General features: G+C 47.2%; 5 protein-coding genes and 1 pseudogene across 9 annotated transcripts; 1 reads left to right on the top strand and 5 right to left on the bottom strand.

Moving 5' to 3' along the window:
- Nucleotides 1–4,500: 4,500 nt before the first annotated feature.
- Nucleotides 4,501–9,864, bottom strand: LOC102402212 (phospholipase A2, membrane associated-like). The gene is made up of 5 exons (XM_044938187.2): nt 9,792–9,864; nt 7,552–7,601; nt 7,221–7,365; nt 6,869–6,975; nt 4,501–4,732 (listed from the first exon to the last, which is right to left on the bottom strand). Exons 2-5 carry the CDS (start codon nt 7,589–7,591, stop codon nt 4,590–4,592), a joined length of 435 nt encoding a protein of 144 aa, XP_044794122.2. The 5' UTR covers nt 7,592–7,601; nt 9,792–9,864; the 3' UTR covers nt 4,501–4,589.
- Nucleotides 9,865–19,807: 9,943 nt separating this feature from the next.
- On the bottom strand, nt 19,808–23,041 carry LOC112582983 (annotated as a pseudogene).
- An 8,602-nt stretch (nt 23,042–31,643) lies between these two features.
- On the bottom strand, nt 31,644–37,703 carry LOC102402999 (phospholipase A2, membrane associated). Its single transcript, XM_025278822.3, has 5 exons — nt 37,607–37,703; nt 35,433–35,482; nt 35,102–35,246; nt 34,744–34,850; nt 31,644–32,118 (listed from the first exon to the last, which is right to left on the bottom strand). Exons 2-5 carry the CDS (start codon nt 35,470–35,472, stop codon nt 31,976–31,978), a joined length of 435 nt encoding a protein of 144 aa, XP_025134607.2. The 5' UTR covers nt 35,473–35,482; nt 37,607–37,703; the 3' UTR covers nt 31,644–31,975.
- A 5,185-nt stretch (nt 37,704–42,888) lies between these two features.
- On the bottom strand, nt 42,889–48,989 carry LOC102402530 (phospholipase A2, membrane associated). The gene is made up of 5 exons (XM_025278825.3): nt 48,880–48,989; nt 46,712–46,761; nt 46,381–46,525; nt 46,023–46,129; nt 42,889–43,363 (listed from the first exon to the last, which is right to left on the bottom strand). The coding sequence occupies exons 2-5, from the start codon at nt 46,749–46,751 to the stop codon at nt 43,221–43,223; spliced, it is 435 nt and encodes a 144-aa protein (XP_025134610.3). The 5' UTR covers nt 46,752–46,761; nt 48,880–48,989; the 3' UTR covers nt 42,889–43,220.
- A 17,577-nt stretch (nt 48,990–66,566) lies between these two features.
- On the top strand, nt 66,567–116,249 carry PLA2G5 (phospholipase A2 group V). 5 transcript variants are annotated; one of them, XM_044938186.2, is made up of 5 exons: nt 66,567–66,777; nt 109,995–110,044; nt 111,258–111,402; nt 114,057–114,163; nt 114,867–116,249. In XM_044938186.2, exons 2-5 carry the CDS (start codon nt 110,005–110,007, stop codon nt 114,989–114,991), a joined length of 417 nt encoding a protein of 138 aa, XP_044794121.1. In that variant the 5' UTR covers nt 66,567–66,777; nt 109,995–110,004; the 3' UTR covers nt 114,992–116,249. The 5 variants fall into 5 exon arrangements, with proteins under 5 accessions (XP_044794121.1, XP_044794120.1, XP_006054437.2 ...); XM_044938185.1 differs by lacking the exon at nt 66,567–66,777 and adding an exon at nt 80,267–80,378 and having other exon boundaries at nt 114,867–116,248; XM_006054375.4 differs by lacking the exon at nt 66,567–66,777 and adding an exon at nt 92,828–93,064 and having other exon boundaries at nt 114,867–116,248.
- On the bottom strand, nt 67,270–72,230 carry LOC102402444 (phospholipase A2, membrane associated-like). Its single transcript, XM_006054376.4, has 5 exons — nt 72,105–72,230; nt 69,890–69,939; nt 69,332–69,476; nt 68,982–69,088; nt 67,270–67,753 (listed from the first exon to the last, which is right to left on the bottom strand). The coding sequence occupies exons 2-5, from the start codon at nt 69,927–69,929 to the stop codon at nt 67,611–67,613; spliced, it is 435 nt and encodes a 144-aa protein (XP_006054438.4). The 5' UTR covers nt 69,930–69,939; nt 72,105–72,230; the 3' UTR covers nt 67,270–67,610.
- Nucleotides 116,250–141,670: the final 25,421 nt, after the last annotated feature.

The following is a 141,670-nucleotide window of genomic DNA, read 5'->3' as shown; positions in this document are numbered from 1 at the left end:
AGGGAATGGCAAACCACTTCAGTATTCTTGCCTTGAGAACCCCATGAACAGTTGAAAAGGCAAAAAGATAGGACACTGAAAGATGAACTCCCCAGGTCGGTAGGTGCCCAATATGTTACAGGAGATCAGTGGAGAAATAACTCCAGAAAGAATAAAGAGACAGAGCCAAAGCAAAATCAGCACCTAATTGTGGATGTGACTGGTGATGGAAGTAAAGTCTGATGCTGTAAAGAGCAATGTTTTGTAGGAACCTGAAATGTTAGGTCCATGAATCAAGGAAAATTGGAAGTGGTCAAACAGGAGATGGCAAGAGTGAACATCGACACTTTAGGAATCAACGAACTAAAATGAACTGGAATGGGTGATTAATTCAGATGACCATTATATCTACCACTGTGGGCAAAAATGCCTTAGAAGAAATGGAATGGCCATCATAGTCAACAAAAGTCTGAAATGCAGTACTTGGATGCAATCTCATAAATGACAGAATGATCTCTGTTCGTTTCCAAGGGAAACCATTCAATATCACAGAAATCCAAGCCTGTGCCCTGACCAGGAATGCTGAAGACGCTGAAGTTGAACGGTTCTGTGAAGACCTACAAGACCTTCTAGAACTAACACCGAAAAAAAAATGTCCTTTTCATTATAGGGGACTGGAATGCAAACGTAGGAAGTCAAGAGCTACATGGAGTAACAAGCAAATTTGGTCTTGGAGTACAGAATGAAGCAGGGCAAAGGCTAATAGGGTTTTGCCAAGAGAATGCACTGGTTATAGAAACACCCTCTTCCAACAACACAAGAGAAGACTCTACACATGGACATCACCAGATGGTCAATACTGAAATCAGATTGATTATATTCTTTGCAGCCAAAGATGGAGAAGCTCTATACAGTCAGCAAAAACAAGACTGGGAGCGGACTGTGGCTCAGATCATGAATTCCTTTTTGCCAAATTCAGACTGAAATTGAAGAAAGTGGGGGAAAACCACTAAACCATTCAGGTATGACCTTAATCAAGTCCCTTACAGTCATATAGTAGAAGTGAGAAATAGATTTAAAGGATTAGGTCTGATAGAGTGCCTGATGAACTATGGACAGAGGTTCATGACATTGTACAGGAGGCAGAGATTAAGACCATCCCCAAGAAAAAGAAATGCAAAAAGGCAAAATGGTTGTCTGAGGAGGCCTTACAAATGGCTGAGAAAAGAAGAGAAACTAAAGGCAAAGGATAAAAGGAATGATCCATTTGAATGCAGAGTTCCAAAGAATAGCAAGGAGAGATAAGAAAGCTTTCCTCAGTGATCAATGCAAAGAAATAGAGGAAAACAATAGAACAGGAAAGACTAGTGATCTCTTCAAGAAAATTAGGGATACCAAAGGAACATTTCATGCAAAGATGGGCTCAATAAAGGACAGAAATGGTATGGACCTAACAGAAGCAGAAGACATTAAGAAGAGGTGGCAAGAACACACAGAAGAACCATATAAAAAAGATCTTCACAACCCAGATAACCACGATGGTGTGATCACTCACCTAGAGCCAGACATCCTGAAATGTGATGTCAAGAGGGCCTTAGGAAGCATCACTATGAACAAAGCTAGTGGAGGTGATGGAATTCCAGTTGAGCTATTTCAAATCCTGAAAGGTGATGCTGTGAAAGTGCTTCCCTCAATATGCCAGCAAACTTGGAAAACTCAGCAGTGGCCACAGGACTGGAAAAGGTCAGTTTTCATTCCAATCCCAAAGAAAGGCAATGCCAAAGAATGCTCAAACTACTGTACAATTGCACTCATCTTGCATGCTAGCAAAGTAATGCTCAAAATTCTCCAAGCCAGGCTTCAACAGTACATGAACTGTGAAATTCCAGATGTTCAAGCTGGATTGAGAAAAAGCAGAGGAACCAGAGATCAAATTGCCAACATTCTGGATCATCAAAAAATTAAGAGAGTTCCAGAAAAACATCTACTTCTGCTTTATTGACTACGCCGAAGCCTTTGACTGTGTGGATCGCAAGAAACTGGAAAATTCTGAAAGAGATGGGAATACCAGACCACCTGACCTGCCTCCTGAGAAATCTGTATGCAGGTCAAGAAGCAACAGTTAAAACGACATGGAACAACAGACTGGTTCCAAATAGGGAAAGGAGTACATTAAGGCTGTATATTGTCACCATGCTTATTTAACTTCTATGCAGAGTACATCATGGGAAATGCCAGGCTGGATGAAGCAAGCACAAGCTGGAATCAAATTGCCAGGAGAAATATCAATAACCTCTGATATGCAGATGACACCACCGTTATGGTAGAAAGCAAGGAACTAAAGAGCCTCTTGATGAAAGTGAAAGAGGAGAGTGAAAATGTTGGCTTAAAACTCATCATTGAGAAAACTAAGATCATGGCATCTGGTCCCATCTTCATGGCAAATAGTTGGAGAAACAATGGAAACAGGGAGAGACTTTATTTTTCTGGGCTCCAAAATCACTGCATTTGGTGTCTGCAGCCATGAAATTAAAATACGCTTCCTCCTTAGAAGAAAAACTATGACCAACCTAGATAGCATATTAAAAAGCAGAGACATTACTTTGCCAGACTTCCCTGGTGGCTCAGACTGTAAAGCGTCCACCAACAATGTGGGAGACCCGGGTTCGATCCCTGGGTTAGGAAGATCCCCTGGAGAAGGAAATGACAACACACTCCGGTACCCTTGTCTGGAAATTCCCATGGATGGAGGAGCCTGGTGGGCTACAGTCCATGGAATTGCAAAGAGTTGGACACGACTGAGAGACTTCACTTTCACTTTACTTTGCTAACAAAGGTCCATCTAGTCAAAGCTATGGTTTTTCCAGTAGTCATGTGTGGATGTGAGAGTTGGACCATAAAGAAAGCTGAGCACCGAAGAACCGATGGTTTTGAACTGTTGTGTTGGAAAAGACTCTTGAACGTCCCTTGGACAATAAGGAGATCCAACCAGTCCATCCTAAAGGAGATCAGGCCTGAATATTAATTGGAAGGACAGATGCTGAAGCTGAAACTCCAATACTTTGGCCATCTGATGTGAAGAACTGACTCATTGGAAAAGACCCTAATGCTGGCAAAGATTGAAGGCAGGAGTAGAAGGGGATGACAGAGGATGAGATGGTTGGATGGCATCACTGACTTGATGGACATCAGTTTGAGGAAGCTCTGGGAGTTGGTGATGGACAGGGAGGCCTGGCGTGCTTCAGTCCATGGGGTCGCAAAGAGTCAGACACTACTGAGTGACTGAACTGAACTGAATAAATAAAAATGATGTCTCAGTGGAGACTTCATTTGCCAGTCTCTTATTATGAGTGAGAGTAAACAGCATCAGGGCTACAACTAGCAAGGGTAGCCTCTTTCTGCAGAATTACAAAAAGGGTCCCACTCTTAGAAGATGTATTACAGAAGGCAGTCTCTCTGGGTGAATGCAGAACTTGCTAAAGTTCAGCTCCTATCCATGCCCCATAAACCCGGTGCCTTTGTGGGACCCACAGCCAGCAACTCTGATGATGATTATTAAAGAATTAGATGTGTCTGGGTCCAGGTGGGAATATCTCAGAGGAGCCTTGGATGACAAGAGGGGATGTAGCATCCAGGTGAGGGCAGGACCAGCTACGTAATTTGTGGGTCCCCGTACAGAATAAAATGCTGGATTCCCGTCATTAACAATTTTGCAATGGCTGGGACAGAGCTGTAAAGTAGGCGCAATGCCCACTGGGACTCTGCCTGGGTCACAAGCCCAGGAAGCCAGCCCTGGGCGAGGGAGCAAGTGCCCTGAGAGTCGCACTGGTGGCCAGCGTTACACTGACCCACCTCTGGGCGGCAACATAGAAGAACGTACCTCACAGGAGGCTTGGACTATAGACCCCAGACACCAGGAACAACACTTCTGTTCTTTCCCAACAGGCCAGCAGGGCTGCTCTTATCCAAGGTGGGAGAGGTGGAAGGCTGGGTTTTACTTGTAATAATAAGGACAGATGGAGACAAGCTAGATCTGGTACTTTACACCCATTATCGCTTTTGTTTTTCCCTCAAGCCCATGAACTTGGGACCAAAGTGATCTCCATTTAGATGAGGGTGTTAAGGCTTAGGTGGTGGTGGTGGGGATTTGACTCAGCATGTCTGGTACAAAGTCTGTATTTCTAAGCCTGTATACTCCACTCTCTTGTACTAGTTTGTTCTTACACTAGAAGCACCTGTGATCACCCCCACCCCCACCCCCCCCACACACACACAGTTTGCCAAATGAATTGCTTTATTCAGAAGAGCCAACCAGGAATGCAGCTCCTGCGGTTAAACATGGCGTTGGACTTGATTCAAGAATAGGAGTTGGGAAAAAGTCTCTGGCTGCCCAAGGAGGCAGGGGGAAGGAGCCAGCATCATGCCAGAACTTTGAGCTTCTCATTCTGGATAGAAAGCTTCAGTCTGGGGAAGAGATGGGCTCCTGGCTGGTCTCTAGGGTGGGAGAGGGGTTTTCTGTCATTTGCTGGTGAACGTGGCTAGGGTAGGAAGTGGGGTGCTAGAGAAGGAAACTCGGCATTGGTTGGCAGGGCTTCCAGGATGAAGGCTTTTCAGCACTTGGGGGTACTCCCAAAGCACAGAAGGTTGTTGTAGTATTGGAGATTTTTATTGTAGGTCTTCAGGTTTCTATCTAAACAATCGGCAGCTCTTTTATCACATTGACACAGCCGACGCTTACAGTAGTCCTGATCGCCTGAAATCACAATAAAATAAGTGCAGGATGGGGGTTTGTTAAAATTCTATGGATTCTTGTGTGAATTCTAGGGGAGAAGACACAGCCCCTGTTTTCCCAGTTTCTAGTTTGAGACAAGCACCGATGTCCAGATATTTCTGACTGATGGGGAGACAGAACTCCTGCCCTCAGGAAGCCCACACCCCGTCTCGTGGGGACACCAGAAGTCATGCACTGGGATGCTGTGAAAAGCCTTGCTGTTAGACACTGTCTCTTTCTTCTCCCCAGCAGATGTGTTCAGGTGCATAGCCCCTGGCCCCTGGGGTCTGGGAATGGGTCTTGATGGGTGAAAGCCAGTCATAGTCATCTCTGTTTCCTCTGTAGTGATGAGTGTCCGGGGAGCATGTGCTCTTGCCCTGACCAATGAGCCACAAGGGAAAGTCTGCTGGACACTTCCAGGAAGGATGAATTTCCTCTCTCAAAAAGAAAGATGTACAAAAGGAAAGCCTCTTCTGTAGAGTGAAGCAATAACTCTTGGAGCCCTAGACTGTGCCTTGGAATCACACAGCCAATGTGGCAGAGCAGAAGGTTGGGAAAGGACTGGATCCCTGGCAACACAGCTGAGAAGCTGCCGTCGCCCTGGCACTGCCCTCTCCCAGACTCTGTTACAGGAGAGTCAGATTTCCTCACTCTCTGAGCCTCTGTTGGGTGGGCATCTTGTTGCTTGTCACCCAGAGCCTGCTAAAGCCACAGAGCCCTGTGGAAGGTCATGATGGGAAGACATGATTTCTGATCTTAGAGACCTCAGGCTGTTGAGGAATAGTCTGTGGTTTTTCAAAATCTCACTCATGGGTCAGTAGGTCTGGGGCACTAGGCAATTCCTTCTAGCCACCACCCATCTCTCTCCTCCCCTCCACAGCCAAACTTGCTCCAGAACTTTGTCCACACTCACGATCTCTCTTCACTTCCCACCCACCTTCCAACCCGCTCTAATCTGGCTTTGCCCTCACAGATCCATGGGAGCAACTCCCACTGAGGTCCTCAGTGGTCTTTCTGCCTCTAAACCCAAGGAGCCCAGTCAGCCCTCATCCTGGAGGACCCCTCTGTTAAACCGGCTGCTGTTAATCCTCTCCTCCTGGCCCACTCCTTGGCCTTCTTGTCTCCCCCCTTCCTTCTCTGACTGTTCCTCCTCTGTCTCCTTTCTGGGACTTTAAACACCAAATGAGTGGGTACTTCCAACTCTCCTCTCTCTGCGGCCACCTCCTGCATCTGTATCCAGACTCTCCCTTGAACTGCCAGTTCCTTCATCCAGCTGCCTTCTGCCCATCTCCCTGGATGTTCTGGAAGCTTCCAAACTCAACACACTCCAAATGGAATGCCTCCTGCCCTCTTCTACCAGGCCCTCCTTGGTAGAACCATCCACACCATAACCAGTCCACCACGAAGCTCTACCAATCCGATTTCAAATGCATCTCGATGGCACTCTCCCCCCCTTGCATCCTGACCCACCATTGCTAAAGCTAAGGGCTTCCTGTCTCTCCTCTGCATTATGACAATGCCTCCCCGCACCCCCCGCACCCCGCCAGTTTCATCTGTCAGCATCTACCCTCAAACAGAGCAAGTGTGAAATGCAAGTATGATTATACCACTCCTTTCGTTAAGAGCTCCCTAATTCTTTAGGACATAATCTAAATACAATATGGCCTGGAGACTTGACCTAGCCCCTTCCTGTCTCTCCAGCATCATCACTCACCACCCTGTCTCATCCTCACCTTTTCCTTCAGCAGCACAGAATTGTTGCAGTTCCCTCTGGCCCCTTGTCCCTGATGTATCCTCTTGTAGGGATGCTCCCAATGCTCCTTCCTCCGACCCCTCTCAGCCTTGAAGACTCAGCTTGGAGACCACCACTTTCAGGAAGCTTCCAGGCTTCCATGACTCTCAGGCTGTGTTCAGAGCCCTGACCTTTTTCTTACTTCCCATCTGAGACTATCATGTTAGATTTTGATTTTCTTTTCTTCTCAGTCCACTATGAACTCCTTGGGGTAGGGACATGGTCCCTTTTTTCTAGCTTGGGTGCCCGGCGCAGTGCCTGGCCCAGCGGACACTCAGTAAGATGAACAGGGGAGGCTGGGTGGTGTTGTAGGTCTCTTTTCTTACCACAAACGATTTGGTCCCGTTGGAAAATAAAGTTGTAGCTCTGGAAGCTCGTGCGGCATCCACGTTTCCGTAGGTTTTCATAGCAACAGTCATGTGCCCTGCAGCACCTGTGACAAGCCTGAGCTACTGGGGCTGCCTCCCAGAAGCTCCAGGGAGCCCCGTGCCCTGTGGTCCCAGCCCCTTGGCTCTGGGACATTGGAATAGTTTACAGCAGAGTTTCCAACAAGCTGGCTGCTTTTTAGGCGGGACTTCCTGGGTTCTCTGCTGATGGGACTAAAGCAGGAGGCTTTAGCTCCCACCCACCTTGGGGCCACAAGTGGGCAGAGGGCAGGGAGGGCTGGGGTGGCCTCACCAATCTGTCGCATCCTTGGGGGCTCCTCTGTGACCCGCACCACAGTGGCAACCGTAGAAGCCATAACTGATCACAGGTTCCTTTCCTGTCGTGAACTTAACCATTTTCCAGAAATCTGCCAAACCTCCATGGACCTGCAGCAGGCCTGGAAGGACAGCAGCTGGTGATGGGGCCTGGGACTCTATGAGCTCCTCCTTCTGCCTCTCCCTGCCACCCCTTGCCCCCACTTCTGAGAGAGGGCCAGATGCGGTGGGAAGGGAAGCTGGGGGAGGAGGGTGCCTCCCTCCCGGGGCTGTGCCCCTTATGGCCAGAGGTCAGGTTCAACTCTTACCGATGGCCATGATCACTGCCAGCAGCAGGAGGGTCTTCATGCTGAGGGTTCTGTGGGGGAGAAATGCAGACAGACCAACCTAGATCCTTTAACAGGCAGTCCAGCCTCTACCCTGGCCCCTGCTGTCCTGCTCACATTCAATGATCTTGATGAAGAGAGTCTTTAAAGGAGATCACAGACATGCTCTTCCATCCCAGGTGAGGTCCAGCGTGACTGCCTTCATCGGGCACGCAGGACACATGCAGGGGGTGCCTCCCAGCTTTGTTACACGACTCACTGGGCGAGACCACCTCTCTCCCCATGGTATGCTGCTGAGACCTCCATGCTCCTCACCCTCCTGAGAGTCCCTGGGAGGCTGTGACCAGGCCATCCCACCAAACTGGGAGATCCAGAGGTCGTAGGCTGTGTCCCTCAGTATACGTACCTTACTCACCCCCACACTGGAGTCAAGGCTTGGGAATTCCACCCATGGAGTTGGATCTGAAGTGTTTTTCTCCAGAACTAAAGCAGCACCATCTCTTTTACCCTTACACTTGTATATGCACAAACACACACTCACACACACTTCATGAATACACACACATATACTCTGTGCTCATCTACTAGTGTGGGCATTCTTTAAAGAATATATTCAAGTTCAAACACAACACACCTGTGCACACATACCCTCTTGTCATACCAAATCAGGCACGTGCAGGCCTGTGCTCATGGGTGCCTGCATGTGCATGCAACACCTGTACACACACACACACACACACACACACACACTCACACACTATAGCCACTCTTGAACTTAGCCAGTGATCAGGGACTGAGTATTCATTTCTGGCTATTTACTTCTCAGAGGATTCCAAGTTAAAATCGCCTTGTTTATTCTGAGCTCCAGTTAAATAGCTGATCCCTCTGGAAGCTTGGGGGTTGGTTGGGTGGGAAATAGGGTGGGTTACAGCCCATTATTGGTCTCAGAGTTTGGCATCTCCCTCCCCCTAGAGAACCCTCTGTTTTTCCTCTCAGTTGGCCTTATAGAGCTGAGGTTTTTCCATTCTTATGTGCCATTAGCTGATGCCAAAATTGTGGATTATTTTGTCATCTTTCCTGTGGGTGTCCCTCCTGAGTGAATAAATTCCCATAACCAGGTCCAGGTGTGACCCTCCTGAACCCACTTCCAGGAGAGGGCAACGGCCATCTGCTGCTGACCAAGGATTTTTCCTTTCTGCTGCTAAGCCAGCCGTCTGGGGATAAGAAACACGGTATGTACTGGTATTCATTCATTCCATAAGCCAGTCATTCACAGGAAGTACGTACTAAGGCTCTTCAAAGTGGGAGGAATCATGTAAGCCTCTCAGGAGGCGATGAGAACTTGTCCTGTGACCTGGGACCCTGGGGACCCCGGGGACCCCAGCAGGGAATGGACTGCAGGGGAGCAGGCGGTCCCTTCCTCCGACTGGGACCAGCGCCTCCACCCTCTCCTCTCGCTTCTCTATATTCTCCCCCTCCACCCCCCGACCCATCTGGAGAAAGCCAGAGGATTTCCCCTCCACACACAGCTGCCACCTTCTCTCCTGTCCGTACCTGTTTGGAGATGGAGCTGGTTGAGTCTCCTCGGATCTATTGCTTCTTCTTTTTCAGTCTTAGGCAGACAGTGACTCTAGTTTTCACTTCTGAAACTCTTTTCCAGCCCTTTCATAGTGCTTGAATTCAGCTCCCAAGGCCTTCAGTTAACACTTTCCAACACCCATCCCCTCAAAAGCCAGTGTGGCACGGCTATGTTGCCCATCATCGTTCTGCCTGCTCCCCGCACCCACACATTCCCCAGGTCCCCCTCCAGGTTGGGCCCAGGAGACTGGATCTGGCTGAGAAGATACGGGCATCAGTGCTGAGGGCCACTGCCAGGCTGCACTGAGGTAAATATGGGCACCATGCCCCAGTGTTTCTGTGCCCCCCAGGATGGGACCCGAAGCTGGGGGCAGCTTGGGTCCCTGGGTCACAGCATGGGGGACACCCATCAGAGAAAGGCCCGCAGACCCTCAGTGGTCTTTGTCTGCATGAGAAATACAAGTTTCTTGTGTTAAACCACTGGTCCTTAAGATCAGTGACCAGGAAAAACTGTTGCGTGGTGATCTCAACCCCTCAATAGCTAGGGCCGTGGCTGGACAAGACCGTAGGGTTGTTACTACTGCAAGATGCCCTTCAGCAATAATCATCAGAGAACTTTGAAAGAATAAAGGTTTATTACTTACAGGACCTGGAAGTTACACGGCGCACCTGGGACCCCACAGGGAGGTCAGAGTAGAGAGAAAGCTGGAGATCTTGGGTCTGGGGTTCTGTTTTTATTGGGATTAAAGGCGGGGCCTAGGGTTTTGTTTGCTCACCCTTTATTGGTGAATCTAAACCACGTGAGCATCAGTGTAAAGCATGGGAAGAGGAACAGCATGTGGCCCAAAATAGTCAAATAACCCAAAATCTCCAATACAAAGGCGCCTTAGTGAGGGGAGGTATATGGCTCTTTATGTAGTCATGTGGCTGGCAAGGTGTTTATTCTAGACAGTGGTCTTTGAAGTGGGTGGCTGGCAATCAGAGGGTATCAATCTCTAAGGTTATCAGGAATTTACTTTACCCAAAACTAAACAAACCCCCAAACAACTATCAGGATGTTATGGAACTGAGGTCCGGCTGCTCGGCACTTGAAAGACAATAAAGAGGAGATGTTGGTGGAAAGGAGTTTGTATTATGTTGGATGCCGGCAAATGGGTGGGACAGGGTTGCGGAGGACAGCTGCCTGTCCAAAGCCAGACTCCTGAGAACAGTCAGATATGGGCTTTTATAGAGAGGAAAAGCGTTACATGTGTAAACATGTATGTCAGCTCTCAGAACCATCTTGAAATTGATCATCAGTGGTTTAACCAGCATCATCTTGATTGTTTTAGGAACATTTTATCTTTACTGTTTTAGGAGCCCACAAAGCCTTCCCTCATGGCTCAGCTGGTAAAGAATCTGCCTGCAATACAGGAGACCTGGGTTTGATCCCTGGGTTGGGAAGATGCCCTGGAGAAGGGAAAGGCTACTCATTCCAGTATTCTGGCCTGGAGAGTTCTATGGACTGTCTAGTCTATGGGGTCGCTAAGAGTTGGACATGACTGAGCAGCTTTCTTTTTTATTTTCTATAGTCAAAGCTATGGGTTTTCCAGTAGTCATATACAGGTGTGAGAGCTGGACCATAAAGAAGGCTGAGAGCTGAAGAACTGATACTTCAAATTGTAGTGCTGAGAGTCCCTTGGACTGCAAGGAGATCAGAACAGTCAATCCTAAAGGAAATCAACCCTGAATACTGAAAACACTGATGCTGAAGCTGAAGCTCCAATACTTTGGGCAACTGGTGCGAAGAGCTGACTCATTGGAAAAGATACTGATGCTGGGAAAGATTGAGAGCAGGAGAAGGGCATGACAGAGGATGAGATGGTTCAGTAGCATCGCTGACTGAATTGACATGAATTTGAGCAAACTCCGGGGGACAGTGAAGGACAGGGAATCCTGGCATGCTGTAGTCCACAGTATCACAGAGTTGGACGTGACTTAGTGACTGAACAACAGCAAGGTGTTCATCTTCAGTTCTGTGGTTGGTTTGTTTCCCTTTCTGTGAAGCCAAATCTTGGAACTGTGGACGCTTATGTCATAGTACAGTCTGGTCACCGTGTGGTTAGCTTCTTCCACCTGGTGGGAGTTTCAGCATCTGTAAGACAGCCCTCAGGAGATGGCTCAGGATGTTTCCTACAGCCCTTGAGGAGGAACTAAAGATCCTTGACTTGCTTAATGACTACATTATTATTATTTGGTCTCCTTTGCCTGGAGAAGGCAATGGCACCCCACTCCAGTGCTATTGCCTGGAAAATCCCCTGGATGGAGGAGCCTGGCAGGCTGCAGTCCATGGAGCCGCAGAGTCAGACACGACTGAGCGACTTCACTTTCTTTCTTTCTTTGACTGTTCTCCTTTGTTTCTGCACATTCTCACTTCTCTGGTTAAACTTACTCCTTGGCTCAGATTTTTCCACAGACAAAAGCAGGTAGGGGACGTAGAGGGGGCCAGGACCGCAGGGCCCAAGGCTTTCCCCATCGTAGTCGATCCACACTGACTCACAGCCACCTCAGGTAGTGTTTGTCTTGAAGACACAGTTTCCCTGAAGAGCTAGGCCTGTGTTAAGCACTGACTTGTGTCCCCGCCAAATTCCTGTGTTGAAGGAATTTGTTTACTGTGTTTACTCTCCTCTGTCACCTTCATCAGGAAGCTCTTTAGTTCCTCTTCACTTTCTGCCATAAGGGTGGTGTCATCTGCATATCTGAGGTTACTGATATTTCTCCCGACAATCTTGATTCCTGCTTGTGCTTCATCCAGCCTGGAATTTCGCATAATGTACTCTGCATATAAGTTAAATAAGCAGGGTGATGATATACAGCTTTGACAGACTCCTTTCTCAATTTGGAACCAGTCCATTGGTCCATGTCTGATTCTAATTTTTGCTTCTTGACCTGCATACAGGTTTCTCAGGAGGCAGGTCTGGTATTCCCATCTCTTGAAGAATTTTCCACAGTTTGTTGTAATCCACACAGTCAAAACCATCTGGGCAGTGGTCAAAACTATCCCCAGGAAAAAGAAATGAAAAAGGCTAAATGGCTGTCTGAGGCGGTCTTACAAATAGTTGAGAAAAGAAGAGAAGCTTTACAATAGCCAGGACATGGAAGCAACCTAGATGTCCAGCAGCAGACGGATGGATAAGAAAGCTGTGGTACATATACACAATGGAGTATTACTCAGCTATTAAAAAGAATGCATTTGAATCAGTTCTAATTAGGTGGATGAACTGGAGCCTATTATACAGTGTGAAGTAAGTCAGAAAGAAAAACACCAGTACAGTATATTAACGCATATATATGGAATTTAGAAAGATGGTAATGAAAACCCTATATGCAAGACAGCAAAAGAGACACAGATGTAAAGAACAGATTTTGGACTCTGTGGGAGAAGGCGAGGGTGGGATGATCTGAGAGAATAGCATTGAAACATGGATATTACCATATGTGAACTAGATCGCCAGTCCAGGTTCGATGCATGAGACAGGGTGCTCCGGACTGGTGCACTGGGATGACCCTGAGGGATGGGGTGGGGAGGGAGGTGGGAAGGGGTTCAGGATGGGGGACACGTGTACACCCATGGCTGATTCATGTAAATGCATAGCAAAATCCATCACAATATTGTAAAGTAACTAGCTTCCAATTAATATAAATAAATTAATTTAAAAAAAAAGAAGAGAAGCGAAAGGCAAAGGAGAAAAGGATAAGCTTCCATGGTGGGCCCTTCACGGATCACTGCCTTGTTGTGGCAAGGGGCCCACGAAATTCAATGGAGCTATGAGCCGTGTCATGCAGGGCCATCCACAACGGACGGGTCATAGTGGGAGTTCTGACAAAACGTCGTCCACTGCAGGAGGGAACGGCAAACCTCCCCAGTGTTCTTCCTGTGGGAACCTCAGGAACGGACAGAAAGGTTTGACACCAAAGGATGAGTTCCCCAGGTTGGAAGGTGTCCAATGCGCTACTGGGCAAGAGTGGAGGATAACTACAAACGGTCCCAGAGAGAGTGCAGTGGCTGGGCCAAAGCAGAAATGATGCTCAGCTGTGGATGAGGCTGGTGATGAAGGTAAAACCCGATGCTGCAAGGAGCAGTATCTCATAGGAACCTGGAATGTTAGGAACATGAACCAAGGTAAACTGGACATAGTCAGCAGGAGAGGGTAAGAATAAACATTGACATCTTAGGAGTCAGTGAACTAAAATGGACGGGAATGGGTGAATTTAATTCAGATGACCATTATACATAATACTGTGGGCAAGAGTCCCATAGAAGAAATGGAGTAGCCCTTATAATCAAAAAAAGAGTCCAAAATGCAGTGCTTGGGTGCAACTTCAAAAGTGACAGAATGATCTTGGTTCGTTTTCAAGTCAAGCCATTCAACACCACAGTAATCCGAATCTATGCCCCTACTACCAATGCTGAAGAAGCTGAGGTTGATCTGTTCTATGAAGACCTAGAAGAACTCGAAGAACTAATACCAGAAAAGAGATATTTTATTCATCACTGGGGATTGGTATGCAAAAGCAGGAAATCAAGAGATGCCAGGAGTAACAGGCAAGTTTGGCCTTGGAGAACAAAATGAAGCAAAACAAAGGCTAACTGAATTCTGCCGAGATAATGCATTGTCAGAGAAAATACCCTTTTTCAAGAACACAAGAGATGACTTTACACATGGACATCACCAAATGGCCAATACCAAAATCAAATTGACTACATTCTTTGTAGCTGAAGATGAAGAAGCTGTATACAGTCAGCAAAAACAAGACTTGGAGCTGACTGTGGCTCAGATCATCAACTTCTCATAGCAAAATTCAGACTTAAAGAAAGGGAGGGAAACCAGTAGGCCAGCCAGGTATGACTTAAATCAGATCCCCTATGGATAAGCAGCAAAGGTAATGAATAGCTTCAAGGGATTAGGTCTGGTAGGCAGGGTGCCTGAAGGACTATGGATGGAGGTCTGTAATATCATACAGGAGCCAGCAAACAAAGCCATCCCAAAGAAAAAGGAAAGCAAGAAGGCAAACTGGTGATTGGAGGCTCCTCTGTCCGTGGGATTCTCCAGGCAAGAATGCTGGAGTGGATTGCCATTCCCTTCCCCAGAGGATTGTCCTGACCCACGGATTGAACCCAGGTCTCCTGCATTGCAGGCAGATTCTTAACCAACTGAGCTACAGGGAAGTCCTAGCTAAAGAAGGAAGAGACTTGAAATGCAAGGGAGAAAGGGAAGGACTAATTTATGTAACTAAAGGACTAGTTTATGCAACTAAACGCAGATTTCTGAAGAACAGTACGCAGAGAAAAGAAGGCCTTCAGTGAATGGTGTATAAAACTAGAAGAAAACACCAGAAGGGGAAAGACTAGAGATCTCTTGGGGAAAACTGGAGATATCAAGGGAATATTTTGCCCAAAGATGGGCACAATAAAGGACATAAATGGTAGGGGCCTAGTAGACAAGGAAGAGATCAAGAAGAGATGGAAAGAATACTTGGAAGAACTGTATAAGAAAGATCTGATGAACCGGACTGCTGCGATGGTGTGTTCAGCCACCCAGAGCCAGACATTCTGGAGAGCAAAGTCAAGTGGACCTTCAGAAATACTGCTGTTAATAAAGTTAGAGGATGCTACGGAATTCCAGAGAACTATTCAGAGCCCCAAAGGATGATACCCTTAAGTGTTGCGTTCATTATGTCAGCAAATCTGGAAGACCCAGCAGTGACCACAGAACTGGAAAAGGTCAGTCCTCATCCCAGTCCCCAAGAAGGGTAATACTGAAGAATGTGCTAACCGTTGGACAATTGCACTCATCTCCCATGCTAATAAGGTCATGCTTAAAATCTTGCATGCTAGGCTTCAGGCTTATGCAAACCAAGAACTTCCAGATGTCTAAGCTGGCTTTAGAAAAGGAAGAGGAACCAGATATCAAATTGCCAACATGCGCTGGATCACAGAGAAAACTAGGGAATTCTAGAGAGACATCCACCTGTTTCTTGACTACGCCCAAGCCTTTGACTGTGTGGATCATAATAAACTATGAAAAGCTCTTATAGACAGATGGCAATAGCAGACTATCTTACCTTCTCCAGAAAAACCTGTATGCAGGTCAAGATGCAACAGTCAACCATGCATGGAACAACTGATTGATTCAAGATTGAGAAAGGAGTATGACAAGGCTGTCTGCTGTCACCCTGTTTGTTTAACCTATACGCTGAGCACGTCGTGAGAAATGCCAGGCTGGATGAGTTACAAGTTGGAATCAAGATAGGTGAGAGAAACATCAACAACCTCAGATATGCAGATGATATCACCCTAATGGCAGAAAGTGATGAGCAACTAAAGAGCATCTTGATTAGGGTGAAGGAGGAGAGTGAAAGAGCTGGCTTAAAACTAAATATTAAAAAAACTAAGATCATGGCATTTGGTCCCATTACTTCATGGCAAATAGAGAGGGGAAAAATGTAGAAACAGTGTCAGATTTCCTTTTCTTGGCCTCTAAAATCACTACAGGTGGTGGCTGCAGCCATGAAGTCAGAAGATGTTTGCTTCTTGGCAGGAAAGCTATGACAAGCCTAGACAGTGAGTTGAAAAGCAGAGACATTTCTCTGCCAACAAAGGTCTGCACAGTCCTTTGTTGTGAGAGCTGGACCATAAGGAAGGTGGAGCACCGAAGAATTGATGCCTTCAAACTGTGGTGCTGGAGAAGACTCCTGAGAGTCCCACGGACTGCAAGGAGATCAGATCAGTCAACCTTAAGGGACATCAACCCCGAATACACATTGGAAAGACTGACGCTGAAACTCTAATACCCTGGTCATCTGATGCTGACAGCTGACTCATTGGAAAAGTTCCCAGTGCTGGGAAAGATTGAGGGCAGAAGGAGAAGAGGGCATCAGAGGATGAGATGGCTGGACAGTATCACTGACGCAATGGACGTGAACTTGGACAAACTTCGGGAGATGGTGAGAGACAGAGAGAGACAGTCCATGGAGTCACAAAGAGTCGGACACGACTGGGTGACTCAACAACAACAACAACGTGGGATGACTGGTGTCTCTAGAAAGAGGAGCCATTTGGACACACACACACACATCTTCACTGGGAGGATTCCAGGTGAAGGTGAAGGTAGAGATGGAGGTGGGGATGTTTTATAAACCAAGGAATCCTAAAGATAGACAGGACACCACCAGAGCCTGGGGAGAGGAAGGGACAGACCCTCCCCAGAGTCCTCAGAAGACACCAACCTCGCTGGCACCTTGATCTGAGACTCCTGGCCTCCAGAACTGAGAGAACAGGAATTTCTATTGTAGCTTTCTATTAAGGTAGTCAGGTTGTGGTACCTGGTACAAATTCCTACCAAATAAAAAACGCTCAGGTCATCTCCGGGTCTCTGCAATCTGGGATTTGGTTGCGGCCATTAAACCATCAGCCACCCCTGACAGTGCGCCCTGACGGGGTTCAGGATGGAGAAAAAAAGAGGATATGGGCTCTGCCAGGTAAGGGGCTGATCATAGGAGTGATTGCATTAGGCCCAGACTCTTGCATCTTCCCATGCATAGAAAAGTGACAAATTCATTCATTTGCGATATCTGGTTTTCCTTTAGTTGCACTAATCTTTTGACGTTTGACTCCCTGGGCATTTTTGTTTGTTTGCTTGTTTTGCAAAAGCACCTACATATCCTGGCTCCTCCCTTACCTTTGAGGACAGTCCTCAGACCTACCCGAGAGGCTGTATCCAGGCTGAAGTCCTCAGTAATGCCCCAAATAAAACATAATTCTCAACATTTAGGTTCTGCATTTTTTTTCCCATCAGCAGACTTTTGCTTCTCATACCCATTTGTTTTAGGCCTAAATGAAGTTTAGAGGTGGTGGCCTTTTTTTTTTTAGAGAACTTGGCCTTTTGATAAGCACCTCGGATCCAGAGTACTGTCGCTTCTACGGCAGGCAGACCGCCCCACCCCGCACATCCTGGGGGCCCCGATACCATGTCCAGGTCCCCGCACTCAAGGGCTCTGGTGACGTCACACTGCCTCTCCTTTTCCATCTTTGCATGATTTTCCCTAAGAATTAAAAGTCCCTGGTTTAGCTTCTTGTTGTGCTACCTTTATCCAAGGACTAATTTAGCACTTGGAGTACATTACTGTAAAAAGAAATACTCTCACAGGGCTTGCCTTTTAGTGGAGAGAGACAGACAAGAAAACAAAAGATACAATAGGCGAATGATATACAATTGGTCCTTGAAGGGCTCTGTGGTTAGGGGCACTGATCCTCTGCACAGTCAGAAATCTGAGTGGGCCCTCGGTATCCACGATTCCCCACATATATGGATTCAACCAACCTTGGGTTATGTATCACTGTAGTGCCTATGATTGAAAAAAATTCTATGTGTAAATGGACCTGTACAATTCAAATCCTTGTTACTCAAGAGTCAACTGTGCATCCGAGAACGAGCTTATGGTTGCTGGGGAAGGTTGGGGATAAGGAATAGTTAGGGAATTGGGGATGGACATGTACACTCTGCTATATTTAAAATGGATAACCAACGAGGGTTTACTGTATAGCCCATGGAGCTCAGCTAAATGTTATGTGGCAGGTTGGATGGGAGGGGAGTTTGGGGGAGAATGGATACATGTATATGCATGGCTGAGACCCTTGCTGTTCACCTGAAACTACCACAATATTGTTTGTTAGTCTTCAAACCCTTATAGAAAATAAAAAGTTAAAAAAATAAAAGAGTCAACTGTGGAATGTTTGGTGAAGCTGAGAGAAAGGGACATCTCTGCTGGGGCAGTGGGAGTGTCATGGGGGAAGAAGGCTGCTACTTCACATGGGATGGACAAGCCCCAGCGGGATAGTGAGCGCTCAGAAAAGTTTTCCTAAGTTTTAATAATTAGAAGAGTCAGCCTATTATCAGCGGTCACTTCCAATAGCAGTATTATGGATGAACTTTTTCTGTACTCTGTTTCCTAATCTTCCCTTTGTGAGGAAAAATTATTCATGACTCTTCTTTTTTAAAAAATCTTCTAATTTGAAAATACATTTACAAGAAAGTAAAGAAACTCTGGGCTTCCCTGGTGGCTCAGCTAGTAAAGAATCCACCTGCAATGTGGGAGACCTGGGTTCGATCCCTGGGTTGGGAAGATCCCCTGGAGAAGGGAAAGGCCACCCACTCCAGTATTCTGGCCTGGAGAATCCTATGGACTGTATAATCCATGGGGGTCACAAAGAGTCAGACTCGACTGAGCAACTTTCACTATGTAAAAAGAATAACCAGAAGCCTCATTGAAATACAGTCAGGGGACCAGAAGGGGGCGCTCTCACACCCTGTAAGGACAGAAGAGCCCAAAAAAGAAGGAAAGAAAGACTCCCTTCTCAGAAAAGACTCAGCAAATGAAAAGACAGGGACTCTGCTTCCTAGAGCCCTTCCCCACTGTACACAGCCAGTGACCCTGATGGCAATTATTAAAGAATACAGGTCCAGGTGGGAATATCTCAGAGGAACCCAGGATAACAAGAAGGGACGTAGCATCCCAGTGAGGGTAGGACCAGCTACCTACTTTGTGGGTCCCAGTGCGGAATTAAATGCAGGATTCCACGTCATGAACAACATCGTGATGCCTGGACAGAGCCATGAACCAGGTGCAGGGCCCACTGGGTCTGCCTGGGTCACAAGCCAGGAGGCCAGCCCTGGGTGAGGGGACAAATGCCCTGAGAGTCCCGGTGGTGGTCTGAATTCCCAATACACTGACCCACCTTCAGCAGGCTGGCAACGTGGGAGACCATGCCTTACAGAAGACCGGCCTTTGCCTCCCCCAGATCAGGAGCGGGCCTGCTGTTTGCCCCCAGCTGGCCAGCAGGAGCTGCTCTTGCCCAGGGAAGGAGGCTGGAAGGCTGGGCTTTACTCGCAGTGAGAAGCACAGATGTGGACACGCCAGGCCCAGCGCTTCACACCCGGTGTCCCTTTTCCATCTTTAACAAGCCTGTGCACTGGTACTGAAGTGCTATCTACTTAGATAAGGGCGCTAGGCGTATGGAAGCGGTGGTGGGATCTGACTCAGCCCTTCTCACTCTAAGGCTGGTGTTTTTAACCCTTTACACTTGATTCCCTTGTACTAGTTTGTTCTTGCACTAGAAGAGCACCCCCCCACACACACTCACACACACACACTCACACACGCGCACACACACACTCATACTCACACACACTCACTCACACTCACACACGTGTGCACTCACACACACTGTCTCACACACATGTGTGCGTGCACACACTCACACACACTCGCACACATACACTCACACACACTCACACACACACACACCCCACACACATGTGCACAATTTGCCAAATGAATTGCTTGAATCTGAAGAGTCAGCCAGGAGTGTAGCTGCCGCAGCAGAACATGACATTGGACTTGACAAGGAGTGGACTTGACGAGGAGTGGAGCGGTGGAAAAATTGCCTGCTCCCCAAGGAAGCGGGGGGAAGGGGCTGGACATCCACACCCAGACTTGAGCGTCTCCTTCTGGACAGAGGCTTCTGTTTGGGGCAAGAAGACCTCCTGACTTGTGTCTGGTGGGAGCGGGGGTTTCCTTCATTTGCCAGGGAACGTGGCTAGGCTAGGGAGTGGGGTGCTAAGTGGAAACTCGGCTTTAGGAGGCAAGGTGTCCAGGCTCAGGGGCTTCTCAAGCACTTGGGTGTACTCCCTTTGCGCTGACGGTTGCTGTAGTCTTGGAGCTTTTTATTAGAGGTCTTCTTGTTTCTTGCAGAACAAAGGATAGCTATTTGATCACACTCACACACTTGATGCTTACAGTAGTCCTGATCCTCTAAAATCACAAGAAAATAAGCACGGATGAGCATGTGTGCTAAATCACTTCAGTTGGGTCCAACTCTTTGTGACCCTCTGGCCTGTAGCCCACGAGGCTCCTCTGTCCAAGGGATTCTCTAGGAAGGATACTGTCCTCCAGGGGATCTTCCCGACCCAGAGATGGAAGCTGAGTCTCTTATGTCTCCTCTACTGACAGGAAGATTCTTTATGTCTCGTGCCACCCAGGAAGACCAAACACCAGATGGGGGTTTGTTATTATTCTAGGAATATTAACAATATTAACAATATTCTTGTGGGAAACCTGGGGGATAGACACATCCTGTGTTCTCCCAGGGTTTCTAGTCTGGAAAAGCACTGATGTCCAGATATTTCTGACTGATGAGGAGACAGAATTGCTGCCTGCAGGAAGCCCACACCCCGTCTGATCGGGACAGCAGCAGCTGAGCACTGGGATTCTGTGAAAAACCTCTCTGTCAGCCCTTGTCTTTTCATCGCCATAGCTGTGTTTTCAGATGCAAAGCCCCTGGCCCCTGGTGTCGGGGAATGGTTCTTGATAGGTGTAAACCAGTCATGGTCGTTCCGGTTTCCTTTGTAGTGATTAGTGTAAGGGAAGCACATGAACTTGCCCTGACCAGTGAACCACGAGGCAAGTCTGCTGGGGCTTCCAAGGACGTGTAAAGGGAAGGCCTCTTCCATAGGGTGAAGCCACAACCCTTGGAGCTCTGAGCATGCCTGAGTGTCACATTGCCAGCGTGGCAGAGAGGCTAGGGAAGACTGGACTCTTGTCAACACAGCTGGGAAAGCTGCCCAGTCCTGACACTGTGTCTTCCATTCTTCTGTTACAGGAAAGTCAGACTTCCTCATTGTCTGAGCCTCTGTTGGGAATTTTGATGCTTTCTAGCTAGATCCTTCTAAGGGCATGTAACTCTATGGAAAGGTCATGATGGGGAGATAAAATTTCTGATTTTGGGGAACTCAGGCTGTTGGGGAATAGTCCATGGTGTCTGAAAACTGCACTCACGGGTCAGCTGTCTGGGGCACTGGGAAATCCCTTGCAGCCACCATCCCATCCCCCTCTCCTTCCCTGGCAAACTTGCTCTAGATGGCGGTCTACATTTCTTAGCTCTGCTTCACTTCCCACCCACCTTCCAACCCGCTCTAATCTGGCTTTGCCCTCACAGTCTCATGGAAACAGCCCCCACTGAGTCCTCAGTGGTCTTCTTGCCTCTAAATCCAAGGAGTCTGCTCAGCCCTTATCCTGGATGACCCCTCTGTTAAACTGGCTGCTGTTAATCCTCTCTGCCTGGCCAACTCCTTGACCTTCTTGGCTTGTCTCCTCTCTCTCTGACTGTCTTCTCTCTCTTCTTTCTGGGCCTTTAAGCATCAAATGAAGCATCAAATGGTGGGGGGGTACATCCAGCTCTCTTGTCTCTACAGCCGCCTCCTGAATCTGTGTCCAGACTCTCCCTTGAGCTGCCAGTTGCTTCATCCAGCTGCCTGCTGCCCATCTCCCTGGGTGTTCTGGAAGCTTCCAAACTCAACCTGCTCCCTACAGAACTCCTCCTGCTCTCTCCTACCAGGCCCTCCTCAATTCTACAACTGACACAGTCGTATAGCCAACCAACAGTCCCAGTCCACCACCAAGCTCTGTTGCTTCTATCTCAAAGATATATCGATAGTACTTTCCACCTCTTGCATCCTGACCACCTTTGCTATAGGTCAAGCTCTTCCTATCTCTTTTCTGCATCATGACAATGCCACCCTCCGCTTCTGTTTCCATCCACCCTCAGCCAGAGCAAGTCCTCTGAAATGCAAGTCTGGTCATGTCACTCTTTTCCCCAAGAGCTCGCTAATTCTTGAGGACAAAATGTAAATAGAACATGAAGCCTTTCTTTCTCTCTGGCATCATCACTCACCGCTCTGTCTCACCCTCACGTTTTCCTCCCGCAGCACAGAACTGCTCCAGCACCCCGTGGCCTCCTGGACCCTGCTGTGTCGTCTTGGTGGGATGCCCCAACCCTCCTTCCCCTTGACTCCTCTCCGCCTTGAGGCTGCAGCTTGGAGGTCACCATCCTGAGGAGCCTTCCTTGACCCTCATTCTGAGGAGCCTTCCTTGACCCTCAGGCTGTGTTCAGAGCCCCGCCCTTTTCCTCACTGCACATCAGACTCCACCGAGTTGTATTTTCCTTTTCCTTACTTCCCACTCAACTGTGAGCCCCTTGAGGCAGAGACCTGTCCCTTTGTATTTAGCTCTGGTGCCTGGCACAGGGAACACAGGAAAAAGAGCAGAGGAGGCTGGGTGCAGTCGGTAGGACTTGCTCTTACCACACGTGATTTGGCCCCGGCGGATAGACACGTTGTAGTTCAGGAACTTGGTGCCACATCCATGATACTTCAGCTTTTTGTAACAGCAGTCATGTGCCCAACAGCACCTGTGACAAGACTGAGCTATGGGGGCGGCCTCCCCATGCTCCAGGGAGCCCAGTGCCTGTGGTTTCACCCAGCTTGACCCCGAGCAGAGACCCAGGGACACGGGACTAGTTTGGAGCACAGTTTCCACCAGGATGGCTGCTTTTTCAGCTGAGCCTCGCTGGTGTTCTTTGACGTGGGGCTTCGGCTCCCGCCCCAGCCGGGGCCACAAGTGGGCAGAGGCGGGAGGGCTGGGGTGGCCTCACCGATCCGTTGCATCCTTGGGGGATCCTCTGCCACCCACTCCACAGTAGCAGCCGTAGGCACCATAACTGAACAGGGCTCCCTTTCCTGTTGTGTGCGTGATCATTTTCCCAAAATCCACCATATCTCCATGGACCTACAGGAGGATTGGAAGCAGAATGCCTGGTGATGGGGCCTGGGACAGTGCGCACTCCTCTGCCTCTCTCTGCCAACCCCTTTCCCTCCCCACAGAGAGGGGGTTGGATGCAGTGGGAAGAGAGCCTTGGGACTGAAAGTGCCTCCCTCCCTGGGCTGTTCCTCTTCTGGCAGTAGGGTCAGCTCTTACCAAAGGCCATGATCACTGCCAGCAGCAGGAGGGTCTTCATGCTGAGGGTTCTGTGGGGGAGAAATACAGATGGAACGGCCTAGACGCCTCTTCCAGGGGAATTATAACTTCTGCCCAGAATACTACTGTCCTGCTCACATTCAACAGTTCAGATGAAGAGAGTATTTAAAGAACTTGCAGACTTGCTTCTCAGTCCAGGCAGGTCCAGCGTGACTGCCTTCACTGGACACAGAGTACGCGTGGAGGGGGTGCTTCCAGCTTCGGTAAACATTTCACTGCTCAAGACCACCCCTCGCCCCATGAAACACTGACACCTTCTTCTCATTTGAATAAGTGTTCCTGGGAGGTTGTGACCAGGTCATCAGAAGAAACTTGGAGATCTCTGAGGTCTAAGCTGTGTGTCCCCCATTAGATACATCTTACTCACCCTCCACACTGGAGTCAAGGCTTGAGAATTCCACTCATGGAGTCGGATCCGTAGTGTTTTTCTTCAGAAATAAAGCATCTCCCTCTCTTTGAACCCTTACACAGGTACATACACAAATACACACCTACTCATGCACACACACACACACACACACACAGAGTCTTGAGCTCATCTACTAGTGTAGACATTCTTTTACATAATTTATTCACGTACGCACACAACACACTTGTGCACACCACACCTTCTTGTTTCACCAAATCAAGCACGTGCAGTCTTGCACTCACGTGTACACACATGGACACCACAGCCACTCTGGAAGGCAGCCAGTGATCAGGGACTGGGTGTTCATTTCTGACTCTTTACTTATCAGAGGATCCTGAGTTGACGGCTCCAAGTGACTGCCCTGTTTATTCCTAACTCCAGTTAAATAGCTGATCCTTCCGGGAGCTTGGGATTAGTGGGGTAGGGGACGGGTGAGGGTACCACCAGTTCCTGGACTCAGACTCTGAAATGCCACTACCCCTAGACAATCCTCTTTCCCCCTCTCATCAGCAGTACAGAACTGAGGGTTTTTCCATCCTTATGTGACATTAGCTGATGCCAAAACTGAAGATTATTTTGTCAGCTTTCCTGTGGTTCTCTCTCTGAGTGAATAAATTCCCATAACCGGGTCTGGGTGTGACCCTCCTGAACTCACTTCCAGGGAAGGGCAAGGGCCATCTGCTGCTGGCCAAGGATTTTTCCTTTCTGCTGCTAAGTAAGCCAGTTGGGAATAAGAAGCAGGGCAGTTAGCGTTATTCATTCATTCCATAAACCAGTCATTCAAGAAGTATATACTAAGCCTCCACAAAGTGCCAGGACCCCTGTGAACCTCTCAGGAGGTGATGAGAACTTGTCCTGCCCCCAGGGGCCACAGCAGGGAAAGAACTGCGGTGGGGTAGGTGGTCCCTTTCCTACGACTTGGACCAGCACTTCCACCTTCTTGCTCCTCTTTCTTCTCCTCTCCTCCTCCTGCCCAAACTGGAAAAAGCCAGAGAGTGTTTTGGAATTTCCCCTTCAAGTACTGCCACCCCCTCGTCTCCAGTCCTTACCCATTTGGAGATGGAGTGGATAGACACTCCTGGGATCTATTGCTCTTTCTTCTTCAGCTTCAGACAGACAGTGACTCTATTTCCAGAACAGATGCCTTTTTCAAGCCCTTCACCACTGCTAAGAATTTAGCTGTGATGGCTTTCAGTTAACACTTCCCAACACCCATCCCTCAAAGGGCAGATGGCAGAGCCTGTGATGCCCATCCCCTTTCTGGCTGGTTCCCCACCTTCTCCAGCCCCTGCTCCAGGTTAGGCCCTGGAGACTGAACCTGGTCAGGAAAGTGTGGGCATCAGTGCTGAGGGCCATGCCAGGCTGCAGTGATGGAAATGCATGTGCGATGCCCCAGGCTCTCTCTGCCCCTCATGTTGGAACCAGAAGCTGGAGGCAGCTTGGATCCCTCTGTCACAGCATGGGGGACACCCGTCAGAGAAAGGCCCGCAGACCCTCAGTGATCTTTGTCTGGGTGAGAAATACAAGTTTCTTGTGTTAAACAGCTGATCTTTGAGATCAGTGATGAGGAAAAGTGTTGCATAGCAGTCTTAACCCCTTAATAAGCAACGTTGTGGCTGGACCAGACCATACGGTTATTACTACTGCAAGATACCCTTCAGCCATGATCATCAGAAAACTGAGAGAATAAAGTTTTATTACTTACAGGACCTGGAAGTTACACAGCCCACCTGGGACCCCACAGGGAGGTCAGGGGTAGAGGAAGCTGGAGATCTCGGGTCTGGGGTTCTGCTGTTATTGGGGTTGAGGGTGGGGGCCTAGGGTTTTGTGTGCTCACTCTTTGCTGGTGAATTTAAACCAAGTGAGCGGCACTGTAAACTGCTGGAAGAGGAAAAACAAGTGGCCCAAAAGAGTAACCGAAATCTCCAATACAAAGGAGCCTTAGAGGGGAAGCAATATGGCCCTTTATGTAGTCATGTGGCTGGCAAGGTGTTTATTCTAGATAGCCGTCTTTGAAGTGGGTGCCTGGCAATCAGAAGATATCAGGCACTAATCAAAGGCTGTCAGGCCCCAGGTAAAGGTCATCAGGCACTTAATTTATAAAAGACTAAACAAATCCTGAAACAACTGTCAGGATGTTACAGAACTGAGGTCCGGCTGCTTGCCACTTAAAAGGCCATGAAGAGGAGAGGTTGGTGGAGAGTTTGCTTTCTGTTGGATGCTGATGACTGGGTAGGGATAGGGTGCAGAGGGCGGATGCCTGTCCAACAGACAATCAGGTATACGCTTTTACAGGCAGAGGGAGAGGGCTACATGCAGAAACTGCACAGTCAGCTCTCAGAGTCATCTTGAAATTGGTCATTGGTGGTCTTACCAGCATTAACTGGATTGTTTTATGTACAGTTTATCTTTTGTAGTCAAAGAGATAGTTTTTCCAGTAATCATGTGTGGATGTGAGAGTTGTACCATGGAGAAAGCTTGAGTGCCAAAGAATTGATGCTTTTGAAATGTGGTGCTGGAGAAGACTCTTGAGAGTCCCTTAGACTGCAGGGAGATCAAACCAGTCAATCTTAAAGGAAATCAACACTGAAGATTCATTGAAAGGACTGATGCAGAGGTTGAAGCTTCGATACTTGGGTCATCTGGTGCCAAAAGCTGTTCAGTTCAGTTCAGTAGCTCAGTCATGTCCAACTCTTTGTGACCCCCTGGACTGCAGCATGCCAGGCTTCCCTGTCCATCACCAACTCTCATAGCTTACTCAAACTCAAGTCCATTGAGTTGGTGATGCCATCCAACCATCTCATCCTCTGTCATCCCCTTCTTTCCTGCCTTCAATCTTTCCCAGCATCAGGGTCTTTTCAAATGAGTCAGTTCTCCACATCAGATGGCCAAAGTATTGGAGTTTCAGCTTCAGCATCAGTCCTTCCAATGAATATTCAGGACTGATCTCCTTTAGGATGGACTGGTTGGATCTCCTTGCAGTCCAAGGGACTCTCAAGAGTCTTCTCCAACACCACGGTTCAAAAGCATCAGTTCTTCAGCGCTCAGCTCTCTTTATGGTCCAACTCTCACATCCATACATGACCACTGGAAAAACTATAGTTTTGACTAGATGCACCTTTTTTGGCAAAGTAATGTCTCTGCTTTTTAATATGCTATCTAGGTTGGTCATAATTTTTCTTCCAAGGAGCAAGCCTTTTTTAATTTCATGGCTGCAGTCACCATCTGCAGTGATTTTGGAGCCCCTCAAAATAAAGTCTGTCACTGTTTCCATTGTTTTCCCATCTATTTGCCACTAAGTTATGGGACCAGATGTCATGATCTTTGTTTTCTGAATTGTGACTTTTAAGCCAACATTTTCACTCTCCTCTTTCACTTTCATCAAGAGGCTCTTTAGTTCTTCTTCACCTTCTGCCATAGGGGTGGTGTCATCTGAATATCTGAGGTTATTGATATTTCTCCTGGAAACCTTGATTCCAGTTTGTGCTTCATCCAGCCCAGTGTTTCTCATGATGTACTCTGCATATAAGTTAAAGAAGCAGGATGACAATATACAGCCTTGATGTACTCCTTTCCCAATTTGGAACCAGCCTTTTGTTCTATGTCCATTTCTAACTGTTGCTTCTTGACCTGCATACAGATTTCTCAGGAGGCAGGTCAGATGGTCTGGTATTCCCATCTCTTGAAGAATTTTCCACAGTTTGTTGTGATCCACACAGTCAAAGGCTTTGGCATAGTCAATAAAGCAGAAATAGATGTTTTTATGGAACTCTCTTGCTTTTTCAATGATCCAGCAGACGTTGGCAATTTGATCTCTGGTTCCTCTGCCTTTTCTAAATCCAACTTGAATATCTGGATGTTCATGGTTCACATACTGTTTAAGCCTGGCTTGGAGAATTTTGAGTATTACTTTGCTAGCATGTGAGATGAGTGCAATTGTGCGGTAGTTTGAGCATTCTTTGGCATTGCCTTTCTTTAGGATTGGAATGAAAACTGACCTTTTCCAGTCCTGTGGTCACTGCTGAGTTTTCCAAATTTGATGGCATCTTGAGTGCAGCACTTTCACAGCATCATCTTTTAGGATTTGAAATAGCTCAAGAATTCCATCACCTCCACCAGGTTTGTTCATAGTTATGCTTCCTAAGGCCTACTTGACTTCACATTCCAGGATGTGTGGCTCTAGGTGAGTGATCACACCAGTGATTACCTGGGTCATGAAGATCTTTTTTGTATAGACTTTCTGTGTATTCTTGCCATCTTCAGTGTTGAATATTCATTGGAAGGACTGATGTTGAAGCTGAAGGTCCAATACTTTGGCCACCTGATGCAAAGAGCTGACTCATTGGAAAGACCTTGATGCTGGGAAAGATTGAAGGCAGGAGGAGAAGGGGACGACAGAGGATGAGATGGTTGGATGGCATCACTGACTCAATGGACATGAGTTTGAGTAAACTCTGGGAGTAGGTGATGGACAGGGAGGCCTGGCGTCCTGTAGTCCATGTGGTTGGAAAGAGTCAGACATGACTGAGCGACTGCACTGAACCTATCTATACTGACTCATAACCATTTCAGGCACATTCATCTTGAAGATACTAGACCTTGAAGAGCTAGACCAGTGTGAAGTATTGACCACCAAATTTGTCCCCACCAAATTCCTACATTGAATCCTGACCTTCGTTAAGACCTCAGGATGTCTTTGGGAACACAGTCTTTATGGAGGTGATGAGTTAAGATAAGGCTATTAGGGTGGGCCTAATGCAGGATGACTGGTGTCTTTAGAAGAAGCAGAAGTTTCGACAAAGACACACATCTTCATAGGGAGAATTCCACATGAAAGTGAAGGCCGAGATTGAGGTGGGGATGCTTCTATACACCAAGAAAGCCTAAAGATGGCCAGGATCCCCAGATATTGGGGAGAGTGAGGAACAGACCCTCCCCCACAGACCTCAGAAAGAAACCAACCTCACTGGCACCTTGATCTTAGAGTTCAGGTCTCCAAAATGAGAGCCCAGAAATTTCTATTGCTTAAGCTACTCAGGTACTTGTGGTACCTGTTACAAATTCCTAGGAAATAAAAAAACTTCCAGGGATCTCTGTGGGTCCTTGCCGTCTGGGGTTTGAAGACAAAGAATGCCCCCTTCAGTCTCAGTAAACAGAGGATGGCGTGGCCATCAAGCCAACAGCCGCCCCTGACAGTGCCCCCCAGGGGGTTTGGGTTGGAGGGAAACAGGATACCGGCCCCAGGTAGGTCAGGTGTCTATCACAGGAATGATCGCATCAAGCCCAGATTCTTGCCTCTTTTAATACACAGAAAAGTGACAAATTCGTTAACTTGAGATATCTGGTTTTCCTCTAGTTGGCAGATATCTTTTGATGTTAACTACCTGGGCTTTTTTGGGTTGTTGTATGTTTGCCTTTTTTGCAAAAATTCCTATATATCCTGGTTCCTCCCTGTCCCTGAGGACAGTCTTCAGACCTACCTGAGAGACTGTACCCAGGCTGAAGTCCTCAGTAAAGCCCCCAATAAAGCATAATTCTGAGTGTTTAGGTTCTGCATTTTTTTTCCCATCTATATTTTTGCTCTTACGGCCATTGGTTTTAGGCCTAAATGAAGTTCAGAGGTGATGGGCTAGACCTTCGCCTTTTACTAAGCACTTCAACTTGGGAATACTGTTGTTTCTATGGCAGGCAAACTGCCCCACCCCCGTGTATCCTGGGGGCCCCTGGTATCATGTCCAGGTCCCCGCCAGGTCCCCGCACTCGAGGACTCTGGTGATGTCACAGACTGCCTCTCCTTTTCCATCTTTCAGGATTTTCCCTATGAATTCAAAATTCATTGTCTGGTTTCTTGCTCAGCCTCCTTCATCCAAGGACTAATTTTAGCACTTGGAGTGCATTAGTGAAAAACAAAAACACTCTCACGGGGCTTACATTTTGGTGGAGAGAGACAGACAATGAAACAAAAGGCACAATAGGTGAGCGATACGCAGCTGACCCTTGAGGGACACAAGGGTTAGTGGCGCCGACCCTCTAACAGTCACAGATGTGCAGCCAGCTTGATAGTCTGCTCACGGTGTCATCCATTCCCCATATATGTCAGTTCAACTAACCTTGGATTATGTGTTACTGGAGTGCCTATTTATTGAAAAAAAATCCTAGTATAAATGGAATCCAAATCCTTGTTGTTCAAGAGTCAACTGTGATTTTGAGAATGAGCTTATGGTTGCCAGGGGATGGATGAGGGGCAGGGATAGTTAGGGAGTTTGGGGTGGACAGGTACACACTGCTATATTTAAAGTGGGTAATCAACAGGGACCTCCTCTGTAGCACATGAAACTCAGCTCACTGTTGTGTGGCATGCTGGATGCAGGGGTAGTTTTGGGGGAGAATGGATACATGTATATGTAGGGCTGCTCACCTGAAACTCTCACAACAGTATTTATTGATCACCAAGAGAAAATAAAAAGTTAAAAAAAGAGTCAACTGTGGAATATTAGGTGGTGATGAAGCAAGAGGGAATGAGGCAGCAGTGATGGGTGGGGGTGGCGGGAGTGTCACGGGGAAGAAGGCTGCTGCTTTGCACGGGATGGACTTGCTCACGCGGGACAGTCAGTGCTCAGAAAAGTTTTCTGAAGCTGTTGATAATTAGACGTGTCAGCCTATTGTCAGCGGTTGCTTCCAATATCAGGATCATGGTTGAACTTTTTCTATACTCTCTGTTTTCTAATTTTTTCTTTACTCTGCTTTTTAAAGAAACTAATTTGAAAATACATTTACAAAAGGAAGTGTCAGTCACTCAATCATGTCCAACTCTTTGCAACCCATGAACTCCAGCCCGTCAGGCTCCTCTATCCATGGAATTCTCTAGGTAAGAATACTGGAGTGGGTAGCCTTTCCCTTCTCCAGGGTATCTTCCCAATCCAGGGATCAAACCCAGGTCTCTTGCACTGAAGGTAGATTCTTTACTATCTGAGGGACCAGGGAAGCCCCAAAGTGAAAGTATTAGTCGCTCAGTTGTGTGTGACTTTTTGCGACCCCATGGACTGTATCCCATCAGGCTCCTCTGTCCATGGGATTCTCCAGGCAAGAATACTGGAGTGGGTAGTCATTTCCTTCTCCAGGGGATCTTCCCAACCCAGGGATTGAACTCGGTTCTTCTGCATTTCAGAAAGATTCTTTACAGTCTGAAGCACCAGGGAAGCCTACGAAAAGAAAGTTATGTAATAAATGAATAAACAGAAACCTCAATCAAATACTATCAGGGGACCAAAACGGGGCATTATCACATCCTGTAAGGATAGAAGACCCCCAGTGGGAAGAAGGGAAGGCTCCTCATCCTTCCTGGTAAGGACTCAGCCCATGAAAAGCCATGGACTCTTTGTTTCCTAGAGCGCTTCCCCACTGTACAGAGCCAGCAGCTCTGATGATGATTATTAAAGACTTCTGGTCCAGGTGGGAATATCCGAGAGGTACCCTAGATTAGAAAAGTGGAAGTAGCTGTGAGGGCAGGACCGGCTGCCGAATCTGTGGGTCCCCGTGCAGAATAAAATGCTGGATTCCACATCATCAACAATTTGCAACGGTTGGACAGAGCCGTAGAATAGGTGCAGGGCCCACTGGGTCTGCCGGGGTCACAAGCCCAGGAAGCCAGCCCTGGGCGAGGGGACAAGTGCCCTGAGAGTCCCACTGGTGGCCAGTGTTACACTGACCCACCTCTGGGCGGCAACATAGGAGAAGAACATATCTCCCAGGAGGCTTGGACTATAGGCCCCAGACACCAGGAACAACACTTCCGGTTTTGCCCAATAGGCCAGCAGGAGCTGCCCTTACCCAGTGTAGGAGAGGGGAAGGCTGGGTTTTGCTTGTGATAATGACAGAGGCAGGCATGTCAGGCCCAGTGCTTTATCCGTTATCCCTTTTACTTCTCCAGCAAGCCTGTGCACTGGGTACCAAAGTGATCGCTACTTAGATGAGGTTGCTAAGGCTCAGGGAAGTGGCGGTGGCGGGGATTTGACTCGGGCAGTCTGACACTGAAGCTTGTGTTTTCAAGTCCTTACACTTGTACTACCGTACTACTGCTAGTATGTTCTCACACTAGAAGGGCCTGGGGTAGTGTGTGAACGCCTACACCCAGGTGTGCATGAGTACATATACAAACACACACATGTGCATATAGTTTGCCAAGTGAATTGCTTTATTCAGAAGAGCCAGCCAGGGGTGTAGCTGCTGCAGTTAAACACGACTTTGGACTTGAAGAAGAGTGGAAAATGAGGGAAAATCCTGCTGTCCAAAGAAGCAGAGGAAAGGGGCCGGTATATACACCCAGACCTTGAGCTTCTCATTCTGGATGGAAGCTTTCTGTCTGGGGAGAGGAGGACTCCTGGCTGGACTCTAGGATGGGAGAGGGGTCTTCCTTCCTGTGCCAGGGAACATGGCTAGGGTAGGGAGTCGGGTGCTAGGGAAGGAAAGAGCATCTGGTGGTAAGGCTCCCAGGATGAGGGGCCCTCAGCACGTGGGGGCAGCCCCTCGGCACCGAAACCTGTTGTAGAAGCGGAGCTTCTTATTGTAGGTCTTCAGGTTTCTTGCGAAGCAATTGGCAGCTATCTTATCACATTGACACACTTGACTCTTGCAATCATCCGTATCCTCTGAAATCACAATAAATAAACAGAATGGATGTTCGTTAATAGTCCATGGATTTTTATGGGAATTCTTGGGGGAAAGACAGCTCCTGTTCTCCCAGGGTTTCTAGTCTGGAACAAGCACTGATGTCCAGGTATTTCTGACTGATGGGGAGACAGAACTCCTGCCCTCAGGAAGCCCACACCCCGTCTCGTGGGGACACCAGAAGTCATGCACTGGGATGTTGTGAAAAGCCTTGCTGTTAGACACTGTCTTTCTTCTCCCCAGCAGATGTGTTCAGGTGCATAGCCTCTGGCCCCTGGGGTCTGGGGATGGGTCTTGATGGGTGAAAGCCAGTCATGGTCATCCCTGTTTCCTCTGTAGTGATGAGTGTCCGGGGAGCATGTGCTCTTGCCCTGACCAATGAGCCACAAGGGAAACTATGCTGGACACTTCCAGAAAGGATGAATTTCCTCTCTCAAAAAGAAAGATTTGCAAAAGGAAAGCCATGACTCCTGGAGCCCTAGACTGTGCCTTGGAATCACACTGCTAAAGTGGCAGAGCAGAAGGTTGGGAAAGGACTGGATCCCTGGCAACACAGCTGAGAAGCTGCCCTCGCCCTGGCACTGCCCTCTCCCAGACTCTGGTACAGGAGAGTCAGACTTCCTCACTCTCTGAGCCTCTGTTAGGTGGGCATCTTGTTGCTTGACACCCAGAGCCTGCTAAAGCCACAGAGCCCTGTGGAAGGTCATGATGGGAAGACATGATTTCTGATCTTAGAGACCTCAGGCTGTTGAGGAATAGTCTGTGGTTTTTCAAAATCTCACTCATGGGTCAGTAGGTCTGGGGCACTAGGCAATTCCTTCCAGCCACCACCCATCTATCTCCTCCCCTCCACAGCCAAACTTGCTCCAGAACTTTGTCTACACTCACAACCTCTCTTCATTTCCCACCCACCTTCCAACCCGCTCTAATCTGGCTTTGCCCTCACAGATCCATGGGAACAACTCCCACTGAGGTCCTCAGTGGTCTTTCTGCCTCTAAACGCAAGGAGCCTGGTCAGCCCTCATCCTAGAGGACCCCTCTGTTAAACCAGCTGCTGTTAATCCTCTCTTCCTGGCCCACTCATCGGCCTTCTTGTCTTCCCCCTTCCTTCTCTGACTGTCCCTTTCTGTCTCCTTTCTCGGCCTTTAAACACCATATGAGTGGGTACCTCCAACTCTCCTCTCTCTGCAGCCGCCTCCTGCATCTGTGTCCAGACCATCCCTTGAGCTGCGAGTTTTTTCACAAGCAGCCTGCTGCCCATCTCCCTGGATGTTCTGGAAGCTTCCAAACTCAACATGCTCCCCGTGGAACTGCTCCTGCCCTCTCCTACCAGGCCCTCCTTAGCTATACCACCAATGCAGTACTACAGCCAATCAACAACTCCCAGTAACCCTGCCCAGTCAACCACCAAGCTCCACTGATTCTATCTCATAGCTGTTTTGACAGGACTTTCCACCTCTTCCATTCTGACCGCCATTGCTATAGGTCAAGTTCTCCTGTCTCTTTTCTGCACGATGGCAATGGCCTTTTCCTGGCTCCCCCTTCTATGTATCTCCATCCACACTTGGCAAGAGCCTCTGAAGTGCAATTCTGGGTTTTAACTCATTTCCTTAAGGACTGTCAAAAGTTATGACCAACCTAGACAGCATATTGAAAAGCAGAGACATTACTTTGTCAACAAAGGTCCGTCTAGACAAAGCTATGGTTTTTCCAGTAGTCATGTATGGATGTGAGTATTAGACCATAAAGAAAGCTGAGCACTGAAGAATTGATGCTTTTGAATTGCGGTGTTGGAGAAGACCCTTGAGAGTCCGTTGGACTGCAAGGAGATTCAACCAGTCCGTCCTAAAGGCGATCAGTCCTGAATATTCATTGGAAGGACTAATGTTGAAGCTGAAACTCCAATACTTTGGCCACCTGATATGAAACACTGACTCATTTGAAAAGACCCTGATGCTGGGAAAGATTGAGGGCAGGAGGAGAAGGGGACGACAGAGGATGAGATGGTTGAATGGCATCACCGACTCAATGGATATGGGTTTGGGTGGACTTCGGGAGTTGGTGATGGACACAGAGGCCTGTCGTGGTTCATGGGGTCGCAGAGAGTTGGACATGACTGAATAACTGAACTGACTGAACTGAACTGCTTTAGGACAAAAATCTAAGTACAACAAGGCCTTGGGAACTTGACCTAGCCCCTTCCTGTCTCTCCAGCATCATCGCTCTTCACTCTGTCTCATCCTCACATTTCCCTTCTACCACCCAGATGGCTGCAGTTCCTTCTGGCCCGTTGGACTCTGCTGTGTCCTCTAGTTGGGATGCTCGCAGATCTCCTTTCCCCTGACTCCTCTCAGCCTTGAAGACTCAGTTAGTATTCCCCATTTTCAGGGAACTTCCTTGACCACAGGCTGCATTCAGAGCCCCGCCGGCTTTCTTACTTCCTGGCGGAGTCTGCCGTGTTGTGTGTTGGCTTTCTTTACTTCCCCATCCACTGTGAGATTCTTGAGGCCGGGACGCTGTCCCTGTGTATCTACCTTTGGCCTCAGCAGAGTGCCCAGAGGAGAAAATGAGCCAAGGAGGCTGAGCGTTGTCAGCCTGTTTCTTACCACAGATGATTTGGTCCTCTTGGTAAGTAACGTTGTATTTCAGGAACTTGGTGCGACACCCGCGACTCTGCAGGCTTCTGTAGCAACAGTCATGTGCCCTGCAACACCTGTGACAAGACTATGCTCTTGGGGCTGCCTCCGCAGGCTCCAGGGAGCCCAGTGTCCTGTGGTCTCAGGCCTGTGCTCTGGGCAGAGACCCCCGGACATTGGTACAGTCTAGAGCAGAATGTCCAACAGTCTGGCTGCTTTTTCAGCCTGGACTTCCTGGGGTTCTGTGCAAATGGGATAACAGGAGCTTTCCAGCTCCTGGGCCCCCTGGGGCCACAAGTGGGCAGAGGGAGGGCTGGGGTGGCCTCACCAATCTGTTGCATCCTTGGGGGTTCCTCTGCCACGTATTCCACAGTAGCAGCCATAGAGGCTATAACTGGTCGCAGGTTCCTTTCCTGTCGTGAACTTGATCATTTTCCGGAAATTCAGCAAACCTCCATGGACCTGCAGCAGGCCTGGAAGGACAGCAGCTGGTGATGGGGCCTGGGACCCTATGAGCTCCTCCCTTTGCCTCTCCCTGCCACCCCTTGCCCCCACTTCTGAGAGAGGGCCAGATGCGGTGGGAAGGGAAGCTGGGGGAGGAGGGTGCCTCCCTCCTGGGGCTGTGCCCCTCATGGCCAGAGGTCAGGTTCAACTCTTACCGATGGCCATGATCACTGCCAGCAGCAGGAGGGTCTTCATGCTGAGGGTTCTGTGGGGAGAGATACAGACAGACCAGCCTAGATCCTCTAACAGGCGGTCCAGCCTCTGCCCCGGCCCCTGCTGTCCTGCTCACATTCAACGATCTTGATGAAGAGAGTCTTTAAAGGAGATCACAGACACGCTCTTCCATCCCAGGTGGGGTCCAGCGTGACTGCCTTCATCGGGCACGCAGGACGTGTGCAGGGGGTGCTTCCCAGCTTTGTTACATGACTCACTGGGCGAGACCACCTCTCCCCCCATGGTACACTGCTGAGACCTCCATGCTCCTCACCCTCCTGAGAGTCCCTGGGAGGCTGTGACCAGGCCATCCCACCTAACTGGGAGATCCAGAGGTCATAGCTGCATGTCCCCCAGGATACGTAGCTTACTCACCCCCACACTGGAGTCAAGGCTTGGGAATTCTGCTCATGGGGTCCGATCCGCAGTGTTTTTCTCCAGAACTAAAGCAGCACCATCTCTTTCACCCTTACACTTGTACACAGAACACACACCTACTCGTGCACATATGCACGTGTACCCACACACACTCTGTGCTCATCTACTGGTGCGGACATCATTTCACACAATATAATCACGTTCCCGCATGACACACCTGTGCACAGATCCCCTCTTGTCATACCAAACCAGGCACGTGCAGGCTTGTGCTCATGGGTGCCTGCATGTGCACACACACATGTACACACACACAGGACACAGCCACTCATCGAGGCGGGCAATCATCAGGGCCTGAGTATTCGTTTCTGGCTATCGACTTCTCAGAGGATCTCAGGTTGACTTCTCACAGTGACTGCCTTGTCTATTCTGAACTGTAGTTAAACAGCTGAGCCCTCTGGGAGTTTGGGGTTTGGTGGGATAGGGGATGGGGTGGGGATACCGCCAGTTACTGGACTAAGAGTTTGGCATGCCTCAGCCCCTAGGCAATCGTCTTTTTTCTTCTTATGAACTGGCAGGACAGAGCTGAGGAGAGAAGAAAGCTATGTGCCATTAGCCGATGCCAAAATTTTAAAATACTTTGTCCTCTTTCCAATGGGTTTCACTCCTAAGTGAATAAATTCCCATAATAGAGTCTGGGTGTGACCTTCCTGAACCCACTTCCAGGAGAGGGCAATGGCCATCTGCTGTTGAACAAGTTTTTTTTTTTTTTTTTTTTAAATATGCTATTTGGGAATAAAAAACAGGGCATTTACTGGTATTCGTTCATTCCATAAACCTGCCATTCACAGGAAGTACATTCTAAGCCTCAGCAAAGTCTCAGGAATCATGGAAGCCTCTCAGGAGGTGGTGAGAACTTGTCCAGCAGGAAGAGGACCGCAGGGGGCAGACGGTCCCTTTTGTGGATTCAGGGCAGCGTTTCTAGCTTCTCTTCTTGCTCCTCTTTCTTCTCCTCTCCTCCCCACCCCTGTCGGGAAGAAGCCAGAGGCTGTCCTGGCATTTGCCTCCCAAACTGCTGCCGGCTCATCCCCAGGGCTTCCTGTTTGGAGACTGGGCTGACTGCTGTCTCTTCCTCAGCCTCAGGGACACAGTGATTCTAGCGTTCATTTCGAAAACAGATGCCATTTTCCTGCCCTCTAACACTGCTAAGAATTTGGCTCCCATAACCTTCAGTTAACACTCCAATACACCTCCCCCAGTGCCAGTGTGCCAAAGCTATGGTTCCCATCCCCATTCAGCCTGCTCCCCCCACATTGTCTGGGTCCCCGTCCAGGTTAGACCCAGGAGACTGAATCTGGCCAGAACACATGTGGGCATCAATGCTGATGCCCACTGCCAGGCTGCAATGAGGTGGAAACCACATGTGTCGCCTCAGTCTTTCTCCTCCCCTCCTGGCGGAACCAGAGACGGAGGCAGCTGGGGTCCCTCAGTCATGGGAGGACGCCTGTGGGAGAGAGTTCTGCACAGCCTCAGTGGTCTCTGCCTGGGCGAGAAATACAAGTTGGCTGTGTTAAGCCCCTGATCGTTGCCATCAGTGACCAGTACAACTCTTGCATGGTGATCCTAACCTCTCAGTAACCAGTGTGGAGGCCGGACCAGACAGTAGGGTTGTTACTACTGCAAGACGCCCTTCAGCAGTAATCAGCAGAAAATTTTGAAAGAATAAAGGTCTGTTACTTACAGGACGTGGAAGGTACACGGCGCACCTGGGACCCCACAGCAGGTCAGGGGCAGACAGAAAGCCGGAGATCTCGGGTCTGGGGTTCCGCTTTTATTGGGGTCGAAGGCGGGGCCTAGGGTTTTGTGTGCTCACCCTTTACTGGTGAATCTAAACCACGTGCGTGTCAGTGTAAAGCATGGGAAGAGGAACAGCAGGTGGCCCAAAAGAACCGAATTACCCCAAATCTCCAATACAAAGGCGCCTTAGTGAGGGGAGGCATATGGCCCTGGCAAGGTCGCTATAGACATGTGGCTGACAAGGTGTTTATTCTAGATACCATCACTGAAGTGGATGCCGGGCAATCAGAGGACATCAGGCACTTATCAAAGCTTGTCAGGCACTAATTGAGGGTTATCAGGAATTTACTTTACAAAAACCCAAACAAACCCCCCAAACGACTGTTAGGATGTTATGGAACCCAGGTCCCGGGTGCTCATGGCTCAGAAGCGGACAAAGAGGCCAGTTGGGAGAAAGGAAAGCTTGCTTTATTTTGGGTGCTGACATCCTGGTGGTGGGTTGTGCAGAGGGCCTGTCCAAAATGCCCGCTGTCCCCACTGGACAGTCAGGTGGCGCAGAGGGTGGGTGCCTGTCCAAACGCCCGCTGTCCCCACTGGACAGTCAGGTGGCGCAGAGGGTGGGTGCCTGTCCAAACGCCCGCTGTCCCCACTGGACAGTCAGGTGGCAGGACATCCTTAGACAAGGGAACCCAGTGCTGGTGGTCTAGTCACTAAGTCGTGTCTGACTCTTGTGACCCCAACGATTGTAGCCTGCCCGGCTCCTCTGTCCAAAGGGATTTCCCAGGCAAGAATACTGAAGCGGGCTGCCACTTCTTTCTCCAGAGGGTCTGCCCGACCCAGAGACTGAACCTGGGTCTGCTGCATTGTAGGCTCGTTTCTTTACGGACTGATCCCCAGTGAAGCCCATTAGGCAGAGGGAAGGGGCTACATGCAGAATCAGTACAGTCAGCTCTGACGCTCATCTTGAAACTGGTCATCGGTGATCTAACCAGTGTCATCTCGATTCTTTTAGGTGCAAGAAATCTTTAGTCCAGGCTTGGTTGGTTTCCATTTCCGTGAGGGCAGTTCTCAGAATTGTGGCAGCTGATATCACAGCTAGAGTCTGATCGCCATGTAGCTAACTTCTTCCACCTGGTAGGGATTTCAGTACCTGTACCTTGGGGCACAGGAGATGACTCAGAATCTCATCTACAGCCTTGAGGAGGAACTGAAAGTCCTTGGCGTGCTTACTGACTACATTATTATTATTTGGTCTCCTTTGACTGTTCTCCTTTGGTTCTTCATGTGCTCACTTCTCTGATTAAACTTATTTCTCTGGCTAAGATTTTTCCATAGACATAAGGCAGGCAGAGGATATAGGGGGGCGAAGACCAGAAGGTCCCCTTTGGGTTCAAGGCTTTACACTACAGTAACCTAGCTATTGGAGAAGGCAATGGCCCCCCACTCCAGTATTCTTGCCTGGAAAATCCCAGGGACGACGGAGCCTGGTAGGCTGCAGTCCATGGGGTCGCACAGAGTCAGACACGACTGAGGGACTTCACTTTTCTCTTTTCATGCACTGGAGAAGGAAATGGCAACCCACTCCAGTATTCTTGCCTGGAGAATCCCAGGGACGACGGAGCCTGGTGGGCTGCCGTCTATGGGGTCCAACAGAGTTGGACATGACTGAAGCGACTTAGCATAGCATAGCAGCCTAGCTATACAGACTCACAGCCGTCCCAGGCAGCATTCATCTTGAAGATACAGTTTCCTTGAAGAGCTAGACCTGTGTTAAGGGTTGACTCGTGTTCCCACCAAATTCCTACATTGAAGTCCTGACGTCCAGTAAGACCTCAGGATGTGACTGTATTTGGAAAGAGGGTCTTTGTGGAGGTGATGAGTTAGGATAAGGTCAGGGAATGGCAACCCACTCCAGTATTCTTGCCTGGAGAATCCCATGGAAAGAGGAGCCTGGTGGGCCACAGTCCATGGGATCACAAAGAGTCTAACACTATTAGGATGAGCCTAATGCAGATGACTTAGAAGAAGCGGAAGTTTGGACACAGACACACATCTTCACTGGGAGAATTCTGCATGAAGGTGAAGGCTGAGAGGAGGTGGGGATGCTTCTACACGCCAAGCAATCCTGAAGATGGCCAGGTCACCACCAGAGCCTGGGGAGAGGAAGGAACAGAGCCTCCCCCATAGACGTCAGAAGGAGCCAACCTCACTGGCTCCTTGATCTTAGACTTCTGGGCTCCAGAACTGAGAGAGCAGATATTTCTATTGTTTACGCTACTCAGTGGGAGGTGTGTGTGTTGTCACTTCAGTCGTGTCCAACTCTTTGGGAGCCCGTGGACTGCAGCCCGCCAGGCTCCTCTGTCCTTGGGATTCTCCAGGCAAGAATACTGGAGCGGGTTGCCATTCCCTCCTCCAGAGGATCTTCCTGAGCTGGGAACTGAACCCATGTGTCTTATGTCTCCTGCACGGGCAGGTGGGTTCTTTACCCCTGGCACCAGTTTGTGGTACGTGGACCACTACCCTAGCAAATGATAAAGCCTCTGAGGATCTCTGTAGGCCTGTGAAACCTGGGATGTTGGGCAAGGAATGCCCCTGCCATCTCAGTTAAATAGGGAGTGTACCCATCAAGGCAGCAGCCGCCACTGACAGGGCTTCCTGGGGGGACTCAGGAGGGAGCAGGATACTGGCCCCCATAGCAAGGTGCACATCACAGGGGCGACTTCCTGAAACCCAGACTCTCGCCTCTTCCCATATACAGAAAAGTACTAAATTCGTTAACTTGTGATGTCTGGTATTTCTTTAGTTGGGAGAATCTTTTTGAAGATTGACTACCAAGTTTTCTTTGCTGTTGTTTATTTATTTATTTTTGAAAAACCTCCTATATATCCTGGCTCCTCCCTTACCCCTGAGGACAGTCCTCAGCTACTGAGAGACTGTATCTGGGCTGAAGTCCTCAGTTAAGCTCCAAATAAAGTATAATTCTCAACGTTTAGTTTCTACATTTTTTTCCCATCAACAGGTGTTTGATCTCATGGCCATTTGTTTCAGGCGTAAATGAAGTTCAGAGGTGATGGGCCAGACCTTGGCCTTTTGATAAGCGCCTCAGCTTCACAACACTGTTGCTTCTATGGAAGGCAGACTGCCCCACCCCATACATCCTGGTGGCCTCTGGTATCATGTCCAGGTCCCCGCACTCAAGGACTCTGGTGATGTCACACATGCCTCTCCTTTTCCCCATCTTTTCAGGGTTTTCTCCTGAGAATTCAAAGTCCATGGTTTAGCATCTTGTTCAGCCACCTTCATCCAAGAGCTAATTTAAACACTGGGAGTACATGAGTGAAAAAATAAAAATACTCTCATGAGGCTTACTTTTTAGTGTCGAGAGGCAGACAATGAAACAAAAGCCATAATAGGTGAATGAGATACAGTTGATCCTGAAAGACACAGGGGTTAGGGTCACTGAGCTTCTGCACAGTCAGAGATCTGTGCATAGCTTTACAGTGGGCTCTTGGTACCCATGATTCCCCATATATATGGGTTCAACGAGGCACGGATTCTGCATTACTGTAGAGTCTGTTCATTGAAAAAATCCTAGTATACATAGACCTGCACAATTCAAATCCTGTCGTTCAAGAATACCTGTGACTTCGAGAATGTGCTCATGGTCGCTGGGAGGAAGGATGGGGAAAGGGATAGTTGGGAGTCTGGGATGGACACGTACACACTGCTGTATTTAAGATGGATAACCAACGAGGACCTGCTGTATAGCACATGGAACTCAGCTTAAAGTTATGAGGCTGGACGGGAAGGGAGCTGGGGGAGACCGGGTGTGTGTGTATGTATGGCTGAGACCTTTCGCTGCTCACCTGAAACTGCCACAATATTGTTTGTTAGTCGGCTGTACCCCATAGGAAATAAAAGATGAAAAAAAATAGAGTCAACTGTGGAATATTAGGTGAAGCAAGAGGGCAAGGGGCAGCAGGGATGGAGAGGTGTGGCGAGGGCGTCACGGGGGAAGATGGCTGCTCCTTTACAGAGGATGGATGTGCTCACGTGTGACAGTCACCGCTCAGAAAAGGGTTCTTCAACTTTTAATCATCCGAAGAGTCAAGAGTCAGCGGATGTTTCCAATATCAGGATTATGGCTGAACTTTTTCTGTATTCTGTTTCCTAATCTTCCCTTTGTGAGGAAAAATATTCATTACTCTTCTTTAAAAAAAACACACACACACACACACACAACAAACCTTCTAATTGGGGAATACATTTACAAGAAAGTTATGTAAGAAACGAGTGAACAGAAGCCTCATTGAAATACAGTTTGGTGACCAGAATGGGGAGCGCTCACATCCTGTAAGGACAAAAGAGCCCCAGAAAGAAGGAAAGACAGACTCTCAGAAAAGACTCAGCCAATGAAAAGACGCGGCTCGGTTTCCTAGAGCCCTTCCCCACTGTACACAGCCAGCGGCTCTGGTGACGATTATTAAAGAATTCTGGTCCACGTGGGAATATCTCAGAGGAAGCTAGAAGGAAAAAAAGCAGAAGTAGCATCCAGGTGAGGGTAGGACCAGCTACCTACTTTGTGGGTCCCAGTGTGGAATAAAATGCAGGATTCCACGTCATGAACAACATTGGTATGGCTGGACAGAGCCGTGAACCAAGCGCAGGGCCCACTGGGTCTGCCGGGGTCACAAGCCCAGGAAGCCAGCCCTGGGCGAGGGGACAAGTGCCCTGAGAGTCCCACTGGTGGCCAGTGTTACACTGACCCACCTCTGGGCGGCAACATAGGAGAACGTATCTCCCAGGAGGCTTGGACTATAGGCCCCAGACACCAGGAACAACACTTCCGGTTTGCCCCACCGGCCAGCAGGAGCTGCCCTTACCCAGTGTAGGAGAGGGGAAGGCTGGGTTTTGCTTGTGATAATGACAGAGGCAGGCATGTCAGGCCCAGTGCTTTATCCGTTATCCCTTTTACTTCTCCAGCAAGCCTGTGCACTGGGTACCAAAGTGATCGCTACTTAGATGAGGTTGCTAAGGCTCAGGGAAGTGGCAGTGGCAGGGATTTGACTCGGGCAGTCTGACACTGAAGCTTGTGTTTTCAAGTCCTTACACTTGTACTACCACACTACTGCTAGTATGTTCTCACACTAGAAGGGCCTGGGGTAGTGTGTGAACGCCTACACCCAGGTGTGCATGAGTACATATACAAACACACACATGTGCATATAGTTTGCCAAGTGAATTGCTTTATTCAGAAGAGCCAGCCAGGGGTGTAGCTGCTGCAGTTAAACACGACTTTGGACTTGAAGAAGAGTGGAAAATGAGGGAAAATCCTGCTGTCCAAAGAAGCAGAGGAAAGGGGCCGGTATATACACCCAGACCTTGAGCTTCTCATTCTGGATGGAAGCTTTCTGTCTGGGGAGAGGAGGACTCCTGGCTGGACTCTAGGATGGGAGAGGGGTCTTCCTTCCTGTGCCAGGGAACATGGCTAGGGTAGGGAGTCGGGTGCTAGGGAAGGAAAGAGCATCTGGTGGTAAGGCTCCCAGGACGAGGGGCCCTCAGCACGTGGGGGCAGCCCCTCGGCACTGAAACTTGTTGTAGAAGCGGAGCTTCTTATTGTAGGTCTTCAGGTTTGTTGCGAAGCAATTGGCAGCTATCTTATCACATTGACACACTTGACTCTTGCAATCATCCGAATCCTCTGAAATCACAATAAATAAACAGAATGGATGTTCGTTAATAGTCCATGGATTTTTATGGGAATTCTTGGGGGAAAGACAGCTCCTGTTCTCCCAGGGTTTCTAGTCTGGAACAAGCACTGATGTCCAGGTATTTCTGACTGATGGGGAGACAGAACTCCTGCCCTCAGGAAGCCCACACCCCGTCTCGTGGGGACACCAGAAGTCATGCACTGGGATGCTGTGAAAAGCCTTGCTGTTAGACACTGTCTCTTTCTTCTCCCCAGCAGATGTGTTCAGGTGCATAGCCCCTGGCCCCTGGGGTCTGGGAATGGGTCTTGATGGGTGAAAGCCAGTCATGGTCATCCCTGTTTCCTCTGTAGTGATGAGTGTCCGGGGAGCATGTGCTCTTGCCCTGACCAATGAGCCACAAGGGAAAGTCTGCTGGACACTTCCAGGAAGGATGAATTTCCTCTCTTAAAAAGAAAGATGTGCAAAAGGAAAGCCTCTTCTGTAGAGTGAAGCCATAACTCTTGGAGCTCTAAGTGTGTCTTGGAATCAAACTGCCACAGTTGTGGAGCAGAAGGTTGGGAAAGGACCGGATCCCTGGCAACACAGCTGAGAAGCTGCCCCCACCCTGGCACTGCCCTCTCCCAGACTCTGTTACAGGAGAGTCAGACTTGCTCACTCTCTGAGCCTCTGTTAGGTGGGCATCTTGTTGCTTGTCACCCAGAGCCTGCTAAAGCCACAGAGCCCTGTGGAAGGTCATGATGGGAAGACATGATTTCTGATCCTAGAGACCTCAAGCTGTTGAGGAATAGTCTGTGGTTTTTCAAAATCTCCCTCATGAGTCAGTAGGTCTGTGACACTAGGCAATTCCTTCCAGCCACCACCCATCTATCTCCTCCCCTCCACAGCCAAACTTGCTCCAGAACTTTGTCTACACTCACGACCTCTCTTCACTTCCCACCCACCTTCCAACCCACACCAATCTGGCTTTGCCCTCACAGATCTATGTGAAGAACTCTCACTGAGGTCCTCAGTGGTGTTTCCGCCTCTAAACCCAAGAAGCCCGGTCAGCCCGCATCCTGGAGGACCCCTCTGTTAAACCAGCTGCTGTTAATCCTCTCCTCCTGGCCCACTCCTCAGCCTTCTTGTCTCCTCCCTTCCTTCTCTGACTGTTCCTCCTCTGTCTCCTTTCTCGGCCTTAAACATTAAATGGGTGGGTACCTCTAACTCTCCTCTCTCTGCAGCTGCCTCCTTCATCTGTGTCCAGACCGTCCCTTGAGCTGCGAGTTTTTTCACAAGCAGTCTGCTGCCCATCTCCCTGGATGTTCTGGAAGCTTCCAAACTCAACATGCTCCCCGTGGAACTGCTCCTGCCCTCTCCTACCAGGCCCTCCTCAGTTATACCACCAATGCAGTACTACAGCCAATCAACAACTCCCAGTAACCCTGCCCAGTCAACCACCAAGCTCCACTGATTCTATCTCATAGCTGTTTTGACAGGACTTTCCACCTCTTCCATTCTGACCACCATTGCTATAGGTCAAGTTCTCCCGTCTCTTTTCTGCACGATGGCAATGGCCTTTTCCTGGCTCCCCCTTCTATGTATCTCCATCCGCACTTGGCAAGAGCCTCTGAAAGGCAATTCTGGGTTTTAACTCATTTCCTTAAGGACTGTCAAAAATTATGACCAACCTAGACAGCATATTGAAAAGCAGAGACATTACTTTGTCAACAAAGGTCCGTCTAGACAAAGCTATGGTTTTTCCAGTGGTCATGTATGGATGTGAGTGTTGAACCATAAAGAAACCTGAGCACTGAAGAATTGATGCTTTTGAACTGTGGGGTTGGAGAAGACTCTTGAGAGTCCGTTGGACTGCAAGGAGATTCAACCAGTCCGTCCTAAAGGCGATCAGTCCTGAATATTCATTGGAAGGACGAATGTTGAAACTGATGTTGAAACTCCAATAGTTTGGCCACCTGATATGAAACACTGACTCATTTGAAAAGACCCTGATGCTGCAAAAGATTGATGGCAGGAGGAGAAGGGGACGACAGAGGGTGAGATGGTTGAATGGCATCACCGACTCAATGGACATGGGTTTGGGTGGACTCCAGGAGTTGGTGATGGACACGGAGGCCTGGCGTGCTGCGGTTCATGAGGTCGCAAAGAGTTAGACACGACTGAATGACTGAACTGACTGAACTGAACTGCTTTAGGACAAAAATCTAAGTACAACATGGCCTTGGGAACTTGACCTAGCCCCTTCCTGTCTCTCCAGCATCATCGCTCTTCACTCTGTCTCATCCTCACATTTCCCTTCTGCCGCCCAGAATGGCTGCAGTTCCTTCTGGCCCGTTGGACTCTGCTGTGTCCTCTAGTTGGGATGCTCGCAGCTCTCCTTTCCCCTGACTCCTCTCCTCCTTGAAGACTCAATTTAGGATTCCCCATTTTCAGGGAACTTCCTTGAACCACAGGCTGCATTCAGAGCCCCGCCGGCTTTCTTACTTCCTGGCGGAGTCTGCCGTGTTGTGTGTTGGCTTTCTTTACTTCCCCATCCACTGTGAGATTCTTGAGGCCGGGACGCTGTCCCTGTGTATCTACCTTTGGCCTCAGCAGAGTGCCCAGAGGAGAAAATGAGCCAAGGAGGCTGAGCGTTGTCAGCCTGTTTCTTACCACAGATGATTTGGTCCTCTTGGTAAGTAACGTTGTATTTCAGGAACTTGGTGCGACACCCGCGACTCTGCAGGCTTCTGTAGCAACAGTCATGTGCCCTGCAACACCTGTGACAAGACTATGCTCTTGGGGCTGCCTCCGCAGGCTCCAGGGAGCCCAGTGTCCTGTGGTCTCAGGCCTGTGCTCTGGGCAGAGACCCCCGGACATTGGTACAGTCTAGAGCAGAATGTCCAACAGTCTGGCTGCTTTTTCAGCCTGGACTTCCTGGGGTTCTGTGCAAATGGGATAACAGGAGCTTTCCAGCTCCTGGGCCCCCTGGGGCCACAAGTGGGCAGAGGGAGGGCTGGGGTGGCCTCACCAATCTGTTGCATCCTTGGGGGTTCCTCTGCCACGCATTCCACAGTAGCAGCCATAGCCGCTATAACTGGTTACAGATTCCTTTCCTGTCGTGAACTTGATCATTTTCCGGAAATTCAGCAAACCTCCATGGACCTGCAGCAGGCCTGGAAGGACAGCAGCTGGTGATGGGGCCTGGGACCCTATGAGCTCCTCCCTTTGCCTCTCCCTGCCACCCCTTGCCCCCACTTCTGAGAGAGGGCCAGATGCGGTGGGAAGGGAAGCTGGGGGAGGAGGGTGCCTCCCTCCTGGGGCTGTGCCCCTCATGGCCAGAGGTCAGGTTCAACTCTTACCGATGGCCATGATCACTGCCAGCAGCAGGAGGGTCTTCATGCTGAGGGTTCTGTGGGGAGAGATACAGACAGACCAGCCTAGATCCTCTAACAGGCGGTCCAGCCTCTGCCCCGGCCCCTGCTGTCCTGCTCACATTCAACGATCTTGATGAAGAGAGTCTTTAAAGGAGATCACAGACACGCTCTTCCATCCCAGGTGGGGTCCAGCATGACTGCCTTCATCGGGCACGCAGGACGTGTGCAGGGGGTGCTTCCCAGCTTTGTTACATGACTCACTGGGCGAGACCACCTCTCCCCCCATGGTACACTGCTGAGACCTCCGTGCTCCTCACCCTCCTGAGAGTCCCTGGGAGGCTGTGACCAGGCCATCCCACCTAACTGGGAGATCCAGAGGTCATAGCTGCGTGTCCCCCAGGATACGTAGCTTACTCACCCCCACACTGGAGTCAAGGCTTGGGAATTCTGCTCATGGGGTCCAATCCGCAGTGTTTTTCTCCAGAACTAAAGCAGCACCATCTCTTTCACCCTTACACTTGTACACAGAACACACACCTACTCGTGCACATATGCACGTGTACCCACACACACTCTGTGTTCATCTACTGGTGCGGACATCATTTCACACAATATAATCACGTTCCCGCATGACACACCTGTGCACAGATCCCCTCTTGTCATACCAAACCAGGCACGTGCAGGCTTGTGCTCATGGGTGCCTGCATGTGCACACACACATGTACACACACACAGGACACAGCCACTCATCGAGGCGGGCAATCATCAGGGCCTGAGTATTCGTTTCTGGCTATCGACTTCTCAGAGGATCTCAGGTTGACTTCTCACAGTGACTGCCTTGTCTATTCTGAACTGTAGTTAAACAGCTGAGCCCTCTGGGAGTTTGGGGTTTGGTGGGATAGGGGATGGGGTGGGGATACCGCCAGTTACTGGACTAAGAGTTTGGCATGCCTCAGCCCCTAGGCAATCGTCTTTTTTCTTCTTATGAACTGGCAGGACAGAGCTGAGGAGAGAAGAAAGCTATGTGCCATTAGCCGATGCCAAAATTTTAAAATACTTTGTCCTCTTTCCAATGGGTTTCACTCCTAAGTGAATAAATTCCCATAATAGAGTCTGGGTGTGACCTTCCTGAACCCACTTCCAGGAGAGGGCAATGGCCATCTGCTGTTGAACAAGTTTTTTTTGTTTTTTTTTTAATATGCTATTTGGGAATAAGAAACAGGGCATTTACTGGTATTCGTTCATTCCATAAACCTGCCATTCACAGGAAGTACATTCTAAGCCTCAGCAAAGTCTCAGGAATCATGGAAGCCCCTCAGGAGGTGGTGAGAACTTGTCCAGCAGGAAGAGGACCGCAGGGGGCAGATGGTCCCTTTTGTGGATTCAGGGCAGCGTTTCTAGCTTCTCTTCTTGCTCCTCTTTCTTCTCCTCTCCTCCCCACCCCCGTCGGGAAGAAGCCAGAGGCTGTCCTGGCATTTCCCCCCAAACTGCTGCCGCCTCATCCCCAGAGCTTCCTGTTTGGAGACTGGGCTGACTGCTGTCTCTTCCTCAGCCTCAGGGACACAGTGATTCTAGCGTTCATTTCGAAAACAGATGCCATTTTCCTGCCCTCTAACACTGCTAAGAATTTGGCTCCCATAACCTTCAGTTAACACTCCAATACACCTCCCCCAGTGCCAGTGTGCCAAAGCTATGGTTCCCATCCCCATTCAGCCTGCTCCCCCCACATTGTCTGGGTCCCCGTCCAGGTTAGACCCAGGAGACTGAATCTGGCCAGAACACATGTGGGGCATGCTGATGCCCACTGCCAGGCTGCAATGAGGTGGAAACCACATGTGTCGCCTCAGTCTTTCTCCTCCCCTCCTGGTGGAACCAGAGACGGAGGCAGCTGGGGTCCCTCAGTCATGGGAGGACGCCTGTGGGAGAGAGTTCTGCACACCCTCAGTGGTCTTTGCCTGGGCGAGAAATAGAAGTTGGCTGTGTTAAGCCCCTGATCGTTGCGATCAGTGACCAGCACAACTCTTGCATGGCGATCTTAACCCCTCAGTAACCAGTGTGGAGGCCGGACCAGACAGTAGGGTTGTTACTACTGCAAGACGCCCTTCAGCAGTAATCAGCAGAAAATTTTGAAAGAATAAAGGTCTGTTACTTACAGGACGTGGAAGGTACACGGCGCACCTGGGACCCCACAGCAGGTCAGGGGCAGACAGAAAGCTGGAGATCTCGGGTCTGGGGTTCCGCTTTTATTGGGGTCGAAGGCGGGGCCTAGGGTTTTGTGTGCTCACCCTTTACTGGTGAATCTAAGCCACGTGAGTGTCAGTGTAAAGCATGGGAAGAGGAACAGCAGGTGGCCCAAAAGAACCGAATTACCCCAAATCTCCAATACAAAGGCGCCTTAGTGAGGGGAGGCATATGGCCCTGGCAAGGTCGCTATAGACATGTGGCTGACAAGGTGTTTATTCTAGATACCATCACTGAAGTGGATGCCGGGCAATCAGAGGACATCAGGCACTTATCAAAGCTTGTCAGGCACTAATTGAGGGTTATCAGGAATTTACTTTACAAAAACCCAAACAAACCCCCCAAATGACTGTTAGGCTGCTCACCGCTCAGAAGCGGACAAAGAGGCCAGTTGGGAGAAAGGAAAGCTTGCTTTATTTTGGGTGCTGACATCCTGGTGGTGGGTGGTGCAGAGGGCCTGTCCAAACGCCCGCTGTCCCCACTGGACAGTCAGGTGGCAGGACATCCTTAGACAAGGGAACCCAGTGCTGGTGGTCTAGTCACTAAGTCGTGTCTGACTCTTGTGACCCCAACGATTGTAGCCTGCCCGGCTCCTCTGTCCCAAGGGATTTCCCAGGCAAGAATACTGAAGCGGGCTGCCACTTCTTTCTCCAGAGGGTCTGCCCGACCCAGAGACTGAACCTGGGTCTGCTGCATTGTAGGCTCGTTTCTTTACGGACTGATCCACCAGTGAAGCCCATTAGGCAGAGGGAAGGGGCTACACGCAGAATCAGTACAGTCAGCTCTGACGCTCATCTTGAAACTGGTCATCGGTGATCTAACCAGTGTCATCTCGATTCTTTTAGGTGCAAGAAATCTTTAGTCCAGGCTTGGTTGGTTTCCATTTCCATGAGGGCAGTTCTCAGAATTGTGGCAGCTGATATCACAGCTAGAGTCTGATCGTCATGTAGCTAACTTCTTCCACCTGGTGGGGATTTCAGTACCTGTACCTTGGGGCACAGGAGATGACTCAGAATCTCATCTACAGCCTTGAGGAGGAACTGAAAGTCCTTGGCGTGCTTACTGACTACATTATTATTATTTGGTCTCCTTTGACTGTTCTCCTTTGGTTCTTCATGTGCTCACTTCTCTGATTAAACTTATTTCTCTGGCTAAGATTTTTCCATAGACATAAGGCAGGCAGAGGATATAGTGGGGTGAAGACCAGAAGGTCCCCTTTGGGTTCAAGGCTTTACACTACAGTAACCTAGCTATTGGAGAAGGCAATGGCACCCCACTCCAGTACTCTTGCCTGGAAAATCCCATGGACGGAGGAGCCTGGTAGGCTGCAGTCCATGAAGTCGCTAAGAGTCGGATACGACCGAGGGACTTCACTTTTCTCTTTTCATGCACTGGAGAAGGAAATGGCAACCCACTCCAGTATTCTTGCCTGGAGAATCCCAGGGACATCGGAGGCTGGTGGGCTGCCGTCTATGGGGTCGCACAGAGTCGGACACGACTGAGGGACTTCACTTTTCTCTTTTCATGCACTGGAGAAGGAAATGGCAACCCACTCCAGTATTCTTGCCTGGAGAATCCCAGGGACAACGGAGCCTGGTGGGCTGCCGTCTATGGGGTCGCACAGAGTCGGACATGACTGAAGCGACTTAGCATAGCATAGCAGCCTAGCTATACAGACTCACAGCCGTCCCAGGCAGCATTCATCTTGAAGATACAGTTTCCTTGAAGAGCTCAACCTGTATTAAGGGTTGACTCGTGTTCCCACCAAATTCCTACATTGAAGTCCTGACGTCCAGTAAGACCTCAGGATGTGACTGTATTTGGAAAGAGGGTCTTTGTGGAGGTGATGAGTTAGGATAAGGTCAGGGAATGGCAACCCACTCCAGTATTCTTGCCTGGAGAATCCCATGGAAAGAGGAGCCTGGTGGGCCACAGTCCATGGGATCACAAAGAGTCTAACACTATTAGGGTGGGCCTAATGCAGATGACTTAGAAGAAGGGGAAGTTTGGATACAGACACACATCTTCACTGGGAGAATTCCGCATGAAGGTGAAGGCTAAGAGGAGGTGGGGATGCTTCTACATGCCAAGCAATCCTGAAGATGGCCAGGTCACCACCAGAGCCTGGGGAGAGGAAGGAACAGAGCCTCCCCCATAGACGTCAAAAGGAGCCAACCTCACTGGCTCCTTGATCTTAGACTTCTGGGCTCCAGAACTGAGAGAGCAGATATTTCTATTGTTTATGCTACTCAGTGGGAGGTGTGTATGCTCTCACTTCAGTCGTGTCCAACTCTTTGGGAGCCCATGGACTGCAGCCCGCCAGGCTCCTCTGTCCTTGGGATTCTCCAGGCAAGAATACTGGAGCGGGTTGCCATTCCCTCCTCCAGAGGATCTTCCTGAGCTGGGAACTGAACCCATGTGTCTTATGTCTCCCACACGGGCAGGCAGGTTCTTTAAACTGACACCAGTTTGTGGTACGTGGACCACTACCCTAGCAAATGATAAAGCCTCTGGGGATCTCTGTAGGTCTGTGAAACCTGGGATGTTGGGCAAGGAATGCCCCTGCCATCTCAGTTAAATAGGGAGTGTACCCATCAAGGCAGCAGCCGCCACTGACAGGGCTTCCTGGGGGGACTCAGGAGGGAGCAGGATACTGGCCCCCATAGCAAGGTGCACATCACAGGGGCGACTTCCTGAAACCCAGACTCTCGCCTCTTCCCATATACAGAAAAGTACTAAATTCGTTAACTTGTGATGTCTGGTATTTCTTTAGTTGGGAGAATCTTTTTGAAGATTGACTACCAAGTTTTCTTTGCTGTTGTTTATTTATTTATTTTTGAAAAACCTCCTATATATCCTGGCTCCTCCCTTACCCCTGAGGACAGTCCTCAGAGCTACTGAGAGACTGTATCTGGGCTGAAGTCCTCAGTTAAGCTCCAAATAAAGTATAATTCTCAACGTTTAGTTTCTACATTTTTTTCCCCATCAACAGGTATTTGCTCTCACGGCCATTTGTTTCAGGCATAAATGAAGTTCAGAGGTGATGGGCCAGACCTTGGCCTTTTGATAAGCGCCTCAGCTTCACAACACTGTTGCTTCTATGGAAGGCAGACTGCCCCACCCTGTACATCCTGGTGGCCCCTGGTATCATGTCCAGGTCCCCGCATTCAAGGACTCTGGTGACGTCACACATGCCTCTCCTTTTCCCCATCTTTTCAGGGTTTTCTCCTGAGAATTCAAAGTCCATGGTTTAGCATCTTGTTCAGCCACCCTCATCCAAGAGCTAATTTAAACATTGGGAGTACATTAGTGAAAAAACAAAAATACTCTCATGAGGCTTACTTTTTAGTGTCGAGAGGCAGACAATGAAACAAAAGCCGTAATAGGTGAATGAGATACAGTTGATCCTGAAAGACACAGGGGTTAGGGTCACTGAGCTTCTGCACAGTCAGAGATCTGTGCATAGCTTTACAGTGGGCTCTTGGTACCCATGATTCCCTATATATATGGGTTCAACGAAGCACAGATTGTGTATTACTGTAGAGTCTGTTCATTCAAAAAATCCTAGTATACATAGACCTGCACAATTCAAATCCTGTCATTCAAGAATCACCTGTGACTTGGAGAATGTGCTCATGGTCGCTGGGAGGAAGGATGGGGGAAGGGATAGTTGGGGGTCTGGGATGGACACGTACACACTGCTGTATTTAAGACGGATAACCAACGAGGACCTGCTGTATAGCACATGGAACTCAGCTTAAAGTTATGAGGCTGGACGGGAAGGGAGCTGGGGGAGACCGGGTGTGTGTGTATGTATGGCTGAGACCTTTCGCTGCTCACCTGAAACTGCCACAATATGGTTTGTTAGTCGGCTGTACCCCATAGGAAATAAAAGATGAAAAAAAATAGAGTCAACTGTGGAATATTAGGTGAAGCAAGAGGGCAAGGGGCAGCAGGGATGGAGAGGTGTGGCGAGGGCGTCACGGGGGAAGATGGCTGCTCCTTTACAGAGGATGGATGTGCTCACGTGTGACAGTCACCGCTCAGAAAAGGGTTCTTCAATTTTTAATAATCTGAAGAATCAAGAGTCAGCGGATGTTTCCAATATCAGGATTATGGCTGAACTTTTTCTGTATTCTGTTCCCTAATCTTCCCTTTGTGAGGAAAAAAATATTCACTACTCTTCTTTAAAAACACACACACACACACAACAAACCTTCTAATTGGGGAATACATTTACAAGAAAGTTATGTAAGAAACGAGTGAACAGAAGCCTCATTGAAATACAGTTAGGCGACCAGAAGGGGGAGCGCTCACATCCTGTAAGGACAAAAGAGCCCCAGAAAGAAGGAAAGACAGACTCTCAGAAAAGACTCAGCCAATGAAAAGACGCGGCTCGGTTTCCTAGAGCCCTTCCCCACTGTACACAGCCAGCGGCTCTGGTGACGATTATTAAAGAATTCTGGTCCACGTGGGAATATCTCAGAGGAAGCTAGAAGGAAAAAAGCAGAAGTAGCATCCAGGTGAGGGTAGGACCAGCTACCTACTTTGTGGGTCCCAGTGTGGAATAAAATGCAGGATTCCACGTCATGAACAACATTGGTATGGCTGGACAGAGCCGTGAACCAAGCGCAGGGCCCACTGGGTCTGCCGGGGTCACAAGCCCAGGAAGCCAGCCCTGGGTGAGGGGACAAATGCCCTGAGAGTCCAGGTGGTGGTCTGAATTCCCAATACACTGACCCACCTTCAGCAGGCTGGCAACGTGGGAGACCATGCCTTACAGAAGACGGGCCTGTGCCTCCCCCAGATCAGGAGCGGGCCTGCTGTTTGCCCCCAGCTGGCCAGCAGGAGCTGCTCTTGCCCAGGGAAGGAGGCTGGAAGGCTGGGCTTTACTCGCAGTGAGAAGCACAGATGTGGACACGCCAGGCCCAGCGCTTCACACCCGGTGTCCCTTTTCCATCTTTAACAAGCCTGTGCGCTGGTACCGAAGTGCTATCTACTTAGATAAGGGCGCTAGGCGTATGGAAGCGGTGGTGGGATCTGACTCAGCCCTTCTCACTCTAAGGCTGGTGTTTTTAACCCTTTACACTTGATTCCCTTGTACTAGTTTGTTCTTGCACTAGAAGAGCCAGGGAGCAACACACACACACACACACACACACACACACAGGCAAACACACACTCACACACACACGTGCGCACACACATACACACACCACACACACACGTGTGGGCACACACACTCTCTCTCACACACACACACCACACACATGTGCACAATTTGCCAAATGAATTGCTTGAATCTGAAGAGTCAGCCAGGAGTGTAGCTGCCGCAGCAGAACATGACATTGGACTTGACGAGGAGTGGAGCGGTGGAAAAATTGCCTGCTCCCCAAGGAAGCGGGGGGAAGGGGCTGGACATCCACACCCAGACTTGAGCGTCTCCTTCTGGACAGAGGCTCTGTTTGGGGCAAGAAGACCTCCTGACTTGTGTCTAGGATGGGAGAGGGGGTTTCCCTCATTTGCCAGGGAACGTGGCTAGGCTAGGGAGTAGGGTGCTAAGTGGAAACTCGGCTTTAGGAGGCAAGGTGTCCAGGCTCAGGGGCTTCTCAAGCACTTGGGTGTACTCCCTTTGCGCTGACGGTTGCTGTAGTCTTGGAGCTTTTTATTAGAGGTCTTCTTGTTTCTTGCAGAACAAAGGATAGCTATTTGATCACACTCACACACTTGATGCTTACAGTAGTCCTGATCCTCTGAAATCACAAGAAAATACACATGGAATACATGTGTGTGCCAAGTCGCTTCAATTTTGTCTCTTTGCAACCATATGGACTATAGCCCACCAGGCTCCTCTGTCCATGGAATTTCCAGGCAAGAGTACTGGAGTGCATAGCCATTCCCTTCTCCAGGGGGTCTCCCCAACCCAGGGATGGAAACTGTCTCATTTCTCCTGCATGGGCAAGTGGGTTCTTTACCACTAGCACCACCCAGGAAGGCCAAACACTGGATGCTTGGTTAATATTCTCGGGTTTCTCATGGGAAATCTGAGGGAATAACACAGCCCGTGTTCTCCCAGAATTTCTAGTCTGGGACAAGCACCAATGTCCAGATATTTCTGACTGATGGGGAGACAGAATTCCTACCCTTAGAAGCCCATACCCAGTCTGATGGGGACACGAGCCATGAACTGGGATTCTGTGAAAAGCCGTGCTGTTAGCCCTGTCTTTTTCTCCTCCCTAGCAGATGTGTTCAGGTGCAAAGCCCCTGTTTCCTGGAGTGAGGGAATGCTTCTTAATGGGTGTAAGCCAGTCATGGTCATCCCTTTTTCCTTTGTAATGATCAGTGTAGGGGAAGCACGTGACCTTGCCCTGACCAACGAGCCACAAGGGAAAGTCTGCTGGGGGCTTCCGGGAAGGATGAATCTCCAAAAAGAGCCATGCATGAAGGGAGAGCCTCTTCCATAAGGTGAAGCCGTAACTCTTGGAGCTCTAAGTGTGCCTTGGAATCACATTGCCAATGTGGCAGAGTAGAAGGTTGGGAAAGGACTGGATCCTTGGCAACACAGCTGAGAAGGTGCCCCAGCTCTGGCACTGCCCTCTCCCAGACTCTGTTACAGGAGACTCAGACTTCCTCACTCTCTGAGCCTCTGTTAGATGGGCATCTTGTTGCTTGTCATCCAGAGCCTTCTGAATCAGAAGATATTAAGAAGACGTGGCAAGAATACACAGAAGAACTATACAAAAAAGATCTTCATGACCCAGATAGTCACAATGGTATGATCACTCACCCAGAGCCAGACATCCTGGAATGCAAAGTCAAGTGGGCCTTAGGAAGCATCACTATGAACAAAGCTAGTGGAGGTGATGGAATTCCAGTTCAGCTGTTTCAAATCCTAAAAGATGATGCTGTGAAAGTGCTGCACTCAATATGCCAGCCAATTTGGAAAACTCAGCAGTGTCTATAGTACTGGAAAAGGCCTGTTTTCATTCCAATCCCAAAGAAAGGCAATGCCAAAGAATGCTCAAACTACTGCACAATTGCACTCATCTCACACACTAGTAAAGTAATCCTTGAAATTCTCCAAGCCAGGCTTCGATAGTATGTGAACTGTGAGCTTGCAGATGTTCAAGCTGGATTGAGAAAAGGCAGAGGAACCAGAGATCAAACTGCCAGCTTCTGCTGGATCATCGAAAAAGCAAAAGAGTTCCAGAAAAACAACTATTACTGCTTTATTGACTATGCTAAAGCCTTTGACTGTGTGGATCACAACAAACTGGAAAATTCTTTAAGAGGTGGGAATACCAGACCACCTGACCTGCCTCTTGAGAAACCTGTATGCAGGTCAGGAAGCAACAGTTAGAACTGGACATGGAACAACAGACTTGTTCCAAATCAGGAAAGGAGTACGTCAAGGCCATATATTGTCACCCTGCTTATTTAACTTATATGCAGAGTACATCATGAGAAATGCTGGGCTGGAGGAAGCACAAGCTGGAATCAAGATGCTGGGAGAAATATCAATAACCTCAGATATGCAGATGACACCACCCTTATGGCAGAAAGTGAAGAGGAACTAAAAATCCTCTTGACGGAATTGAAAGAGGAGAGTGAAAAAGTTGGCTTAAAGCTCAACATTCAGAAAACTAAGATCATGGCATCCGGTCCCATCACTTAATGGCAAATAGATGGAGAAACAATGGAAACAGTGACAGATTTTATTTTTGGGGCTCCAAAATCACTACAGATGGTGACTGCAGCCATGAAGTTAAAAGACGCTTACTCCTTGGAAGAAAAGTTATGACCAACTTAGACAGCATATTAAAAAGCAGAGACATTTCTTTGCCAACAAAGGTCCGTCTAGTCAAAGTTATGATTTTTCCTGTAATCATGTATGGATGTGAAAGTTGAACTATATAGAAAGCTGAGTGCCAAAGAATTGATGTTTTTGAATTGTGGTGTTGGAGAAGACTCTTGAGAGTCCTTGGACTCCAAAGAGATCCAACCAGTCCATCCTAAAGGAAATCAGTCCTGAATATTCATTGGAAGGAGGAATGCTGAAGCTGAAACTCCAATACTTTGGCCACCTCATGCGAAGAACTGACTCATCTGAAAAGACCCTGATGCTGGGAAGGATTGAAGGCAGGAGAAGGGGATGACAGAAGATGAGATGGTCGGATGGGATAACCGACTCAATGGACATGAGTTTGAGTGAACTCCGAGAGTTAGTGATGGACAGGGAGGCCTGGAGTGCTGCAGTCCATGGAGTCCGACAAGACTGAGTGACTGAACTGAACTGAACTGACCCAGAGCCTGCTAAAGACACATGACCTTATGGAAAGGTCATGATGGGAAGTCATAATTTCTGATCTCAGAGACCTCAGGCTGTTAAGGAAAAGTCCATGGTTTCTCAAAATCCTACTTGTGGGTCAGCTGTCTGGGGCATTAGGCAGTCTCTTCCAGCCACCACCCACCTCTCCTCCCCTTCATGGCCAAACTTGCTCCAGAAGGTTGTCTACACTTGCAACCTCTCTTCCTGCCACCCACCTTCCAACCCACTCTAATCTGGCTTTGCCTTCACAGATCCATGGGAACAGCTCCCACTGAGTCTTCAGTGGTCTTCCTGCCTCTAAATCCAAGAAGCCTGGTCAGCCCTTATCCTGGAGGACCCCTCTGTTAAACTGGCTGCTGTTAATCATCTCCTTCTGGCCCAACTCCTTGACCTCCTTGCTTTTCTCCTTTCTGGGCCTTTAAACATCAAGTGGGTGGGTCCATCCAACTCTCGGCTCTCTGTGGCCACCTCCTGAATCTGTGTCCAGACCTTCCCTTCATCTGTGTGTTTCTTTATCCGCTGCCTACTGCTCATCTCCCTCGGTGTTCTGGAAGTTTCCAAACTCAACATGTTCCCAGTGGAAGTCTTCCTGCCCTCTCCTACCAGGCCCTCTCAGTGGTACCATCCTCACGGTGGTACAACCATCCAACAGCTCCCAGTCAAGCACCAAGCTCAGGTGACCCTCGGGCCTATCATAATGGCACTCTCCGCCCCTTGCATCCTGACCCACCATTGCTAAAGGTCAACAGCTTTCTGTCTCTTGTCTGCATCTTGACGATGGCCCCCCTTATCTGTCTCCATCCACACTCATACCACACTCCATACCACACTCGTGTTGTTATTCCATGATCATGATGCAGAGGACCAGAGTCGGTCCTCTGCAAGGTAAACCTGAATACATCACGTCTTTGCTTGAGAACTCCCTAATTCTTTCAGACAAAATCTAAATACAATATCGTCTTGGGGACTTGACTAGCCCCTTTTTTCCTCTCCAGCATCATCACTCACCACTCGGTCTCATCCTCACACTTCCTTTCATCAGCACAGAATCATTCTAGTTCCCTCTGGCCCCTTGGAACTGGCTGTATCCTCTTGTTCAGATGTGCCCAACCGCCTTCCCCCGACCCCTCACAGCCTGGAAGACTCAGCATGGAGGTCACCGTTCTTGGTGTTCAGAGCCCTTTGCCTCACTTCCTATCAGAATCTCCCATGTTGTTTTTTCATTTGTGTAACTCCCCAGTCCTCCGTGGGCTCCTTGAGGCAGGGCACTGTCCCTTTGAATTAATATCTAGCTCTGGTGCCCAGCGCAGAGGACACTCAGGAAAATGGACAGCGGAGGCTGGATGGAGGCGTAGGACTCTTTCTTACTACAAACGATTAGGCCCCTGCAGAGAGTAAAGTTGTATTTCAGGGACGCGGTACCACACCTACGATTCTTCAGCTTTTTGTAGCAACAGTCATGCACTGCGCAGCACCTGCAACGAGCTTGTGCTATTGGGGCTGCCCCCACCCCCCACCCCCAGGGCCCCAGGTCACACCCCACTGACCTGGGCAGAGACCCAGGCACATTCCAATAGTCTAGAGTGGAGTTTCTAGCGGGCTGGCTGCTTTTTTAGCAGGGACTTCCTGGGGTTCTTTGATCATGGAATACCAACACGAGACTTCAGCTCCCACCCCAGCCGGGCCACAAGTGGGCAGAGACGGGAGGGCTGGGGGTGGCCTCACCGATCCGTTGCATCCTTGGGGGGTCCTCTGCCACCTCTGCACAGGAGCAGTCCCAGAAGCCATCAGTGGTCACAGGTTCTCCTCCTGTCATGTACTTGATCTTTTTCTGAAAATCTGCCAGATGTCCACAGACCTGCAGCAGGGCTGGAAGGGCACTGCCTGGTGATGGGGCCTGAAATGCTGTGACTTCCCTCTGTTTCTCCCCCTCCCCACAAGACAACCTCTCTTCCTCCCACTGAGAGAGGGCCAGATGCAGTGGGAATGGAAGCTGGGTTTGGAGGTGCCTCCCTCCACTGGCTGCTCCCCTTCTGGTGAGAGGTCACTGTCGACTCTTACCAAAGCCATAATCAACTCCAACAGCAGGAGGGTCTTCATGTTGAGAGAATTACAGACAGACCCTCCCGGGTGGCGCCAGCATCTGCTCTGGCCCCTGCTGTCCTGCTCACATTCAACGATCCTGATGAAGACGTCTATAAGAGAACTCACAGACACGCTCCTCAGCTCCAGGTGGGTCCAGTGTGACTGCCTTCATCGGCACACAGTACACGTGGAGGGGGCGCTTCCCAGCTCTGTTGAGTTTCACTGGTCAAGAACCCCCTCCCCCCATGAAACACTGCAGAGACCTCCATGCTCCTCACCCCCCTGAGAGTTCCTGGAAGGTTGTGACCAGGCCATCCCACCAGACTGGGAGATCCCTGAGGTCTTAGGCTGTGTGTTGTGCCCCCCAGTAGCTGTATCTTACTCCCCACTACACACTGGAGTCAAGGCTTGCAAACTCCACCCATGGAGTTGGATCCGCGGTGTCTTTCTCCAGAACTATAGCAGCACCCTCTCTTTCAAACCTTAAACCTGTACATGCTTCCCTTGTGGCTCAGCTGGTAAAGAATCTGCCTGCAATGCGGGAGACCTGGGTTCGATCCCTGGGTTGGGAAGATCCCCTGGAGAAGAGAAAGGCTACCCACTCCAGTATTCTGGCCTGGACAATTCCATGGACTGTATAGTCCATGGGGTCACAAAGAGTTGGACACAACCGAGTGACTTTCACTTTCACTTGTACATGCACACATACACAACTACTCACACACATGTATGTACACATACACACTCTATACTCATCTACTAATGTGGACACCCTTTTACACAATATATTCACTTATGCACACAATGCACTAGTGCACAGATACCTTCTTGTCATACCAAATTAGGCATGTGCAGGCTTGTGCACATGGATGTATGCATGTACACACACACACACACACACTATAGGCACCCTTGAAGGCGGCCAGTAATCAGGGACTGGATATTCATTTTTGGCTTTTTACTTCTCAGAGGATCCTGAATTGGTGTCTCCAAGCGACCACCTTGTTTATTCTGAACTCCAGTTAAATAGCTGATCCCTCTGGGAGCTTGGTGGGGTAGGGGATGGGGTGGGGATACTCCCCTTAGTTGGGGGACTCAGAGTTTGGCATGCTACTCACCCTAGGCAATCCTCTTTTTTCCCCTCTCATCAACAGTACAGAACTGAGGTTTTTTCCATCCTTATGTTCCATTAACTGATGCCGAAATTGTAGGTTATTTTGTCATCTTTCCTGTGGGACTCCCTCCTGAGTGAATAAATCCCCATAACCGGGTCCAGGTGTGACCCTCCTGAACCCACTTCCAGGAGAGGGCCATCTGCTGCTGACCAAGGATTTTTCCTTTCTGCTGCTAAGTAAGCCACTTGGAAATAAGAATCAGGGCAGTTGGTGTTATTCATTCATTCCATAAACCAGTCATTCAAGAAGTACATGCTAAGCCTCCACAAAGTGCCAGGACCCCCGTGAACCTCTCAGGAGCTGATGAGAGCTTGTCCTGCCCCCAGGGGCCCTGGCGGCCCCAGCAGGGAAAGAGCTGCAGTGGGACAGATGACACCTACTCGCCTGGCTTGGAACAGCACCTCCAGCTTCTCTCTGGCTCCTCCTTCCTCTCTTCCTTCCCCTCCCCTTCAAGAAAAAGCCAGAGACTGTCCAGGGATCCTGGCACTCTCACCCCAGGCATGTACTGCCGCCCCCCCCACCCCCCCAGTCCTCACCTGTTTGGGGATGGAGCTGACTGATGCTCCTGGGATCTATTGCTCTTTCTTCTTCAGCCTCAGGGAGACAGTGACTCTATTTCCAAAACAGATGCCTTTTTCAAGCCCTTCACCACTGCTAAGAGTTTAACTTGTGTGACCTTCAGTTAATAGTCCCCAACACTCACCCCCCAAAAGCCAGAGACCAGAGGCTATGGTGCCCATCCCCATTCTGCCTGCCCCCCACATTCTCCAGGCCCCCCTCCAGGTTAGGCTCAGGACACTGAATCTTGCCAGCAAAACGTGTGCATCAGTGCTGAGGGTCACCGCCAGGTGGAAGTGAGGCAAAGGCCACGTCCTGTGCCCCAGTTTCTGTGCCCTGAATGGTGAACCAGAAGATGGAGGCAGCTTGGGTCCCTGAGTCATAGCGTGGAGGACCCTTGTCTGGGAGAGTCCACAGACATTTAGTGGACTTTGCATGAGTGAGAAATACACTTTGGTTTGTTAAACTACTGATCATTGAGATCAGTGAGCAGCAAGCATGGTGGTCTCAGCCCATCAATAACCAGTGCAGTGGCTGGATTAGACCTCATAGTTGTTACGATTGCATGACACCCCTTCATGATAATTATCAGAAATCCTTGAATAAAGGTTTATTACTTACATGACCTGGAAGTTACACAGTGCAGCTGGAGCCCCACAGCGAGGTCAAGCGTAGAGAGAGCCTGAGATCTTGGGTCTGGGGTTCTGCTTTTATTTGGGTTGAGGGTAGGGGCCTAGGCTTTTGTTGGCTCACTCTTAGTTGGTGGATTTAAAATACATGAGCAGTAACATAAAGCACAGGAAGAGAAAAAAACAAACACATGAAAACAGGTGGCCCAAATAGTCAAATTAACCAAAATCTATAAAATAAAGGCCTGGCTGGCAAGGTGTTGATTCTAGATAGCTATCTTTGACCTGGATGCCTGGCAACCAGAGGTTATCAGGCACCAGTCGAAGGTTATCAGGAAAATACCTTACAAAAAACCAACACAGCTGTCAGGCTTTACACTACAGTAACCTATCTATTAACAGCCATCCCAGGCCGCTTTCATCTTGAATATAGTTTCCTTGAAGAGCTAGACCTGCATTAAGGGTTGACTCGTGTCGCCGCCAAATTCCTACATTGAATCCGGACCTCCAGTAAGACCTCAGGGTGTGACTGTATTTGGAAAAGAGGGTCTGTGGGGATGATGAGTTAGGGTAAGGTTACTAGGGTGGACCTAACGCAGGATGACTGGTATCTTTAGAAAGAGGGGACGTTTGGACAAAAATGCACATGCGTCTTCACTGGGAGAATTCCACATGAAGGTGAAGGCCGAGAGGAGGTGGGGACTCTTCCATACACCAAGCAGTCCTGAAGATGGCCAGGTCACCACCAGAGCCTGGGGAGAGGAGGGAACGGATCCTCCCCCACAGACCTCAGAAGGAACCAACCTCACCAGCGCCTTGATCTTAGACTTCTGGGCTGCAGAACTGAGAGAGCAGATATTTCTGTTTAGGCTACTCAGGTCATGGTTCCTGGTACAAATTCCTAGCAAATAACACAGCCTCTAAAGATCCCCATGGGTCTTGACAACATGGGATTTGAGGACAAAGAATGCCCCCTGCCATCTCAGGAGACAAAGACGTTGTGGCTGTCAAGCCATCAGCCACCCCTACAGTGCCCCCGAGGGGACTCAGAACAGAGGAAAACGGTACCAGCCTGTTGGGGGCCAGAGTGAGGCACTCCGCCCGTGGCAAAGGTCATGAGGAAGGAGGCTCGACATACGCAAAGGTGGGATCGAGCCTCAGGAGTCCCCCTGGAAATCCTCGAGCATCTACCCCCATAACCAGAGCCTGCCTGCTTTACTACTTTGTGCTCCCACCTACACCTCTGAGTTTACGGGGGGCTGTCCCCCACCACCTCTTTCAGAGAAGGAGTTAACTTAGAGCTCCAGTTAATAAAAACTCCTGGGCACGACAAGAGTGTTTTAACCTACAAACTCCTCTGAAGGTTCTCTAGCCTGCCTGACAGGCTTGTCTGGCCACATGTGATTGCTCACAGCCTCCCAACCATGAGAGGCACGAGATGCTTTAAACCTTCTAAAAACAGGTTCCTTAGAAAAGTTAGAAAACTATTAGTATAAGTATAATGGGCTGATTAGAAATTGTATTGGTGAAGGGTTTTTCATTTGTTGAGCCAATGTTTGTTGCTAAGTCTCCATATCCCCTGTCCTTACACACATTAATGAATATATAGAAGAAATAAGTATTAACCTTTGATATTAATCACGTTAGACCTTAGGCTAAGTAAATTCTTTCCTTAACTAAAACCCACTACACCCTCACCCTATAGGAATGTAACTTTATTTGGGTGGCATCTGTTTTAAGAATAATCACCCCTGGAGAAATGAGTGTCCTGGTTGACTGACCACTGTCAGGAGAGGGTCATAAATTGTCAGCAGGCCCCCTGGCCAGAAGATGATGTAACACCCCTAAGACCTCTGTATACATTTGTCTGAAGCACCTGACTTTGATAAAAGTCAGGACTGCTCACCCCGCGTAATTTTTGCATAACATCTCAGTGTATAAAAGTAGACCATGGAAAATAAAGAATTGGGATCAGTTCCTCGAAAGACTGGTCTCCCCATGTCTCTCTCTCTCTCACTCTGGCTGAGTCTCCATCTGGAGCGCAGAACCTGCCATGCTTACTAATTTTGCCTGGGCTTCTAAGATCCGACTGGGGAGGCCTCAGTGTCTCCTCTCCTTCGGGAGAACGGAAGGACGCCTGCGGCCTACGTAAGTGGTGCAAACTTCTTGTCTTGAAGTTTTATTGGTCTCCCGCATAAACCAAGCTACTCAGCCTCTTTTCTCCACTGAATTTTCCTACTGAGCTATCCTCATTCTATTACTCTTTACATCTCTAATTAATATCTAATTGAAGCTATTGTATCCTGATCCTCGCCGATGCTGTCCCCGCTTCGAACTCCCTGGATCAGCCGGGGCTGGACCCCGGCACCAGCCCTGGCAGTGCCCCCGAGGAGACTCAGAACGGAGGAAAACAGGGTACCAGCCCTAGGCAGGTAAGGTGCACGAGGTAAGGCACAGGGATGATTGCATAAACTCCAGACTCTTGCATCTTTTAATGCATAGAAAAGCGCCAAATTTATTAACTTGAGATACCAGGTTTTCTTTTAGCTGGCAGATATCTTTTGGTGTTTAACTACCCAGGCTTTTTTGTTTGTTTGCTTATTTTTACAAAATCTCCTACATATCCCAACTCCTCCCTTACCCCTGAGGACAGCCCTCAGACCTACCCAACAGTATGTATCCGGGCTGAAGTCCTCCATAAAGCCCCCAGTAAAGCATAATTCTCAATGTTTAGGTTCTGCATTTTTTCCATCAACAGATTTTTGCTCTTACATCTGTCCTGGGCCTAGATGTGGGTATAGAGGTGATGCGCTAGACCCTGGGCTTCTGTCACACACCTCAGCTTTGGAATACTGTTTCTATGGCAGGCAACATGCCCCACCCCTGTGTATCCTGGCTGCCCCTGGAATCGTGTCCAGGTCCCAACACTCAAGGACTCTGGTGATGTCACACACCGCCCTGCCTTTTCCTATCTTCTCAGGATTTTTCCCAGTAATTCAAAATCAGTGGTCTGGCCTCTTGACAGTCACCTTCATCCAAGAACTAATTTAAGCACTTGGAGTACATTGATAAGAAAACAAAAGTACTCTCATGGGGACTACATTTTAGTGGAGAGAGACAGGTTATGCAAAAGATGCAGCAGGTGAGTGATACACAGGTAACCTTTGAATGGCGTGGGTGTTGGGAACACTGATGCTCTGCACAGTCAGATGTTTGTCTGTAACTTCACAGTGGGCTCAGTATTTGTGATTCCCCATATACGTGGCTTCAGCCAACCTCAGATTATGTAGCACTGTCTTTGCTCAGTTGCTCAGTCATGTCTGACTCTTTGAGACCCCATGGACTGCAGCATGCCAGGCTTCCCTGTCCTTCACCATCTCCTGGAGCTTGCTCAAACTCATGTCCGTTGAGTCAGTGATGCCATCCAACCATCTCGTCCTCTGTCATCCCCTTCTCATCCTGCCTTCAGTCTTTCCCAACATTAGGGTCTTTTCTAATGAATCGGCTCTTCGCCGAAGAGTGGCCAAAGTATTGGAGCTTCAGCTTCAGCATCAGTCCTTCCAATGAATATTCAGGACTGATCTCCTTTAGGATGGACTGGTTTGATCTCCTTGCAGTCCAAGAGACTCTCAAAAGTCTTCTCCAACATCACAGTTCAAAAGCATCAATTCTTTGGCGCTCAGCCCTCTTTATGTTCCAACTCTCAGATCCATACATGATTACTGGAAAAACCATAGCTTTGACTATACAGACCTCTGTCAGTGAAGTATTGTCTCTGCTTTTTAATATGCTGTCTAGGTTTCTCATAGAAACCTCCTTTTCTTCTAAGGAATAAGCGTCTTTTCATTTCATGGCTGCAGTCACCATCTGCAGCAATTTTGGAGACCAGGAAAATAAAGTCTGTCACTGTTTCCATTGTTTCCCCATCTATTTGCCATGAAGTGATGGGACTGGATGCCATGGTCTTAGTTTTCTGAATGTTGAGTTTTAAGCCATCTTTTTGTAGTACTGTAGTGTATATGTCTATTTACTGAAAAAAAAAAAATCTGTGTATAAATGGGCCTGAGCAATTCAAATCCTTGTTGTTCAAGAGTCAACGGTGTGGTGTTAGACAGTGATGAAGCAAGAGGGAAGAGGCAGCAGAAATGGATGAGGGGCAGCGGGAGCATCCTGGGGGAGGTCCTGTTACTTTCTATGGGATGGACGTGTTCAAACAGGATAGTCAACGCTCAGAAATGTTTTCATTTACTAATAATTAGAAGAGCTAGCCTCGTATAAGGGATTGTTTCCAAAATCAGAATTATGCCTGAACTTTTTCTGTGCTCTGATTCTTAATCTTCCTTTGTGAGGAAAAATTATTTAATACTCTTTAAAAAAAAACTTCTAATGTGGAAATACATTTATGTGAAAATTATGTAAGAAACAAATAAACAGAAACCTCAATGGAATATAATTAAGGAGCCGGAAGGCAGAGGTCTCACATCCTGGAATGTTAGCAGAGCCCAGTGGGAAGAAGGAATGAGTCCTCTTCCTTCCTGGTAAGGACTCAGCCCATGAAAAGCCACAGACTCTTTGTTTCCTTGAGCCCTTCCCCACTGTACAGAGCCAGCAGCTCTGGTGGAGATTATTGAAGAATTCTGGTCCAGGTGGGAATATCTCAGAGAAGCCTTGGATGACAAGAGGGGAAGTAGCATCCAGGTGAGGGATGGACCAGCTACGTACTTTGTGGGTCCCCGTGCAGAACAAAATGCTGGATTCCACGTCATTAACAACTTGAGACGGCTGGACAGAGCTGTAAAGTAGGCGCAGTGCCCACTGGGACTCTGCCTGGGTCACAAGCCCAGGAAGCCAGCCCTGGGTGAGGGGGTAAGTGCCCTGAGAGCCCCACTGGTGGCCAGTGTTACACTGACCCACCTCTGGGCGGCAACATAGAAGATTGTGCCTCACAGAAGACTTGGATTATAGACCCCCAAACACCAGGAGCTGTGCTTCTGTCTCTCCCCAACAGGCCAGCAGGAGCTGCTCTTGGCCAAGGTAGGAGGGGTGGAAGGCTGGCTTTTTCTTGTAACAATAAGGACAGAGGCAGACATGTCAGAGCCCGCGGTTTATGTCCATTACCCATTTAATTTCCCCAATAAGCCAGGGGGCACTTGGGACAAAGCGATCTCCATTTAGATGAGGATGCTAAGGCTCAGGGAAGTGGTGGTGGTGGGGGTTTGACTCAGCCAGTCTGACGCTAAGTGAAGTGTCAGTCCCTTAGTCATGCCCAATGTTTTGGGACCCCGTGGACCCCATGGAGCCTGCCAGGCTCCTCTGTCCGTGGATACTGGAGTGGTCTGCCATTTCCTTCTCCAGGGGATCTTCCCCAACCATGCATTGAACTCAGGTCTTCTGCACACCAGGCAGACTCTTTACCGACTGAGCCACCAGGGAAGCCCATATTTTTAACCCCTTTCAAGCTATTCCCTCGTACTGGTTTGTTTTCACACTAGAAGTACCTGTGAGTACCACACACACACACTCACATACAGTTTGCCAAGTAAATTGTTTTATTCAGAAGAGCCCACCAGGAGTGTAGCTGCCGCAGCTAAACATGACTTTGAGCTTGAAGAAGAGTGGAAATAGGAGGAACAAAACCTCTGGCTGTCCAAGGAAGCGGGGGCAAGGAGCTTGGCATACATGCCCAGATCTGCGCTTCTCTTTCCAAATAGAAGGCTTCTGTTGGGGGAGAGAAGGGCTCCCGGCTGGTCTCTAGGATGGAAGATGGGGTTTCCTTCATTTGTGAGGGAACATGGCTAGGGCAGGGAGTTGGGTGTCAGAGTGGAGGCTCAGCACTGGGTGGTAAGGCGTCCAGGATCGGGGGCCTCTCAGCACTGCGGGGCATGCCCTGTGCACAGAGAGTTTCTGTAGTATTGGAGCTTTTTATTATAGGTGTTCTGGGTCTTTGCAAAACAGATGGCAGCTTTTTTATCACATTCACAGACTATACGTCTACACACGCCTTGATCCACTGAAAACACAAGAAAATAAAAACAGGGTGGGGGTTAGTTCATATTCTATGGTTTCTTCTGGGAATTCCGAGGGACAAGACACAGCCCCTGTTCTCCCAGGGTTTCTAGTCTGGGACAAGCATTGACGTTCAGATATTACTGGCTGATGAGGGCCCTGTGTGGGCCCTCAGAAAGCCCACACCCAGTGTCATGAGAGCACCAGCAGCTGAGCACTGGGATTCTGTGAAAAGCCTTTCTCTTGGCCACTGTCTCTTTCTTCTCCCCAGCAGATGTGTTCAGGTGCAAAGTCCCTGGCCACTGGAGTCGGGGAATGGTTCTTGATAGGTCATGGTCATCCCCGTTTCCTTTGTAGTGATTGGTGTAGGGGAAGCACGTCACCCTGCCCTGACCAGGGAGCCCCAAGGGGAAGTCTGCTGGGGGCTTCCGGGAAGGATGAATTTCCTCTCTCTGGAAAGAGGCTTGTAAAGGAAAGCCTCTTTTGTAGGGTGAAGCCACAACTCTTGAAGCTCTAAGTGTGCCTCGGAATCACATTGCCAATGTGGCAGAGCAGAAGGTTGGGAAAGGACTGGATCCTTGGCAACACAGCTGAGAAGCTGCCCCAGCTGACCACCATTGCTATAGGTCAAGGGCTTGCTGTCTCTTGTCTGCATCATGACAATACACCCCCTTCCATCAGTCTCCATCAACCCTCAGCCAGAGCAAGTCCTCTGAAATGCAAGTCTGGTCATGTCACTCTTTTCCCCAAGAGCTCGCTAATTCTTTAGGACAAAATGTAAACAGAACACAACATCTTTCTTACTCTCTGGCATTATTACTCACCACTCTGTCTCATCCTCACATTTCCCTTCCACAGCACAGAACTGCTCCAGCCCCCTCTGGCCCCCTGGACCCTGCTGTGTCGTCTTGGTGGGATGCCCCAACCCTCCTTCCCCTTGACTCCTCTCCGCCTGAGACTGCAGCTTGGAGGTCACCATCCTGAGGAGCCTTCCTTGACCCTCATTCTGAGGAGCCTTCCTTGACCTTCAGGCTGTGTTCAGAGCCCCGCCCTTTTCCTCACTGCACATCAGACTCCACCGAGTTGTATTTTCCTTTTCCTTACTTCCCACTCAACTGTGAGCCCCTTGAGGCAGAGACCTGTCCCTTTGTATCTAGCTCTGGTGCCTGGCACAGGGAACACAGGAAAAAGAGCAGAGGAGGCTGGGTGCAGTCGGTAGGACTTGCTCTTACCACACGTGATTTGGCCCCGGCGGATAGACACGTTGTAGTTCAGGAACTTGGTGCCACATCCATGATACTTCAGCTTTTTGTAACAGCAGTCATGTGCCCAACAGCACCTGTGACAAGACTGAGCTATGGGGGCGGCCTCCCCATGCTCCAGGGAGCCCAGTGCCTGTGGTTTCACCCAGCTTGACCCCGAGCAGAGACCCAGGGACACGGGACTAGTTTGGAGCACAGTTTCCACCAGGATGGCTGCTTTTTCAGCTGAGCCTCGCTGGTGTTCTTTGACGTGGGGCTTCGGCTCCCGCCCCAGCCGGGGCCACAAGTGGGCAGAGGCGGGAGGGCTGGGGTGGCCTCACCGATCCGTTGCATCCTTGGGGGATCCTCTGCCACCCACTCCACAGTAGCAGCCGTAGGCACCATAACTGAACAGGGCTCCCTTTCCTGTTGTGTGCTTGATCATTCTTGCAAAATCCCACAAACCTGCATGGACCTGAAGAAGGGCTGGAGGAAATTGCCTGGTGATGGGACCTGGGACTGCACGCCCACCTCTGCCTCTCTCTGCCACTCCCCCTCCCCACAAAGGTCCTTGCCTTCCTCCCACAGAGAGGGGGACAGACGCGGGGGAAGGGAGCCTTGGGGATGAAGGAGCCTCCTTCCCTGGGCTGTCACCCTTCTGGTGAGTGACAATGAAAGTGAAGTTGCCCAGTCGTGTCCAACTCTTTGCGACCCCGTGGACTGTAGCCCACCAGGGCTCCTCTGTCCAAGGGATTCTCCAGGCAAGAATACTGGAGTGGATTGCCATGCCTTCCTCCAGGGGATCTTCCTGACCCAGGGATCGATCCTGGGTCTCCGGCATTGCAGGCTGATGCTTTATCCTCTGAGCCACCAGGGTGAGAGGTAGAATGAGCTCTTACCAAAGGCCATGATCACTGCCAGCAGCAGGAGGGTCTTCATCTTGAGGTTTCTGTGGGGAGAAACACAGATAGGACGGCCTAGACCCCTCTCCCAGGTGATACTGGCTTCTGCCCTGGGCTCTGCTTTCCTGCCAGCATCCAGCAGTTCTGACGAAGAGAGCCTTTAGAAGAACTCACAGACACGCTCCTCATCCCCAGGTGGGATCCAGCGTGACTGCCTTCATCAGGCACACAGTACACGTGGAGGGGGCACTTCCCAGCTTTGTCAAACTTTCCACTGGTCAAGACCATGCCTCCTCGCAATACACACCAACGAGACCTCCATGCTCCTCACCCACCTGAGAGTTCCTGGAAGGCAGTGACCAGATCATTGCACAAAACTGGGAGATCCCTGAGGTCTTAGGCTGTGCGTCCCCCGTTAGATGTTTCTTACTCATCCCCCACACTGGAGTCAAGGCTTGGGAATTCTGCCCATGGAGTCCAATCTGCGGTGTTTTTTTTGAGAACTAAAGCAGCAGCCTCTCTTTGAACACTTACACCTGCACAAACACTCACCTACTCACACCCAAGTGAATGCATAAAACATACAGTCTTGTGCTCACCTACTATGGTGGACATCCTTTATCACAATATATCCACGTATGTACACAACACACTTGTGCACACCATACCCTCTTGTCTAACCAAATCAGGCACATGCAGACTTGTGCTCATGGGTGCCTGCATGTGCCTGCACACACTCTCACACACACACACTATAGCCACTTGAAGGCAGCCAGTGATCAGGGACTGGGTATTCATTTCTGGCTATTTACTTCTCAGAGGATCCCAAGTTAACATCCGCAAGAGATCGCCTTGTTTATTCCAAACTCCAGTTAAATACCTGATCCCTCTGGGAGCTTGGGGGTTGGTGGGTTAGGGGACGGGGTGGCCTTATGGCCAGGTGTTGGACTCAAAGTTTGCATGCTTCTCCCCCAGGCAATCTCCCCTTATTTTTGCCTCTCATCAATCAACTAGCAGGACAGAGCTGAGGATGGAAACACCTTATGTGCCAAATTTTAGATGATTCTGTAATCTCTTTCTCCTTAGTGAATGAACTCTGATAATCAGGTCTGGGTGTGACCACTAGTCACCGCCTTGAACCCACTTTCAGGAGAGGGCAGGGGCCACCTGCTGCTGACCGGTTCCTTTCTCCTGCTAAGTATGCCATTTGGGAAGAAGAAATAGCGCATTTAGTGTTATTCATTCAATCAGTCAGTCATCCACAGTAAGTACATATTAAGCCTCCATGAAGCACCAGGAGGTGAGGCTTTCAGGAGGTGCTGGGGATTTGCCCTGCCCCCAGTGGCCCCTGGGACCTCTGCAGGGACAGAACTGCAGTGGGGCAGATGGTCTTCCCACTGACATGGACCAGCATCTCCACTTGCTCTTTTCCTTCCTCTATCTTCTGTTCTCCCTCCATTCCTTCTAGAGAAAGCTAGAGGGTGTCCTAGCCTCCCTCCACCCCGGCTCCAGGCACGCACTTCTGACAGTTCATCCCCAGTCGTCACCTGTTTGGAGATGGAACTGACTGATGCTCCTTGAATCTACTGCTCTTTCTTCTTCAGCCTCAGGGAGACTGTGACTCTATCTCCCAAATAGATGCCTTCTTCATGCCCTTCACCACTGCTAAGAATTTAGCTCCTGGGGCCTTCAGTTAACCCTTCCCCACACCCATCCCCAAAATGCCAGTGTGCAGAGGCGATGTTGCCCACCATCATTTCACTTGCTCCCCACATTCTCCAGGCCCCCCTCCAGGTTAGGCTCAGGAGACTGAATCCTGCCAGCAAACTGTGCGCCTCGGTGCTGAGGGCCACTGCCAGGCAGAAGCGAGGCAGAGACCAGCTACAACGCCCCAGGCTTTCTGTGCCCCTCATGGTGGAGCAGAAGATGAAGGCAGCTTGGGTTCCTGAGTCCCAGCATGGAGCACACTTATTCAGAAGAATCCTGCAGACGTGCAAAGGTCTTTGCATGAGCAAGAAATACACTTTGGCACTTTGGTTTGTTACAGCGCTGGTCATTGAGCGCAGTGAGCGGGAAACCTGTCGCACGGCACTCTCAGCCCATCTCTAACCAGTGCTGTGGCTGGATCAGCCGGCGCGGTTTTTTACAACTGCAAGATGCCCTTTAACAATAATCATCAGAGATCTTTGAAAGAATAAAGGTTATTACTTACAGGAACTGGAAGAACACAGCACGCCTGGAGCCCCGCAGCACCGTTGAGGGTAGAGAGACTGAGATCTTGGGTCTGGGGTTCCGCTTTTATTGGGGTCAAGGGTGGGGGCCTAGGCTTTTTTGTGTTCACTTTTTATTGGTGGATTTAAAATACCTGAGCCGTAATGGAAAGTGCAGGAAGAGAAGTAAAAAAAATAGGTGGCCCCAATAGTCAAATTAACTAAAATCTCTAAAACAAAGGTGTGCCTGGCAAGGTGTTTATTCTAGATAACCGTCTTGGACGTGGATGCCTGGCAATCAGAGGTTTTCAGGCATGAATTGGAGGTTATCGGAAAGTTACTTTACAAAAACCCAGACAGACACGCCAAACAACTGTTAGGGTTTACAGTGCAATAACCCATCTATACCAACGAACAGCCATCCCAGGCCGCTTTCATCTTGAAGATACAATTTCCTTGAAGAGCTAGACCTGTATTAAGGGTTGACTCGTGAACCCGCCAAATTCCTACGTTGAATTCAGACCTCCAATAAGACCTCAGGATGTGACTCTATTTGGAAAGAGGGCCTTTGTGGAGGTGATGAGTTAGGATAAGGCTATTAGGGTGGACCTAATGCAGGATGACTAGTGTCTTTAGAATGAGGGGAAGTTTGGACAGAGAGACACACATACGTCTTCACTGGGAGAATTCCACGTGAAGGTGAAGGCCGAGATCGAGGTGGGGATGCTTCTATACACTGAGGAACCCTAAAGATGGCCATGTCATGATCAGAGCCTGGTGAGAGGAGGGAACAGACCCTCCCCTACAGACCTCAGAAGGAACCAATCTCACTGGCATTTGATCTTAGACTTCTGGGCTCCAGAACTGAGAGAGCAGATATTTCTGTTGTTTAAGTTAGTCAGGTCGTGGTACCTGGTACAAATTCCTTGCAAACTGATATAACATCTGGGGATCTCTGTGGGTCTTGGCAATCTGGGGTCTGTGGACAAAGAATGCCCCCTGCCATCTCAGTAAACAAAGGATGGGGTGGCCATCAAGCCAGCAGCCACCCCAGACAGAGCATCCCAAGGGGACTCAGGGTGGAGGCAAAAAGAGGGTACTGATGCTAGGTTAGGTAAGGTGTATACCACAGAAGTGATTTCGCTAGACTCTTTTTAAGGGAATTAGTTAATTTACTGGCTGTGTTGGGTCGTCTTTGCGGGCTTTCTTAATCGTGGCGAGTGGATGCTGCTCTTTGCTGAGGCGCGCAGGCTTCTCAACACAGTGCCTTCTCTGGTTGCAGAACACAGGCTCTAGGCAAGTGGACTCCAGAGGCATCTCACGGCCTCTCGAGGGACTGATGTAGTTGCAGCTGTGCTCAGGCTTAGTTGCTCCCAGGCATGTGGGATCTCCCTGGACCAGGGATTGAACCCGCATCCCCTGCATTGGCAGGTGGGCTGTAACCAGTGGACCACCAGAGAAGACCAAGGCCAGACTCTTGCATCTGCCCACACAGAGAAAAGCACTAAATTAATTAACCTGAGATGTCTGGTTTTGCTTTAATTAACAGTGATTTTTTGATGTTTTACTACCTATTTGGGGTGTGTGTGTGTGTGTGTGTGTGTGTTTCCCCAGCCCCTGTATATCCTGGCTCCTCCCTCATCTCTCAGTACCGTCCTCAGAGCTACCTGAGAGGCTGCATCCGGGCTGAAGCCCTCAGTAATGCCCCAAGTAAAGCAATTCTCAAAGTTTAGGTTCTGCCTTTTTTTTTAGTCAACAGATTTTTTACTCCCCTGGCCATTTGTTTTAGGCCTACATGAAGGCTCAGAGGTGATGGGCTAGCTAGACTGCGGCCTTTTGTTAGGCACCTCCGTTCAGAATATTGTCATTCAATGACAAGCATTCTGGTCCCCCTCCGTATACCCTGGTGGCTCCTGGTATCACGTCCAGGCCCCAGTCCCCAAAGACCCTGGTGATGTCACACACTGCCTCTCCTTTCCTCATCTTTTCAAGATCTCCCTGAAGAATCAAAGTCCATGATTTGGCTTCTTGTCTAGCCACCTTCATCCAGGTGGCTGCAGACGGTAAAGAATCTGCCTGCAGTGTAGGAGATCTGGGTTCGATCCTTGAGTTGAGAAGATCCCCTGGAGAAGGGAATGGCTACCCATTCCAGGATTCTTGCCTGGAGATTTCCGTGGGCAGAGGAGCTTGGTGGGCTACAGTCTGTATGGTGGCAAAGGGCTGCACATGGCTAAGCAACTAACGCTTTCACTTTCCAGCCACCTTCATCCAAAGACTAATATATTTATTTATGTCTGTTTAAAAGGATATCTTTTAAAAATACATTTTAAAAATATTTGTTTTTATTTATTTATTCGGCAGCACCAGGTCCTGCCTGTTGAGGTATGGAGATCCTTGTTGTGGTACGGGCGATCTTTTTATCTGTAGCATGTGAATCTTACTGGAGGCATGTGGGATCTAGTTCCCTGACCAGGGACTGAACCCAGGCCCCTGCATTCGGAGAGTGGAGTCTTAGCCACTGGACCACCAGGGACATCCCCCAAAGATTAATTTAAGCACTTGGAGTACATCAGTGAAGAAGGAAAAATTCTCTACTCTCATGGCGCTTACATTTTGGTGAAGAGAGACAGACAGTAAAACAGAAGACACAACAGACACGTGATACACAGCTGATCCTTGAAGAGCGCAGGATCAGGCATGCCGACCGCCACACAGTCAAAAGTCTGCGCATAGCCTTATAGTTACTGTGCATAGCGTTTAATATCTTATAGTCCCCATACGTACAGATTCAGTCAACCTCAGCTTATGTATTCCTGCAGTGCATTTACTAAATTCACATATTTTTATGGAAAAATAATCCATGTGTTACTGGACCTGCAGAATTCAACTCTTTGTTGTTCAAGAGTCAGCTGTAGAAATTTAGTTAGTGATGAGCAAGGGGAAAGAGATGGATGAGAGGAAGCAGGAGTGTGAAGATGGCTGCTACTCTATGTGGGATGGATGTGCCCCGATGGGACAGTCAGAAAAGTTTTCTTGCGTTATTCATAATTAGAAGAGTCAGCCTTTCATCAGTGGTTGCTTCCAATATCAGGATTATTTATGGCTGGACTTTTTCCTGTACTCTCTGGTTCCTACTCTTTCCTTTCTAAGGAAAAGGTACTCACTACTCTTTTTTTTAAAAAAATAATAATTTGGAAATACATTTACAGGAAAGTTGTGTAAGAAATGAATAAATAGAAATTTCAGTGAAACTGAGTTGGGCAGCTAGAAGGCAGAACTTTCACACCATGTAAGGAAAGCAGAGCCAGATAGGAAGAAGGAAACACCGGTCTTCCTTCCTGGTGAGGACCCAGCCAAGGGAAAGCCAAGGAAGCTTTGTTTCCTGTAGCCCTTCCCAACGTCCCTTGTTCCTCTACAGAAGAACTCTCCTCTCCTTACCATGCAGGGACTTGCGTGTGGTGCGTCACTGTCGCAGACCCCGAGTTATGCTCTGCTGATGCCAAAGAAACCCACCACTGCTGGGAAATATCTGACAGTCTAGGTATTTGTTTCAGGTCAACAGTTGCAAACGTAGAATTCCTATATCCCCCTCATCCCCTGAATGTTAACATTCTGCACATAGCCACGATACAATTATGGAAACCAGAAAATGGGCATGATTAGCTAATCTACAGACCTTATTTGAATGTCATCTGTTTTCCTATTAGTATCTTTCGTTTTTTCTAGTCCAGATTTCCACCCAGGATCTCCTAGCACATGTAATTTTTAGGGCTCCTATGTCTCTTTTGATCTGTGACAGCTCCTTTGTCTTTCTTTGCTTTTTGTGAACTTGAGACTTCTGAAGAGCACTGCTAAGGCATTTTAGAGTGTTCCTCAGTTCAAGTTTGTCTGATATTTCTCATGATTAGAATGAAGTTATGCATTTTTTGGCAAGAATATCATAGAAATGATATTGTACCTTTCTCAGGAGATCTAATCTATGGTATGTGATAATGAGAGCTCTTATTACCATTCTAAAAAATATTTCTGTATTTTTAATTGATTAATGATAGCTTTACAATGTCATACATCAACATGAATTAACCATAGGTGTACTTATGTCCCCTCCTTCTTGAAACTCCTTCCCACCTCCTTCCCAGTCCCACTCCTCTAGGTTATCACAGAGCCCCAGTTTGAGTTCCATGAGTCATGAATCCCAAAGAAAGGCAATGCCAAAGAATGTTCAAACCATCACGCAATTGCACTCATCTCACATGCTAGCAAGGTCATGCTCAAAATTCTCCAAGCCAGACTTCAACAGTATGTGAACCATGAAATTCCAGATGTTCAGGCTGGATTTAGAAAAGGCAGAGGAACCAGAGATCAGATTGCCAACATCTGTTGGATCATCAAAAAAAGCAAGAGAGTTCAAGAAAAACATTTACTTCTGCTTCATTGACTATGCCAAAGCCTTTGATTGTGTGGATCACAATAAACTGTGGAAAATTCTGAAAGAAACGGGAATACCAGACCACCTGATCTGCCTTCTGAGAAATCTGTATCCAGGTCAAGAAGCAACAATTAGAACTGGACATGGAACACAGACTTCTTTCAAATAGGGAAAGGAGTATGTCAAGGCTGTATATCGTCATCCTGTTTATTTAACTTATATGCAGAGTACATCATGAGAAACGCTGGGCTGGATGAAGCACAAGTTGGAATCAACATTGCCGGGAGAAATATCAATAACCTCAGATATGCAGATGACACCCTTATGGCAGAAAGAGAAGACGAACTAAAGAACCTCTTGATAAAAGTGAAAGAGGAGAGTGAAAAAGCTGGCTTAAAACTCAACATTCAGAAAACTAAGATCATGGCATCTGGTCCCATCACTTCATGGCAAATAGATGGGGAAACAATGGAAACTGTAACAGGCTTATTTTCTTGGGCTCCAAAATCACTGCAGATGGTGATTGCAGCGATGAAATTAAAAAGACACTTGCTCCTTGGAAGAAAGCTTTAACCAATCTAGACAGCATATTACAAAGCAGAGATGTTACTTTGCTAATAAAGGTCCGTCTAGTCAAAGTTATGGTTTTTCCAGTGGTCATGTATGGATGTGAGAGTTGGACTATAAATAAAGCTGAGTGCCAAAGAATTGATGCTTTTGAACTGTGGTGCTGGAGAAGACTCTTGAGAGTCCCTTGGACTGCACAGAGATCCAACCAGTCAATCCTAAAGGAAATCAGTCCTGAATATTCATTGGAAGAACTGGTGCTGAAGCTGAAACTCCAATACTTTGACCACCTGATGCAAAGGACTGACTCATTGGAAAAGACCCTGATGCTGGGAAAGATTGAAGGCAGGAATAGAAGGGGACGACAGAGGATGAGACGGTTAGATGGCATCACCGACTCGATGGACATGAGTTTGAGGTCACTCTGGGAGCTGGTGATGGACAGGGAGGCCTGGCATGCTGCAGTCCATGGGACCGCAAAGCATTGAACACAACTGAGAGACTGAACCGAGCTGAAGTCATACAGCAAATTCCCACTGGGTATCTGCTTACACATGTTAGTGTATTGGTGTTCATCTTGATCACGTGGTTAAGGTGGTATCTGCCCAGTTTCTCCACTGAACAGTTATTATTTTTCCTTTTGTAATTAGTAATAATCTTGGGCAGAGGGAGCTACTGGGAGATCATTTCTGCTCATACTTCCACTAACTAATTTTAGCTTGAATCCATGTTTTGTTCTTACAACAGTTTGATAATCGGTGTCTTTTGGGACCCTCATTCCTTCAACATTAAGGATTTGAAATCCACTCTAGGTAAGAGCTTTTCTTTACATTAATGTATTCAATTATTTATATCATTATGTGGTTCTGGAGAAGATTCTTGAGAGTCCCTTGGATAGCAAGGAGATTAAACCAGTCAATCCTAAAGGAAACCAACCCTGAATATTCATTGGAAGGCCTGATGCTGAAGCTAAAACTCCAATACTTTGGCCACCTGATGCAAAGAGCTGACTCATTGGAAAAGACCCTGATGCTGGGAAAGATTGAAGGCAAAAGGAGAAAGGGGCAGCAGAGGATGAGATAGTTAGATAGCACCACTGACCCAATGAACATGAATTTCAGCAAACTCTGGGAGATAGTGGAGGACAGAGGAGCCTGGCATGCTGCAATCCATGGGGTCACAAAGAGTCAGATAATTAGTGACTGAACAATAGCATCAATACGTACTCATTATTTTCATCCATGGGTTATAATTCAGTACAACCATTATTTGCTTTCTTGGTCAAAATGTTCCATCTCGGTGTGGAGAGCACCTTCAAGTTGACAGTTTATGTCCTTTTGGCACACCCTCATAATATCTTTTTTTCTTAGCACATCCTTCCTCTCCCCACAAGATGTTTCAAGCTTATCTTTTATTTAACATTCCCAAGCCCTGGAATCAGACATTTCTCCAGCAAGTCCTGGTTCCTTTCTTCCTTCTCTCTTTCTTGTTTTTCTTCCCTTTGACAATGGTATTTAGAAACAAAGATCTGGGAGCCAGGGGTGCATATTGCTCCTGGGATGTCACTGCTTCTGGGCCTTTTCAGCAGTCAAAGTTGGGAAGTAAAACATTCTCTCTCTCTCTCTCTCACAAACGCTCACACACAAACACACACACACACACACACACATGCACTCACACAATGAGTTAACATCGATGCCTCCAATCCCAATCTAACACCAGAGGATTCCCTTTCCCGATTTATTGATTTATTTAAAATTTATTTTTAATTGGAGGATAATTGCTTTACAAAGTTGTGTTGGCTTCTGCCGTAAAATAATGTGAATCAGCCATAAGTACACATATGTCCCCTCTGTCTTGAATCTCCCTTCCACTCCCTTTCCCTATTTAGAATTTCTTTCTCTAACAGAGCTTCATTATTCAGTGTATTTACTCATTTGTCCAACTCTAGGGCAAATCAAGTAGTTTCAGAATTGCAAACCAATACCCCTGTGGGGGTAAAAATATTGTTCAATTACTTAAATGTTATCTCCCAGTCTGTGTCTTCCTATTCTCTTGACTGTGTCTTTTGAGGTATAGAAGTTTTTAACGTAATGAAGTGCAATGTATTTAGAAAGACATCACCAAACCCAGGGTCATCTAGAGTTTCTCTGATGTTGCCTTCTAGAAGTTTTGTAGTTTTGTATTTAGGTCTATGGTCCATTTTGAGTTAATTGTAAGGTCTGTGTCTAGATTCTCTCTCTTTTTCAATGTGGAAGCTCATTGTTCCAGCACCATTTGTTGAAAAGATTGTCCTTTCTCCATCAAGGACCTTCTCCATCAATTGCCTTTCTCCTTTGTCAAAGAGCAGTTGATTTTATCTGTGTGCATCTATTTGTGAGCTCTTGATTCTGTTCCATTGATCTGTACGTCTGTCCTTTTGGCAATAACACACTGTCTTGATTACTGTAGCTTTCCAGTAAGTCTTGAAGTGAGGTAGTATCAGTCCTCCAACTTTGTTGTTTTACTTCAATATTGTGTTGGCTATTTTTGATTTTTTTTTATCTCTTCACATGAACTTTAGAATCAGCTTGTCAATATCCTCAAAATAACCAGCTGGGATTTTTATTGGGATTGCTTTGAATGTATAGATCAAGTTGGGGAGAACTGACATCTTAGCAATATTGAGACTTTCTATCAATGAACATGGAATATCTCTTTATTCATTTCATTGTTTGATATCTTCCATCAGAGTTTTATATTTTCCTTATATAGATCTTGTACATATTTTGTAAGAATTATATCTAATTATTTCATTTTTGAGTGCTAATTTAATAATATTTAAATTTTCAATTTCTAATTGTTCATTGCTAATGTATAGGGAGGTAATTGACTTTTTAATTGAAGTATATTTGATACTACATTATATTAATTTCAGATGTATAGGATAGTGACAGTATTTCTACAGAGTATACTCCATTAAAAATTACAAGATAATGGCTGTAATTTCCTGGAAAAGCAATGGCTTTTGCGTACTGACCTTGTATCCTGCTATCTTGCTATAATCGCTTATCAGTTCCACAGGGTTTGTTTTTTTTCTATTGCTGTTGACTCTTTGTTTTTCTTTGATTTCTACATAGACAACCATATCATCTGTGAAAACAGATAGTTTTATTGCTTTCTTCCCCATAAGTATACTTTTGTTCCTTTTGCCTCCAGCGTCATGTTGAATAAGAATGGTAAGATGGGACATTTTTGTCTTGTTCTGGATCTTAGTAAAGAAGCATCTAGTTTTTCATCAGTAAGTATGATTTTAATTGTAGATTTTTTTCTAGATGTTCTTTAACAAGCTGACGAAGTCCCTTTCTAGTCCTGATTTCTGAGAATTTTTATCATGACTGAGTGTTGGGGGAAAAAGTGAGTGTTGGATTTTGTCAAAAGCCTTCTGTGTCTATTGTTATGATTAGGTGGCTTTTCTTCTTTAAATTGCTGATGTGATACAGCACATTAATTGATTTTCAAATATCAAACCAACCTTGCATATCTGGAATAAATCCCACTTGACTGTGAGATACAGTTTTTTCCTTTAATATATTACTGGATTTGATTTGTTAATTTCCTTGAGAATGTTTGTACCTATGCTTATAAGAGATGTCAGTCTATAGTTTTCCTTCCTTGTAATGTTTGTGTCTGGTTTCGGTATCAGAATAATATTGGCCTTGTAGAATGAGTTAGGGAGTTTCTGTAAGAATTTTCTGGGAGAGATTGTAGAAAAGTGGTGTAATTTCTTCCTTAAATATTTGATAGAATTCACCACTGAAATCATCTGGGCCAGGTGTTTTTTGTTTTGGAAGGTTATTAGCTATCAGCTCAATTTCTTTAATAAATATCAGCCTATTTGAGGGATCTTTTTCTTCTTTATGAATTTCATACGTTGTGTTTTTTGAGGAATTGTCCCATTCCTCCTGATCTATCAACTTTGTCAGCATAGAGTTGCTCATAATATTTCTTTATGTCCATGGGATAGATGGGATATCCTCTTGATATCCATGGGATCAATAGTGGTGACCCCTTTTTCATTTAAAATTAGTGTTTGTATATGCTCTCTCTTTTTAGATGCCTCACTGGAGGTTATTGATTTTATTAATCTTTTCAAAGAAACAGCTTTTGGTTTCGTTGCTTTTTTTCTGCTGATTTCCTGCTTTTAGTTCCATTGATTTCTCTCACTTTTGTTATTTCTTTTCTCCTACTTACTTTGAGTTTTATTTGCTTTTTCTTTTTCTATTTCCAAAGGTGGAAGCTTAGACTATTGATTTTAGATCCCCTTTCCTAATATATGCATTCAATGCTGCAAATTCTCCCCAAACACTGCTTTCAGTGTAACCCACAAATTTTGATGAGTTGTGTTTTCATTTTCATTTAACACAAAACATCTTCTAATTAATCCTGAGACTTCTTCTTCGATTCATGTGTTATTTAGAACTGTGCTCTTTAATTGGTAAGTGTTTTAAGATTTTCCAGCTATCTTTCTGTTGCTCGTTTCTAGTTTAATTTTACTGTGGCCTGAGAGCATTGTATGATTTCTGTTCTTTTAAATTTAAGGTGTGTTTTATCGCGCAGAAAGTGGTTTACCTTAGTGAATGTTTCACAAGAGCTTGGGAAGAATGTGTACTCTGCTGTTATTGACTGAAGTGCTCCATTATTCTGCTGTTGTTAACGAAAGTACTCTATTAGTCATTTAGTTGATTGATGGTCCTGCTCAGTTTTGATGTTCTGTTGATAGGGACATACACAATAAAGATTGTTATATCTTCCTGGAAAACCAACCTCTTTATTATTATGAAAATGCTCCACTTTATTCCTGGTAATTTTCCTTGCTCTGAAGTATGCTTTGTCTGAAACTAACATAGTTGTTCCTGCCTTCTTTTTATTAGTGATAGCATAGAATATCTTTCTCCATCCCTTTATTTTCAAGCTGTGTGTGTCTTTATATTTAAAAGGGGTTTCTTGCAGGCAACAGTCCTGGTTTCTTTGGCAGCTCGGTTTCTGAATTAGATGTAAATTCTGTAAATAAGTTACAGTTACATAAGTCTTGAATTCGGAGCTGATTTAATCGGAGAATGAGCTGGGGTCTGAGGCATCCATGTTCCTGGTGCAACTTGTAGCAGGGGTGTCGAGATTCAGGAGATGGTAGCTCCTGCAGCAGCTTCTCAGTCTGACAAGTCAGTTTCCTGATTGTGTCCAGGGCCACAGACTGGCTCCTTTGGGAGATTAAAGATACTAGTGTCCAGGTAAGGAGCACCTTCCCTGTTGTTCAGTCACTCAGTTGTGTCTGACTCTTTGCAACCCCATAGACCGCAGCATGCCAGGCTTCCCTGTAATTCACTATCTCCCAGAGTTTGTTCAGACTCGCACCCATTGAGTCCGTGTTGCCATCCAACCATCTCCTTCTCTACCACCCTCTTCACTGCCTGCCCTCAATTTTTTTTCCCAGCATCAGGGTCTTTTCCAGTGAGTCGGATCTTCACATCAGGTGGCCAAAGTATTGGAGCTTCAGCTATAGCATCAGTCTTTCCAATGAACATTCAGGGCTGATTTCCTTCCAGATTGACTGATTTGATCTCCTTGCTGTCCAAGTGATTCTCAAGAGTCTTCTCCAACACCACAGTTTGAAAACATCAGTTCTTCGGCACTCAGCCTTCTTTATGGTCCAACTGTCACATCCACACATGACTATGGGAAAAACCATAGCTCTGACTAGACGGACCTTTGTTGGCAAAGTAATGTCTCTGCTTTTTAATACACTGTCTAGGTTTGTCATAGCTTTTCTTCCAAGGAGCAAATGTCTTTTAATTTCACGGCTGCAGTCACCATCTTCAGTGATTTTGGACCTAAGACAATAAAGTCTGTCACTTTTTCCATTGTTTTCCCATCTATTTGCCATGAAGTGATGGGACCAGATGCCATGATCTTAGTTTTTTGAATATTGAGTTTTAAGCCAACTTTTTCACTCTCCTCTTTCACCTTCATCAAGAGGCTCTTTAGTCCTTTCCCCTTTCTGCCATAAGGGTGGTGTCATCTGCATTTATCTGAGGTTATTGATATTTCTCCTGGCAATCTTGATTCCAGCTTGTGCTTCATCCAGCCCAGCATTTTGTATAATGTACTCTGTATATAAGTTAAATAAGCAGGGTGACAATATACAGCCTTGACGTACTCTTTTCCCAGTTTGGAACAGGTCTGTTGCTCCATGTCTGGTTCTAAATGTTGCTTGTTGACCTGCATACAGGTTTCTCAGGAGGCAAGTAAGGTGGTCTGGCATTCCCATCTCTTTAAGAATTTTCCACAGTTTATTGTGATCCACACAATCAAAGGCTTTGGCATAGTGAAGGAAGTAGAAGTAGATGTTTTTCTGGAACTCTCTTGCTTTTTCAATGCAATTGTGTGGTACTTAGAGCATTCTTTGGCATTGTCTTTTTTCAGGAAGCATTTAACAGGAGGCTTCCTGTGTGCTGTTTTGGATCTTTCATGAATCCTCTGTCCCTTATTAATTCCTGAATATTCAGGAATTAAGTGGAGCAGCGAAATACTCCCAGGGGCTGAAGAATGCATGCATTTCCTTCGTTAGTTTTTCCATACGGTGATAAGTAACTATTTACAAGCCTCTTCCTTTTTATGAACCATACGGTAAAAGTGATTATTTACAACTGTCTCTCTTTGATATGGATTGCCTTATGTTTCCTTGATAATTTGTAAGTCTGGACTTTTGATTTTATCTTTGCTAGCTACCTTGTAAGACAGTATATATACCCACACTATGTTAAATAAAACACCTTTGCTCCATCAGAGCTTGGGTCCCCGTGTCTCTCTCTCTCTCTCTCTCAGGCTGATTCTTTGGAGTGCAGAAGCCCACTGAGCTCACTTTCTTGCCTGGGCTTCTAAGACCCTCTCGAGAAGGTGCACTGTGCCTTTACCCCCTCGAGAGGGCACCTGGTGCCTACATGAAGCAGTGCAAGCCTTGTGTCAAAGGCTTTATTGGTTTTTCTGTGTAAACCAAGGAATATCAGCCTCTTTCTCTCTTTTACTTTCTTATCGTCGACTCTGTACCACCAGGTTCCGGTCCATTAAAGGACCTCAACAGCCTTTCTTTAGGATTAGAATGAAAACTGACATTTTCCAGTCCTGTGGCCACTGCTGAGTTTTCCAAATTTCCTGGCATATTGAGTGCAGCACTTTAATAGCATCATCTTTTCGGATTTGAAATAACTCAGCTGGAATTCTATCACACCTTCCCTAGGGTATGCAAAACTGGTTCAATTAAACTGAAAGTTAACTGCATATGGAATTACCACATGGCCATTTGGGGTCTTTATGGCACTGGAACAATAGACTCAAAGTGGGGCCACTTAGTTGGAAGGGAGGTATAAATATGGGAAGAGGGTGTTTATGGCACTTGAGTGAACAAAAAGACTCTGGAAGCTTTGAATGGACTGGCTTGTTCAGCATCTGTTTCAGATCCTTCTAGTCCACCTGCTTGTACTGCTGAGGCTGGAAAACTTACATTAGACTCCCTTGCAAGTATGATGCCATATGTTTGAATAGTCTGCCTTATCAGATATATTTGTTTGAGATTTGAAATAAGACCTGAGTGAATGGACAAAGGCGCAGGATGGAAGGCATCAATTTGCTGGTAGAGTGTTGTAGTGTTTTTGGAAGCTCTGACAACAGCTTTATCATTTAATGAGCAGAAACAGCATCTCCCTTGGCCAAGAAGTTCTGTGATGTGACTCTGCAGGTATTTTCTGAAAGCTCGGTCTGCTTTTCCAGGACCCCCAGTCCCCATGATTGTGTAGGATGCACTGCCCTTCTGCAAATAGTTATCTTCTAAATAAATTAAATCTCCAGTCCTAAGTGGAGCACTAGGGGTAGCCTGCTGGGCTCAGTCTAGGCAGTGGAAGCTGCGAGGACTATGACTGTATACAGCAGGAAGTGTGCTGTTGGAGGAAGTGAGAAAAGGCCATTTGGACAAAGTACATAGAGTGAAATCAAAGCAGAGAGGTCAGAAAGGGCCAGATTACTGCAGGTTTCCTGGTCTTAAATTGGCTCCACCTATGGCACTTTGAAGCCATGTTGTAAAGCTGGAATTATTTTTAAAAGATGGAATTATCGAGCTGCTTTTATCTTCAATCAATTCAGTACTTTTGAGAGAGAGAGAGAGAGAGATACAATATAATGGCAGGTTTAAACTACATGTGAAAGGACTCTTATTTTGGAAATGGTTTTAAGACCCAGAAGCAACCAGAGATTAGTGTTGGAATGACCTTTAGAAGGAGGCCAGGAGCTGGATAAAGCAAATCTTTCATTGCAGCATGGAATGGACTTAATGACCTTTCGTGGACCATGTAGTTAGTGATGCCTTACCTCCCTTCTAGGTTGGCTGCAACTTTCCATTGCTCAAACCTCTCTCTGAAGTTAGATCCAGGGACACAGATAAACCCACCTCTTCATCTTTTCCAGAGAACATACTTCATTCTGTTTTCCACTTTAAAATGTTGATGCTTAGAATGGCCATTTCATATGTGCTTCACTGTGACTCTCCTGCTGCACTTACAAATCTCTCAGCACAATTATGACTGTGGGCCTCTTCTTCCTGCCTGAAATAGTGCGTGTGGGTGCATAGACACCAAGAGGTAAGGTACCAAGACTCTAGGTTCCCCCTGAGGGAGGCTCTGAGCTGCCCGATACGCTGCTCATCTGGGTCACAATTGGCTCACAACTGGATGGAACTATGGTCTGAAATTTCTAGAGGCCCAGGACCTGCAACTGAGATGACCCAAGGAAGGGTCAGGGAAACACGCACTTGTGGCTTCTTGAAGAGTTCCTGTTTGGTTTAAACCAAGAGTCTGATTTTCCCACAGCAGATAAGTGCTCTGGTTTGTGCTGGCTGCCTAGCCTGTCATTTCCTTAGTTGACTCTCTGAATCTATTCAGTTGTAGCAAAATCTTCTTTGGCTCTAGGATGGAGCCAGGAACTTCTTCAGCCAGATGTCTCTGAGGCTGTCTGATGTCGGTGGAAACTGTGGTTGGAGGTGTTCTGTCGTCAGCATCCTGGGATCTGTCCAGGAGAGGCCATCTGTCCTAGAACTGGATCTCTCTTGGTTCTGAGATGTGAAGTCAGGCATTTGAAAGGCCTTATCTGACTCCTGGTCAATGGACCAAAGGTAGGATGAGCAAGGGGTGGGGGAAGGAGAGGGCAGTGGGGCAGGGGGAGCCGGATGCAAGTGGGAACTTCAAACCTTTGCCCTGGAGTAGGAAGAGCCAGGTCCTTATTTGGGATGAATGTACTTAGAATGAAAATCATAAATGCAGAGTTGGAAGGACCCTTAACTAGAATGGAGCATTATCGTCTCATTTTACAGATAAGAAAGTATGCTCGCAGTATGGGGACCACCAGGGAGCTTGTGTGTACAAGTCTCCAGCCTCACCCAAGACCCATAGATCAGAATCTGTATCTTAAAAAGATTCCCAGGTGTTTCATAGGCACAATAAAACTTAAGAAGCACTGCCCAAGAATGTGAAAGCCAGTCAAAGACAAAAAGGCTCTGAACAGAGAAAGAAAATAAAATCTTGACTGTATTTGCATTGTAATCGAGAATGTGTAGTCTTCATGAATCATCAGGGGAATGCAGATCAAAACCATAAAGAGGCATCACCACACATTTTCAGGATAGTTGTCATCAAAAAGTACCAAATAACCGGTGTTGTCAAGGCTGTGGACAAAAGGGAGCTCTCCTGCGTTGTGGGTAGGAATGTAAACTGGTATAGTCAAGCAGTGTGGAAGTTCCTTAGAAAAGTGAAAATAAAACTACCTTATGATACAGCAATTTCACGTCTGGGTACTTAGCAGAAGAAACCAAAACCATGACATATGCACCCCAATGTTCATAGCAGCACTGTTAACAATAGTCAAGATGTGGAAAGAGTCCATCAGCAGAAGTGGGGTATAGAAATATGCATATATATATACACACACATATATACAATAAAATATTACTAAGCCACAAAAAATGAAATCTTGCCACTTGTGAAAACACTGATGGAACTAGAGTGTATTATGTAAGTGAAAAAAATCAGGCAGAATAATACAAATACTCTATGATCTCACTTATATGGGGAAAGTAAAAAAAACAAAACAAAAGAGACAAAATGGAAACAAACCTATAGATACAGAGAACGAATAAATAGTTGCCAGAGGGGAGGGGTTGGGAGTTGGATGAAATAGATAAAAGGGATTAAGAAGTATAAGCCCTCAGTTATAAAACAAATAAGCCTCAGGGATGTGATATACAGCAGAAGAAATATGGTCAATAATATCATAATAACTTTGTATGGAGGCAGATAGTTATTAGACCTATTATGGTGGTCATTTCATAATGTATGCAAATGTAAAATCTCTATATAATACATCTGAAATTAACATAATTGTACATCAACTATATTTCAGCTTTAAACAAAATAAAGTATGTAATCAAGTAAAAGCACATATTGCAACAATAGTTCTTTTAAGTTAATAAAGGTTGATTTTGTATTTTGGAACAGTTTTATATTTACAGAAGAATTGTACAGAATTCCCATGCACCTCCTCCCAGCCTGGCCACAGACATGGTTTCCCCTGCTATTAATATCTTGCGTTAGTGTGGTACATCTGTTAAAATGAATGAACCAATATAGATGCCTTATTATTAACTAATGTCTACAGTTTGCATTAAGGTTGAGTCTTTGTGTTGTTTATTCTCTGGGTTTTGACAAATGTGTAATGCCAAGTATCGATCAGCACTGCATTTTACAGAATGGTTTCACTGCCTTAAGCATCCCCCTGGGTTTCATCTGCTAATGTGCTCTCTTCATCAAAACTCTTGGCAAACACTGATCTCTTTACTGTCTCAATAGGTTCGCCTATTCCAGAACGTCATAAAGTTGGACTCATAGGGTACGTAGGTTTTTCAGATTGGTTTCTTTCACTTCGTAAGATACCTTTAAGTTTCTTCCGTGTCGTTTTGTGGTTTGACAGCTCATGTCTTTTGTTACTGAACGATATCCCATGGTATGGCTGTAACCACAGCTTGTTTATCCATCTACTCACTCAAAGACATCTTGGTTGCTTCTGTTTTGTGGTGATGATGAATAAAAACGCCATAAACATTTGTGCACGAGTTTTTTATGTGGGCATAAGCTTTCAACTCGATTGAATAAATATCTGGAGTGCAATTTCTGGACAGCATGGTAAGACTATATTTAGTTTTGTAGGAAACAGCCAAACCGTCTTCCAGAACGGCCGCACTGTTTAGCCTTCCCACCAGCAGCGTGTGTTCCTGCGGCACCGCGTCCCCAGCAACACTGGGTGCTGTGAGGATTTCGGATTTGCGCCTTGGTGATGGTGTGTTCTGGTTGTTTCAATATGTCATTCCCTAGAGACGGATCACGGGGAACGCCTTTCCACACGCTTCTTTGCCACTTGTGTATCTTCACATTTGGTGAGCTGTCTGCTCAGGCCTTTTGCCCACTTTGTAATGAGTTGTTTTCTTATTGTTGAGTTTCAGGTGTTCTCTGTATATTTTGGATACAAGTCTCAGACTCTGACTTGTGTCTTTCACAGAGCAGAAGTTTATTATTATTTACTTTAATATACTCCAACTTAGCAGTTTTTTCCCATTTCCTCCACATTCAGTGATGCCATATAGGTAGCTAGAAATGAGTCAGAGTGCAAATACTTACACATTAGAAATTTGCAAACTCTACAAATCAAGGTTTCCCCCACCCGCCCCCCCCCCCCCCCACATCAGAACTGGTTGTAAAACATTAATCAGTACACCCCTGCCTCCTGCTAACCTCCTATTGAATCATCCCAGTTGGTCTATTACTTTTATTTTTATGTACCAGGGAAGTTTTTTTATTTTGTATACATATATACAATATGGGTATTATATTTTTCTTTTGATTTAACTGCTCTTATATTTCACAATTTCCCCATTCACTTAGTAGTGAATGGGAAAAATCTAGCTACCAATATGACATCACTGAATGTGGAGGAAATGGGAAAGAACTGCTAAGTTGGAGTATATTAAAGTAAAAAAAAAAAAATACACTTCTGCTCTGTGAAAGACACAAGTCAGAGACTGGGACTTGTATCCAAAATATATATGGTTATGGTCCTTTAAAAAGAAATCTGGGTAGGAATTTCTCAATAATACAGACAGTGTTTTCTTGAATATTACTGTATTATTTATCTATAAATGACTTTGATATTTATGATTAGACAAAGTTCTTATTATTGATGGAATTTCACCATAACTTATCTGTTTGGGAAATAAAAAAACAAGTTTATATCAAAAATTAATAATTACAACTTTTCTGTCAGTTTCAAATTTTTCAAAATAAAATTTCAGGGAAAAAATGTGGGTAGTCTATGACTCAGCATTGTTGCCTTTTTCAATATATACCTTAAAATAAAACAGTTGCAGAGGGATCAATGCATGTGTGTTCTAAGTTGCTTTAGTCATGTCCGATTCTTTGTGACCCTATGGACTGTAGCCTGTCAGGCTCCTCTGTCCATGGGATTCTCCAGGCAAGAATATTGAAGTGGGTTGCCATGCTCTCTTCCAGGGGATCTTCCTGACCAGGGATCGAACCCACATCTCCTATGTCTCCTGCATTGGCAGGCGGGTTCTTTACCGCTAGGACTGTGCATGGATAGAGTGAAAAAGCAAGTTGCAAGATGTCAAGTTCTCTGTTATTCCATTTCTATAGAAATAAAACCAGCAAATAATGTTAAATATTATTTGTAGACACACATCAATTTCATGGATTTGATTACTTGCAGGCAGAGAAGGAAGGCTGGAAATAGGGCAGGAGAGGGGAACTGGAAGAATTCCAATTTAATCTATGCATTTTTAATATTTTGTTGTTGTGTTGTTGGCCCTGCAATGTGGCTGGTGGGATCTCAGTTCCCCAACCAGGGTTTGAACCCTGGCCACGGAGTTCTGTAAAAGAGTGTAGTCCTAACCACTGAACTGCCAGGAAACTCCCTAAGGCTTTAAATCTTTTAAAACAAAAATCTGAAACAAATATGGACAAAATCTAAAGGATAATTATTCTCAACTGTGGTTATTTTAAATATTACCCTTAAGGATAGAAATCATTCAGAAAAATGATTAACTTGGGTGGAGTATGGTTCACTTTTAACTTTATACATTTCTAGACTGCTTTTTATGGCTTTTATCTTCCTGTCTGATCATGAGGGGAAAAAAGAAGACAATATCTGTATTGTGTCAAGCACTATGCAAGCCAAACCAGGGGCTGCAAATCTGAATGAAGAGTCCTTCTAAGCTCCTGGGAGGCTCCGGGTAGCTGTGCGACCTTGGCCAAGTTCCTGGACCCCTGTCTGAATAGCACTTTTGCCCATGGATTTAACGTCTGTATTAGATGGAATAAATCACGTGTTCTGTTCAGCACAGGGCCTGGTGTAAGCACCCCGCAAATGTTATTTCCACCATTATTATTGTGGCAGCTGAGTTGTTATTAGCCCCTCAGTTCAGTTCAGTTCAGTCGCTCAGTCGTGTCCAACTCTTTGCGACCCCATGATTTACAGCACGGCAGGCCTCCCTGTCCATCACCAACTCCCGGAGTTCACCCAAACTCGTGTGCATCGAGTTGGTGATGCCATCCAGCCATCTCATCTTCTGTCGTCCCCTTCTCCTCCTGCCCCTAATCCCTCCCAGCATCAGAGTCTTTTCCAATGAGTCAACTCGTCACATGAGGTGGCCAAAGTATTGGAGTTTCAGCCTCAGCATCAGTCCTTCCAATGAATACCCAGGACTGGTCTCCTTTAGGATGGACTGGTTGGATCTCCTTGTAGTCCAAGGGACTCACAAGAGTCTTCTCCAACACCATGGTTCAAAAGCATCAATTCTTCGGTGCTCAGCGTTCTTCACAGTCCAACTCTCACATCCATACATGACCACTGGAAAACCATAGCCTTGACTAGACAGACCTTTGTTGGCAAAGTAATATCTCTGCTTTTTAATATGCTATCTAGGTTGGTCATCGGAGAAGGCAATGGTACCCCACTCCAGTACTCTTGCCTGGAAAATCCCATGGATGGAGGAGCCTGGTGGGCTGCAGTCCATGGGGTCGCTAAGAGTCAGACATGACTGAGCGACTTCACTTTACTTTTCAATTTCATGCATTGGAGAAGGAAATGGCAACCCACTCCAGTGTTCTCACCTGGAGAATCCCAGGGATGGGGGAGCCTGGTGGGCTGCAGTCTATGGGGTTGCATAGAGTCGGACACGACTGAAGCGACTTAGCAGCAGCAGCAGCAGCTTGGTCATAACTTTGCTTCCAAGGAGTAAGCGTCTTTTAATTTCATGGCTGCAGTGATTTTGGAGCCCCCCAAAATTAAGTCTGACACTGTTTCCATTGTTTCCCCATCTATTTCCCATGAAGTGATGGGACCAGATGCCATGATCTTAGTTTTCTGAATGTTGAGTTTTAAGCCAACTTTTTCACTCTCCTCTTTCACTTTCATCAAGAGGCTCTTTAGTTCCTCTTCACTTTCTGGCATAAGGGTGGTGTCATCTGCATATCTGAGGTTATTGATATTTCTCCCGGCAATCTTGATTCCAGCTTGTGCTTCCTCCAGCCCAGCGTTTCCCATGCCCATGCTGCTGCTAAGTCCCTTCAGTCGTGTCTGACTCTGTGCAACCCCATAGACGGCAGCCCATGAGGCTCCCCCATCCCTGGGATTCTCCAGGCAAGAACACTGGAGTGGGTTGCCATTTCCTTCTCCATCTCATGCCCATTGTTATTAGCTAATAACCATGCACTGGGCGGGCCTCTGTCTCCCCGCTACTGCGCTTCTTTCCTGGCACTTCTGCAGTATTTTTGGTGGAGGGCTTATTCCTGAGCTCTCTCCATCCTTAAACTTCAAGCTCCCTGAGAGCAAGGACTTCCCCACACCACTACCACCCCCTCCATTATTCGTCTCTGCACCCGCCTCTCAGCGCAGCAGCTGGTACAGGATAGGCATTTGAGACACAATGATGGTAGGAATTCAGAAATGAATGACACCAACTTAATTTCCAGCCACCGATGCCCCTTTTCAGAACTCACTGCCAGAAGTACATTTGCAATAGACAGTGTTGTGAGAGTTTCAGGCGAACAGGGGAGGGACTCTGCCATACACATGCATGTATCTGCTCTCTCTCAAAACCCCTCCCATCCAGGCTGGCACATTGGCTACACTCCATGCAAAATGCTTTTGGTGTTAATAAAAATAAAATAAAATAAAAAGAAGTACATTTGCTTCCCCGACTGCTTCAATACTTTCCCTTCTGATCGCTTTCCTGCCCACATGTTTTCTTAGGCTCCCATCCCCAGGATCTGGGTCCAGGCTCCCGCCTCCATCAAGACTGAGGAGCCCAGGGATGCAAACAGTCAGGTTACTTAGTAGACTGTCAGATCCCGCAGAAAGTTCCGAGCTCAGGGCTGAGGTGGCTGCGATCCTTCCAGGCTCAGGGGATTAGCAAGGCCTGTGCAGTCAGATAAGGCCATGACCTGAATAATTCAGGACTCACATCTACCCCTGCTGGAATTCTTTGGGTGACTGCCCAGGCCCCTTTGGCAGGAGAGCCAGTCCCAGGCTCCAGGTTTTTGCTGGACTTCCTGCATCTGCCAGGAGAGCTGGGGGCTGAGCAGAGGGGTGCCTGGCTGGTTCTGGGCAGAAATTCCTCCTCCCACCTCCAGGACTGCCTTCACGGCACCCTCTCATTCGCGGCTTTAGGATTCTGGAGGCCTAGAACCTGTTGGGATCTGCAGCCCTTGGACTCCAGTGCTGTGACTGAAAGTGGGGAGCTAGCAGGACCTGGGGCCCTAGACGTGGCCCAGTGAGGCTGCTCAGGAGAACAGGAGCTGAGGCCAGGCCAGAGAGGTCAGTGGTGGGCCAGGGGGCCGCAGGCCAACCAGCGGGAGTGGGAGAGACTGAGAAGGTGGCGTCTGAGGAGCCAGAGAGGGGTCCCTGGGAGGGGCGGGCAGGGCACAGACCCTGAGGGGAGATCCCTTGGGCTGTGGGGTCCTTTACTCAGAATGCATCAAACCTTGTGAGCCGTGTCGTTCATGTTTTAAATTTTATTTATTTACTTTTGGCTGTGCTGGGTCTTCATTGCTGTACACAGGCTTTCTCCAGTTGTGGTGCGGGGGCTTCTCACTGTGGTGGCCTCTCTTGTTGCAGACCATGGGCTCTGGGCACACAGGCTTCAGTAGTTGTGGGGCACGGGCTTGGTTGTCCCCCAGCACGTGGGATCTTCCCAGACCAGGGATCAGACTCATGTGTCCTGCACTGGTAGGTGGATCCTTAACTGCTGGACTGCCAGGAAGTCCCAAGCTGTGTCATTCTTAAGGAGACAAGGCCTCACCTAAAAGCAGACGGAGGTTACCCAGAAGCTCATTCCTAAGACTAGGGGCAAAGCTGGGCAGGGTTATCACCATAGGGTTCAAGTTGGGACTTGTGTTCATGTTAATCTGACAGAATTGCTTTTAACTGAAACCACACAAAACTTTCCTCTTTGGGAAAAGGAATCGTCAACAACTATTTAGCATTCCTTAACTTTTACTGAACACCCTCTGTGTGCCGGAAACTCTGGTACTCATGGAGAGAAAACCAGAGATGGGGAAGATGCCACTCCCCGCATCTTTCCTCTCCTTTCCTCTGTCTCCCCCTAGCCCTTTCTCCCTCGAATCCCAGGCCCCCATCTCTGGAAGGCAATTTAACTTTGGGTTAAGTAGACATGGCTTTGGGTGTCAAATTTACGAGGTTCGATGCAGAGCTTTGCCATCTACCAGCTGTCTGATTTGGGTGAGCCATATCTCGACCTTTGAACCTCATGGTCCCAATGGGCAAACTGCATCTGACAGTTGTGCCTGCCACAGAGGAGCGCTTTAAGGATAAATGAGCTAAGCCACATAAAGAACTTAGCATGGTGTCTGTGCTTAATCAGCATTAGCTATTCCTATTATTCGTCCAGCACACATTTTTTTCTGGGTTCCTGGATGCTGCCGGGGTAGAGACGAATAAGACACCCTCAAGGATTCATAGAGCCTAATTTGTTCATTCATTGATTGATTCAGTTAGGCAGTCAATAAACATGTCTTAAGGGCTTCCCTGATGGCTCAATGAGTAAAGAATCCACTCGCAGAATAGGAGATACAGGAGACATGGGTTTGATTGCTGTGTTGGGAAGATCCCCTGGAGGAGGAAATGGCAACCCACTCCAGTACTCTTACTTGAGATTCCCAGAGACAGAGGAGCATTGCAAAGAGTCCAACATGAGGACTGAGCGACTAAGCACAGCACAAGCCTTATGCTGGGTGCTGGAATGTCAAAGGAAAAGTCCCCAAGTTGCTCAGAGTCTTGTGGGGAGACATTGTAATGGAGTGTGGCTGATGCTATGACGAGGGAGTTCGCAGGCTGCTGGGAGAGCGCAGAGACAGGAAACTTACCCAGCTTGGGGCAGGGCAATGGGTTCAGAAGGTTTTATTTTAGCAAAGGTACACCTGATTTCCTTATTATTCTTCCAATTTACAAGCGTGCTTCTGTTCCAGGACCTTTGCACTTCCTTTACCTGGAAACTTCTCCAGGTTCCTTATAGCCTGCTCCCTCCCTTCCCTCCTTCACGTCTCCTCTGTAGTAAGTCCTTTCCTGGCCACCCTATTAAACTGGTTACTACCACCACGAGCCCCCTCCCACCAACACACGCACACACACACACACACACACCACTCCCATTCCTCCTTTCCTGATTTTTTCTCCATAGCGTTTATCAGTACCTAACAAATTCTATGTTTTTCTTGTTGACTGTCCATTTCTGTCTGCTCCTTCCAGAATGCAAAGTCCACAGGAGCCACAAGGGCATAGTTCTCATCTGTCTTAGTTCATTGCTCTTCCCCAGAACCAGAGCTTAGCACATAATAGGTGCTCACAAAATAGTGACTGAATGATAAGTGTGCGAAGTCTAGAAAGAGGAGTAGGACTGGAGGAAGAGAAGAAAGTGGATGGGGTAACAGGAAGGAAGGGAAGGAGGAGGAAGGGGGAAGAGAGAGGGAGCGGGCAAGAGGGAGGGAGAGAGGGCCATCGCACTACGGACTGGAAGGGGCGGGCGTCAGTCTTCTTCCCGGCAACGCGTTGGGTTTTGGGTGGACCCAAGGCAAGCCTGGAAAGGGGTGAGCAGATCATGGGGGGCCGCGTACCTGATGGGGAGACAGATCTTATGACTTCGGCAGCACAGAGGTTAGGACGATTGACCCAGGAACAGAAGGGGAAGCCGTGAGCTCTGCCAGGCAGGTATCAGGGAAGGCATCTGGACAGGTATCAGGGAAGGCATCTGGAAGAGGCAGCCCCTCCTTGTAAGCCAGGAGAAGGAGTTCAGATGTTCTTCTGGGAGCCACTGGCATTCTAAAGACCTGTCCTCATCTACCCGATCCTAACAGTTAGGGGTCACATCACGACCTCTCAATTGAGCTTGGCTTCCGCTTCCTTACCGCCACGTTCCATGAGAGCCCTGCTCATTGGAATGGCTCAGGAAGTGGTTGCTGGGTTGGGTTGGGGCTGAAAACAAGTGGAATGGCCTGGAATCCTGAACACCTCAGGATTATGAGCCTAGATCGTTGGGTCTTAGGTCTTGGGTCTTCAGAGCCACAAGTGGCCCTAGGGTTTCTTCTGCCTCCAAAAAAGAGGGGCCATATCTGCATGGGACAACAAGTAGGCTTTGCCAGGTGAAAAGGAGGGTGAAGAACATGCCAGGTGGAGCAAACGACAGAAACAGAGTCAGAGAGGAAGGCTAGTTCAGGGAATGTTTCTTGACAGCAAATAGTTGAACTGATTTTTCAAAGATAAAGGAAAACGCATCCTTGCTATCAAGTAGGTGTTTGGATTTGCATCTTTAGCAAAAGTTTTGGTGAAAGTTGAAGTTGAGTCTGTTACGTGTGTACCAGCTCAAGACAGGGCTGGCTGTGTGCATCTTTAGGGCAAGCAGCCAACTCACTGCTGTTGTTCAGTCACCCAGTCATGTCCTACTCTTTGCGACTCCATGGACTGCAGCATGCCAGGCCTCTCTGTCTCTCACCATCTCCCAAAGTTTGCCCAAGTTCACGTCCACTGCATCACTGATGGCATCCAGCCATCTCATCCTCTGACACCCTCGTCTCCTTCTTCTTCTTCATCTTCTTCTTCATCCTCTGACACCCTCTTCTCCTTCTGCCCTGAATCAAACGTGTATTCAGAGTCGATTTCCCCTAAGATTGACTGGTTTGACCTCCTTGCTGTCCAAGAGACTCTCAAGAGTCTTCTCCAGCAGCACAGTTTGAAGGCGTCACCATTCAATGCTCTGCCTTCTTTATGGCCCAGCGGTCACAACCACTGGGAAGACCATAGCCTTGACAACACGGACCTTTGTAGGCAGAGGAATGTCTCTGCTTTTCAACTGTCTAGGTTTGTCTTAACTTTACTGCCAAGAAGCAAACGTCTTCTGATTTCATGGCTGCAGTCACCATCTGCAGTGATTTTAGAGCCCAAGAAGAGGAAATCTGGCACTACTTCCACATTTCCCCCACCTATTTGCCATGAAGTAATGGGGCTGGATGCCATGATCTTCGTTTTTTTAATATTTCATTTTAAGCCTGCTCTTTCATTCTCCTCCTTCACCCTCATCAAAAGGCTTTTTAGTTCCTTTATTTGTAGCCAACTCATGTCATGGCTGAAATCCAGTAGACCTATTACTGCCTCCAGACTTAACTGATGCATCCATCCAATCATTGTCACTCCGCAAATGAGTACTGACCACCACACAAGTATTAGGCTTTGTGCTAGCAGCTGATACTGTGATGAAGAACAAGACTGAGAAGCTTCCTGCTCTCTGGTGGAAGAGGTAGGAGACAGACATCATAAACAAGTTAAAAAAAAAAAAAAAAAAACCACTTCAAAGAGACTTAGAGATAATGGGAAGTGCTGCCGAGCTGTAGAAAGGTAAACTGGGAACGAGAAATTGCTAAATAGAAATTACTAAATTGCTAAATTACTCAAGTTTTGCTAGTTAATGGGAGAAGTTAAAGTTAGCTGAATGTTGATAATTGGTGGAAGTTTCAGTTCAGTTCAGTCCAGTCGCTCAGTCGTGTCTGACTCTTTTCGACCCCATGAATTGCAGCATGCCAGGCCTCCCTGTCCATCACCAACTCCCGGAGTTCACTCAGACTCATGTTCATCGAGTCAGTGATGCCATCCAGCCATCTCATCCTCTGTCGTCCCCTTCTCCTCCTGCCCCCAATTTCTCCCAGCATCAGAGTCTTTTCCAATGAGTCAACTCTTCGCATGAGGTGGCCAAAGTACTGGAGTTTCAGCTTTAGCATCATTCCTTCCAAAGAAATCCCAGGGCTGATCTCCTTCAGAATGGACTGGTTGGATCTCCTTGCAGTCCAAGGGACTCTCAAGAGTCTTCTCCAACACCACAGTTCAAAAGCATCAATTCTTCGGTGCTCAGTTTTCTTCACAGTCCAACTCTTACATGCATACATGACCACTGGAAAAACCATAGCCTTGACTAGACGGACCTTTGTTGGCAGAGTAATGTCTCTGCTTTTGAATATGCTATCTAGGTTGGTCATAACTTTTCTTCCAAGGAGTTTATAAAAGAAAAAGGATCCAATTTACTAGTTTGTTGCATTGGAATATTTCTATGATTTATTCTTTTTTTTTTTTAATTTTATTTTATTTTTAAACTTTACATAATTGTATTAGTTTTGCCAAATATCAAAATGAATCCGCCACAGGTATACATGTGTTCCCCATCCTGAACCCTCCTCCCTCCTCCCTCCCCATTCCATCCCTCTGGGTCGTCCCAGTGCACCAGCCCCAAGCATCCAGTATCGTGCATCGAACCTGGACTGATAACTCATTTCATACATGATATTTTACATGTTTCAATGCCATTGTCCCAAATCTTCCCACCCTCTCCCTCTCTCACAGAGTCCATAAGACTGTTCTATACATCAGTGTCTCTTTTGCTGTACACAGGGTTATTGTTACCATCTTTCTAAATTCCATTACTCAGCCATTAAAAAGAATACATTTGAATCAGTTCTAATGAGGTGGATGAAACTGGAGCCTATTATACAGAGTGAAGTAAGCCAGAAAGAAAAACACCGATACAATATACTAACGCATATATATGGAATTTAGAAAGATGATTTATTCTTTTAATTTTGAGAACTATGATCAGTGAATATGAAATCATTTCAAGTATATAGAATTTTCATTATTTGTACCTAAGTGTTAATAGATAAATTATCTATAGATTTGCAAAAGGAAAAAAGTGTCAAATAATAAACTGCATACAACATAATTAAAAAAAGACAACGATGATAAGTGCCATGCAGGGAAAAAAATGGAGCCTTATGGAATTAACGGAGGAGGAGAAGGAGGAGTGGCCTTGGGTGGATGGTCAGGGAGGGCCCCCTGGAAGAGGAGGCATTTAAAATGAGACCTGGAGGATTAGGAATGAAGAGCACCAAGTCTTGCTAAATAGTAGTATTCTAGGCGGTGCTGCCGCGTGCTTAGTCGCTCAGTTGTGTCTGACTCTTTGCAACCCTTCAGATTGTAGGGGAGCAGCAAGCACCACAGTTTTCTGTAGAAAGGCTTGGAATGTTCATGAACAGGTTAATATGAGGGCACCCGCTGACATGGAATGTCGGACCTGGAGCTCATACAGCCCACGTCCCACTTAACAGATGTTGCTCTTGACAACATCCCTGGATATGACAGGTGCATGGATGAGCATGAGGGGAGCCCAAGAAGGTGCATGCTTAGTTGCTCAGTCGTGTCTTTGCGACCCCATGGACTGTAGCCCGCCAGGATCCTCCGTCCATGGAATTCTCCAGGCAAGAATACTGGAGCGGGTTGCAATTTCCTTCTTCAGGGGATCTTCTTGACCTAAGGATTGAACCTGCATCTCGTGTATCTCCTGCATTGCAGGCAGATTCTTTACCTGCTGAACCAGAAGGTGGATGCACAGAATATTTGACAACTCTCTCCACGCCACAGAACAATTGAATGGCTCCTGATTTTTCTGTTGTTGTTGTTGTTTTTTTTTAAATGGTTATCTTTTTTATCTTTTACTTTTGACTGGGCTGAGGGTTTGTTTCGGTGCACAGCCTCTTTGCTGCTGCACGAAAACTTTCTCTATTTGCAGCAAGCTGCTCTCTAGCTGTGGTGGGTAGGACTCTCCTTGTGGAGGTTTCTCTTGCTGCGGAGTGCAGGCTCTGGGGTGTGCGGGCTTCAGCAGTTGTGCCGTGTGGGCTTACTTGCCCCATGGCATGCGGGATCTTCCCAGGCCAGGGATCAAACCTGTGTCCCCTGAATATCTTGCTAAAATGTAATTTAAAAAATACTTTTACAAACCTATGAGCCTAATCTTCGTAACTGGCACCCACTGACGTCTGTTTCTGGTAAGTCTCCTGTGCTCCTGATATTTAAAGACAACTCCTTTTCCTGTGAAGTCCAGCGAGGTCATGACCTGCTCCCTCGGTCACCCATCCCACCCCACACACTGCATTTCTCGGCACGCCCAGGCCTGGGGCTGGCTCTGGGGCCAGCTCTGCAATGCAGCCATGCAGGACAACTAAGCTGCCTTTTACCCACAAATAACTTTCAGGAGTTTGGAGAGAGAGGGTGAGTGCCCCAAGCCCACTTCCAAATACCAGTTGGCCCCCATTCCTTCCATCCGACAGGCATCCTGTGCTGCAGAGATCCCCAGTTTTCCAGAAGCTTTCCTGGAATTGGGAGTCAGGACCAGGCACATCCCTCTAGGTGAGGTCAGCTAGGACTCGTTCTGGGCACCCACCCTTGCCATCACCATGGAGACGGCTGCTGCCTCTGTGATCTGACTGCTCCTGGGCTTGCAGATCACTCAGATGATTGCTGAGCTGTGACCCCACCCTGTCCTTGTATGTTTCAGTTTCAGGGATCTTGGGATAAGACCTATTCAGCCCCTTAGTGAACTCACATCATCCTGCTACAGATCGAGGTCATACTGGGACACTCAGAAACAGAGTAAAACTCCTTAGCCTGACCGACACCCAGGGTTCTTTGTGACCCATTCAGTTGCATCTTTTCAGCTACCCTTTCCCACCTTTCCTAAATTCCTATTATACACATATAGCAATGTCCCTTTTCTGGGAAATCAAGAGGTGTCATATCCTTCTTTCCTGGGAAAACAGCTATGATGAACCTAGACAGTGTATTAAGCAGACACATCAGTTTGCCGACAAAGGTCTGTGTTGTCAAAGCTACAGTCTTTCCAATAGTCATGTACGGATGTGAGAGTTGGTCCATAAAGAAGGCTGAGTGCTGAAGAACTGATGCTTTTGAAATGTGGTTCTGGAGAAGATTCTTGAGATTCCCTTGGGCAGCAAGGAGAGCAAACCAGTCGATTGCAAAGGAGATCAACCCTGAGTATTCATTGGAAAGACCGATGCTAAAGCTGAAACTCCGATACTTTGGCCACCTGATGAGAAGAGCTGACTCATTGGAAACGACCCTGAGGCTGGGCAAGATTGAAGGTGGGAGGAGAAGGGGGAGACAGAGAATGAGATGGTTGGATGGCATCACCGACTCAATGCACATGAGTTTGAGCAGGCTCTGGGAGACAGCGAAGGACAGGGAAGCCTTGTCTTCAGCGCTTGGTGTGGAGGACTGGCATGCTGCAGTCCATGGGGTCACAGAGAGTCAGACATGACTGAGCGACTGAACGGCAGCAGTCCTTGCCTCGGTCAGCGGTGTGTCTCAGCTCTGCACTCAGTGGCATAGTGTTAGTAGCATGAGATTCACCAGGGTGGGGTATGTGCACCATAGAAATTGGCAAACGTTAAAAATCAGGACTTTTTACCCTCTGGAAAGCCAGCTATTAAATATTTACTAGAATATCGCTGTCTAACTCCCTCAGCATCACCGACTCAATGGACATGAGTTTGAGTCATCTCCTGGATTTGGTGATGGACAGGGAGGCCTGGCGTGCTGCAGTCCAAGGAGTTGCAAAGAGCCGGATACGGCTGAGCGACTGAACTGAACTGAACTTCCTTGCTATCCCACCGATTTGCAGTTCCCTGAATGAGCTATTATAATCCATACGTATGACTTCTGTACACGCGGTTCCTTCTACCTGAATGACCTGCCTCACATTCTTGCCCTGGTAAACCCCAGTTCACTCTCTCTCTTTTTTCTTTCATTTAAAAAAATTGTGATAAAATACACAGAACCTAAAATTTACCATCTTAACCATTTGAAGTACATAGTTCAGTGGCATTGAGTACAGGTATAATGTTGTGCACCCACCACCGTCCATCTTCGTAACTCTTTTCATCTTGTAAAACTGAAACTCTGCACCCTTTAAACATTAATTCCTCATTCTCCATCCCCCAGACTCTGGCCACCATTCTACTTTCGGTCTCTAGGATGTTGATTACTCTTAAGTGTCTCATATAAATGGAATCATACCATCTTTGTCTTTTTGTGACTGACTTATTTCAGAATTTCCTTCCTGTTTAAGGCTGAATATTATTCCATGGTATGCAGACTCCATATTTTATTTGTTCATTGACTCGTCTGTGGGCACTTGGGTTGTTTCCATGTTTTAGCGATTGTAAAGAATGCTGCTATCATCCTGGCTGTATCATATCTCTTTGAGACTCTGCTTTCAATTCTTTGGGACACACACCCAGAAGGAAATTTCTGGGTCATATAGTAACTCTACTTTTAATTTTTAAGGAGCTGCTGTACACAGTTGCCCACAGCAACTGTACCATTTTACGTTCCTACCAGCAGTGCACAAAGTTCCAAGCTCTCCAAGCTACTCTTAAAGATTCAGCCAAGGCACCTCCTCTTTCAGAAGGCCTTCAGTAACCTCTTAAAAAAATACAGTGTTTACTGAGCAATTATTAAGTACTAGGCTCTGAACTCGGCACTTGAAACACAATTGTGGAAGAGATGGTTTCTGCTCTCAAGGCACCCCCTGTCCCATTGCTGATAAACATGTGGAGAGGATGGAACTCGAGACTGAGTTCTATGGCAAACCCCTAGAGAGCCCACCAGGCAGAGAGCAGCCGAGAGTCAGGGTGGGCAGAAGGAATGGGGAAGACCACCACGGCAAAGCCAGACACATGTTCAGTCTGTGGGTGAGGCCACTTCTCAGCCCCAGAGCCAGGACTGCCAGATATTTTAAGCAGAAGCTGGAAATCTGGATCTCAGGCTGAGATCTAACGTTTATACATCAGCTATTAACTCCATTTTTTAAAAGGAACTCTATAAGACAAGCAAAGCATTTCCAAGGGTTACATACTGCCCTGGGCTGAAACTATATAACCAAAGATCCAATTCGACTCATCAGTTACTGGTAATTATGAGGTTGTAACTCTAAATCAGCTTTCACTTCTCCATCTGGTCTATAAGGAAATCATGTGACACTTTGGTGGATGGCCTGGGAAAATCCCAATCATTATGTCTTTATTGGGTTTCAACCTCTTTGTGTAATGGAAAGTTCTTGGACTTAAGTGACAGGACAGGCTCAAGAGTCTGGTTCTACTTTTTACTAGGTGTGACCTTGGGCAAACTAACATCACCCCTCAGTTTCCTTACTGACAGATGGGATCACAGTGCCCCAACATGATTTTGTGAGGGTTAATGCATGAATCAGAGAAGGCAACGGCAACCCACTCCAGTACTCTTGCCTGGAAAATCCCATGGATGGTTTCCCTGATAGCTCAGTTGGTAAAGAATCCGCCTGCAATGCAGGAGACCCCGGTTCAATTCCTGGGTCGGGAAGATCCCCTGGAGAAGGGATAGGCTACCCACTCCAGTATTCTTGGGCTTCCCTTGTGGCTCATTTGGTCAAGAATCCACCTGCAATGCAGGAGACCTGGGTTTGATCCCTGGGTTGGCAAGATTCCCTGGAGAAGGGAAAGGCTACCCACTCCAGTATTCTGGCCTGGAGAATTCCATGGACTGTATGGTCCATGGGGTTGCAAAGAGTCGGACGCAACTGAGCGACTTTCACTTTCACTTTCAAGGTCATGAACACCAAACTTGTGTTTTGCTTGTGGCACTATGGAAGCTCACTGATACTGAGTTCTTCTCTTCTTTCTTCCTGAGCTGTTGGCCTTGTCCTTCCTTCCAACAGGAATGACCAAAGTGGACAGTGTGTGTGATGAGTTCTATAACTTTGCAGAGACAGGCAAATGTCCTGTAGAAGGAGCAATCAGGGGAAACTTCCTGGAGGAGGAAGACTCAAGGCAGACTTTCTGGCAGTGAGTCCCGGGCAATCCTGTTCTATGTGCCAGCCTCCTGGGGGGCATCAAATAGTTTGATGAGGCTAGGGGTGTTTCAGTCACCCAGGGCCTCAGGGCAAGATAGTATCTGGGTGTCAACGGCTGTCCAGGTCTTTGACCCTGGGCAAGACTTCATGAGACAGACACATCAAGGGCCCCAGCATGCTTACGGGGTTTTAATTCATTCCACGGACATGTCTTGTGGGCCCTATCATGGGTTAGGTCTTGTTCTGAGTGCTGGGGTCAGAAACTAACCAGAGAAGAATCCTGCATTCAAGAGTCTCCACTTGAAGTGTTTTGAGTGTTTTAATGCTGAAGCATGAATGATTGGTTCCATTACCAGAGACGGGGAGGTGGGAGGGGCTGAGTCATGGGGGACACAGTGAGTTTAGTTTTGGGGTTCCTGCAGGACATTATATAAATATAATTTATATATTAATAGAAACCAATATAGTATTATTTATATAATTATAAAATATATTTAATAATTATATTTTAAAGTGTGGGCTCGGGGAGTGCAATGAGAATGAAGCTAGAGCCAGAGGAGTCATGCATTTACTCAACAAAGCTACCTAAGCACCTACTATGTGCCAGATGCTGGGGGTGCAGAAATGAAGCAGACCCAGAATGTACCTTCGTGGGGCTCTCAGTTTAGTGGAAAGACATAACAGCAATAATATTTATAGCAGTTATGATCAGTAAATACCTCCTAGATGCCAGGCACTGTACTGAATCCCTCTGCCTGCCTCATCTCATCGAATCACAATTATGAAATGAAGTTGCTCCTGTTATTGTCCTGTTTTACAGATGGTAAAACTGAGACCTCAGGAGGTCAGGCGACATGAGTAGTCAGAGGTGACGTTCAGTTTTCAAGACTTCTCTGTCTGATGGGCAGCTCAGGCTCTTTGACCTGACATTGTCCTTTCTCCTCTGTGAATTCAGTCATTTGCACTCCACTCAATGGCACCCCACTCCAGTACTCTTGCCTAGAAAATCCCATGGACAGAGGAGCCTGGAGGGCTGCAGTCCATGGGGTCGCTGAGGGTCAGACACGACTGAGCGACTTCACTTGCACTTTTCACCTTCGTGCGCTGGAGAAGGAAATGGCAACCCACTCCAGTGTTCTTGCCTGGAGAATCCCAGGGACGGGGGAGCCTGGTGGGCTGCCGTCTATGGGGTCGCACAGAGTCGGACACGACTGAAGTGGCTTAGCAGCAGGGTTACTGTTGTGTGAGAGTTAGTGCCAGATGCTTCGCAGCCAGGGATTTCTTGGGACAGTTCAGTTCAGTTCAGTTCAGTCACTCAGTCGTGTCTGACTCTTTGCGACCCCATGGACTGCAGCACTCCAGGCCTCCCTGTCCATCACCAAATCCAGGAGTTTACTCAAACTCATGTCCATAGAGTTGGTGATTCCATCCAACCATCTCATCCTCTGTTGTCCACTTCTCCTCCTGCCTTCAATCTTTCCCAGCATCAGGGTCTTTTCTAATGAGTTAGTTCTTCACATCAGGTGACCAAAATATTAGAGTTTCAGCTTCAGCATCAGTCCTTCCAATGAATATTCAGGACTGACTTCCTTTAGGATGGACTGGTTGGATCTCCTTGCAGACCAAGGGACTCTCAAGAGTCTTCTCCAACACCACAGCTCAAAAGCATCAATTCTTTGATGCTCAGCTTTCTTTATACATCTGTGTATAAATATGACCTTAATCCCTGTACAGGGATAACCCACCCTGCGAGAGAGGTAGAGAGGGGGGAGCAAGTCCTTTGAAAACATCTGCATTTGAGGGTTAACAGAGACAGGGGGTGAGCCACAGGAGGGCAGAGGGCACACTGTGGCTTCTTGAAGACCAGAGGGAATGAGTTTCAAGTAGGAGGAGGTGGTCAGTGGGATGGAGTGTTTGGGAGAAGCCCAAGCTTGGGCTAGACCAGGTTTGGGGGGACCCTTGGCTGCTATCTTAGGGATGCAACAGAATGCAAGTGCAAGGGGTTCAGAAGAGAGGGGGTGATGGGCAAGAAGAGGTGTCTCTGCCCTGAGTTTTGGTCTTTAGGAGAAAAAGAAAGCTGGAGAGAGGTCGGCAGAAGCAAGGGATGTTTTCTTTTTCGGGGGTGGGGTGGGGCTTCCTTTCATTTGGTTTAGAGTGAAGAGGCTTGTGTATACCTGTAGGCAGAGGGAGGAATAGATCGAGAAAAAGAAATGTGAAAGAACAGAGAGGACTTTTCCCACAGAAGGTAATGCCCTTGGACACACTGTATTTATCTATATTTCCCAACCAGAAGGGAGGCTCCTGGGGGCTGGGTGTCTGTCTTATTCACAGTGGGTCTCCAGCAACAACCTGTTAGGGAGTAGACACTCAATAAATACCTTCCATATTGAGATGAGTTTGCGGGGTTCCAGGGCATGGTGCTGGTTTTGTCTAGGTCCTGGGAAGAGAAGGGTTCATGAGGGTCCACGGAGGGGCTTTCTTTCTGATGCTGCCGGCATGGTGGGAGAGAGAGAGGAAAGAGTCAAGGGCGGAGGGAGGAAGGAGCTCACATCTTCTCAGACAAGTGTGTGTGTGTACGTGTGTGGGCAGGGGGATGTCAGGGAAAAATGGGCTATTGCTGGAGAAGAACCTTGACCATGAGTGGCCTCCATGTCTGTCCTGAAAGCCACCCAGGCCCCCGACTTGGGTCAGGAAATAGCTGCTTCTCTACACAGAGAGGAAAAAAAAATCCCCAGGGGTCTTGAGGGGTGGAGTAAGGTTTCCTGTGTGTTACTAGGAAGCCTGGAGTTGACCCCGGCAGTGTGGGAAGTGGGCAGGGAGGCTCTTAAAACCAGCTGGGCCCAGTTCCTGCCTCTGCTCCAGCCCGAGGCCAGAGAGAAGGTGTTGCTGGTGAGGAGCCTCCTTGGGGCCTGCTTGGTCCGCGGCGGTGGGGGAGGGCGCCCAGAGGGAGGGGCTGAGAGAGGGTGAGTGGCCTCCCCCAGGCGTCGGAAGGTCCCAGCAGCACCATCTATGTAGTGGGGGCTTAGCGCTAATGGTCCTTGTCAGCTGAGAGGCAGGAACGGGCTGGGGGCGGGATCCTGGGAGCAGGGAGGCTGCTGCCCGTGGACTTGGAGAACCTGTCCCCTCGGTGCCCTGGCCGCTCCCCAGCCCCTACGTGTCCATGCTTCCGTCAGGCTGTCTCCTCTCTCTGCATTTCTCATTACCGCAGCCTCTTCTCCACTTCACAATTATCTCTTGGCTTCGCTCATTCTCCTCTGTGGTTGCTTGATAAAAATAGTCAACCCCACGTCCTCCTCCTGGAGCCTGGGCTTCACGGATGGTCCACTTTTCCAGCCTTTGCCACTTTCACCGTGAAGCATCTTTTGCGAGTGTTCAGACCCCTCTGTGTGGGGCCTGGTGCAGCTCCCTCAATGCCAACAAGCCATGTCCCAAGATGTTCGATGCGCAGCTAGGATCTTGGCTTTCTTCAGGTATGTTGAAGCCCATGGATCAGGAGATGGTTGCATTTGAGAGACGGTTTGTTACAGTTTCCGAGAGAAGCGGACACACTGCACCTTGCAGGGCCACAGGGGAAGCACCAGGGTTTTCTCAGGAGGCAGAAGAAATGAGGGAAAACCTGGCCTGGGTGGTGTGGAGAAGGCAAGACAGGGCAGGGTAAGCAGCTTAGGACTGGCCAGCTTGCACAGTTTCAGCAGACTTCAAGCTGCAGGGGTGATCCCTGGTGGTCTGGTCCGGCCCTGGGGTGATTCAGGCCCAGGGATGTATTAGCTCGGAGTGTGAGAGTGACATAGAGGAAGTGGTTGGACAAGGGAGTTTAGGATCTGTTGGTCTGCATTTCAAAGCCTTGTTCACAGAAAAGCCTTTTGCTTTATCTAAGAATCAGCTAGTCTTGGAGGGGCTGAGCCTAGCAAGGTCCCCAACATGTCAAAGCATCATGAAATACAGAAAATGAGCAAGATGATTAATACACAGAGGCTGCTTGGAAGCAGTGGAGGAGGGTCAGTCAAAGGATAAAGTCATGGTCCCAGGCTGAATCCTTGGGCATCTCACTTCCCCTTCCTGAGGCTCCATTTCTTCATCTGTAAAATCAGCAGTGGGTATTCTCTCATTCAACAAATGACTGTTAGAGGGTAGACCATGCCAGCAGGTTTGACAGTCCTCACTCACTGGAGCCATTGGCAGGTTTAAGGGGACATGGACGGTGTCTGGAATGTCTTAGTTGCCCGGTACATGGCAGATGGTGTCCACTTTCTATCACAGCCCCAGGAAGCAGTGAGGAAGATTGACCTGGAAGGTAGGGTCCAGGGTCATCTTTGTTGGCTGTTTAGAGCTCTCAGAGCAGAAGCTGTGGGTGGACAGAACCCCCAGAAATGTTCCTGAAACTCAGAGGAGCTTCTGGACTAAAGCTGGCACACAGAGGCCAGCCCAGCAGCTGGGAGCCCTCGGAGATAGAGGTTGTATGTTTGGAGCTAGGCCTTGGGAGGTGCCAGGGGCTCGGGGCAGAGGGCCAGCAGAGTGATCACTGAACTGAGAGATCAGAGAAGGCAGGGCATCAGAGTGGAATCCCAGCAGACTCCAGACCAGCCAAGCAGCTCTGGATGAACAAGGGCTTTGGGATCGAAGGAGGAAAGGGAAGCAGACAGCCATCAGCAAGAAGCTCTTAAGAGGCCAAGTTAGAATCCATCACCGGCCCAAGACATGAGGAATTTCCCTTGCCTTCCAGTGTGATGTTTATGGACTCTGGGTTAGGGATTCATGTATTTGCCAAAGGGAGATGCTGGGGAGGGAAGCTGGGGTCTCCAGGCCCATGGGGTAGAGCTTGTGAAGGACCCCGATCCTCTCAGCTCAAAGGAGAACACACCTCTCTGGGCAGGGAGGATGTGTGGAGCAGTGAGGGGTGCGCCAGGCCTGGGTTTGGACCCCGCCTCCAGTTTTTGCCGGCTGTGTGACTCCTGGCAGGTGGTTTCAAGTCTCCGAGTCTCCGTTTCTTTTTCTTCTGTTCAACATTTGTTTATTATTTATTTGGCCGAGTCGAGTCTTGGCTGCGAGACGTGCAGTCTTCGCTGGGTCACATGAGATCTTTCGCTGTGTCACACGGACAGTCTGGTTGTGGTGCTCAGGCTTAGTTGCTCCACAACGTATGGGTCTTAGTTCCCCAACCAGGAATTGAACTCAAGTCGCTTGCATTGCAAGGTGGATTCTTAACCCCTGGGCCACCAGGAAAGTCCCTGTGTCTCCATTTCTTTACTAGCAAAATGGGAACTGTTGGGGAGGAAGAAATTTTCTTCTACCCAACCTAGAAGTTCTTCTGGTTGGTCTAAGGATCAAATCAGCATCAGACAGACTAACAGAGGAAATGAAACAACAATTTTGTAACATGTATACATGGGAGAGATCCAGGAAAACAGGGACTCACCAAAATGGCCCAAACCCTTACCTTATAAATAACCATCTTCAGCGAAAAAGACCAAAGAGGATGTTGTGGGTAGTGGTTTGGGACTTCAAAGGGGAAGAAGGCAAAGTTGGAAAGGCAAATGTTTGGCTTCCAAATGTTTGCCGGGCCTGCAGAGAACTGTAGAACACAGGCGGACTCTAATCCCTAGGCCCTATCAAGTTCCCCCACCACACCTATTCCCGGATTTCTTGCAGATGTCTCTGCTGATAGCTCTATGCCTGGAACAGACTCTTTATCTAAATTCTTGAGGCAGCCAAGGGGGAAGTAAAAAGAAACCTTCTGCTTCTTAAAAATAACCAGCCTAAATTAATCCCTACACCAAAGAGACACGTTTTGGGGTACACATTTTTCTCCCTTAGAACAATGATACTTACCCTTTATAACTGTTGTGCACAACCAGGGCTGACTTATTTTCTAAGTAGACACAGTGCCTGGGGCCTATGAAACTATTTTAATTTTTTTTTTTTTTAAAAGAAGCAGAACTTCTTAACATTTTACTTTATTTTTTTACTTTCTTGGCTGCACTGTATGACATGGGATCTTAGTTCCCCGACCAGGGATCAAACCCATGCCCCTTTCACTGGAAGCTCAGTCTTCAATGCTGGATTTCTAGGGAAGTCCTAAAAATACTTCAATTTTAAATTCTTTTAAAGTCAGGAGAAAAAAATAAATATAATATCATGAATGTAGAAGAGTGAATCCAGCCTGGATTGCATTTGTTTTTATACCAACACAGCCATAAAATATAATTGGAAAACAATTTTCAGGGAGGAACAATTGGGTTTGGGGCGTTTCTGATGGGAAAATTCTCTCCCATCTCTATGGGGACAACACCCCCACGGGTGCCCCTTCTCCTCCCAGAGATCTCCTGGGTCAACTCCTTGAGGTTTTTGCCTCTTCTTTTCAAGCTTCAGTTGCCTGTTTACTGCCCAGCATGAGAGGGTGGGGCCTAGTGGGCCACGGAGCAGCCCTCCTTAGCCAGGAGCGGGGTCCGAATAGGCCATGAGGACCTCTGCTGATTGGCATGTCATGGGCTGTGTTTTCTCTTCCAGAACCCTGGAGATGAAGGGCCTCCTCATGCTGGCTTGGTTCCTGGCTTGTAGTAAGTGCTTGCTCTGAGAGCCCTGAACTTGTGGACAGTAAGGTAGTGGGAAGGAGACCAGTCACGGAGGGCCTGGAGACTTGATTCTGAATCTTGGCTCTGCCCTGAACATGTCAGTTTCAGCGAGAGCCTTCACCTCTCTGAGCCTCTGTTTCCTCATCCGTGACACAGGATAATTGCTGATGGGCCAGGCTGGGGCACGATCCCAGGAGGAGATATGGATAGATGGTGCTATGTGGAGGATATGGGGCTTGTAGATGTGGGAGGCAGATATTTTACTTTGATGCCAAATAAAAAGAAAAATAAAGCTATCAGAAAACAAGACTCTTATAGCAATACTCCATTCCACGATCCTGGACATTCTCTGCTCAGGCCTGTCCAGGTTTTCTACACACCCCACCTGCTCCCACCTCCCACCTAGAGGTGACAGCCCAGTGTAGGGGAGCTCGGCTTTAGGTCTCTCCTACAGCCCCTACATCACCTACATCGCCAAGCACACAGCCTCTGACAGGCTGTCCCGTTGATGCCTTGCCAGATCCCTAGAGACTGCAGGAGGAGCGGGAGGCCAGGTGCAGGCAGAGGGCCTCTGGCACACCGCAAAACCCTGGGCAAGGCACCCGCCCCTCTGAGCTGCAGTTTCCCATCTGTGAGATAAGGGAGCTGGCTTCCGAGATCCCTGCAGGTCCCACACTGTTCTAGGATTCTGTGCCTCCTGGTTCAAATAGTATTTGTTTCAGGGAGGGAGGGGTGTATCAGCAGGAGAGAAAGGAAGTGCCTTCTGCCTACTGCATACGGATACCATATTCATAATCCCCAGTATTCCTTGGTCACTCACTATGTGTCTGTCACTGTGCTTGTAAAGTACATACCTTACCTTGTTTCAACCCTCATGGTGTCTCCAAAAGGTAGGCATTCATTGTAGGGCCCCCATTTTGCAGATGAGGAAACTGAGGCTCTGAGGGATAAAGTGATACTCTGCATTAGCGATAGAGCCGGGACCTGAACCCAGTGGCTCATTCTCCACATCCAGACTCCTAACCCCTCCTCTAAACTGTTTGCCTACAATCTTCTCATTCCTCTCTCACGAGTGGGAAGGATAAAAAAGGGTCATCTTGGTCCCTCCAAGCCCCAAGGTGAAAGAAAGGGTGGGAGCATGTGGGAAAGTGGGAGCAGGCATGCCTGGGTTTCATCCGGGGACACGGCTGTCTTTCAGGTGTGCCTGCTGTCCCAGGGAGCTTGCTGGACCTGAAGTCGATGATTGAGAAGGTGACTGGAAAGCCCGCCCTGAAGTACTATGGCTTCTACGGCTGTTACTGTGGCTGGGGGGGTCACGGCACCCCCAAGGATGGGACTGATTGGTGAGCCAGTTGTCATAACTTCCCTTTAGGCTCCAGGCTCTGTTCCCACATGATCTCATTTAATTCAATATCAATTCTGAAATATGAGCATTTAAGCACCATTTTATAGATAAGAAAACGGGGTCTTAAAGAGGTTAACTGACTTGCCCAAGATGTATCCAGTAACTTTCAGAATCTCAGTGGCTAATGTATCAGTTGACTTACCACTACATAAAAAAAAGACCCCCAAATGTAGTCGCTTAAAACAATGACAGCCATTTATTTGGCTAAGGGTCTGCCACTTGGGCAGGGCTTGGTGGGATGACCTGTCTCTGTTCCACCTGGCTTCAGCTTGGGCAGCCCCGCTGAGACGGGGTGATCCGATTTCTAGAAGGTTCACTCCTAAGCCTGGCAAGTTGTCGCTGCCTACTGGCTGGGAACTTAGTTGAGACTATGGGCCAGGGGCCTCAGTTCCTCTCCCTTAAGCGTCTCTAAGGCTGTATGGGCTTCCCCACAGCCCGGTGACTCTTGGGTTACCAGAGAGCATGGCATTTTTATGATTTAGCCTCTGAAACGCTATTGCATCACTTCTGCTGTTCTCTTGGTCTAGGCAGTCACAACGGCTTTAAGATAGAGAGGGCCTAGTTTCCACTTCTTGATTGGGAAGTGGCAGTGTTCTAGAAGAACATGTGAGATGGGAGAGATTGCTCTTTGTAAAATACAACCTGCAGGGTTACCAATTCTTATACAGCTAAACATGTATAATGAGATGGGATGTTTCCACAAGTGGAGGGCACATGGAGTGGGAGTTTACAGACCAGACAAGCAGTGACAGGAAGCTAGAATGTTCTATGTGATTATGGATTAGAGTTAAGACTTCAGTAGAAACTCCTGGCTAGCTTAGTACAGGAGCTTCCCTGGTGGCTCAACAGTAAAAGAATTCACCTGCAATGCAGGAGATGTGGGTTCAACTCCTGGGTTGGGAAGATCCCTGGAGGAGGAAATGGCAACTTACTCCAGCATTCTTGCCTGGGAAATCCCATGGCCAGAGAAGCCTGGCAGGCTACAGTCCATGGAGTCTCGAAAGAGTTGGACATGACTTAGCAACTAAACATAAAATTTAATATAGATGCAGATGATTACGTGTAGAAATATGTAAATATATGTGTATATCCATGGGTCAGTACAGACACACATATGTTTTGCTCTATCAGCTGAAAGGCCCTAAAAGAAACAATGCTGCAGAAGCAGCAAGCAACGCCCAGTGCCCAGACCTGGTTCCCAATACTTTTCTCCAAGAAGAGGAACCCAGGCTTCTTGGATGGATGACCGATCCTAGGAATTGGGCAGGAAGTAATCAAGATGAACCAGAGCTTTTTGTAGTGCCCCTAAGTAAGGAAAGCCTTGAACAAAATAAACCTAAACCAAACCCCACATTGATGAGAGTATGTCAAAGAGCATAGGAACCAAACAAGGGCACTCCCAGTGGCCAAAACGAGGGCAACATAGGCTGCAAAATACACCCATAACCCATCTTATGAGAAAAGCATCAGCAAAGTCCCAGTAGGAGAGCACCCTACAAAAGACCTGACTGCCATTCCTCCAAACTGTCAAGGTCATCAAAAACAAGGAAAGTATGACAAAAATGCCATGACCAGGAGGAGCCTAAAGAGGCAGGACAACCGCGTGTGATACGGTGTCTGTACCTGATACTGGAATGCAAAAGGACATTTGGGTAAACACTGAGGAAATCTAAAAAAAAAAAAAAACAAAAACAACTATGGACTTCAACAATTAAGGAACCAACAGTGATATGTTATTATTTAAGTAATGCTTATTTAATCATTTGTCAATATTGGTTTGTTGGGCTTCCCTGGTGGCTCAGTAGAAAAGAGCCCGCCTGCTAATGCAGGGGACGCAGGTTCGATTCCTGGGCTGGGAAGATCCCCTGGATAAGGAAAGGGCAACCCACTCCAGTATTCTTGCCTGAGAAATCCCTCAGACAGAGGAGCTTAGTGCTACAGTCCATGGGGTTGCAAAAGAGTTGGGTATGACTTAGTGACTAAACAACAACCAGAAGATTTATTTGTTTGCTGTAACAAATGTATTATACTCATGAAAGACGTTGATAATAGGGGAAACTAGGTGTGGGGTACAAGGGGGCATTTGGTACAATCTTCTCAATTTTTCTGTAAATCTAAAAAAAAATACAGTTGTCCATGCCTATCATCCTTGAAGTTTAGTTTTTGCTCACTTAACTATGTGAATCACGTATCAATTCCAGGACCCAGGTTTCTCCTGTCTTGTGGCTCTCCCTATGGCCTCAGAGCCCTTAGCTGGGACATTTCCTTCCTGCTGAGATGGAGAGAGAGAGTGGAGGACCACAGAGTGGGAGGTTTCTATGGGTAGGTCTAGAAGTTCTGTGCATTTCCCTGGCCGGCAGGCTGTCTAGTCATGTGACCACACATACCTGCAAAGGAGGCTGGGAAATGTAGTCTCCCCATGGGCCCAGGAGGAGAGAGCCAGCCTGTGAACCGGTACAAGTGTGGGGCAACCCTAATGGAAGGACTTAGCCACTATGAGATTCTTTCTTGATCAGACCTTAACCAACATGGTGGCTTCTGCTCAAGGCACAGATGCCCTCTGCTTGGGATCTGAGGCTCTTGCATCGACAGGTGCTGTTGGAAGCATGACCGCTGCTACGCCCAGATGGAGACACAAGACTGCGACGTCTTGACACAGGCCTACAGATACAGGGTTGCATGGGGCTTCATCATCTGCGGTAAGGCTGGGGCCTCCATTCGGGTCACCCAAAGAGCCTGGGTTCCTGCTGTTTCTGAGGTCAGCTGTCCCAAGAGCTCAGCCAGTCTATATCTTGGTGGGCAGAGATGGGGGCAAGAGAGGCAGGATTATTGCAGCTGTATCTGACCTCCAAGGGACAGGTTGAAGGGTCTTAGGCTCAACATGCTCTAGGAGTCAAGCACTCTGCATATGTCCTTTTGCTTGCTGTGGGTGGGTTGAGTGTCCCCATTTTACAGATGAGGAAACAGACTCAAAAAGGATTGCCAAGCACACACAGCTAGAGTTGGGATTCAAGCTCAGGTCCATCTGAGTTCAAAGTTAAATCTGGGGATGGCCTCTCCTCTCTGAGAGCTGGAGTTTCTCCAGAGCCAGGGCTGTCTCCACCACCACACTGGGAACTCTGGAGGGCATCTGTGTTCTCCATCAGACTGGAGACTCCCTGAGGGCAGGAGCTGGGTCTCCCTGGGCTCAAACCTCACCCTGGGCTGCTAGTGGCTGTGCCCTTTCCATCCGATTATGCACTCTCAGCGTAGAAGCTGGGATCCCTCCTCAGGCTGACAGTAGGAAGGAGACTGGGGTGTCCACTCAGGCTAGCAGGAAATCTTGCTCCAGGGCCAGCCTGGAGTCAGTGTCACAGAGCGTCTCTTTGCTTTCTCATCCTGCATTTGGCATCCTGTTTGCAGAACACGGGTCCCGCTGCCAGCAGCAGCTCTGCGCCTGCGATCAGAAATTCGTCTACTGCCTGGAAAGAAACATGAGGAGCTACAACCCTCTTTATCAATACTTTCCCAACTTCCTCTGCACCTAGTCGCCCTCAGAGAGCTCCTCCTGGGCCAGGAAGCTTGCTCTCCTCACTACAGCATGGAGCTCACCTGCTCTGTTGGGCTTCCCAGGGAGGTTCCAGGTCTGGAGTCTCAATGGTCCCACTGGGCTTGGAGGACCCCCACACCCACACTTCAGCCACCAGAGAGTCCCAGGAGAGTGACTCATGTCACTGGATCAAGAAGGCCAGGGCCTTCTTGCAAGAATGCCTGCTCTGGTGCTGAAAGCTCACCCCTGACTCCAGGCCAGCAGTCTGCCTCCTCATCCCTGAAGATCAGTCTTATTTCCCCAGGAGGGTGGCTTTCCTGGGATGTGTTAACTTTTCAGTTCCGCAGTCACTGCGGAATTTTTACTCAAGTAGAATCAAAAGTGATTCCCATAATTCTGCTACAGGGATATTAAATAAAATTCCTTTTCAAGACTAACAATAACCACAGATATTTCCCCCGCCGTGGGGGATTGCCTGCATATCTTTCTTGGCTGTTGGGGGCAATAGACTCAGCGTTAACCATGCTCTCCCGGAGGATAAAAGTGCAGATTAGTGACTAGAAGGCTTCCTGGGATGGGAAGGATTGGGATGAGTGCCAAACCTTCTCTGGGGCTCATATTAAACCTCGGGGATCCTCTCGAGCCAAGCACTGGACCTCATTCTTCCTCTGGAGGGTGGGGAGAAGATGACCGACAACCGTGCCATGGTGGGCTTCCAGCCAGAGAGCGCCTCATTTGAATACCAGCTTGGCTTCTCCAGCTGTGTGGTTTCAGGCTCATTACTCAACCTCTCTGATTTCTGGTCTTTTTTTTAAAAGAAATTATAATGTTTCTTATGTTGTAAATTGGGAACCCCAAAGCTATCTTGATGCACCTGGGAATGCTGAGGTTCTGGGATTTCCCAGAGCAAGACATTAAAAAATTAAGAGTTTTTTTTTTTTAATTTATTGTGGGTTTGACCTTTGTTGGCAAAGTGATGTCTCTGCTTTTTAATACGCTGTCTAGGTTAGTCATAGCTTTGGCAACTAGACACCGGATTCTAGTCTGACTTTGCATATATCCTGGGTGCCCTTGGGCAGGCCTCTTGACCTTCCTGATCTCAGCTTTCCAAGTGCAGGTCTGAGAGATCATTTTAATCATAGCCGCACTCCGTTGGTGGGTGGTGACATGCGTTTAGAGGGTTGCATCTGGCTTGTGCATGTGTGTGTGTGTGTGCACGCTTGTGTCAATAAAGCATAAGTCATAAAGTGCTGCGTCGGCACTTTGTGTTTCTATCCTGGGCATGTACGTGTGGGCGGACTGGGTCCAGGTGTCAATTTTATAACACTGTGCGGGTTGCCGTCAAAACCATCTGAGAAACCCTTGTTCACGTGACCACTCAGGGCCCGCCTGGCTCTGAAGCTGCAGATGTCTAAGTGGCTCCATGTCTTAGCCTTAATTATATGAAACCTCATAAACGCTTCTCCCATGGGGCTTGATACCTGACTCCCTCATCTTCTCTTCAAATATTAGATCAGGACCAGGCTTCTTTTTCAATATTAAACTTTCATTTTGTATCGAGGTACAGCCAATTAACAATGCTGTGACAGTTTCAGGTGGACAGTGAAGGGACTCAGCTGTACATATGCATGTATCCACTCTCCCCCACTGTGCGATGCAGTAGGTCCTTTTGTCTGTGGATAGCCAAGCCTGTGCTGGGATCAGTCTCTGAATGTTCAAGAACTACTCAACAAAGGAACAGGACACAAACACAGGTGTGGCACGGGGTTGGAAAACAGAAATCCAAGCCCCTGAGTTTCAATCAAGGGGAGCTAGCGTGTAAGGGCTTTGGATCAGACAGGGATGCATAGAGTAGCTTGGTGTGTTTCCTCACCATGTGCCTTCTGAGCTATGATTTCATTCTCTAAGCCTCCGTTTTCTCAGCTGTCAAATAGCTAATAACACCTTTCTCACTAGGTTGTTTTGATATCATATTTGAGGATATGATGCACTTAAATTACCTACTGCAGAGGCTGGCACTCAATCAATGGCATGTGGCATGGGAGAGGACCATTAAACCCAAGCCTAAAAGTTTTGACTCCAAACACAAGCCCTACGGGTGGAGGTCAGTGTCTAGGGCAGAAGGTGGCCCTCTCTTCTTCCCAGGCTGCCCGGCGAAACTTTTACCACAATGCCGGCGAAACTTTTACCACAATGGATGTAGCGGTCGGCGATGCCGCGGCTGTGGTGCTCCCATCTGGGGCAGCACCAGCGAGCTCTCTGGAAGGAGTAGCCGCAGCTGTGGGAGAGGCAACATCCACGTGGAGCCCCGAACAAGCGGGCCCTGCAGCCCATCCAGGGGCTGTGCGTTCCTGCACGCCCAGCCTTTGACTGGGCTGTGCCCTGAGCCTGGAGCACCTGTGCCCATACCCCTCCCACCCTCCAAAGTGAAACTGTTAGTCACTCAGTCATGTCCAGCTCTGCAATCCCAGGGACTGTAGCCCACCAGGCTCCTCTGCTCATGGGATTCTCCAGGCAAGAATGCTGGAGTGGGTTGCCCTCTCCTTCTCTAGGGGATCTTCCCGACCCAGGGATCGAACACTGGTCTTCTGCATTGCAGGCGGATTCTTTACCTTCTGAGCCACCAGGGAAGGCCTCCCATCCACCAAGGTCCAGCTCACACGCTGACTCCAGGTGACAGCCGTCCCAGCTTCCCCAGCAGAGGGCATCGTTCCTCTTCAGGGTCCCCATAGAGAACCAGTCATTTGTCTTCTTAAACATGGGTCATGAGTTCTTCAATGCATACTCATGGAGCACCTGTTTGTACTGGGCATGGCTGGGCCCAGGGGACACAGAGATACAACAACAACAACAAAAGCATATAAATCTCTTTCACAAGAAGCTAGGTCTAGGGAAAGAGACAAAGACAAACATACAACAGAGAAACACTCCCCGTGCAGGAGTTAAACCAGGACACATCTAAGGGGAAGGTGTGGGCTAAGGCTTCAGGCCAGCCCCCTCCCCACAAGATTCTACTCCGTCTCCACCAGGGCAAACAAAGAGTATGGACCCTGGACATAAGGGACCCAGACCTCGATGAGGTCACTCAGTCCACCTGCCAATACAGGGGGCCTTGTGACTCTGGCTCAGAGACCACAATTTCACACAACTGCTTCAGGATAGGAAGCGTTAAGCATTTCATCCCAGTGGGAGAAAGCTCTGCACAGGTGAATCCCACGTCTTCTAAGGCTTCCCTAGGGACTGACAGATAGAAGGGCTGCCTCGGAATCACCTCTGGTTAAAAACACAAATCCCCAAGCTGAATCAGCACTTCTGGTCTGGGAACCAGAAATCTGTATTTATAAATCTCCTCCAGGGTGAAGCATATAGTGGTCAGGTGTGGAGACACTAGGAAGTTGTACAGGTCACAAAAGTTGAGCAAATTCTTACTTGATATACTCACATGTTATCTATGAGAATAGCTGATGTCAGCCACAGAGGCTGGGACAAGCTGTGGTCCTGATTTTATATATTTCTAAATTTGTGACAGGGCCCCCAGGTATGAAGGTATGTTCTAATGAGAACAGAATTGTATATCACTGCCTTTGTGCCCCGAACACATGTATATCTTGTAACTCTCTCTTTTAATTTAAAAGTTTACTAATTTTTTTCATATTTTATGGTAGGGTAGTCTCTTCCAAAGTGTTACTCACCTCTCTGCCTTTTAAACGTGTTACTTCATTACTGGCAGAGATTCTCTCTGCCCAAGCTTTATCAGGCTCCTCTAAGTCCTTTATTGATGGGATGCTGTCCTTGGACCTTGTCCTCCAGAAGAAGAATCATAAGGCAGTTGAGTGAGAATCCCCGACCCTGAATATCTGATCAGATTTCCCATCCCCAGGTGATGTCTGATCATCCTGGGCTGCCTTCAGCAAGAATCCATGCCCCCCCCCCCCCACTTCCCCATGGTGTCGCCTCTTAGTCACTTTCCATCCGTTGACCCCCTCCTCTCCTTGGCCATCAGTCCCCACTTGTCCATGCTGTATTTGGACTTGACTCCAATTCTGTTCCATATATATACTCTTTTTTCCTCTACTGAAATCATTCTTGATTAAAAATCTGCTTTTCCTGCTTTGACTGCTGGCCAGCTCTGGTTTTCTTTAACAGTTATGGCCTTGAGACTCAAATAGAATCAGATTCATCGACGAACCACCCCCCCCCCCCCCCAGACCTTTCACCTAAGACCACAGGGGGCATCTTTGAAGACTTTGTCTTCACTCCTGACTCACTGGTTGGGGATCCAATCATGAGTCTGACTCCTGAGCCAGTGCTTCAGAAATACGCCCACTGAAGCCCAGTAAGGACAAATTTTGGTTCCTAAGGTCCTGAGTAAGTTCCAGAAGCTTCACTGGAGCTCTGGGCACAAGGATGCTGTGTTGGAGCCTAGGTGTCTCTGTTCTTAAGTCTACAGGCATTGGTATTAACAGCATAGGAGCTTCTCAGTTGACTGAAAGCTCCCTTTTCAAACCCCTACTGATTATATGCTCTATGCATTTGGCTGTGAGTTTACTGATTGTTTACAATTTATTGAGTGTTTACAGGGAGCTGAAGCGACTGCCACTGCCCAGCATCACGCGAGAGCATCATACTATTTATACGTCGTTAGTCCAGGAAAAAATCAAAGTATGGTTTCCATTGAATGCATGTGGCATTAGCAGTACTGTGAAATAAAAAGATTGTAAGTTGAACAATTGTATGTTGGGAACCACCTGTAAAGAAACATGTCTCTAGAAGTTGTGATGTGTATTTGTAAAACTGGCTAGCCTGCTGCAGCATGCTAGTATATGACAGGTCACAATTCTCCACTTTATATAGTTTTCTCTGTAAAAGACAGGTGGCTAAAAATTGTAATAAAAATATGACAATAAGGGGCTTCCTGGTGGCTCAGTGGTGAAGAATCTGCCTGCTGGTTCAGGAGACACAGGTTCCATCCCGATGCAGGAGGATTTCACATTCCGAGGAGCAACTAACCCCATGCGCCACAACTATTGAGCCCGTGCTCTAGAGCCCAGGAGCCACAACTACTGAGCCCACAGGCTGCACCTGCGGAAACCTGTGAGTTTACTGATTGTTTATTCTCTCGTGCCTTGCAGAGAGAAGCCCCCATTTGCCACTGCTGGAGAAAAGCTCACTCAGCAATGAAGACCTAGCACAGCCAAAAGTAAATAAATAAACAAAGTTATAAAAATATGACAATAAAACTACGAAAAATAATAAGGGGAACAATGTATGCAAGGAATTAGGATATGTTTTGATAAGGAAAAATATAGAAGGTATGAAGAATGTGTTTTTCACACATAAAGAAAGAATAGTTTTGTCCTAAAGTAAGTCGACTGGTTGTTCCAGAATGAGAAAGAGAGAGAGAGAGAAAAAAAAGGACAAAACCTAAATGGATGTAGAAAGTTGTGGGTTCGCAAAACAGATTTTTATACATGGTCAAGTGAGTAAACTGAATTGACTTACTTATAGTGTTTTTTTAAACTTTGATATCAAAAGTACACTGATACAAAATTAGACTTTGGTTTTCTCTGTGTTAAAAATGACAAAGATTTCTTGGAAGAGAAGAGTGGTCTGCTCTTAATAAAAGATTGCAAAAGGTAATCTGCCTAGGAACCAATATTTTGTCTTATCAGAAGTATTTCCTATAGTTTGTGTTAACTTTATTATTATGTCCTAGATTATTTAAGAGAATTGGACTTCTCATTTTAAAAAAAGAGCTAAAGCTTTGTACATTGTTGACATCCTAGCCTTCTCAAAACCAAATACTAAATGAAACCTTCTTGTTCTCTATCTGAACTTGAGGTTTCCAAGAGGACTCTTGAAAATTCTCAAATGATTTGATCAATCACCTTGTAAAAAGAGAAATGTTGAACATAATTTAGTTTATGTACCATGCTAAATTTCATGGAGAGCATTGTCAAACAAGAAGGAATACTTAACCTTCCTGAGTTTATATTTGTATGGGTAAAACATTATTTCATAAGTTGTATGAAATTCCTAGAAATTTGTCAGTGTCCTGACTGTGCATGATATGTTCTGATTAAATGTTATCAGTCATGATTTCAGTTATTTTAAATGTTGGGTGTCACAGAAATAATAAAATTTCCTTGTCAAATAAATATATCAACTTTTAAACAATGGCCATTTGAAGCCTCCCCCCCCCCCACTTTTTTTTGTAGTCATTTATTTTTTTTTTACTTTACAATATTGTATTGAAGCCTTTTTTATTCTTGTTTTACTCTGATTCTTTGAAAATATTTGCAATCAGCCACAGGTCTGAATGCTTCATGATGGCAGTATTTAAATAACTGAGCCCATGCAGTTGGACTAGGTCACATAAAACTGCCAACCCAAGGTCAAGCAGAAGAATAATTAATTCAGTTCAGATGCTCAGTCATGTCCGACTTTTTGCGACCCCACAGACTGCAATACACCAGGCTTCCCTGTCCACCACCAACTCCCAGAACTTACTCAAACTTGTGTCCATCAAGTCAGTGATGCCACCCAACCATCTCATCCTCTATCGTTCCCTTCTCCTCCTGCCCTCAATCTTTCCCAGCATCAGGGTCTTTTCAAATGAGTCAGTTCTCATCAGGTGGCCAAAGTATTGTAGTTTCAGCTTCAGCATCCATCTTTCCAATGAATATTCAGGACTGATTTCCTTTAGGATGGACTGGTTGGATCTTCTTGCAGTCCAAGGGACTCTCAAGAGTGTTCTCCAACACCACAGTTCAAAAATTATTAATTACATGGGGCTCCCATCACTTCATGGGAAATAGATGGGGAAACAGTGGAAACAGTGTCAGACTTTATTTTGGGGGGCTCTAAAATCACTGCAGATGGTGACTGCAGCCATGAAATTAAAAGACGCTTGCTCCTTAGAAGAAAAGTTATGACCAACCTAGATAGCATATTGAAAAGCAGAGACATTACTTTGCCAACAAAGGTCCGTCTAGTCAAGGCTATGGTTTTTCCTGTGGTCATGTATGGATGTGAGAGTTGGACTGTGAAGAAAGCTGAGTGCCGAAGAATTGATGCTTTTGAACTGTGGTGTTGGAGAAGACTCTTGAGAGTCCCTTGGACTGCAAGGAGATCCAACCAGTCCATTCTGAAGGAGATCAGTCCTGGGATTTCTTTGGAAGGAATGATGCTAAAGCTGAAACTCCAGTACTTAGGCCACCTCATGCGAAGAGTTGACTCATTGGAAAAGACTCTGATGCTGGGAGGGATTGGGGGCAGGAGGAGAAGGGGACGACAGAGGATGAGATGGCTGGATGGCATCACTGACTCAATGGACATGAGTTTGAGTGAACTCGGGAGCTGGTGATGGACAGGGAGGCCTGGCGTGCTGCGATTCATGGGGTCGCAAAGAGTTGGACACAACTGAGACTGAACTGAACTGGACTGAATGAATTGATGAAGGACGATTATGTTTTTTTGTTTGGAACATTGCTAGTTCTTTAATGTTCTACTGTCCAGACATAAGGAACATTTCCCCTCGTCTCTTAAGTTATCTGTGTTTGTAACATTTTGGTAAATGATTCTTTTGTACATATGATGTTTACTTCTTATCTGAACCCTCAAAAATTCAGAAACTTCTATTGAGCATTCTTATTTCCATGGCAACATTATTTGCATACGTTCAGTAAAAATCTGTCCTCCTTGCAATAGGAAATTATTGGAAACATTGGTTATATTATCAAGACTTTGACTGGAATGTCATATTTGGCAAGATAGGTGTAAAATCAAGGTATGACTGGACAATTTTAAGGACCTAAGGTTGACTTCATGGAAACAATGCTTACAGCATTTTCTTAGAAAAACTGTCCTGGTACTTGGCTTACAGGACTTCTAACTTTACAGATGGGTGGGACGGTCACCTCCTGGCAGGCCCAGGAAGCTTAGGGCATCTTGGAAACATCAAGAGGAGAGAAGTTTACTCAAATCTATCGGTATTGCAAGAAAAATCTGGTGGTCCAGTTCTTGGCTTGGCTTCCGGGCCTTGGGAGGCTTTTAAATGTCTAAAGGTCTTACGAAAGATTCCAGCAAAACAAGCTCAAAAAGATCTGTGTGACCAATTACCATTCTTGCTGCTCTTATGTAAGCAATCATACCAAATATAACGAGACAGGACTTACTTTGTAAACAGGAATAACCTTACCGTGGTGATCTTTGAGGAGAAGGGGGATGGTTGTAGAGAGAAATTTCGTGTTTCAATGGAAAACTACAGTACACCCTTGTGAGCCAATATCTGGCTACAGTTATCCAAATTTAAGTTTCCAGCTATTCTCCCACCTTCCCAATATGGCATCACTGAGAATAAAGCTGCTCTTTTCCCAAAGCCCTGCAATCTGAAGCTGGAAGACTTGACATACGTTTCAGAGAAATTACAACAGTTTATGTGTGGGCAACCTTCATGCCTGTTGCTGGGTTGGCTATTCAGAAAGTTCACTGGAACTCTGAGGCCCTCACCAAAGACCCAATCTGAAAACTAAGAAATGTGTTATATTTTCACTGCTGTCCTCAGTCTATCATCTAAAGAGGCTTCCATACTGACATCTAGAAGCCTTCTCAACTGGTTCCTCTCTGGACTCAGAACCTGGGTTTGCAACTGATAATCTTTGCTTTTCTTTTATTTTCATAGAAATTCTCCCACTAAATGCCCAACAGCTCATACTATCCAGCAAATATCCTCTACAACCAAGTCTCAACAGATGCTTTAGCTGATCCTATGGTTTTTCCTGTGGTCATGTATGGATGTGAGAGTTGGACTGTGAAGAAGGCTGAACACCGAAGAATTGATGCTTTTGAACTGTGGTGTTGGAGAAGACTCTTGAGAATCCCTTGGACTGCAAGGAGATCCAACCAGTCCATTCTGAAGGAGATTTAGCCCTGGGATTCTTTTGGAAGGAATGATGCTAAAGCTGAAACTCCAGTACTTTGGCCACCTCATGCGAAGAGTTGACTCATTGGAAAAGACTCTGATGCTGGGAGGGGTTGGGGGCAGGAGGAAAAGGGGACGACAGAGGATGAGATGGCTGGATGGCATCACTGACTCGATGGACGTGAGTCTCAGTGAACTCCGGGAGTTGGTGTTGGACAGGGAGGCCTGGCGTGCTGCGATTCATGGGGTGGCAAAGAGTCAGACACGACTGAGCGACTGATCTCTCTCTCTCTCTCTCTCTCTCTCTCTCTCTCTCTCTCTCTCTAATGAGGGAAAGGTAACCAAAAATAAATGGATTTGTATTTTTCAGAGGAAAGAATATCTCATCTTTCCTTGAACAAGGCAGAGAATTAACAAAGATTTTCCATGACCAAACTTTAGTCAAGCTCCCCCGAAAACTTTTTTTTGACTAGACTTCATCCTCAAAAGCAAGAATCCTTTCAAGTAGGTTTAGCCAGGACCCCTTCCCTCAATATCTGATCACCCTTGAGATCTAATCAAATTCCTCATCCTCCATCATTCTTCAGGTGATATCTGATCATCCTGGCCTGCCTTCAGCAGGAATCTTGTTGAGTCCATTTAGCAATCCCCCCACTTTAATTCTGATATTTTTAGTAGTTATCCATCCACACAGACACCTACCCTGCTCCCTGACTATAAATCCCCACTTGTCCATGCTACATTCTAAACTGATTCCAGCTCTATAGGTGGCTTGTTTTACACTATTGTGATTGTTTCTGGTTAGAACCTGCTTTTTCTGCTTTACCTACTGTCCAATTCTGGTTATCCTTTAACCTTATCCTTTTCTGGAAGATTCCTGGTTATTGTGTGGATTCCTCCACACTGACCTTCTCACCATATTCAGCTGCTGTATTCCTCTTTCAGCATTACTGGTCAGGGCATAGACTTGGATTACCATGGTATTGAATGGTTTGCCTTAGAAATGAACAGAGATCATTCTGTCATTTTTGAGACTGCATCCAAGTACTGCATTTCAGACTCTTTTGTTGACTATGATGGCTACTCCATTTCTTCTAAGGGATTCTTGCCTATAGTAGACACAATGGTCATCTGAGTTAAATTCACCCATTCTAGTCCATTTTAGTTCACTGACTCCTAAAATGTCGAGATTCACTCTTGCCATCTCCTGTTTGACCACATCCAATTTGCCTTAATGCTTGGACCTAACATTCCAGGTTCCTATGCAATATTGCTCTTTACAGCATTGGACCTTGCTTCCATCACCAGTCACATCCACAACTGGATGTTGTTTTTGCTTTGGCTCCATCTTTTCATTCTTTCTGGAATTATTTCTCCACTGATCTCCAGTAGCATATTGGACACCTACCGGCCTGGGGAGTTCATCTTTTAGTGTCCTGTCTTCTTGCCTTTTCATACTGTTCATGGGGTTCTCAAGGCAGGAATACTGAAGTGGTTTGCCATTCCCTTCTCCAGTGGACCACATTTTGTCAGAACTCTCCACCATGACCCATCCATCTTGGGTGGCCCTACACAGCATGGCTCATAGTTTCATTGAGTCAGACAAGGTATGGTCCATGTGATTAGACTGGTTCATTTTCTGTGATGGTGTCCTTTTCATTATAGAGCACTGGAATATAAAAGTAGGATGTCAAGAAAAACCTGGAGTAACAGGGAAATTTGCCCTTGGAGTACAGAATGAAGCAGGGCAAAGGCTAATAAAGTTATGCCAAGAGAATGCACTGGTCATAGCAAACACCTTCTTCCAACAAAACAAGGGAAGACACTTGGACAGATGGTCCACCAGATGGTCAACACTGAAATCAGATTGATTATATTCTTTGCAGCCAAAGATGGAGAAGCTCTATACAGCCAGCAAAAACAAGACCTGAAGCTGACTATGGCTCATATCATGAACTCTTTATTGCCAAATGCAAACTAAAATTGAAGAAAGTAGGGAAAACCACTAGACCATTCAGGTATGACCTAAATCAAATCCCTAGCGATTATACAGTAGAAGTGAGAAATACATTTAAGTGACTAGATCTGATAGACAGAGTGCCTGATGAACTATGGATAGAGGTTCGTGACATTGTACAGGAGACAGGGAACAAGATCATCCCCAAGAAAAAGAAATGAAAAAAGCAAAATGGATGTCTGAGGAGGTCTTACAAACAGCTGTGAAAAGAAGAGAAGTGAAAAGCAAAGGAGAAAAGGAAAGATATACCCGTTTGAATGCAGAGTTCCAAAGAACAGCAAGGAGAGCTAAGAAATACTTCCTCAGTGATCAGTGCAAAGAGGAAAACAATAGAGTGGGAAAGACTAGAGATCTCTTCAAGAAAATTAGAGATACCAAGGGAACATTTCATGCAAAGATGGGCTCAATAAAGGACAGAAATAATATGGACCTAACAGTAGCAGAAGATATTAAGAAGAGGTGGCAAGAATACACAGAAGAATTGTACAAAAAAAGACTTTCACAACCCAGATAATCACAATAGTGTGATCACTTACCTAGAGCCAGACATCCTGGAATGTGAAGTCAAGTGAGCCTTAGGAAGTATCACTACGAACAAAGCTAGTGAAGGTGATGGAATTCCAGTTGAGCTATTTCAAATCCTGGAAGATGATGCTGTGAAAGTGCTGCACTCAATATGCCAGCCAATTTGGAAAACTCAGCAGTGGCCCCAGGACTGGAAAAACCAGTTTTCATTCCAATCCGTCAGAAAGGCAATGCCAAAGAATGCTCATATTACCACACAATTGCATTCATCTCACACGCTAGTAAAGTAATGCTCAAAATTCTCCAAGCCAGGCTTCAGCAATACGTGAACCATGAGCTTCCAGATGTTCAATCTGGTTTTAGAAAAGGCAAAGAAACCAGAGATCAAATTGCCAACATCCACTGGATCATTGACAAAGCAAGAGAGTTCCAGAAAAATATCTATTTCTGCTTTATTGACTATGCCAAAGCCTTTGTGTGGATCACAATAAACTGTGGAAGATTATGAAAGAGATAGGGATACCAGACCACTTGACCTGCCTCTTTAGAAACCTGTATACAGGTCAAGAAGCAACAGTTAGAACTGGACATGGAAAAACAGACTGGTTCCAAATAGGAAAAGGAGTACGTCAAGGCTGTATATTGTCACTCTGCTTATTTAACTTATACACAGAGTACATCATGAGAAATGCTGGGCAGGATGAAGCACAAGCTGGAATCAAGATTGCCGGGAGAAATATCAATCACCTCAGATATGCAGATGACACCACTCTTATGGCAGAAAGAGAAGAAGAACTAAAGAGCTTCTTGATGAAAGTGAAAGAGGAGAGTGAAAAAGTTGGCTAAAACTCAACATTCAGAAAACTAAGATCATGGCATCTGGTCCCATCACTTCATGGCAAATAGATAGAGAAACAGTGGAAACAGTGGCAGACTTTATTTTCTTGGCTCCAAACTCACTGCAGATGGTGACTGCAGCCATGAAATAAAAAGATGTTTACTTATTGGAAGAAAAGTTATGACCAACCTAGACAGCATATTACAAAGCAGCGACATTACTTTGCCAACAAAGGTCATCTAGTCAAGACTATGGTTTTTCTAGTAGTCTTGTATGGATGCAAGAGTTGGACTATAAAGAAAGCTGAGCACCGAAGAATTGATGCTTTTGAACTGTGGTGTTGGAGAAGACTCTTGAGAGTCCCTTGGACTGCAAGGAGATTCAAGCAGTCCATCCTAAAGGAGATCAGTCCTGAATGTTCATTGGAAGGACTGATGTTGCAGCTGAAACTCCAATACTTTGGCCACCTGATGCAAAGAACTGACTCACTGGAAAAGACCCTAATGGTGGGAAAAATTGAAAGCAGGAGGAGAAGGGGAGGACAGAGGATGAGGTGGTTGGATGGCATCGCGACTCAATGGACATGAGTTTGAGTAAACTCCGGGAGTTGCTGATGGACAGGGAGGCCTGGCGTGCTGCAGTCCATGGGGTCACAAAGAGTTGGATGCGACTGAGTGACAGAACTGAACTGATTCCTCTTTCAGCAAGGAGTATGGGAGAATGTCAGATGAATATTGTAGAAAGAAAAGTCACATCTCAAATTCATTATTTCCAAAACAATAGATTCTGGGAATTGACAAACAACCCCTTTACCAGCTCTAAGAACCCCTGATTTAGAGAATCAGAAAATTGTCTGGTCCTCATGTTTAAAACTCTTCAAGTCATCATTCTAAACAGCCAATTTAATACATCTGGAATGTTGCATAATTGGTTTCCTACAAATTAAAGTGAGCTAGCTGACAGACGCTGCAATTACTCAGGTTTCAAACAAACATGTTGGTTGTAAACCTTGAACCTGTTATTATCTTCCCTCAGTTCAGTTCAGTTCAGTTCAGTCGCTCAGTTGTGTCCGACTCTTTGTGACCCCATGAATCGCAGCACGCCAGGCCTCCCTGTCCATCACCAACTCCCGGAGTTCACTCAGACTCACGTCCATCGAGTCAGTGATGCCATCCAGCCATCTCATCCTCTGTCGTCCCCTTCTCCTCCTGCCCCCAATCCCTCCCAGCATCAGGGTCTTTTCCAATGAATCAACTCTTCGCATGAGGTGGCCAAAGTACTGGAGTTTCAGCTTTAGCATCAGTCCTTCCAAAGAAATCCCAGGGCTGATCTCCTTCAGAATGGACTGGTTGGATCTCCTTGCAGTCCAAGGGACTCTCAAGAGTCTTCTCCAACACCACAGTTCAAAAGCATCAATTCTTCGGTGCTCAGCCTTCTTCACAGTCCAACTCTCACATCCATACATGACCACAGGAAAAACCATAGCCTTGACTAGACGGACCTTTGTTGGCAAAGTAATGTCTCTGCTTTTGAATATACTATCTAGGTATCTCTTTATCTAGAGACAGTGGCACTGTCGCACTGAACAGCCAAAGTTCTGACACGCTTCAGCTTGCAGATTCCCTCTTTTTTAAAATTATAATTTCTTTAAAATACTTTTATTCTATAATGAAGTGCAGTTGATTTACAACGTTGTATTAGTTTCAAGTATGCCAAGTGACTCAGTTTATATATACATATATCGATTTCTTTGCAGATTCTTTCCCCACATAGGTCATTACAGATTATTGAGTAGAGTTCCACGTACTGCACAGTAGTTCCTTGTTGACCATCTGTTTTATATACAGTAGTGTGTATATACTCATCCCAAACTCCTAATTTATCTCTCTTCCCCACCTTTCCCCTTTGGTAACCATTATTTTGTTTTCTATGTTTATGAATCTATTTCTGTTTTGTAAATAATTTCATTTATATCATTTGTTAAAGATTCCACATATAAATGATATATGATATTTGTCTTTGTCTGACTTACTTCACTTAGTATGATCATCTCTAGGTTCATCCATGGTGTTGCAAATGGCGTTATTCCATTCTTTTTTATGGCTGAATAATGTTCCATTGTATATATGTACCGCTTCTTCTTTATCCATTCATTCTGTCTATGGGCATTTAGGTTGCTTCCATGTCTTGGCTTGTAAGTAGTGTGAAGACTCTCTTTCTATGTAGAACATTCCAGAACCTTTTAAAAAATTGAAGTGTAATTGATTCACCATGTTGTTTTAGTTTCAGGTGTACAACAAAGTGGTTCAGCTTTACATATGTGTGTGTGTGTGTGTGTGTACATACATATATTTTTTATTCTTTTGCAATGTAAGAAAAGAGATTGAATACAGCTCCTTGTGCTATACAGAGAGTCCTTGTTGTTCCCTTTTACATATAGCAGCCTGTATCTGCTAATTCTAAAGTCCTAATTTATTCCTCCCCCCTTTGATGATGATGTTTGTTTTCTATATCTACGAGTCTGCTTCTGTTTTGTTATTAAGCTCATTTGTACTATATTTAAGATTCAACATGTAAGTGATATCACATAGCATTTGTCTTCCTCTGCACCCCAGACTTTTTAATATTTTATGCTTCTCGACGTGTTTTCAGATCCATGATTCAATATAGTCTCAACACATCCCATGTTACAGGGTGGGAAACTGAGAGACAGAGGGAACAGTGTCTTGCTTAAGGTCACACCCAAGTTAGCGGTTTCAGTGTCAACCTGCTGTCATAGGAGCGGAGAGTTACCCATTGGTGTCATCCACACGCAGGCCCTGGTCGCCCAAGCCACAGTGACAGCTGTCAACTGGAAAAAGAAAAAAAGCAGAACATAAAAGTGGAGAGCTACGTTTCATTCAGTGGCCATTCAAGGACTTCAAGCCCCCAAGGCATCATCTCAAGTAACCTTGAGAAAACAGGTCAGAGGAGGCAAGGAGGGAACCGGGATATAAAGAGCAGGTAGTTAATACTATCACTTATTATCATTACTACTACTATTTATTAACAGATACTGTAATAAAACTAGATATCTCAAGTTAAGGAATCTAATCCTTTTCTTTATTTCTTTAGGCTACACTGCATGACATGCGGGATCTTAGTGCCCTGACCCGGAATCAAACCTGAACTTGCTGCGGAAGCACAGAGTCTTAACCACGGAACTGCCAGGGAATTTCCTAGCCTTTTTCTGTGTATGGGAAGGTGCGAGAACCTGGGCTCACTGAAATCATTCCTTGGATAAGCACCTCAGCCACCTGGGGCCAGTCCCCTGTGCTTTCACACCCCGAGTTTCCTCAAACTGCACCTTTGGGGGCGGGTGTAGGTGATGGCGGGTGTAGGTGTGCGAGATGGTAGGTGCTTTTGTTTCTTTCCTGAGTTCCCTCAGGGCTCACCATGGGGGTGGCTGCGATTGATGATTGCTGGACATCCTTTATTTACTGCTATGGCAGGCATCATTTTTAGTCCACACAGCCGTAGGTGAGGCATCTGAGGACAGGCCATTTCCCCATGGCCTGCTTGATCTCACCATAGGGCTCTAAGAAGCTGGCCTCAGGGAGAACAAGCCCTGCAGGGGAGGAAGGAAACAAGGAAATATTTAAAAAGGCGGTGCTGTTGCTGCACAAGCATGACCATCACAACAGCAGCTGCTCTGTGTTTCACAGGCCAGTCTCGACATGCCAGACAGAGTGCTCAGTGACTTCTGGAGGCCTCTCACTCATCCTTCACTACTGCTACTGCTAAGTCACTTCAGTCGTGTCCGACTCTGTGTGACCCCATAGACGGCAGCCCACCAGGCTCCCCCATCCCTGGGATTCTCCAGGCAAGATACTGGAGTGGGGTGCCATTGCCTTCTTCACAGCACCTCGTAAAGACCATAATGTAACTCCCACTTTATAGGTAAAGAAACTGAATCTCAGAAGGGTTTAATGACGAAACCCCCTGTCCAGGAGTCAGGAGACCCCCAGGACTGTCAACCCTTGTGTGTGAAACTGATGCTGAAGATTTGGCCTCTATGCACCAGCCCTGATTTTGAATCTCAGAGGCAGAGTTTTGGGTGACATAGAAAAGAATAGCTTTATTGCTTTGCCAGGCAAAAGGGGACACAGTAGGCTTCTGCCCTTGAAAACTGTTGTCCCAGCCTGCTCAGTTTCAGGGACCTGAGCCCACACTCTTGACTGACATGTTAGAGCATTTCTCCTGCCAACCTTTCACGTGGCACATTTTCTCTGTACAGTCAAGATGGATATACTGTTGTTCACCTTTTAAATTTTATTTTTCCATTTCTTTTTCACTTTTGTCACTTTGGTGTCAGTGGAGAATTGCAAACCAGTGTCTGTGAAGAAAAGTTTTTCCTCTGCCCTCTTAGGTTTAGTGTGTGTGTGTGTGGACACACGTGCGCGTGTGTACTAAGTCACTTCAGTCATGTCTGACTTTGCAACCCTATAGACTATAGCCCACCAGTCTCCTCTGTCCATGGGATTCTCTAGGCAAGAATACTGGAGGGGGTTGCCATTCTGTTCTCCATGGGATCTTCTCTGCTACTGAGTCCAAGCTTGCTCTGCTTGCTGCATGATAGGCCAATGAATCCAAGAGATGAGGTGTCAAGACAAGCAAGAGACTTTAATTGGGGAGCCAGCAGACCAAGAAGATGGCAGGCTAGGACTTCAAAATAACCATCTTATTGAGGTCTGGATGCCAGATTCTTTTATATATCAGAGAGAAAGAAGCAGTGAGGAACTAAAGTCAAAAGGCAGAATAGAGAGGGAGATGCAGTGGGGAAGTAAAGTGAAAGTGTCTTCAGTCCTGTAAAACATCTCCAAGGGAATGTCCAGCCTTCAGAAGGGATGTGTTCATCTCTTCTATTCACAGGTAGGAAGGGACAAACTATCACTCCCACAGCTGAACAAGGGCATTTTAGTTTATAGTCAAGCAGAGGGTCAGGGTCCTCCAGGCAAGCCATTGAGTATGATTACAATAATAAAAGCAAGTCAGAGAAACAGTTTCCAACAGGGAGTCAGAATTGACTTCCTCCCTGCAGCAATTTCCCACTGTCAAAGTCCATTCCACAGTCTTGTGGGAAAAGGGAGTGACGACATTTCTGCTTAGTCAGATGGATCTTTCTGGAAGTGTCCCCCATCTTTGCCAGTGTTTCAAATGTTGAGTTTGTCTTCTTTTTGTTCCTCTTTTGAAAAGTGTCTATTTTGCACCTTTAGACTTAGAAATATTGAACTTCAAATCCATGAGACAAGATCTCAAGTTAAGAAATTCAGTACATATGGGAAGATGTGTTGGGGGAGGGTATAATTTCCTTGGTTCTGTCTTGCCGCAGCAAAAATTTGAAGTGATGGACAGACCAGTGTTACAGCTCTGTGTTACAGCTCAATTTTATTTGGTAAGCAAAGGAAAATACATCCTCGAGGCATGAGGGCGGGCTGACCCAAAAGGCATGAAGAGAAGCCTCCAGCTCAATTTTGGCTCTTCTTTTTATGTTTTTTTCACCTCCCTCTGAGCCTGCCCCATGTAAATTGGGCTAGCTAGGAGGGCTGTTTGTTTTACTTGAGGTCCTCACTCTGGTCCTCAGATCTTCCTTTGTTCTATTTTCAAGGGCTTTCCCTTTCTTTGTCTTTTATCCATTGCCATTCTGGACTCATTTTTCCTATTCTAACTACCTAACTTTCCCCCCTCAAGAGATGGGAGGCCTAATTCTTTGGGAATATGGATGTCAAGGTCTTTCTGGCTACTTCTTGATGATCTGGGACAGTCAGGGGCACTGGGACTCACCCTCTTGCTAGTCTCAAGCCTCAGAATCCTTATAGTGGTGTCCATCTAAGGGTGAGTGATATTTTCCATGGTCGCGTGTAGTTTTATATATCCTTGTTGAATTGGCACTGCATGTTGTAGCTTGTTGACCTGTGCAGAGACACAATGGGTTAGACAATTGATAATACATGGAATAATCATAAGCAGCATCAATATGGTGATAACAAGGATTTGTAGGGGCATTAGCCAACTCAAAATTTCCTCTTGCCAGGAGATGGATCCCCCAAAGAGAGATTGTGGCCACCCTGAGAACTCTCCAGCTTGTTCTTTAAGGTACTGTAGAATCTGAATGTTTTTCTTGAGGACCGTGAGAGTCTTTTTTAACTTGGCTGGAGGTATTTGCCCAGAAACAACACGTCTTATTCAAGATGGCTCAAGTCCCTCTTTGTTCAGGGATCAGGAGATCTATCTCCTGCTTTTTTTGGAGTACAATCCCTGCCAAGCTATGTTGGCTCTTTAGAGCTATCCTGAGAAAGCTTATCCCCAGAAGCTTGATTTTGGGAGTGTTCATTAGTATGGCACTCATTTGTAGTCCTGAATAGGTATCTGAGATCTCCCAGGGGCTCACAGGTGTATTGAGTGTCCTCTTCTGTTTTCTTCCATGCTTGACTTGTGAGTAGTGAATCCAGGAGTCGTGTCCTGTACCTTGACTGCTGTGGGGGTAGAAAGTGTTACAGGGTAGGGGCCCTCCATGTGGGCTGGAGTTGAGCCTTTGGGGACCCATCTTTCTAGACTTTAATTAGGACTTGAGTCCCTGGAGCATATAATGGTGGCTCTTTAGAATCTTTTGGGTCCTGGTTGACACCACACAAGCATATATCTTGTTGGAATTGCCCAGTGGCCATGGTATAAGACCAGAGGGTCTGAGCTTCTGGATCCAGGAAGAGGTCATTGATATAAACAAAAGGTCTCCCATATAGCATCTCATAAGGGCTAAGACCAACCTGTTCTTAGGGGCAATATGGGTTCAGAGGAGAGCTATTGGTAAAGCCTCCTTCCATCCCAGGGAGGTCTCCTGGGTTATCTTTTTTATCGCTGATTTTAAGAATTGGTTGGCTCTTTCTACTTTTCCTAAAGACTGAGGCTTCCAGGCACAATGGAGATAATAAGGAATGGCCAGTGCTGTAGAGACCCCTTGAGTGACTTTAAAAGTAAATGATGTCCCGTTGTCACTTTGTAAAGACCTAGGCAGACCAAATCTTGGAATGATTTCATGGAACAGTTTTTTTTTTTTTTTTTTTTTAAACCACCTCCTCACCTTTTCAGTCTGGGTGGGAAAGCCTTCAATCTGTCCTGTGAATGTATCTATCAAAACTGGCATCTGGGTGAAGTCCATCTGCCAGTCCTCCCCTGGATAGGTCCCATGTCGTTGGACAGGCTGGGCCAGCTGGGGTCTTTGATCTTCTTGGGGGTTGTTTAATTGGCAAGTGGGACAAGTTGAGACCACTTGCCTTATAGTCATTTGGAGGCCTATTCCTCTAAAGGACATTTCTAGTAATCTTTGGAGGGCCTTCTCCCCTAAATGAGTAATGGCATGTAAGGAGTTAATCAACTTCCATTGGCAGTCCCAGGCAGAAAAAGGAGTCCCTCCTTTTGGAACCACCCCATATGATCTTCTTGAAAGCCCTCACTCTTAACTTTAAGTCTCATCTTCAGAATATGAAGGAGTTTCTGGCAAATTAGTCTGTGGAACTAAGGTAGCAACCCCTATGAGATCATTGTTCTGTAATGCTGCCCTCTTAGCTGCCTGACTGGTTGCTTGGTTCCCTCGTGCCACCTCCGTGCTCCCTTTCTGGTGTCCTTTACAATGGGAGACTGAAACCTCAGCGGGCAGATGAACTGCCTCCAAGAGCCTAAGGATTTGATCACTGTATTTGGTTGGAAACCCTTGGTGGGCAAGTGGCCTCTTTCTTTCCAAATAGCAGCACGAGCATGTAGCACCAGAAAGGCATACTTGGAGTCAGTGTAAATGGCTACTCTTCTTCCTTTTCCCAGCTCTAAAGCTCAAGTCAGGGCTATGTGCTCAGCTAATTGGGCTGAAGTATCTAGCCTCTGTGGTCTCAAAATTGGAGACTACTGCATATCCGGCTCTTCTTTTTCCATTCAAGACAAAGCTGCTTCCATCAGTGTACCAGATTTCCTCAGGATTGGTCAGAGGATCTTCTGATAATCCTTATCTAGGTTTTGTCCAATGGTCCAAAGTTTATAGGCAAGAGTGAAAGGGGAGAGAGTCCTCAGGGGTAGGCAGGAGAGTGGTAGGGTTAAGAACCTCACAAGGGGATATAGTCAGGCCTGGATTTTCCATCAGCACTACTTGATATCTGTGGATCCTTTGATCAGACATCCATAAATGGCCTCTCCCATTCAGGAGTCGTTTCACTTGGAGCTTGGTAAAAATAGTTTGCCCCCAAAAGAGAGTTTTAAAGCATCTTCTGTCTGGACCGCAATAGCTGCAAAATTTTGAAGGCAGGGAAGCCAGCCTTGGGCAGGTGAAGCAAGCCTCTTGGATAAGTAAGCTACAGGCTGGGGCTCAGGTCCCAGCCTTTGAGTTAACACTCCCAAGGCTATTACTTCCTTTTCATGGACATATAGTTGGAGTGCTTTTCCTGGATCTGGCAACCTTAAGGTGGGTGCATTCTGTAGCACCCAAAATGGTACAGGTTTAGGAGGAGAAGGCTCTGGAGTAGGAGGTCAGGACAGAGTAAGTAGCCCCTGTGTCAACCAAAAAATTCTTGGACCTACCTGCCACATCCAGTTACACCCTTGGCTCCAGCCCCATGATGGTTATCTATGTCAGGTGGGCTGGCTGGAGTGGGCCACTTCAGTCTTATTGAACCATTGTGAGGAAAGGCTTGGAGCTTGTACCTTGAGGCTCTTGGGTCCCAAGGGCAGAGTGCCACCCAGTGTCCCAAATGATGGCATTTGTAGCAAGTGGTTTTAGGAGACTTGCCACAGTTTGGACACTCTTTGGCCCGATGTCCCGCTGACTACAGATTAGGCATTTGCCTCATGCCTTGTTCTTCAAGGACTCGTGGTTTGCCATAGGGCTTCCCTGGAGAGTGGCCAGCATCTGGGCATGACTTGTCTCTTTCCTTCTCTCCCTTTCCTGGGCCTTGGCCTCCCTCTTCTGTTCTCTATTATAAAAGGTCTTGGTGGCTGTCTGGACCATCTCATCTGAAGAGGCAGCAGGGTCCTGCTGCTGTAGCCGTTGTAACTTTATCTTGATGTCTGGTGCACATTGGGGCAGGAATTTGTCCTTTAAAATCACCTGTCCCTTGTTAGAGTCTAAGTCCAGATTGGTAAACTTTTGGAGGGCCTCTTTTAGCATTTCCATAAAGGCAATGGTATTTTCATTGGTCTCCTGAGTTATTGCTGAGACCAGGCACAGTCCCACAAGTAATACACTTCCTTCTATTTCCATGGGAGGGCTTCCTTAGGGGTGAGTTTTTCTGAAGGCTATCCTACCCAGTACAGTTGCAACCTGAGAGCCAGGCATCCCTGGGTCAGGGTGCAGATCCCCAGGCAGGCTGAGGCATGACAGCCTCTTGGAGATCAAATCCCTGGGCAGGTCTGCCTCCCAAGAACTGAGTCCCTGGGCAGGTTGAGGCATGTTGACCTCTTGGGACCCCTGGACTGGCAGATCCCCAAGCAGGTTGAGGCATGACAACCTTGCAAGGACCAGATCCCTAGGCAGGTCAAAGCAGGTCAACCTCCTGGGACCCCCAGGCTAGAGTTGGTCATCCCCAAGGTCTCCAGCTTTACCAGTGCTGGCTAGGATTAAAGGGTTGTAATCTTAATTCATTGCTGGTTTGTCCACTGTGGATGGGATTAGATGTCATGATGTAAAGCAATCCAAGTCTGTGCTCTGAGGCTGGGAACCTGGGGAAATAGCCATAAGCCTTATCCTCTTATTGCTCTGAGGGAATGTAAGCCACTGATTTCCTCCCCTAGTCCTCCATAAGAGCAGTTTAGGGTGTTTCCAATGGTAAACATCTCATTGTCATAGACCCACTTTAGGTAATAACAGAAGTAATGACAAAGGAGTGGGTTATCTGGTCCTGTTAGGGGCATTAGGAGTATTTTAATAATAATATTATTATTATTTTATTATTATAATATTAATATTATAATAATAAGTGGGATGGACAGATGTTGCCTACATGGGGGCAGGGTCCTGGTTGCAGGAGTTAATAAGTGGATTAAGAGCAAATTGATAAGAGGCAACAGACCAGATGTTCCATAAAAGTGGAGTGGAGATTTGATCCAGGGGCATGTTTATAACTTTAGGAGAAGGGTGGCAAGGGTTTGGGCCCAAACAGCCTGCAGGGCTAACTCCCAAAGTGGCAAACATTATCCCTGGAAGCCCAATTGCCCTTGAAGGGATGCCACCAACAGATGGACTTCCAGCAGGCACTGTGTGCCTGTCACCCACCCTAGCAGGTTCACTGAGAGATGCTGTTGTTGCACGTGTTGTGGGAAACATGGAAGATGAAGGCCTGAATATCTAAAGGGATTGGATATTGTACAGAATTTCTATCCCAAAGGCCAGCTATTTTGTGGTTGTCCTTCCAGAAGATTGTAGAGGCAACATTGTGGGCCTGGACGGGGCTCAGGAAAAGAACATGAAACAGGAGGGAAGGGGGCAAGCACAACTTTTGAAAAAATTACATAGCCTGTGGGGATAACATAAACTGATTAAAATGAAGTGGGTCCAAGATGACAAGTCAAATTCATCTAAACCATGATCCTCAATCTTCAAGCTAAATGACACACCCAGAGGTGCCAGGACTGTTCCAAGGGGCTGTCAAAAGATGGAGGAGTGGGTGGTTCCCCAATTGTTGGAATGATCCTCCCACCAGGGAAACCTTAATGATCCTCCCACTCATTAGTAAATAAAATCACCCAGCTCAGGAAAACTAACCACACCACATTCCATGGCCCCTGCACTCACCTTCTGCAATGGCCTACACCCTATGGAGTGTGTGTCTCCCTGAATCCAAACACATCTATCTCTTACTATTGCTGTGTCTCTCACTGAATTTTTTGCAATAAGACAGCAAGAGTCTGAGCTTCATTAGGTCCTAAAACCAGGCACCGTGGGTTTTGACTGGGCTCAAGTCCCAGTCAGGCATGACTGAGTGACTAAGCATAGCACAGAGTCCCTGCCACCTGGGACTCAAACCTTAGGTAAGATCTAAGGTAAATCTTAGATAAGATTTGAGTCCCAATCTTAGGTAAATGGTTTCATACACAACTTTCAGAAATGGAAAGATGATGATCTGCCTAATCAAACAGTGGTATAGATGGTGAGAGGAGCTGAAGGATGGGAGGAGAAAGCAATGGGAAAAATATAGCTACCAAGGAATCCCCTTCATAACTTACCAGAAAATCTGCTAAGTACCTGACCTGTGCTCACAGTTTTCATTGGCCTGATCCTTGGCACAAAGAAGATTAAGGACAGAAGAACCCCCATCCACTTGGGCAACAGCTACTAAGGCACAGGAGATAGTAGAGCCTTCAAGACACCCTGGGGCACCCACTGCTGCTCGCCTGTTCACGGGGTGTTCAAGGAAACAAGGAACAAGAGATTGCCAAGGAATTAAGATTTTGTTAGCCATATGTCATAGGGGCAAGGAGCTCCTACCCCAGTTGGAGGTCTTTTGGAATCTGAAACTGAGCCACGTGAGCTTTCTGCTGAGTTTGTTTTTGCTGTCCCAGTTTCCAGCATGCTGGGCTTCTTGTCACTTCCCCTGTGCTGGTTTTTTTCCACGTTCAGCTTCCCCCACGGGTGCTTTCGCCAAGTTGGGCTTCTGCTGTGCTTGGCTTCCGCCTTGTGGGGGCCGAGCCGAGATTGTTTCAGCCAGGTTAAATCCGAGTCACGGCACCATATATGTCAGGGGAGTGTGTAATTTCCTTGGTTCTGTCTCACTGCAGCAAAAATTTGAAGCGACGGACGGGCCAGTGTTACAGCTCAGTTTTATTTGGCAAGCAAAGAAAATACACCCTCGTGGCGTGAAAGCGGACTGACCCAAAAGACACGAAGAGAAGCCCTGGGCTCCATGTTGGCTCCTCTCTTTCAGTGTTTTTTTCTCCTCCTCCCGATCCTGCCCTCTGTAAACTGGGCTAGCCAGGAAAACTATGTGCTCCACCTGAGGTCTTCACTCCGATCCTCGGGCCTTCCTTTGTTCTGTTTTCAAGGGCTTTCCCCTTCTTTGTCTTTTATCCGCGGCCATCCTGGACTCTTTTACCCTATTCTAACTACCTAACAGTGCAAGAGTCAGGGCTCACCAAAATGATTTCCCAACATCTCCTGCTTTGGCAGGTATGTTCTTTACCACTAGATCCACCTGGGAAGCCCTACGTTTAGAACAGGTGCGTGTGTGCTATGGGAGACTACACATTAAAACTAAGAAAAGACAGATTAATAGGAGAAAAGGCACAAGCTATTTATTAATATTTACATGCACAGAAGTTCACAGAAAAGACGTGAGGCTCAAGAGAAGTGGTTAGACTCAAGGGCACATCTATCTTTTTTGCAATGAAAAGAAGGTTTAGATCTTAAGGAACAGTAAATTATGGCAAAATGACTAGGAAATATATGAGGGAACTAATGGAAGATAAGAGCTATTTTAGTAAAGTGTGCTTATGCAGATTCATTCCAGTGCTGACGCCCCATCTTTAATGATAAGAGTTGCTTTTCTCTCCGTAGTACAAGGATGATGGGTGAAGGACACATTCCTCAAAGGGAAATTTATGTCCTACTTTTAGGCAGATAAAGGGAGGGCAAAGAACTCTTCATGCATCTGTCAATTCTCAATTGCCTTTAGCTCAAAATAACTCATGCCAAAGTGGCATATTTTGGGATGGAGTATTCTGATCCCTTTCAAGGCCACGGAGCAGGGAAGTGACAGAAGCAGCCTTCACGTTGGAGTCTCCTGGCCCCTAGCCCAGGACCTCTTCGCTGCCTTCTTTTCTTGCAGTGCTTGGGCTTTTCAGGAGCAGACCCATGTTCCTCCCCCTTCGTTTCCAGGACCTTCTACAGCGTCACCGGCCTGGCATTTCCTCTGGCATGGGGCTTCCTGGAGAAGAGGGTGAATAGCAGTGGCCCACAGGGCGCCTGAATCATTCCCTTTCAGCGCCTTCCCAATCCTTCCACTAACATCAAAGCCGAGGTGGTGTCAGCGTAGAGCCCGGGTGTTTTCAGCTTCCCTTACAGTCTTGCTCTTTTGCTCAACAGCTATTGATTATGCCTCTTCTCTAACAAGAGTTTCCATCGTATTTTTTTAAATATATATATATACTCATTTATTTATTTTTGGCTGCACCGGATCTTCTTTGCTGCACACAGGCTTTCTCTAGTTGTGGCAAGCAGGGGCTGCTCTCCAGCTGTGGTGTGAGAGCTTCTCACTGGGGTGGCTTCTCTTGTTGCGGTGTGCAGGCTCTAGGCATGTGGGCTTCAGTAGTTTCTGCCCTTGGGCTCCAGAGCACAGGCTCAGTAGTTGAGGCACTTGGGCTTTGTTGCTGCTCTGTGGCATGTGAGATCTTCCCTGACCAGGGATTGAGCCTGTGTCCTTTGCATCTCAAGGCAGATTCATAACTACTAGACAACTAGGGAAGCCCCACTGCATTATTTTTATGGTCACCTTCTGTTTATGACACAAGATGCTCTTTTCCATTTGTCCAAGTGATGTCAGTTTCCTTCTTGAATAAATTAATTTATATTTTTTAAAAAAAAGCTTTTTTTTTTTTTTTTTTTAACAACAAAAAGTACAGTAGGGAGTTCCCTGTTGCCCCAGTGGTTAGGACTCCACACTTTCACTGCTGAGGGCCTGGCTTCAATCCCTGGTCAGGGAACTAAGAATCCCACAAGCCACATGGTGTGGCCCAAAACCTGAAAAAAATAGAGTAAAAGTGAAATATTAAATGAAACATTGGGAAGGGGATGTGTGAAAGGCTGGGGTTTGGGAAGTGTAATCCCACCCCCTCCTGTCTGACGGCTGGGGCAGTGGAGGCCCATAGAACAGGGCTTAGAGGGAGTTGGAGCTGGAATGCAAGTCTCCCATTTTACAGACCAGCCAGCTGTGCGAGCACAGAAGGAACACCCTTGGTGTCAGTGAGCTGGTCAGCCCTGGGGTTGGCCTTGGGATGGACGCTGCCTGCTCGGGGTGTGAGGCACAGGGAATGTGGGAGGGACGGGGGACCGCTGACAGAGGAGAGGTGGAGGGGGTTCTTGCCACATGCATCAGAATCTCCAGAAGCACTTGTTTTAAAAAATGCATGTTCCTGGGCCCCGCCCCACACCTACAAAATCAGACCCTCTGAGCATGGGGCCCAGGAACCAGCATTTTAAGCAAACCTCACTTCTGCCCCCCGGGGATTCTTGTCCACCATAATGCCTTAGAACCATACTGCCTTAAGGAATGTGCCATCTGGGCTGGAGAAGGTGGCATCAGAGTGGCTTTACTCCCCACACCCAGCCTCTGCCACTTCTTGCTGAGTGACTTGCCTCAGG

The sequence above is a fragment of the Bubalus bubalis genome, chromosome 2 (assembly GCF_019923935.1).
Source record: "Bubalus bubalis isolate 160015118507 breed Murrah chromosome 2, NDDB_SH_1, whole genome shotgun sequence".
In the NCBI taxonomy this organism is placed as follows: Eukaryota; Metazoa; Chordata; class Mammalia; order Artiodactyla; family Bovidae; genus Bubalus; species Bubalus bubalis.
This window is presented reverse-complemented; position numbering and strand designations above follow the sequence as displayed.

What these genes read in the sequence shown, in the direction of transcription:
- LOC102402212 (XM_044938187.2), bottom strand. Translation starts at nt 7,591, where the DNA reads ATGAAGACCCTCCTGCTGCTGGCAGTGATCATGGCCATCG. An exon ending in GGCAGTGATCATGGCCATCG is followed by an intron (nt 7,366 to 7,551) that starts GTAAGAGTTGAA and finishes CTGTCCTTCCAG; the next exon opens with GCCTGCTGCAGGTCCATGGA. An exon ending in ACGGGACCAAATCGTTTGTG is followed by an intron (nt 4,733 to 6,868) that starts GTAAGAAAAGAG and finishes TTGTGATTTCAG; the next exon opens with GCGATCAGGACTACTGTAAG.
- LOC102402999 (XM_025278822.3), bottom strand. Translation starts at nt 35,472, where the DNA reads ATGAAGACCCTCCTGCTGCTGGCAGTGATCATGGCCATCG. An exon ending in CCCAAGGATGCAACAGATTG is followed by an intron (nt 34,851 to 35,101) that starts GTGAGGCCACCC and finishes GTCTTGTCACAG; the next exon opens with GTGTTGCAGGGCACATGACT. An exon ending in AGAGGACCAAATCATCTGTG is followed by an intron (nt 32,119 to 34,743) that starts GTAAGAAACAGG and finishes TTGTGATTTCAG; the next exon opens with AGGATACGGATGATTGCAAG.
- LOC102402530 (XM_025278825.3), bottom strand. Translation starts at nt 46,751, where the DNA reads ATGAAGACCCTCCTGCTGCTGGCAGTGATCATGGCCATCG. An exon ending in CCCAAGGATGCAACAGATTG is followed by an intron (nt 46,130 to 46,380) that starts GTGAGGCCACCC and finishes GTCTTGTCACAG; the next exon opens with GTGTTGCAGGGCACATGACT. An exon ending in AGAGGACCAAATCATCTGTG is followed by an intron (nt 43,364 to 46,022) that starts GTAAGAAACAGG and finishes TTGTGATTTCAG; the next exon opens with AGGATTCGGATGATTGCAAG.
- LOC102402444 (XM_006054376.4), bottom strand. Translation starts at nt 69,929, where the DNA reads ATGAAGACCCTCCTGCTGCTGGCAGTGATCATGGCCTTTG. An exon ending in GGCAGTGATCATGGCCTTTG is followed by an intron (nt 69,477 to 69,889) that starts GTAAGAGCTCAT and finishes AATTTCCTCCAG; the next exon opens with CCCTTCTTCAGGTCCATGCA. An exon ending in CCGGGGCCAAATCACGTGTG is followed by an intron (nt 67,754 to 68,981) that starts GTAAGAGCAAGT and finishes TTGTGTTTTCAG; the next exon opens with TGGATCAAGGCGTGTGTAGA.
- PLA2G5 (XM_044938185.1), top strand. Translation starts at nt 80,314, where the DNA reads ATGGTAAGATGGGACATTTTTGTCTTGTTCTGGATCTTAGTAAAGAAG. An exon ending in CCCAAGGATGGGACTGATTG is followed by an intron (nt 111,403 to 114,056) that starts GTGAGCCAGTTG and finishes TTGCATCGACAG; the next exon opens with GTGCTGTTGGAAGCATGACC. An exon ending in ATGGGGCTTCATCATCTGCG is followed by an intron (nt 114,164 to 114,866) that starts GTAAGGCTGGGG and finishes TCCTGTTTGCAG; the next exon opens with AACACGGGTCCCGCTGCCAG.